General features: G+C 35.3%; 4 protein-coding genes across 5 annotated transcripts; 2 read left to right on the top strand and 2 right to left on the bottom strand.

The window, feature by feature from the left end:
* Positions 1-4,207: 4,207 nt before the first annotated feature.
* Positions 4,208-34,143, bottom strand: LOC100372654 (VPS9 domain-containing protein 1-like). Its single transcript, XM_006812343.3, has 14 exons — positions 33,955-34,143; positions 23,249-23,321; positions 22,378-22,470; positions 22,004-22,192; positions 20,978-21,311; positions 20,380-20,497; positions 18,799-18,861; positions 15,389-15,532; positions 13,027-14,143; positions 11,014-11,143; positions 9,953-10,170; positions 8,434-8,518; positions 7,240-7,344; positions 4,208-6,682 (listed from the first exon to the last, which is right to left on the bottom strand). The coding sequence occupies exons 1-14, from the start codon at positions 34,045-34,047 to the stop codon at positions 6,592-6,594; spliced, it is 2,853 nt and encodes a 950-aa protein (XP_006812406.1). The 5' UTR covers positions 34,048-34,143; the 3' UTR covers positions 4,208-6,591.
* A 266-nt stretch (positions 34,144-34,409) lies between these two features.
* LOC100372356 (uncharacterized) lies at positions 34,410-58,495 on the top strand. The gene is made up of 14 exons (XM_006812335.3): positions 34,410-34,583; positions 36,286-36,345; positions 39,087-39,180; positions 39,604-40,421; positions 45,508-45,656; positions 47,136-47,304; positions 51,795-51,873; positions 52,089-52,237; positions 53,353-53,725; positions 54,012-54,250; positions 54,535-54,642; positions 55,149-55,362; positions 56,978-57,084; positions 57,274-58,495. Exons 1-14 carry the CDS (start codon positions 34,440-34,442, stop codon positions 57,439-57,441), a joined length of 2,871 nt encoding a protein of 956 aa, XP_006812398.1. The 5' UTR covers positions 34,410-34,439; the 3' UTR covers positions 57,442-58,495.
* Positions 58,496-66,057: 7,562 nt separating this feature from the next.
* On the bottom strand, positions 66,058-76,206 carry LOC102806762 (uncharacterized). Of its 2 annotated transcripts, XM_006812342.3 has the most exons (5): positions 76,024-76,206; positions 70,529-71,404; positions 69,415-69,666; positions 68,534-68,634; positions 66,058-66,783 (listed from the first exon to the last, which is right to left on the bottom strand). In XM_006812342.3, exons 1-5 carry the CDS (start codon positions 76,145-76,147, stop codon positions 66,601-66,603), a joined length of 1,536 nt encoding a protein of 511 aa, XP_006812405.2. In that variant the 5' UTR covers positions 76,148-76,206; the 3' UTR covers positions 66,058-66,600. The 2 variants fall into 2 exon arrangements, with proteins under 2 accessions (XP_006812405.2, XP_077869760.2); XM_078013634.2 differs by lacking the exon at positions 66,058-66,783 and having other exon boundaries at positions 68,616-68,684.
* A 13,014-nt stretch (positions 76,207-89,220) lies between these two features.
* LOC100372203 (agmatinase, mitochondrial-like) lies at positions 89,221-114,443 on the top strand. Its single transcript, XM_085500793.1, has 7 exons — positions 89,221-89,558; positions 94,446-94,568; positions 95,554-95,741; positions 98,584-98,784; positions 99,230-99,374; positions 105,781-105,875; positions 114,238-114,443. The coding sequence occupies exons 1-7, from the start codon at positions 89,348-89,350 to the stop codon at positions 114,334-114,336; spliced, it is 1,062 nt and encodes a 353-aa protein (XP_085356919.1). The 5' UTR covers positions 89,221-89,347; the 3' UTR covers positions 114,337-114,443.
* Positions 114,444-119,820: the final 5,377 nt, after the last annotated feature.

Below are 119,820 nucleotides of genomic sequence, written 5' to 3'. Positions count from 1 at the left end.
CATGGACAAGACTTAAAATGTAATCAACCGTTTTATTCATCCATGATTTGTACAAAGATCGTATATTTTGTAAGTGTATAAAGCATTTTCCACATTAAGCTTTCAATATAGATTGTTAAACACAAAATATCAAATATATCTTTAAGTGTAAAAATCGATTTTTTTATTGTAAATGGTAACTTCCTGTAAAAACTTAAGATGCCTTTTTTATTTCCTGTACCAGTCACCCACCCCCTGTCCCCACTCTTACAGCATGCGGTAAATTTCTTATTGTACACGCAGTTTACGGTAAACCTGGTTTATACCTCTTGTCGAAAACACAGAGTTTGGTCAATCTCGTGCACAGTATAGCGTACGGAATATGTTACGTTTCGTCCACATATTTCAAAGTGTTGACGCCGCGACACATATTCAGCTGTGATTGACACTCTATTGTACAACTACAACGGAGAGGGGAACATACACTGTCCCTAATTCAGTTCAACCACGGTCACTATTTTTTAGTAACCGTGGTTCAACCCAAGCAAGGCACTTTTTTTTTTCAAATAAACATGACATACCAAATATGATGAACTTGTGTAATTCAGAAAAAAAAGGTTGTCATTTGTTCCGGCTTGGAGTCTGATGGTAAGGGAAAACATTTACATAACCAGGGCGAGTTGCGTCGAGAGACAAAGCATTTGTTGTTTCTGTTTGGAGCTATAACAGGTAACAAAAGGTCTTGAATAAATTAATGGCGTGATAAACGCCACCTTGTATTTCTATTTTATGGAATCTCTTGTAGTTTGTTTGTGCAGTGTATAGTTACAGTAGATTATTTACAAGCTGATCCCAGACCAATTTGTAACGGCCGGGCTCGTAACACGGACCACATGATCCCCGAGCAGGGTGTGAGTCCGGTATGTGAGCTACTATAAAATCGCGATGCGACGGCTATGACCTCTACGTTTGCGAATGAATGACCACTTGACGCGATGGAGAGATCCCAAGCCCAGTTGGCGAGCTACATACCGGTAGTTTTCTGTATACACGCCCCGTGATCGATCTTTTCCAAACCCGTATGCTATCGGCGTTTTTTTTTTTTTTTTTTTTTTTTTTTAAATCAGTGTATGACGTTGCTTTTAGTTTGAACAATTTAACTTGCCGACATGATAACACCTTCTTTTCAGAACTATTACAGAGTTATGCCATTGTCTTAGGTGTGAACGATTGAACTTGCCGACGTGTTAATGTATTTTTTTCAAAACTATTAGTGTTATGCCATTGTATTCAGTGTGGACCATTGAACATACCGACGTGATAATGCCGTTCTTTGGAACTAATGGGATGCATGCGCAATTGTACTTCCTCGTTAATATTTTAACTTGGAGTTCTGATACTGCATTATAGCGACAACGAAAAACACGTTTATCATAGCATTGTCAATTTCGAATAATTTTGAATAAAAATATTTTCCACAAGGGTGGGGTGTCTGTCTATTTACTATACATGTTTTAATTTTCGTTTTAGTTGACTTGTACTTATTTTTAATAAAAATATTTTCTAAAAGGGCGGTTTGTTTACTATACATGTTTTACAGTGGGCGCAAACAAAGCGAGACTTTCTTAGCGGCACTGTTTTGAAAACGATTTGCTACATTTTGCGACAATCTCACTTTTCCTTGCAACACTCGATTATCGACAAATTATGTTTGGTCTCGATATGTATTATGGCTGAGTGGTTGTCTGTTTTCACATTGTAACATTATAACACAACCACGAAGCTCTTGGATGCTAGCCCTGAATACAGTGCTGTGTGTACGGGGGCGCGTTTGGTTGATAGACGACCCCACCACAGCCCGGCGTACCTCCATAGACTGTACGCAGGACTACCTAGATCCATGATACGATACAATATAGCACAACAATGAGAAACATGCTTTTTTTCACATGAGGTAAATAATTTCCGCGTAACTACGGGAGTCTCGCCACACTTGCACAAACTTTTCCTGTCCTTGTCCTTCGACAATGTCGGCACATTCGTAGGACTGTCACCCCCATGGATCGAATGGTATTGTCCTATTGTTAAACGCTAACCAAAATTAGTAATCAACATGGCGGACTCGACTCGCCGGAATGCCCGGGCGTCGATCATAAAAAGTGTGGATAGCTGCTCGAATTCGCCACTCCGGTTCAAATTTTGAGCATAAACGAATATTATACAGTACAAGGATTGCTGCCGCTGCCCCGCGCGTTAGGTATTCCCCCCTGTTCGCCTCCGCGCGTGCCCGGACACTCCCTCGCGTGTCCGGGCGTTAAATAGTAGGACCCCCCCCCTATTGCGGACGCAATGTCAATTTTTCATTAGAATAGCGCATTGAATTGTGGGAAAACCAATGTTTATCAACACAAATGTCGCACATGCGCGGCTGGACCACCACCACCCTATAGGCAAATTAAGGAGGGTCGCTAGAAGGGGGAATCTTACAAAGGAATGTTTGGAGTATTTAAGAATAACAAAAATTTATGGTCACTAGCGTCAAAAGGTTGTCTAACACAAAGTAATTCAGGACATAGACTAACTTATAACAATTATCTTTTTTTTTTTTTTAAATATGATTTTAATACCTGATGGATCAAAGTTCTGCATAGGCAAATAACACTGAATCATGCTAAATTAACACCAATTTTCAATAGGATTACAATTTTCATAATTTCTTTAAATATAGCATTACAGCAATTTCCTAAAACTCTGCATATAGCTTATTTTGTTTGCCCTCTAATCAAATAAGCTTTAAAAAAATAAGGGGTCACCGATCTTGATTTCAAGATGGGTACACATTGGAAATCCCATGATTCCTGGTAATATTAGTAAGTTTTGTGCATATCGGGATAGACCCAATTGCATTCACACACAAGATTAGCACGGGCTAAGGAACACTGAAACATATTAAAACACACAAACATCTTCAGTCATTTTAACCACAATTACTCTAAATTTTCATTCTAAGAAACAATTAAATTCTCTAATACATACGTGCGTTGATTGTTTTTGTGCATACTACACATACGTATTAGTGGGTTTAATTTGTCATTTAACAATACTGTTGTCTCCTGCAAAACTAAGGTCAAAAACATGATCAAGTTTTTTTTTTAGCTCCGCTGTCGACGAAGTCGAGCGGAGCTTATAGTAGTACTGATTGTTCGTCGGCAACAACTTCACATTTTCGACGTCTTCTTAAAAACCACAAACTGTATAGCTGTGAAACTTTCTAGGAAGGTACCTTGGGTGGTTCTCTCTCAAGATTTGTTCATTTCGTGTGGATATGTTCAATTGTCTTATTTATAGCGAATATTTTTGTCATTTGTGGTCAATATTGCTATTTTCGACTTCTTGAAAACCGCTAGCCCAAATGCTTCGATACTTGGTATGTAGGTACCTTGGGTGGACCTCTCTCAGATTTGTTCATTTCGTGATGATATCTTCATTTCTCTAATTTTGATGAATATTTTTGGTAAAAAATTATATTCTCGACTTCTTGAAAACTGCTAGTCTGTTTGCTTTGATATTGTATATGTAGGTACATCAGGTGAACCTGTTTGTTGATTTTGTGACATGTTCAATTCTCTAAATTTGATGAATATTTTTGTCATTCTTGGTAAAAAAATATATTTTCGACCTCTCCTTGAAAACTGCTTGTCCAATTGCTTTGATATTGTATATGTAGATGTATCAGGTGGACCACTGACAGATTTGTTGATTTTGTGACAATGTCTTTAATTCTCTAATTTTGATGAATATTTTTGTAATTTTTGGTCAAAAACGTTATTTTCAACTTCTTCTTGAAAACTGCTAATCCGATTGCTTTGTAACTTTATTTGTGGGTACCTTGGGTGAATCTCTGTCAGATTTGGTAATTTCATGACGATATCTTCAAATCTCTATTTTTAGCAAATATTTTCGTCATTTTTCATCAAAAAAAATATTTTTGACTTGTCCTTCAAAACCAGTAGTCCAAATTCCTTGATACTTGTACACATGCAGCTTGAGTAGACCTCTATTAGATTTGTCCATTTCTTAAAGATATCTTCACTTCTCTACTTTTAGTGAAATATTCTCTGCAACAAAATCAAGAAAGTTGGTGTCTTGCGATATTAAAGCAGCTAGCATTAAGTTTAAATTGCTGCTTAGTCATTGCTTTCAGAGCATGCATCACAAACAGCGGAGCTATATTAGCCGACAGGCTGCTAGTTTATTTTTATTAAAAGTGTTACATATGTAATATTGAAAAAAATATTGCATTCAAAGTTTGCACAGGCGATTGATTTTGCCAACTGTTGTCATGGTAACAAAATACTGGATTGGAAGAAAACAGACCAACAAAAAGTAACATATGTTTTATTAACATACAATTATGGTCATATTGCATATGGCCACATATTGCACAGATTGTATCACATAATATCACTAATTTGTAGAGATTGTTGGAACAAAAGTGAAAATAACAAATCCAAGTGTGGATCAACAACCACAAGTCGCATAGAGAAATACAAATTCATGAACAAAGTTCATCTACATTTGTACAACCAAAATACACAAGACAATATTCATTACAAGACAAGTCAAATCAGTGAAAGAATGGTATATGAACCTCAAGGTATGCAACCAAGAGGTGTCAGCATCTTTGTTGGCTAAGGCTTTCACTATGAATGTCTTGTGTGGCCAGACATTGATAGTCGGTTTTAGCAAAACTGCGATTTGGACGATGCAGGCGTCTCAGAAATTATACCGCATTTGGTCATGTGACCCATTGTTCTGGCTTTTGGTTTATTTTTGTAAATCCACACGTGTCTCTTTGTCTTGATGTTAATTGTAATCTGGCCACAATTTTTACAGTTGTATTCAAATGCTGAGTGCATACTGATAACTGGAATATTTTGTAAACCAATGTTGTCTATCAGACCTTGCAAGGACTGAGTGGCTTTAGTCAAGGTGCAACATCAGGAGTTGACAAGGAAATAGACTTCTTCCTCAATTTTTGAAAAAAGGTGGTCAAGGAAGGGGTTCAAACCCACAACATCAACCACAGCATGTAGATCCTCTAATGAGTGATTGCTGGGGGAAAAACAGGTATTAGAAAGGTTGTATCAATGTCAAGTGTTATGCATTGAATTATTCATGAGAAAATACATATTTTTTATTTATGGAAATTACTTATGTAAGTTCAGCACTGTGCACTGATAATGCAAACAATGCTGAATTTTATCATTTTTTCATAGTACATGTATAAGTCCACCTGGTGCAATTTACTCAACTCTGACCAGAATAGTCTGTTTATATCTGTAAATACACACTTTCTCGTGATGTTTCTAATATGGCACCTGCCATATATTATTCCTAGTCATAATCAAATAAATTCTGTTAAAAACATGAGGTCTACCAAAGTGACATGATGGCAATCTGAAATCATCTGTGTGAGTTATTATATTTAGGACAAGACATTGCCTACTGACGTTTTCCGTGGAAGCCTGCAGCAGGCAATGTGGTAAACACAAGTTAATTACCTTTTGAATGTTACGACTCGTCATTCTATAGAAAACCTGTGGTTCAATAGTTTGGACAAAAGTACATTTCTTTATAAATTCTGCATATGTAATACAGGGCAGGACATAACAAATGAGTAAGAAAATGTATACCCAATAGGGGTAGGAAATTGCGGGATATTGCAGTGGAGATGTTGGTAAAATTTAAGTCATTCTTTTTGTTATACAGTCAGGTAGAAAGCTGGCCAATAGAGTCAAATTCAAGGCACATATCTATAAATAAAAGTATGAAGCAGATCCTGTACAAATGGATGTCGTGGGATGAATTATGAAAACAGTGTAAAACAACTTTACAAATAAATTTCACATAACCAAGAACTAAACAGATTTTCTATAAATTGATAAATCACATGCTAATTACACATGATTGAAAAATGTGGCAATGGTAGTACAGTTGCAATCATGATGTTTTTTTAATATTACACTATCATAACAATATATTTTTAAAATTAAAGTTTCAGTTAGCATTAAGGTGTATGCTGTGTGATTTTTCTTTTCAATTTTATAGCTTGATAAAAATGCTAATGTTGCAGCATTGCTTTTGCTGTACATACTGATACAGATGAAAAGATGATATTTTTCCATAGACCTTGGATATGGATACTTGAATATCATGATGATTACCATACCATATCACCTGTGATATTTCAGGGGCACAGTCATGTGAGAATAAACTTTGTACAATTATTGGTAGAAAATGAAAGAGAGAGATCATTTAGCTAAAGTCACCACAGCAAATTTTGTGCACAGTCAAATTAGTCATAGCAGCCTTAAAATGATTGCCTCAGAGCTGCTAGGCATGATGTTTCCTCTCAGCTCATATGCATAAAGTTGATCTCTCGCAAACAATCAAACATCACTGCTAAGATCCAGCAAAGCAACTGACACCTTGAGCAGTTGAAAGAATCCACTCTGCATATAAGCCAAATGTTGTTTACAATGTAGCTAAACTATATCCTGACTATTGGAGTTGATCAGTTATAGGGTGCCATGAAACAGTCATTAGGTATTACGTTTCATTCTGTTCTTCTAATTTGCATATATAACTGAGTGCTGTCAGCAATGTAGTTAGACAGTAACCCTCTTCTCCGAATAAATACCTGCAAACGAAATTGAAAAGTATGTTAATTCTACAGCTACATAAGATAAAATCGAAATCAAGACTCAAGTTAGATTTGAAACAAGTGACATGTTGATTAAACTAACTTGATCATTGCATTCAGACTGTAGTAAGCATTATCCAACAATTATTATAAGGAAATAAAAGAATCTAAATCAACTTCAAGGAATAATATAGGAATATTATTCAAAACTGTGTCAGGCAACAGTACCTGACATTGAATGTCATTGCTGTTTCTATCTGACATTTTATATGTGTACATTACAAAGTACAAGAGCTGTGTGACTATCATTATGGCAATATAGTCCACTATCCTATTGTCACCTATGTTAGGTTAGATACAAGAATCTTCGTACCCTGACCAAGGGACCTGCAAATCATATTGTGTTAGTAAATGGCATGAACAAATCAACAAATAAGGGGAATAACGTGACTGATTTACCGACTGACTTACTAACTGTGAATGGCATTTTTTAAAAGACTTCAGGGAAATCATATCATTAATGTGGATGGAAAATATGAATTATTGAATCATACCCTTCGTGTATGAATTCTTCCATTGCACTACACTCTGATACCAACTGTGGTGACTGAGACTTGATAATTACAAAACTGAAAATAGGTAAAAGATCATCACATCCTCTGAAAGAAAACACAACAAGTTTACTTACATTTTATTTATGATTTCCTACTGCAATTGTTAAGTCATCATTTACAATTTTTACCATAACATCTGCACATACTTCTTTTTTTTGAATTGATTTTTTATTAAAGTGCATAGTATACAAGATACAATCTTACAGTGTCTGGGAAACCTTCAACAAATATACATTGTATATAATATTGTCAACTGAATGCATTTATTTTTCTAATAGGTCAAGTAATTTACCCCATTTTTTTCTGATGAGTACCCAGTTTTGATCTTTTGTTTGCAATTTTTTACAAAAGATTACAAAAGTTGGAATTTGTTGTTTACACCTGGAGATGTATATAAATCTCTTTATTACCAAAATCAGAAAACTGTACATACTTACTGTACAAAACACAGGATAGTCCTATTTGCAGAATTATTTTTTTCTCACTCTCAATTTCTTATTTCTAAACCACCACTACTGTCATGATGAGCATTCTTGCTACTACACTGACAAACTGGTTGTCCATATGAAAGTGTAGTTGTCCAATAATTTTTATTTTTCAACTAAACAAATATTACAATTTACTGATCTACCAGTGTATCTATATTATCTTGAGGTAGGTAGCAATGTTTAAAACTAAACTTGTTTTCAAGAAAAATGCATATTGCAATGGACTACAAATATTGCATACAAATGTTTATTTCTAAAACAAAAATGTATTAACTAAATGGACAACCATATTCAAGATTCCAGAGCAACTGGACAACCACCAATTTTAAAACCAGGGTAATTAGGATAGCTACAGGATGTCATGGGGGGGGGGGGACTTTGATACGAGGAAAATTGATGAAGCAGCACTTTAACTTCAAAACATTCAACAGTAAAAATACTTGTTACTTATGAAAAGGCAGTGTCAGTCTTGGTCATCATTTTAAATTTGATAGCACAATGCATTGTGGGAAATTATGTTTTTTCGATGCGACCCACCACCAAAAATGAATAGCACAACAATCACGGCACTTCAATATATATATATATATATATAACTCATGTCTGTAAAAATATATTACACTATATGACACAGATCTATACTCACATAGCTGAGTCTGGTCCATGTCTTGGTTTACCCAGCATCTCAAAGTAATCTTCAACACAGTTACATATTGCACGTGAAGTATTAACTGTAAACAGTAAAGATGTATAATATAATGTGTTAAATGTTATGATTGTAAATGCATGTATTAAGTCATACTGTCAATTGCATAATTTTCGCTAGTAGAAATTTTCACAATTTGAGAATTGTATGGCATTTGTAAAGACAAAATGTCATAGAATCTCTGTAAAATTTTCACTGATACAAAATTTCATGATTTCCACTGCTTCGCAAAAATCGTTAAACTAAAGCAGTTAGAAATATTCGTGGCAAGTGTATAAAAATCTCATAAAAACAAATAAATAATAATAAATACATGCTGTATGTTTCAAATAAATCCAAATATGGCCTTTTTATGGAATACTGTTTTCGGATGTGTTATACTATATATTATAGAGTTTATTACGATAGTGTACATGAAAACAACCATTACAATCTCCATGCAAGTGCTATATATTCACCCATGTGTTACACACAATGTGCAAGACAGGCTGAACACAAATACCATATACTCTCCACTGTACTCGATACATACAAGCCAAGCTGAACACAAATACCATATACTCTCCACAGTCTAACTCAATACATACAAGCCAAGCTGAGCACATATACAATATACTCTCCACTGTCTAACTAAATACATACAAGCCAAGCTGAGCACAAATACCATATACTCTCCACTGTCTAACTCAATACATACAAGCCAAGCTGAGCACAAATACCATATACTCTCCACTGTCTAACTAAATACATACAAGCCAAGCTAATCACAAATACCATATCCTCTCTACAGTCTAACTCAATACATACAAGCCAAGCTGAGCACAAATACCATATACTCTCCACTGTCTAACTCAATATATACAAGCCAAGCCAAGCTGAGCACAAATACCATATACTCTCCACTGTCTAACTCAATACATACAAGCCAAGCTGAGCACAAATACCATATACTCTCCACTGTCTAACTCAATACATACAAGCCAAGCTGAGCACAAATACCATATACTCTCCATAGTCTAACTCAATACATACAAGCCAAGCTGAGCACAAATACCATATACTCTCCACTGTCTAACTCAATATATACAAGCCAAGCTAATCACAAATACCATATACTCTCCACTGTCTAACTCAATACATAAAAGCCAAGCTGAGCACAAATACCATATACTCTCCACTGTCTAACTCACTACATACAAGCCAAGCTGAGCACAAGTACCATATACTCTCCACTGTCTAACTCAATACATAAAAGCCAAGCTAATCACAAATACCATATACTCTCCACTGTCTAACTCAATACATAAAAGCCAAGCTGAGCACAAATACCATATACTCTCCACTGTCTAACTCACTACATACAAGCCAAGCTGAGCACAAATACCATATACTCTCCACTGTCTAACTAAATACATACAAGCCAAGCTGAGCACAAATACCATAAAACTAATGTATTTACCTATACATTCAAGTTTATCCAATGGCGACTGGTAACTTAAAATCTTTTTAATCTCTGATACAGCTGATTTGTAAGGATAGAAGCTATCATCTAAGAGTACAAGTTCAGTAGAATCTAATAGACACAGTTTTTTTCGTACACCGACATGCCTTGGAGAAGCGTTTATATACCTTGTCATAGTGGCAGCAGCAAGTTGTTCTTTATCAAAATTGACTAGCCTGTGTGAAAGACATTGGGACAGTTTAATATGTATACAGTACATATAAAACATACTTCGTTAAATATTTTTAATATTGAAAAACACTTATACAAACACGTAATCATTTATACCTTCCTCCCCAACTGTCATAAGTCTGCTGCAGGGTATTAAAAAAAAAATCTTATGTGCGTATCCCTCTACAGGCTGGCTCACTAATACAACTAGTAGGTTACTTAGAGGGCTACAAAATGTACATACACCTCAGTGGCAGACAATTTTCTCTAGATATTATTGCATCAATAGTAATTTTTCAAAAATGTGATTCCTCAGGGAGCTCACAGGAGAAAAAAAGTAAGTCCATGACAATTAGATGTTATATAACGCTAGAGGTTGTATAAGTGCTTTGAGCCGAACCTAATACTGTGGAATACTATATTTTCGCTGCAATATATTTTCGCTGAAAAGACTTTTTAGGCGTTTTGTATGGAATTTATTTTCACTGATTTTTGACGAGTTTAATGTGAAATATAGGGAAAATGTATATTCGCTGGATTTTATTTTCACGGAATCACCCTTTCAGCGAAAAATGGCGAAAATAAATTCCAAGCGAAAATGAAGTATTCTACAGTAGTTGATGCAATTATATAGCATTCATAATGGCTATTTGTAGAGGTTGCTGCTGCTGGACGAAAACACTAAGCATCGTCAGATTGCACAACTATATATAACGCAGTTTCTCTGTATTCCATCCTGTAAGTTAAATCTCCATAAATCACAGCACAGCACATGACAAATGTGATAATTTAAGCAGTAACCTGGAGGAAGGCAATTGAAAGCATCTAAACTCATAAACCAGCTTTACCTGAAAAGTGTGAGTAAATATGGCCAGACTGGCTGAAAGAAGGGTTTCTCAACAGATGCTATACACTGGTCTTTACCCACTGGAGTGTTAAGATCTTCGTAAATAATCATAAACATTGTCTGAAGTTTATCTGAAAGCAGAGATATATTTCAATTTATAGCTAATACTGTAATAAATGTAAGAACTGGAAACAAAATAAAGCAAAGTTATCAAGCGATTTGATTCCCCAATGTATATTCCATTCCATAAATGGACACATTAAAAATTGTTCACGAATTTAAATTTACACAACACTTAATATTCAATCAATAATCAAACATAGTTTAACTCTGGTGACCTCGCCCTTTGTTATATAATATTATTTCGTTTATCATAGTTTGAATATGAATATGCATTGTCATAATTAATTTTGAATATAAACAAGTTTTAGGATTGAAACAGCAGTGGAAAAGCAGTCTACCAAATGGTCTTGGTTGGTGTAAATATCTTACAAAAACATTGGTGCCAAATTTGTTTAATTATTTTAAGGACATAATGTCTAGTTGTCTGAACAGGACAACAATTTGTAGTTGTATACATGTGAGGGGTATAATTCATGGCACATATTAGGGCCAAAAAATTACTTTACAGAGGAAATATTATTCATAGTCTGTCAGCGACAACAGCAACAATGACAGATATTTTCCTTTAATATACCTTTCCCTTTCATCTTTGATGATACAGTCAAGGTAAAAAGTGAATGAGCAAATTATAATCATATGTTTGACAGTAATCTCCATTAATGCTAAGAAACAACACTAGAACCAAGTCTTGGCTGAGAGCAGAAGGGGTGTGAGCCACGGTCAAGCGTCGTCGCAGAAACCTGCTCTGTGATGTGAGTTGCAGATTTGATTTACATCACAGAGAGATTAGCATGGTACTTGATCAAGGCCAGTCAACGCAGGGGTCACCACCTTATGGTAAATGCAAGAGCGATTCTCGAATTCATCTTAAGGATTACACAAATAGTGGTTTTTTTCCACGAAACCAAAAACACACCCTGGGAAATGTGATCAGTGGATCAGTGCCTATTCTCGTGCCGATCACTTTGAAAGACACTTGATCACGCAAGACACATACAGTACTCGACCACATTAGCACCCAGTCAATCATAATTATTTAGGGGTGGTCGCATACCCGAGCATCCCCTCGGAAAAGAGTGCACATGACAATTTTAATTGACTTTTCTATGCCACAGATTGGGGGAGATATTACGTCTTTGAGGGAAATAAAATTACGAAATTAATCAAGTTGTCATTGAATGAAGAAACAGAAATGGGCACAAAAAATATGCACATTTTATTACAATATTAATTACGTACCACCATAATATATACAAATGACATATTCTTGCACGATTTTACCTAATGGGTCATGTATGTTATTAACCAATCAGAATGCTGTAATTATTGGAAATTCTCCAAGACTTTCTGGTAACGCAGTGCAGAAGTGAACTGTCAATGTCAAAACACGATCTGTTGGAATAGATTTCAGCGAATAAACGGCATGATTTTTTTCAAAAAGTGGTAACTAGCAATTTTTGATAGGTACCGGTAAACTGAATATGGCATGAAGTATTTGCTGCATTTTACTTTTATTAACAGGTCATTTTTGAAGTGTAGTTTACGCACGGTTACCATGGTCTAAGCATTCACAACATATTCACGGTGGTTGATATCCACGCTGTATCATACAAAAGCAATTACCGGTACCAGTATTCGTTTTATGATTAGACAGTCAAATTAAAATCATTTTGAAGGGAATGGGCGCTTAGCCGAGCATGCACTTTATCGGAGGCAATGTTCCGAATTCATCACATTAGACCCAATACCAGCCACTGTGTAGAATTCGATGTTGAAACACCAAATTTACATAAAAGGCTCTTGAGCCATGGCACTGTGTGTTTGTCGACATCGTCCATCATATAAACGTTAAAAGTACGATAAAACAAAGACAAGCACATTATAAACTTACCCAGATACTTATGGACATCTTTAGTAACATCTTTCAAATGCCTTTTCAAAGCAGCACTATGCATTTTATGAATTTTCCCCTCAACATCCAATTCATCTGAGAAGTCATCAGTGAGTTCATCGCTACTTGAAGCGGAATCACTTGACTTTTTCCGTTCCACACAAGTTATATTTGAAGTCTCAGGCTTTGATTCAAGACTGGCTTTTACATCTTGTGGTTTGTCAACAATTGAATTTTCCTTTATTCCAATTTCTGAACTTTGTTCATCTTTCAAAATTCCTGCTGTCCTTTTCTCATCTTTTTCACTGACTAAACCTCCTACACAATCACCGTCTGTAACTGCAGTCTTAGAATCAGCAATAGTCACTATTTCATTTTGCTTTGATCCAGGATTTTTTTCCTCACATTTGCTATCCTTATTCACATCATTTAATGACACAGCATCATCAACATCCTCTTTCACATCCACATCATCTTGCTCTGATAACTGCTTCATAATCTTGCTTCCACTGCTCACAGCCTCCTCTAAATCACCATGCAGTGATTTAATAACTCCCTCCATTGTCATGCAAGAATTATCCTCACCATTGCCGTGGTTATCATTGTGATCTTCATCCTGATCATGATTCTCATCGACACCAGGAAAAACACCATCCCCATCCTTAGTTGCAGTCTCATCAGGTGAAACAATACGACTCCCACCAGTGTTATCTCTATCTATCTCCGCCATTTTCAACTGCTCAATGATGCCCTCCATATCTACATGCATACTACTAATAGTCTCTCTACCTTCCGGTGATTTCATCTCATCCAGAGTCTCCTGAATCAATCTCTCTTTTATCTGAATCTCCTCAATATGATCAGGACTATCTTCAGTTTCTGTCACTGAGAAATCAATGGGTTCAATCCCCGGGTATGGGATTTTCACTGCTTCCAACTCGTGCATATTATGTTGAACAATTGTGTAAAGCTTCTTGTAAATATTGTACTGATATTTTTGAAGTAGTTGACTGATGGGGTGTTCTTTGCAGCTCACTATTTGGTTGACAAGTTCATTAATGAGATTCGGACTGCCTGGAGAACATTTCAATTTTATTCTCCATTCATTCAACCAGACCTGTAAAACAAATATAGATAAGAGAAAGCATAGAAAGAACTCCTGTGTGCTAAGGGTATTGGGGGCATGAAGTTAAAAAAAAAAGGAATACTGAATTTACATGTACTATATTAGAAGCACATCATAAAGCAAAAACTGCATTCATCGCATGTAAAACAAGTGAAAATCCTTAAAATTGCAATTTATATACAAATTGGGTAATTAAGATTTCAAGATTGCAACCAGAAACTAATCAGGTCTGTGCATTACCCCAGACTAACTTTGTATCTATCAAGTTATTGAAATCTACAGTAGTCGCTTTTAGAGATCATTTCAAAATTTTCTTGTTACGTTCAAAGATATATAATTTAATATAATGATGCCATTCATTAAAATCCTATCTAAGTAAATAATCATAAACATCATCTGACGTTTATCTGAAGGCAGAGATTTATTTTGATTTACTCGATATTGCCAATGCTGTAATAAATCTCAAACATTTGTATAAACTTGAAGATTTGTCAATTTGACAGGAAACAAAATGAACTAACTTATTGATGAAGACAAAATGTTGCTAAATTGCCCCCCCCCCCCCCTCCAAACACTACATGTACATGAGGTTCCTCCGATTGCAGTATTAACACTTGGTGGTTTGAGTAATATGCCAGTAAAATTTGGATGTACAAATTATAAACAAGACCTGGCCAAGAAAGTGTTATGGCTGCAATATACATCAACAGAGTAAACACAAACTGTACAATATAAGTCACTGTAAATAATTTAGTGATTTTGACATTTCAAATAATGTACAAGAAAGATTAACTTTAACATATAGCCTGCTGAATGGAAGAAAAAAACGTCAGCAGGCGTTGTGTTAGAAATACTGTAGAATACTTTATTTTCACTTGGAATTTATTTTCGCTGAAGGGATGATTCCGTGAAAATAAAATTTTTTTCCTATATTTCACATTCAACTCATCAAAAATCAGTGGAAATAAATTCCATAAAGAACGCCCAAAAAGTCTATCCAGCGAAAATTAATTCCAGCGAAAATAAAGTATTCCACAGTAATAAATAAAACCTAACACAAAGCGTTATACGGACATGTTCAAGAATTAAGAGTCAAATTTGATTCAAAAAATAGCCAGCAGAGTAATTTCAGAGTTGTAAGTACCACGTAGCATACAAGTACAATACTGACAGTTGTTGTTATGAGCACTGCCCCCATGAAAACTACAGAGACAGACTTTAATAGCTGATACTTACATTGGAATGCTCAAATTCCATAACATTTGCATATACTTGTCTTCTCTCTACTTCCTCAGGCGTGGGGGCTGTCAATGAAGATGTAAACTTGAGAGCGGCTTCCTCCTGAAGACGTGCTTGCCTTTCAGCAATTTTCTTTTGTAACTGAAACACACTGATGTAAGGTAGTTACTGATTTCCGATAAAGCTCAAACTTGTAAATACTGTGATTAATATTTTTTAATTTCTTTAATTCAATCTTGTGAAATGATCACAACTATCAATTTAAAGTGCCTGTGCAATGCCCACCGTCACGTTTCCCACTTTAGATCTGTATCCCACTGAAATGGGCAGTTATTGATTTTTTTGCTGAAAATGATTACTCGTATCCAAGTAATTTTGGGATATTTCTCGTGTTGTAGCCACGACCACCTATCTTAAAACGGTCGACTGTTTCCGGATTTCCGACTCTCGCCGAAAGTGCGCCACCAAATGACAAAATGTGAGAGGAAGTCATACCCCTGAGCCGTAATAACACTGGTCATTCAATATACTTTTAAACGATATATATTTTTCGGTCGACGTTTGTTTGTTTTTTTTGTCTATTTTTTTTTTTTGAGAGAGAGAGTTTTTAGATGTTGTGTTGTGGGCAGTTGCAGTGAAACGTATAGTCATAGTGTATGTATTCACACGTTTCTAATCGATCCGAAGGTGCGACATCACTTAACCTCAGATTCTTTTTGGGGGGGGAAAAACTGTTCTCGTCCATGAAAAAAAAAAATAGGTTTAAAGAGTAACTCCGACAACGCAAACCTGGCGCAACACTTTTGAATGAAATAGATTCCGGAAGCGGATTTCAGAAGAGAGAGAGAGAGACATCCGACAAGTGTTTCAAATGAGTTGACTTTTTGCGATCCTGATTATCGTTTTATAGAGACCATTTAGTCCCTGTTAAGTAAAAGGTAGCAATAATATTGACAGTGACACGAAAACGAAGCGCCGGACAAGCAGGAAATTACACAGCAATTACACACTGCTTTCAATTGTTTTCATTTTCAAAGGCTAAAAGTTTCTGATTTGTTTGGTGATTGGTGTTGAGTGTCAAATTCACACCTCTGTTCTTTTTTTACCTCCATGCTTGCAGCTTGATCTGTGTAATAATTTATGAAATACGAATCCGGGCTTGGTCAATGTGTTTCCACCAAATAAAGTTTTAATACGATGTTATAATTATGACAATCACGCCATGAAATACGCTAACTCGAATCCACTCTGAATTTAACGCACTTGCCCTCGCCGTGACCCGACACGTTCGCATATTTCAACAAAATGTCAATTTATTTCCACGCGACTGTCATTTATTTAGTAACTATGATTTGTCGTTTTTTTTTAATTATTTTATAGTGATCACTATAGTCTATGTCGCATACGACTTGTTTACCACTTCCGTGTGACTGAGAATGTTCTAGAACCGTACTGTGTCTGGGTGGAATTTTTAGAAGTTGGTTGAATAGATAATAGGACACTGTAGAAAGCAATAGAAGGTAATGGAACATTCTAGAAATTTGTAGTAAGTTCCAGACTCATTATGTATGCTGATGTAATGGTCTATTTATAGACAGTGTGGGTACAGTGTATATATAGGGGAGTTGTTCAGCACTGAGATCAGATCGAAGATCTCGTTGAGTTGTATTGGAGTTTAAGTATCTAGTTATTGGAGAAGTGGAGTTTTACCGCGTTATTGTACTTGATGTTTGCAGAGTATAATAATACCAGTAACAGTTGAAACCTCATCTGTTGGCTCCGTGTTCGTATTTTATCATCACCGCCAGGGAAGTCTTTTTGTTACTGTTGCCATTTTGATATTTGAACCATCACACCTGTACTATACCAATTACGGTAATATTACATTGCGTGTGACAGTCTAATGTTTAGAATGTCAAAATATGTTTTTTTTTTTAATTTGAACGTTTTACTCAGACGATCGATGAAATAAAACAGTGTAGTGACGTGCCTAGTAACCTGCTGAATAACGAGATAATTCCGACGTCAAATTCTATTTTGTCCAGAGACAGTGTACAAACGTGCGCCGGTGTCGGTGACGATTACGGTGACCAGCTACACCAGAACGAACATATTTCGCATCTAACTCAACCCCAAGCAACAACAATTGATACTATGTGTTCATTATGGTCCATTCTTCCTCAACAAACAAGTACATAAGTGACAATTTAGTCAAAGACGAGAAAACTGCACAAGAAATTTGCCTTATTTACACGCATCGGCAATGCTAGCTGCCATGCGACTTCCCTTTCTGACGTCACAAGGGGAATTTCTGTATGCAAATGAGAAGCTAATGAGGAGCCTCGTTTTAAAATACACAAAAATAAAGTTGCCGTAGACTGAGTTTAAAACACATTTTTTCACTTAAAAAAAATAATTCATGCTTAGAAACATAAAAATTAATATTTATGTATCAATGGATAATTTTAGGCGTGAAAATAGCAACCATTTCACAGGCACTTTAACTTTACATTTCTTTTTTAAGAAAAATACAATCATAATAATTTAGCATTTAAAATAAATAATTTTAATCTTTTCTAACTTATTGTTCATGGTCCAATACACCTCACTTTTAAAGTGTGTTGTTTCTTCTCTAGAATATAATAAAATCTCTCAAAAACATAATCTTTATCAATGGACGACTACAGATCAAAATGATATCAGCGGTTTGAACCACAGTCACCTGCCATTTGTATTGCTGTACATTTCCGGATTTCACAAAACAAACCTAAAATTTTTCACCAGTGAAGTATTAAATTCGAGGTACACTTCTGACAAAAAATTAAACAAAGTCATCAAAACCTGTTTCATAGTTGTTTTTTCAGGCATTTTTCCATAAACATCAATTAGCAATGAAGAGGGAACAGCTACACTAAATCTCATTGTATAATAAAGTCGCCTTCCTATTCAGCCAATGCGGTTGTATCATGAAAAGGTGAGCAGTGCTTTCAATTTTGTGAAATCCGAAAATGGTGAAAATCGGATTTTAGAACTTTCCCTTACATGTACATGGATACACATGGCAGCTAACTGGTTTGAACAGCATTCATGTCCCCCAATGACACCACGAAAGCACTTCATTGCCAAAGAGCTTGATTTTTTGGAAAGGTGTATAAACAGACGCATTATGAGAATAAGAAACATACATGTCAACATATAAACCAAATATTGTCAGGTGAATATTCCCACTTTAGTATATAGAGTTGACTCGGTGGACACCAGTACAAGGCTTGTATAGTGTTAATTCCTGTTAATGATTTGGCAAAATTTCTGAGAGCAATGAGAGGTTGAGACCAGAAAAAACAAAGATAACATGTTTAATTAAGAATGTTTTCAGGAAATGGCATGGGTAGACACTGAAAGGATACAGCTTCCTGTCTTGCTCTGGCAATAGCCATGTTTTCCATCAATCTTCTCTGTAGAGTTAAATTCTGAAGACATGAAGTATAGTATGCATCATGATAATAAGTGGTTAATTATTATACATCTTTTCCTTCCAAGGATACATCATGGGAATGCCGAAATACAAAAAGTTTAGAACAGAATCACCAAAACTTCTTTGTGTGGAGTCCAGTCAAACCCTGAGGGCTGCCATGATTGTTTTTTATTATTAGAGGACGCTCGTACACACACAATCGCTCCATATTTGGATTTCACATTTCCTAATATGTTAGAACGAAAATACCCAGTGCAATACCGCAAAATTATGGCACGCTGTAACTTATGGCTTTACAGTGACAGATGTATAAAAATAACAAATGATCACAGCTAAAATTGTAACATAGGTTACACACATTAAAGTACCACAGTTAATTTCATGTATATGTCACAAATATTGGATAGTTATATTGAACGCTATTGGTAAATGATCAAGCTCAGTGGTAAAAATGATCATTGTTAGTATTAGTAAATTGGTTTTGCCTGGTAATGGTAAAATAATTGTACCTCGTAATGAAAATAAAGATGTTCTGCTCAATAAATGGTAAATCTGTCAAACCTACCGGTACTAATGGTATAAAATGGTTCTGCATGGTAAAATGGTTCTGCCTAGTAATCGCAAAGTGTTTCTGCCAAGCAATGATAAAGTAGTTCTGCCTAGTAATGGTAAAGCATTCTGCCTAGTAATGGTAAAGTAGTTCTGCCTAGTAATGATAAAATGTTTTTGCCTTGCAATGATAGGTAGTTCTGCCTAGTAATGGTAAAGCATTTCTGCCCAGAATGGTAAAGTGGTTCTGCCTAGTAATGGTAAAGTAGTTCTGACGAGTAATGATAAAAAGTTTTTTCCTTGCAATGATAAAGTAGTTCTGCCCAGAATGGTAAAGTGGTTCTGCCTAGTAATAGTAAAGTGGTTCTGCCTAGTAATGGTAAAGCGTTTCTGCCTTGCAATGAATGCCTAGTGAAGTAGTGCTGCCAAGCTATGGTTAAGTAAATTGTGTACATTATATTTGGCCACGGCACCTATACATGTACAATATTGTTTGTACTTTAGTTGTAGTTCAGTCTCTCACAACTGTGACAGACAACTGATTTTTAATTTCTTTTTATTTATCTGAAATGTTCTTGATCTTATTTTGTTGTAAGAATGAACTGAACATGAGTATGTCTGGTTGTCTAATTCAAACGCAATTAAGTCTGGCTTTGCAACTTTGTTAATATTGGTGTATAGATTCTACGGGCAACTTCATTATGTGTAGGAGCATTTGAGTTTAATATATGTACCTACAAGTTTGATAAGAACTACCACAAGTGCATCAATATTTACCCAAAAAATATACGAACAATTGTGGCAGCAAACTTAGATACAAGTCTGGACACAGACCTGCATTTGCAGACATATTAACATGTGTATGATATGGGGAAGGGACTGAATTTGTTTGGACACAGACCTGCATTTACAGACATATTAACATGTGTATGATATGGGGAAGGGATTGAATTTGTTTACTGACCACTGTTGTTTTATCTTGTGATGACTTTATGTATAATCTATTCATCCTGGCTTTGTATGCTGCAATCAACTGATGATTTTCAAAGTAGGCCTTCTCAAGTGGACTCATAGTTTTCATCCTTGTTGAGAGAGAGAAAGAAAAAGAGAGATTGATTGAATGTCATTTTACATTCCATGAAACATAATTCTATGCAATAAAGAATATATGTATCATACATAACATAACACAAATGTCCAATACATTAGATACAAGTTTATTATAAGAATAACATGATATTGTGTACATTGGTTTATATCCATGATAATCATTTGCATAATGCAATCACTTTTCTATTTAGCCAATGAGGTTTTATCATGAAAATGTGAGTGGTGCTTTCGATTTTGTGCAATCAGAAATCATTATAGGGGCCCAACATTACTCTATAATTTGGGATAATCAATAATCATATACAATGAATTCAATTGAAGGTGAATGATATACTCAATTGTTAAGCAAATAAGTTGGAATGTTATTATCCTGGGGAGAGCCCTGCAGTGAACTACAAAATCACATCTTGACTGGTATTTCTAAATGTTAACTTAAATTAAATAATTATTACCTTTCTCTCAAAGGAACAACCACAGGGTCAGTTGATCTTCTATTTGCATTCTGCTGAGCTTGTAAAGAAGTGTGATATGACAACATAACATTTCCACTGATACCACCAATTGAGGAACTCAGTGATTGGCCCTGTGCTGCATTTATTGATGGTGCCTCACTATGTTGGTCAACATTCATTGGCATAAATGGCAAGCTTTGAGTGACTGTCTCTGAACCCGGAACATTGGGAAGCATTGAAATTAAATCAAGTGTATTTGTCTCTTGATAATCAGGCGGGGAGTCTTGGTCAACACCTTTGAGTTCTTGTGGCTGAGAAGGAGGTACTGATGACCCTAAGAAGTGTAAAACAAAATAGTGGAATTACAAATCACAACACAGAAAACAATTTAACAGCAAATACTTGGAGCAATACAACTTCTGACTACTATTCATATAATAAACATATTATTACATTTGTTCCATTAGTGGCATACTTATGTAAATGACAGGGGTGTGTCTACAGTCAAAATGTCATATTTTATTAATCCATTACACAGCCAGTGCAATTTTTTGATTTATGTGTGCCAGGGTTATCGCCAGGACATTGAAAGTACCTGTCTAAAAACTTTATTGAAATAAAAAATAGCAGTTGCTGGTCTGTATCCATACACTTAGACTGTTTTCGTGATTATTTATGGTTATTTTGTAATTTATAGGTAATTTTCAATGAAAATTGGACAGGTTTGTGAAGATTTTGTCTGTCTAATGAAATTTTTAATCTGTCTAAAATGTGGACTGCCTGTCTAAAATAACAGTCAGACAGGTGGTTGGCTAAATGCCTGATGTGTAATAGTATTCTAAATCAGCACAGCAACCAGCTGATTTAACAAATTATGTTCAATTTTGAAATTGTATTCATAAATGGAGACAGTATTCATATGTACCATACTCAATACTCAAAGCACATGGCAAGAATAGCTGTGTTCAAACCAAAGTTTGGAGTTACAGAGTTGGGGTTCTGCAAGAAGGACGGTTTCACACTTGCCTGATGGATGTAAAGGATAAGTTGACTGCTGATCTCTGGAAGACTGGGATGATGCTGCGGCTGCGGCTGCTGATGATGATAATGAAGGTAGTGGTGTATAAGGTGGAGGATTTGTTTCACCACAGTTTAATGGAGGTGATCTATCTTCCTCGTTTGGTGTCTGGTCTTGACCATTTGATGATCCATCCACTATACAAAAATAAATAGAATCACAAAATTTAAACAATACTAAGACTAATAAGAACATTTTGGATAATACCTAGCCATGAGCACAATGCAGTAAATACTGAGTTTTTTCATTTATATAAATCAAGACTTTTTAAAGCTAAATTTTGATTACTGCCAGGACTTGAATAAAAAATAAAGAACAATACCTATTTTATCTGCCACTGATTTCACTCTTTCGATACACTGTTCTGCCAACTTAAACATTCTCTGAGTGCTTGCACTGCTGAGATTCTCACAATCTGTAAAAAAAAAATCCCCAACTCAGTTATTTGCAACATACTGTAAATGCAAGGGTTTTTTAAGGCAGTTTGCTAACATCGAAATTGATCATTGTAAATCAGTCAAAAACTGTTGTGTAATGAATTTTTTAGGGAGAAAGAAGGAAGTGTTTTCAAGAAAACATGCAAAATAATCTAAAAAGTGGCCATTTTGGAAAATTTTCCATAGAATTCCATGCAAACACATTATTCCTTGGACAACTTACCGGTATACTAACATTAAAAATTTCCCATTTTTTTGTGACAGTCATATGTAGCCCTCATAGGTCACCAAACAACATTTTCAGATACGGTAATTTTTTAAGGTTGTTTTGTGGAAAAATTAAGTGACTATATATTTTTATTTCAAATTTCTTAACATTACAGTAACCCTACCCCTCTTGCTCGATTTCATGGATTTCTGAGTATTTTTTTTAAAGTTAGCAAACTACATGTATCTTTATTTTCCTATACTCCATAATTCCTTAAATGTCAAGTCAACTATTGAAGCCTGTCACATACAATAAAACACATGTTTCCCATTACTGCATTACATTTGTACTTCATTATTTCACACATAACAAAAATCAAACTGTTTGAGAAGATATGAAATGCAGTAGGATACGAAACTCAGGATTTTTATGATGGTGACATAATTATTATCAATTACTCAAGAGAACCAAAATATGCATGCAGAGGAAACTATTCAAGGCCAAGATCATAGATGTTTTGACTTAATAAACCTGACCTCTATACTTACCATTGTTTTGGGCATCCTCACTTAATGACTGAGAAATTGTTTTAATGCAAGCTAGATACTGACAATAGGCTTCCTAAAAAAAAAGAGAATTTTTTTCTAATTTAACTAATTACTATCACCGTTAATGATCATTTATAAATAGCCTAAATCAGTATACCATATTTTTGATTGATGTGCACCACCAACAACAAAACAAGTATACCAGCAACTCATGAGATTGAGACAGCAGTATTGCAAATCAACTTATACATGTAAAATTACTTTGGAAGACCTCAACTCATCTGTGAACAGCTCTAATTCATGAAAATCGCACTAACATATAAGATATCTCTGTGAGACGATAGACAACGATATGTTAATAATGTATTCAATCAATAGTGAAAAACTAAGAGAAACGAGCCCATGAATGACTGGTCATAAAATTTACAGGTACAAGTACCATTTAGTCATGAATCAATAAACTTGAAACGTGTATACCGGTATATGATGCCGATGCAGTGGAAGTAAAATGGTTGATTGGTTGATGCTAATTTACTAACTCAGAGGTAATTTCATTGAACTAGATCCCCTATTACTGTAAAATACTTTATTTTCGCTGAAGGAATGATTTGGTGAAAATAAAAACCAGCAAATATACTTTTTTTACCCATACATGTATATTACATTCAACTCATAAAAATCAGTAACAAAAAATCCCATAGAAATCGCCAAAAAATGTTTTTCAACCCAAATTAATTCCACCTAAAATAAATTATTTTACAGTAGGCAGATATAAGTGATAGATTGACCAGCAAAAGCGTAGGTGTCACAAAACGCTTCTACAATCAGGGTTTGCCCTAGTGTCTCGGCAAGACGAGTCCCACTTAAAAAAATAAAATATGGGGTTAACACATTCCCTGTACAATACATCTTATTTTAATCTGATTGCTGTTATACTAGGTTCAGTTACTTTCATATACTTGCAGCATATTCAACAACAGTGGATAATATGAGGTTATTACGAGGATACCTCAAAGTATGCACAAAGGCAGTACAGCAGTGCATACTTTGAGGTATCCTCTTAATAACCTTAATATTATACATCTTTTCCTTACAAGGATACATCATGGGAATGCCGAAATACAAAAACTTCAGAACAGAATCAACAAACTTCTTTGTGTGGAGTCTGATCAAACCCTGGTGGCAGCCATGTTTATTTTTATTATTAAGCGCATAATCATTCCATATTTGGAATTCGCATTTCCTAATATGGTAGAATTAAAATACCCTGTGAAATAATGCGAAATTATAGCACGCTGTAACTTATGGCATTACAGTGACAGATGTATAATAAGGTTTAACAGGATTTCTCTTCAGACACAACAATCTAATGTGACAATAATGTGTAATAATAGCAATATGCCAAGCTGAGAGTGCTGACTATTTCTGATATTTCACAAATACCGGTATATCTGCATGTTAAAAATAGTGAGTAATAGTGTCTTGCTTATCTGGGCAAGTAAACCCCATTATGACACTGCTTACAAAAATACAGAGCCAGAATCACAGTTTGCATGTTTTCAATTACCGGTAGTTCTTCTTTTACAACTAGTTTCTGTAAAAAAAATGCATTAAAACGACACAAAATGAAATCTTTGAATGAAATACAAACCTAATACTGGTACATCTGTTTTATTTATTTTACATGTTTATAAATTTTTATATGTACAGTACTGATTTTGTGGAAATGTTGAACATAACCCCCATATGTAAGCGCATGCCAATCTGGTTAAAAAATAGATTTTTACCTCTTTTACTTAGCAAGCCTTGAACATGGTTGGTTCTGGTGTGAATGCTCAAAATGTGGACTTTTTAGGAAGGTACAAGACAATGGATAATTATCCCTGAATTTAAAACTTGTTAATTATTAAAAAGAATTTTAAAGAAAATATGTTCAAACCAATTTTCTCATAAGGTGTAACCTTTCATACCACAATTATTAATCCTCAACCTGCCCCCTTTCAAATTGAAATGGTCCATCCCTTTCAATGATTGCTAAATAAAAATATATTGATTAATACCATATGATACACTTCAAGTTTCACTCAATATATAGAGAATAAACTACTTTGCGTAGAATAAAACAACCTGTAGTACTAAAACGACCACTCAGCTAGAACCCCCGCACACAAAGCTTAGACTGCCTGAGTCAGGACATGGTTATATACCCTATATATAAAATATGTTTTTGAAATTCAGTCCCTCACCCTCTTGGCTATTATTGCCGATTTTTCAATGCCGGAGTGATTTACATCATCAATGTTGGTTCCCTGAGTGTTTCTAGTAAATAACCTATCTAACCACTGGACTAAACTAATGATATTATCAAAAAATCATAGGAGATTTGGCAAAAATCAGTCATTTTTGGCATCTGCGTATTTTCGCTCTAAAACGCAAGGACGATAAGACTCGATTTTCAAGGACGCAGGTTGTTTGGATCAGACTGTTTCTTTTGTTTCGACTTCGTTGTTTGTCTAGAAACATAACAACATTGTTTTGCGGCTCTCTTGGTACGGCCAACTCATTTTTAGGTTACTTTTTTTTTACTATTCTGAAATTTACTTGGTCACATTTTGTATATACCAGTCAGACACTGACAGTAAGTAAATAAGTGGGCCGGGACATAGTCAACATGGTACTCTGAAGGGTCCCGAGATACAGTCATTGTACAAAATTAATGAATGAAATTTACATTACAATCTCATGCTTCTGAACAATCAGATATTTATGCTGGAGAACTAAGTATACAAGTACTGTGGAACTCATGGCAAATGTAAATACAAAATAAATGTCAGTGAATACAATATTTATAAATTTTTCGAAGCCTCCATGGACAAGCTGACAACCCCTAATATTGCAAAACTGTCAGTTGTGAACTGAAGGTTAAATCTCATTAGGATTTCCACATGAAAATACACAGATTGAAAAAAAAGCATTGTTAAGACAAGGAAAAATAACGCCTTTTTGTCAAGACTATATACTAAATTTTTTGGACATTTTTTTCGAGTGTACATATATGCAGTAAAATATGTATAGCCATCAAAATTATCAAAACTTCAAGTTCAAGTGTAATCATGGCACAGATCTAGAAGCAGTACCTACACACGAATTGGTGACATCATAAAATACATGACCTTCAATCGGGGTCGTTTCCTCGGTATATACGAATTGGTATATACAAATTACAATAAAGATACTTAAGACATTACACATAAAGTAAAACAAATCACGTGACAATATAATGATAATAACGGTAATAAATCCTAGCTTAACAGTTGAACAGAACGCTCATATAGTCAGTCGGGTGACGCCGAGGGTCACGAACTGTGTTGCAAAATGGCCGTGTGGTTGAAACTGGGTCATGGCGTGACGGGTGAGGAAGACATCATTAAACACTCAAAATCACAATAAAACGAGGAAGTGGTTGCATATTACGACGTAGCTAACATGGGAAATAAAAAAACGCCCAATACAAACAACATGGGTTCGAATCACACTAGATACACACTCACCAGAACCGAAGCAATCAGAAACCAGCAATCGTTTTGGCTTTTCCGTTCAACTCATCGAAACACTGGAGTAGTTAGAAAAATGAACACCACTTAACGACCAACGTCGTGGCGTGGTACACAAGCGTGCCATCAAAATAAAACAAAATTAGCTTGAAAAGACAGTGGGTTCGAGTCCCGCTCAGAGCTACCGTAAAAACGTAAATCAAATAAACTGAAATCTCTCAAACGGTAAACAAGTAAACAAAGAACGTCGCAAAAAAATAATAAACCTCACAAAACTCCACCATACAAAACTGAATGAATAAATAATAAAATAACTAACGTCTTAAACTGGACGACGCGCAATTTGTTCAACAGTTTCCAGATTGTGACAAGAGATAAACAAGTCATTGTCAATGACACGTCCCCGTTCCGTTCATATTTGAGTGACATATACATTCAAAGCAGATCATGACCGAAATGCACCTGCATATGTACAACACATTGTGCTAAATCTGAACAAAATCCATCCATGCATGACTGAGATCCGGTTCTGGAATTGTGAAAATACGTGATTTTGATGCATTTTCGGCCTTAAAATGGCCATCATTCCGCTATTGTTAAGCAGATCATGAAACAAATGCACATATCTATTTGTGACATGATGTACCATGTGTGTGTGAAGTTTGAACTTGATCAATCCAGACATGTCTTGGATACGGATCCAGAACTGAATTCTTTAACAAAATGGCCGCCAGCCGACCATTTCGAACTTGATCCGGAAAAAAAAAAGACGTGCATCAAGGTCCTATTATGTTTAATGTATGTACCAAATTTGAACAAAATCCATCCATGCATAACTGAGATACGGGTCCGGAATGGTGAAAATGTGCGATTTCAATGCATTTTCGGCCTTAAAGTGGCCCCCATTTGGCTATCGTTAATGAGATCATGAAACAAATGCACATACATATTTGTGACATGATATACCTTGTGTGTGTGAAGTTTGAACTTGATCAATCCAGACATGTCTCAGATACGGATCCAGAACTGAATTCTTTAAAACAAAATGGCCGCCAGTCGGCTATTTCGAACTTGATCCGTAAAAAAAAATGACGTGCATCAAGGTCCTATTATGTTTAATGTATGTACCAAATTTGAATGAAATCCGTCCATGCATAACTGAGATCCGGGTCCGGAATTGTGAAAATGTGCGATTTCAATGCATTTTCGGCCTTAAAGTGGCCGCCATTTGGCTATCGTTAATGAGATCATGAAACAAATGCACATACATATTTGTGACATGATGTACCTTGTGTGTGTGAAGTTTGAACTCGATCAATCCAAGCATGTCTCAGATACGGATCCAGAACTGAATTCTTTAAAACAAAATGGCCGCCAGTCGGCCATTTCGAACCCGATCCAAAAAAAAAATGACGTGCATCAAGGTCCTATTATAGTTAATGTATGTACCAAATTTGAACAAAATCCGTCCATGCATAACTGAGATCCGGGTCCGGAATGGTGAAAATGTGCGATTTTGATGCATTTTCGGCCTTAAAATGGCCGCTATTCGGCTATCGTTAATCGGATCATGAAAAAAATGCATGTGCATATGTCCCATATAATGTGTGATGTATGAGTGAAGTTTGAACTTAATCGGTCCATGCATGTTAGAGATACAGGTGATCACGGACGCACAGACGCACGGACGGACGCACACAGGGCAAAACATAAGTCCCCGTTTTCAGACTGCGTCCGAACAGGGACTAACAAGACCCAAGTCAATGTAAGTTTTGTTAAAGTGTCGATGGCGTTCCCTATATTACGAAAACAATTCAGGCAACAGACGAATATCTTCTGTGGTGTTGTTGAATTTATACCGTGTCTGCGGAATTGTTGATTGAGGGTTCGAAGCCAGCAGTTAACATTTTGTTAGAAAGTTTCACAATTTCACAGTTCTTACACCTAAATAAGTATCAAATATTTGTCGACACATTTATTCTCTCAACCTTGTAGAGGTGGAAATTAATTAAACAACAGGTATTTACTCACAAATATAATGGTCAATATTTGTCCATACATTCATTCTGTCAATTTAAGAACTTGTAATTGTTGGAATTAACCAAATGAGAGTTGTCTACACCAAAATAAGTCTAAAATATTTGTCCGCACATTTATTCTCTCAATTTAACAACTTGTAATGGTGTAAAATAATTAAACGAGAGCTGTCTACACCAAAATAAGTCTAAAATATTTGTCCATACATTTATTCTCTCAATTTAACAACTTGTAATGGTGTAAAATAATTAAACGAGAGCTGTCTACACCAAAATAAGTCTAAAATATTTGTCCATACATTTATTCTCTCAATTTAACAACTTGTAATGGTGTAAAATAATTAAACGAGAGCTGTCTACACCAAAATAAGTCTAAAATATTTGTCGGCACATTTATTCTCTCAATTTAACAACTTGTAATGGTGTAAAATAATTAAACGAGAGCTGTCTACACCAAAATAAGTCTAAAATATTTGTCCGCACATTTATTCTCTCAATTTAACAACTTGTAATGGTGTAAAATAATTAAACGAGAGCTGTCTACACCAAAATAAGTCTAAAATATTTGTCCATACATTTATTCTCTCAATTTAACAACTTGTAATGGTGTAAAATATTTAAACGAGAGCTGTCTACACCAAAATAAGTCTAAAATATTTGTCCATACATTTATTCTCTCAATTTAACAACTTGTAATGGTGTAAAATAATTAAACGAGAGCTGTCTACACCAAAATAAGTCTAAAATATTTGTCGGCACATTTATTCTCTCAATTTAACAACTTGTAATGGTGTAAAATAATTAAACGAGAGCTGTCTACACCAAAATAAGTCTAAAATATTTGTCCGCACATTTATTCTCTCAATTTAACAACTTGTAATTGTGGGAATTAATCAAACGAGAGCTGTCTACACCAAAATAAGTCTAAAATATTTGTCCATACATTTATTCTCTCAATTTAACAACTTGTAATGGTGTAAAATAATTAAACGAGAGTTGTCTACACCAAAATAAGTCTAAAATATTTGTCCGCACATTTATTCTCTCAATTTAACAACTTGTAATGGTGTAAAATAATTAAACGAGAGCTGTCTACACCAAACTAAGTCTAAAATATTTGTCCATCCATTTATTCTCTCAATTTAACAACTTGTAATGGTGTAAAATAATTAAACGAGAGCTGTCTACACCAAAATAAGTCTAAAATATTTGTCGGCACATTTATTCTCTCAATTTAACAACTTGTAATGGTGTAAAATAATTAAACGAGAGCTGTCTACACCAAAATAAGTCTAAAATATTTGTCCGCACATTTATTCTCTCAATTTAACAACTTGTAATTGTGGGAATTAATCAAACGAGAGCTGTCTACACCAAAATAAGTCTAAAATATTTGTCCATACATTTATTCTCTCAATTTAACAACTTGTAATGGTGTAAAATAATTAAACGAGAGCTGTCTACACCAAAATAAGTCTAAAATATTTGTCCATACATTTATTCTCTCAATTTAACAACTTGGAATGGTGTAAAATAATTAAACGAGAGATGTCTACACAAAAATAAGTCTAAAATATTTGTCCATACATTTATTCTCTCAATTTAACAACTTGTAATGGTGTAAAATAATTAAACGAGAGTTGTCTACACCAAAATAAGTCTAAAATATTTGTCCACACATTTATTCTCTCAATTTAACAACTTGTAATGGTGTAAAATAATTAAACGAGAGCTGTCTACACCAAAATAAGTCTAAAATATTTGTCCATACATTTATTCTCTCAATTTAACAACTTGTAATGGTGTAAAATAATTAAACGAGAGCTGTCTACACCAAAATAAGTCTAAAATATTTGTCCATACATTTATTCTCTCAATTTAACAACTTGTAATGGTGTAAAATAATTAAACGAGAGCTGTCTACACCAAAATAAGTCTAAAATATTTGTCCGCACATTTATTCTCTCAATTTAACAACTTGTAATGGTGTAAAATAATTAAACGAGAGCTGTCTACACCAAAATAAGTCTAAAATATTTGTCCGCACATTTATTCTCTCAATTTAACAACTTGTAATGGTGTAAAATAATTAAACGAGAGCTGTCTACACCAAAATAAGTCTAAAATATTTGTCCATACATTTATTCTCTCAATTTAACAACTTGTAATGGTGTAAAATAATTAAACGAGAGCTGTCTACACCAAAATAAGTCTAAAATATTTGTCCATACATTTATTCTCTCAATTTAACAACTTGTAATGGTGTAAAATAATTAAACGAGAGCTGTCTACACCAAAATAAGTCTAAAATATTTGTCGGCACATTTATTCTCTCAATTTAACAACTTGTAATGGTGTAAAATAATTAAACGAGAGCTGTCTACACCAAAATAAGTCTAAAATATTTGTCCGCACATTTATTCTCTCAATTTAACAACTTGTAATTGTGGGAATTAATCAAACGAGAGCTGTCTACACCAAAATAAGTCTAAAATATTTGTCCATACATTTATTCTCTCAATTTAACAACTTGTAATGGTGTAAAATAATTAAACGAGAGTTGTCTACACCAAAATAAGTCTAAAATATTTGTCCGCACATTTATTCTCTCAATTTAACAACTTGTAATGGTGTAAAATAATTAAACGAGAGCTGTCTACACCAAAATAAGTCTAAAATATTTGTCCATACATTTATTCTCTCAATTTAACAACTTGTAATGGTGTAAAATAATTAAACGAGAGCTGTCTACACCAAAATAAGTCTAAAATATTTGTCGGCACATTTATTCTCTCAATTTAACAACTTGTAATGGTGTAAAATAATTAAACGAGAGCTGTCTACACCAAAATAAGTCTAAAATATTTGTCCGCACATTTATTCTCTCAATTTAACAACTTGTAATTGTGGGAATTAATCAAACGAGAGCTGTCTACACCAAAATAAGTCTAAAATATTTGTCCATACATTTATTCTCTCAATTTAACAACTTGTAATGGTGTAAAATAATTAAACGAGAGTTGTCTACACCAAAATAAGTCTAAAATATTTGTCCGCACATTTATTCTCTCAATTTAACAACTTGTAATGGTGTAAAATAATTAAACGAGAGCTGTCTACACCAAAATAAGTCTAAAATATTTGTCCATACATTTATTCTCTCAATTTAACAACTTGTAATGGTGTAAAATAATTAAACGAGAGCTGTCTACACCAAAATAAGTCTAAAATATTTGTCCATACATTTATTCTCTCAATTTAACAACTTGTAATGGTGTAAAATAATTAAACGAGAGCTGTCTACACCAAAATAAGTCTAAAATATTTGTCCATACATTTATTCTCTCAATTTAACAACTTGTAATGGTGTAAAATAATTAAACGAGAGTTGTCTACACCAAAATAAGTCTAAAATATTTGTCCGCACATTTATTCTCTCAATTTAACAACTTGTAATTGTGGGAATTAATCAAACGTGAGTTGTTTACATCAAACTAAGTATTTAATATTTGTTGAGACATTTATTCTCTCAATTTAACAACTTGTAATGGTGTAAAATAATTAAACGAGAGTTGTCTACACCAAAATTAATCTCAAATATTTGTCCACACATTTATTGTCACAATTTAACCACTTGTTAATAGTGGAAATTACTTAAACGCGACTTGTTTAATCAGTTGACATCAATGCAACTTACCCGCAGACAGTGCACAACAGAGTATCATTATTGAGCAATTATAAACAGGAACGTGTCTTGGCATTAGGGTTAGGGTCGGGTCAGGTATGGGCAACGGAATTATTAACAGGAACGTGTCTTGACATTAGGGTTAGGGTCGGGTCAGGTATGGGCAACGCAAATGGCAAACACCCAATTGGCAAGATGTACACTAACGGGTTATGGCATGCATATAGTTTACACAAGTAAAAACACAAAATTGGCAATTTTTTGGACAATTGTAACTCAATAATAGAAATATGTTGTATTTCTATATATATACACACTATATAGTCTTATCAAATGCAAACATATGCTGTCAATCCATTGTGGTCTTGTGGGTCAGGTCTCTACATAGTGATCAGGAGGATCTGGGTTCAATTCCTTGCCTGCCCATCTTTTTCTCGCAAACACCATTTGGCAATAAAGCTAAATATGACAACAAATTATTTAATTTGCATGACTACCCACATAGCTCAGTTGATTTGTACTATGTCAGCAATGTGAGCGATCGCTGGTTCGAATTCAGTATGTTTAGTTAGATTTTTGAATGCTAGTGAAGACAGTGCTCCTAAGAATAGGACTTAAATCCTAACTCCCGTGTGAAGACACTCGTGGTACAGTGGACAAGACAGTGCGCTGGGAACTCAAAGATCGCAAGTTCGAATCACGGATTGGACACTCCTATAAAAGACACGAAAGACGTTAAAAACATAAACAGCGAATTCAAAAACTCAAGTCAGGAAAACAGAACACAAGATTACTACCCCACATGGAAGCCAGTCGAAGTCGTCGAAGAACGAACACAGTTGACAGCTGTAGGTCACGTGCAACAACAGACACGAGGAGCATGGCTGCTCTCCAAATGGGTCCCTTCTTTTGTATTGACCCCCTAAGGATTGCTAATCCCCCTTTCTAACTCTTCCCCCAAAAATAATATATCGCCCCTTTTAAAATGTATTGACCCACAAATTAATGAATATTCATGAGCACAGAAACTGCTACGTCATGAATAAATTAGCATAATTTTAAAAAATTTGCATAAAGTGCAGGTACTCCTTCTGGAGCTCTGCCGGTGATGGCAATTGCCAAGCCAGTGTATAAAATAGTGAACAACAATTTTCGTAAATATTTCTGACCGCGAAAGACGACCATCACGAAGTCTCTTGTAAAGTCAATCAAATAAAACTCGGGTACGAGTAACTTATTTTTTTTTAGTATTTTTTCTTATAGAATGCAGTGGAGTGTATAGTTTTTAACTCCTGTAGCAACAACGGTTGTTGTTGCCTGCCCAGAATCCAATGCTTTATTCGAATAGCTGATTCATTTACTTGCATTAGTATTTACCTCAGACACTAGTATTAGTATTTACGTAATCCGTAATGTCAATGGGTCACCAACCTTATTTTTGTTTTGCGAGTCTAACATCAAAGCCCGTCCAACTTCTTTCATCACATACTGTAAATGAGTGTCGGGCGGACGTCTAGAATCCATTTTTGTTATTAAATACTACTACAGGCAATAATTTTAACGTGGCAATAGATTCAATCCATAACGACTACCAGGGTATTACGGAGGCCGCCATTTTGCAAATGTGTTGATTGGATTAAACCATTTTGAAAATAGATTTGGAAGACTTTGCTCGCAGGGATATTATCACTTCAGGCTTTTTTTGAAAATTTAGAACAATTTATTATTTTACAATATCATACTTTAAATTTGCTTAGGATTTTACGGAAATACAGAGCAGGTTTATAAAACTGAACAGAACTATCAATAAGTGTTCATTGACAATCTACTTCAAATATCCCTGTATAGAATGAACTAATCTTCGCGGGCCCGACTCGAACTTTGCCGAGAAAAGCCGAAACCGGCTAGCTTTCATCATGGCGGACATTAAGGACGCAGACCTGACCATCAGCGGAAAAAGAATCGATGCGCTGAGAGTCATTGACCTCAAGGCAGAGCTGAAAAAGCGTGGGTTGTCCAACAGTGGTACCAAGAGTCAACTTATAAAACGTTTGAAAACTGTAAGTAGTGTTAAAATCAATCTGAATCCCTGCTATAACCACTTGTGTCCTACTGCATTTTCAAATCGAATTCCACTTTCCCGCAAAATAAAAACATTTAAATTCAATACTCGGGCAGAAATAACAGTTTATTTCATTTGTATATTCGTCGCCAGTTGCTCATCAGTTAAGCATTATTTTGCGTCAACATACTGAGATGTATCTTTGTGATGTACTGTTCGTTCTTCCCGCACCAAGCAAAATGTAAATACACAGTACACTATTTGTGTTACTTCGGTTAGGGTGCTTTTGAATAGCGCCATCTGTGGCGAATTTAAACATAGATATGCCCTCCCTTACATGTATACCGGTAGGCAGATGATCTACCAAGGAGCTCTTCCGATGTTGAGTATCACTTGTAAATACTAGATTGTTTCTGAAACCCGGCTGTGTGACCCAAGGTTGTGTGACAAGTGATGTACCTTATTTTTGTAATGTAAATAAATTCTCTAATGTTAGGCAGAGAAAAAAAAAATCTCTGTTTCTTGTTTCCACGCGCATCATTTTGAACTATGCGCCTCAAACATTTTTTTCCCTTTTAAGCACTTTTCTCAAATTTTCCCCATTTTAGCTCAGTCTTCAAAAAAAAAAAAAAAAAAAATCGCCTCAGAAACAGAATTTTTTTCCTGGCCTTATGTGCTACTTTATTTTTCTGAAATTTTGACCCATTTTTTGTTGTTGTAATGTATATAAATTTTTTCATCAATTCTGTTACCTCTTTTCTCTAGTCTTGTCTTAACAGAAAACACGAAGCCACTAAATTTCATGCATTTATGAAAAATAATGTTCTTTCATTTCTTTTGTACAGCATATTGTATCATTCTCTTGCTCTGTTTATGTGTGCAAACATGGGCTGCATATTTTGATATTCTCAAAGATGGAGCTACATCACGATCCCCCAAACGTTGCCACGATCAATCACAAACAAGAATAGACAATTAATTTTCCCCCACGCTAACCAACTTTCCCCCATACTAACGAAAAAATTATTTGTCTTCTACTGACTTCCTGTTCAGGTCCATCTTTGATAATACACCTAATTCTCGATCTTCTCAAGTTGAAATTAATTAAATTCCAAGAGGGACAACTAAATTGCTTATGAATGTCAAAAAATCAAAGGAAAATGTACAGAAATCTTGCTACTTTTATTTGAATACCAACCTCAAATGAATAAATTAAACCACTCTGTGTAAAAAACGTACTTTCAATCAACTTTGAATTATTTGACCAGAAATACATTCCAAACAATCAAGCACATGCAGTCTCGAGCGTAACATGGATTGTGTACAAATGCTTGCTTATCATGCTTTTCATTTCAAGATAAACAAGTTTCGTAATTCTAGTCACACATTCAAACTTCAAAAATTTCTATTAATTATTTTCAGTCAATTGATTTGTATATGTATTGACATATTATAATAATCAAGAAACTAGAAAGAATCAAATATTTTCATGTTTCAAAAATCATGGTTTTCAAGATGAGAACAAAGTAGAATCTGTTGGCTTTTAATTTTACAGTTATCTGCATTGCATGATGGGTACTGGAGACGAAGGTCACACTAAACACTGTATCGGCCATGCGTTGTTGATTATGATGAAACTTACTGTTCTTTAAACCATAACCCATAAATTTATGTATATATAAATTTTGTATTCTTTGCAGCAAGTGACACTGGAGAAAATGCAAGAGAATTCACAGTCAGATATTTTACCAAGTGAAAAAGTGAGTGGTTTGTAGTTATTCTTATCTTGATTTGATGACCTCAGTTATCACTCTGCCCACTGTGTGTCTAGTACAAAGTACAGAGCATATAACTGGCGTAAAAATATTGTCAGTTTATAAAAATTCAATCTAAATGACTAACGCTTTGATAACCGTTTGTGTTATGGTATGTCCAGACTCCATTTTCAGAACCAATATTGTGAAGTTTTCAATTATTTTATGAGTGTGTAAAAATAACTTGTTCATTTTGCACCATTGAATATACTCAGCTTTTTAGGCAAGAAGTCACAGCAAACAATAGGAGATTAAGTCCTCTCTAGTTATGAAACAAACAAATATTTATGGCAGTCAAAATTTTACACTGATCAACAAGATGCAACATTGCATGATACACAGGTCAACAAAAGTTAAATCATAATAGTTTGAATGACATTTTGTAGCTAACATTTTTTGGCTTGCATTTTGAAAATGGCCTGAATGCTAAAACTGGTTCTCCTATGCTACTAGTCACTTCAAAACAATATGAATTGGACATGTGATAATTAGCTCTTCTTGGTCTTTGAGTGGATTAATCACTCGCTTTGAGTAGAAACTAAGGTCTGATATTTGTCTTGCTATACGTTGAACCCAGGTTGGATTAAGATTAGTCATGTATTAGTCGTGATTAGCTTGTGTATATTTACAAGTAAAACATTGCACTATTGCTGTAAGGTCTTGTATTCTGTTGCCGTATTTTTGTTACAATTATTACACCTTATGAGGAACCATGTAAAAAAATAAGAACAAATGTGATTTTCAAAAAATTTGAATTTTATTTTGGAAATGTCATGTACTTTTGAATGGTCACATTTGATTCGTTTAAATTTTTCTTTTTCTTGTGCACGAATTAATAGAATAATTTGATTGTCAGTTCAATAAAATGGATATATAGACCTGGTCACCAGGGTTCTCCACGGTTTGAAAATTAAACAGGGTGCGCCAATGTAAAGTAGGTGTTGCACATTTGTAACGTGCATCATTGGCATGGATGTTAAAAAAACGAAACCAAGAAATCTATTAATTTACATATTATTACATATGCATTATATATATATATATATATATATATATTATTACAAAATGAATGAGAATTTTGAAGAGCTATTATTAAGTAAACGTCAGCACGTACAATCAGCTGATTTTAGCTGCACGATTCATCACGCGGCGACATCAGTTGTTCACCAGTAATGATTGCGTCCAGAAAAAGACGTAACAAGTGTGTTAATTTATTTTACTAAATATACATACATGCTTTATTTAATTTTTTAGCAAAAATTGTGATTTATATTTATTTGACGAAGCAAATTTATTAAATTCATGATATCGCATAAACGTTTGTAATTGGTTCATTAAAAAAATTGCAGGAATGTGCGTCATCGGCACCAAAAAGCAAGATGATCAAACAAAATAAAATCTACACAATAGAAGATTTTCGATCTGCAATTAACAGTTACTATCATAAATAATAGAGTTATGTATAAAAAAATGCATACTTAGAAGAATAATTTTCATTCGAATCGAAAGTTTGTTGATGTCTGCTTCGTTAAAAACAGCAGTGACCCGGAAACAGTTCATTTTACTATGTGCATCCTGATATTAGGTAACAATGCTTTTGATTGGACAAAGCCACGTATTGACTTGAAAAACAACCAATCAGAATATTTGTTCTAAGAAGAACACAAGTAAATTTATTTCCTCCACTTATGATGCAAGTTGAAAGCATGGCCGTTTTACCAGGGTTTTATAACGGTAACGAGGATGTAACGGCGTTAACTGGTTTTAACCTTAGATCTTATGTTTTAACGAATGGTTTTACCGATATCGATTTTATATATTTGACGTCACCCTGGCAGTAAAAATATGGGTACGGTAATATACTTTCCTAGGCCACATGTTCATTTTTAATCGTGTTGAAAAAACTTGTAACTTATTGTTCGGTGGTGTTATCACCTCAAGGTGACCTGCTACAATAATAAGCCGGAATTTTCACAGTTTTCACACCTTAAAACAATGAACCAGTTACCTTGAGCATGATGAATCATCTTCAGAAGACAATGAGTGATCGCCTGTTTTGTAAACAATTCTGGGTGCACAGGAAATATAACAGGGTGCTGACAATTTAAACAGGGCACAATTTCAGAAAACAGGGCGCGGCGTCCTGTTAAAACCCCTCGTCGAGAACCCTGTAGACAGATGTAACTTTTGCCTTAATATGGTCCAGCGTCGGCAGATTAGAAAGTAAGCTAATCTGCCAAAAAATAATAACGCTGTGATGTTTAAGTTACGCCAAAAATAGTCATTCAAATAACTGAGTTTTCTAGGTTTTCCCTCAAAAATATGTAGTGCTTGTTCGTCGTTAGATTAATTTAGACCAATCAGAAATTTGAAATCATGCAACTGAAAGCTTCATTGATTTGGCAAGCTTGTACTGACACACAGGGAAGTTGCTTTCCAATCAAAGACATATTATGTTGAAAGCATTGTTGGTATGATGTGTTACGATCTTCGGCTGGGATTGCTGAAGATTCAAATCTGTATGTTTGCTATTTCAGTGAGTTCTTCACACATCAATAGTTATGGGAGTTCTAAAGCATGTGTTATCCTTTAGACCCTTCGGTCTTGCATGCATGTTATATATTGACAGAGCTTACTTGGGTACATCCACCCTCATAGTAAAGTACACTGAATATTTGTTCTTCCAGATTGCTGCAGATGAAACTGTGGGCTCCAATGCTTTTATTCAACAGTATATGAAGCAACAACAAGCATTGCTAGCTCAACGAGAGTCTTTACAAGGTAAAATATCTCTGTTTTAAATAGTACACAGTCAATGCATTCAGTGATGTGTACCGAAAAATCTGTATTAGAAGCTGCATCCCAAATAGAAGTCGCACCCATTCTTTTTGAATAATTGAGAATCAAAAATTCATCATTTCTATATGTGCGGTTGCTATAATAGAAGCCGCAACCCTCCTGTTGCATTGTACATGTACCATTTTAATATAAGCTAATAATACAGATTTTAAAGTACTAGCATTGTGTTGTGTAAAATCTGGTATGGCAATTTGATAGATCTTTAAATCTGTACCGCTATTTGGTAATCTGATCAATCAAAACAAACTGTGTCTGTGTACTAATACGATATAAAGTTTGGCCACTTGACTACTCCTGACGAGCATGTGGTCACGTGATCTTGATTGAATTCAATCTGTTTTGTAGCTGCCGCTGCAGCACACCAGGCTGAGATCCAAGAAGAAAAAGAGGAAGAAGCCACGAAACAGCGAAGACAGTCAGAAAGTGAAAAGGAGTCATTGGGTGCTGGTATCCCTACTGCTCTCGCTGACCAGGTTGAAGAATTGAATCAGTCACTGAGCAAACAAAAATCTGATGAAAGTGATACAACAGAAGAAGAGAATGGGGCTGTCACAGAAGAGATTAAAGTGGAAGTTAGATCCAGAAAGAAAGATGTTGTAGAAAAACAAGATGATGGGAAATCTGAGGAGAGAGAGGCTCTTGAAAGTAGACAGCATGGTAAAGGTGACAGTAAGGGAGAAAATGCAGAGGTGTTGGAATCAGCAACTGCAGATGTACAGGAGGAGAGTTCAAAGGTCATTGAGAAGCCATGTGACACAAAGAACGAAGAGGAACAAGCAGAGGTAAAAATTCCCAAAACTAAAGATGACAAAAAAGGAAAAATTGACACTGAGACAACTGAGGAGGCAAAAGGAGGTAAGAAAATTGAGGTGAAAAGTGATCGTAACGAAAAACCTGATCTACCAGAAAAGGTTGAAGAACTAGAAAAAGAAGTAGAAGATGAAGCTAAGAAGAAAACCGACAAGAAATTCTCTGAAGTGGATGTACATAGTGGTGATGAGAAAATGGTGAAGGAAGGTGAAGATGGTAAGGAGGAGTCCAGGGAAGCAAAAAGAGAAATCAGATCTCCATCAGACAGCTCATCCGATTCATCTTCCTCCTCTTCTTCTTCCTCCTCTTCATCTGATGAAGATGAAGAAGATGGTCAGAGAATGTCGTCAAATGTGAGTATTTCTTGTTTTTAGTCTCCAATGGATATAGTCGAAAACAGAAACTTTGTTTTGTGGATCTGTTCGTTTGTATGTACATTTGTGTGCTGTTCAGAATTGTTTCTTGTACATGTGTGGACTGATTTAGTCATAGTGTAGACTACATATACACATTGTTTGTTTGGTTGATATTGACTGGCTGGTGACATGTTTTGTTTCCAAAGAATCAGTAGTTTTCAGGCACGTCTTGAATGATTTATTTAAACGTATGAACGTTACACATGATATGCAGCCCTGTGTTTTAACCATTTCCTAAACATGCTTTGACTGCTTACAAAGATAGGATATAATTATATACTGTAAATTGTGAAAGACAAATTTTCGTAAATTTCACGAGTCAATGTAAACCACAACATTTTTTAGCAGTGAAAAGTGGTGTTATACGAGACAGTGTCAGTGACTAGTGCAAAATTTTGTCTTTACAAATTACATAAAATTCTGAAATCGCGATTAACTCTAGCAGTGAAACTTAAATATGCATTTTGATTTGTATTTTATTTTGATGACCTTTGGTTTGGTACAAAGACAAGAGATAATAGTATTCATATGCACATGTTTTGTATCATGTCATCAACCATTTATCTTGGCCAGTTTCGTTTAAACCTGTTGTCTGTACTAGAGGTTACTGGTGCATGTCATTTATTTAAAATTTGTGAATCCTATCCATTTCATCATTTCAATGATGTGACAAAAACAAGTCTCACAACACAATGTGCAATGTGAAGATTTATTCCAATTTGCTACACAACAAATTTATTGGCAATTTTTACCACTCTATCACTGCTGACACAACTCCAAGATTAAGTAATTCTGAAACATCGCTAATCACATCAGTAAATTTATTTGCATGTAATGCAATTTTTGGCCTGTTTTGCTCGTCTGATTTGTGATGACATCATGGGAATGCCCCAACAGTGCAATGTGTGCATTTATAGCTGACATAGTAAATGCATGTATATATTTTTCAATACAGTAAAATTAAGAAATTACTTATTGGGGGGGGGGGGGGGGGGCAATGGTTGTCAATGAAGAACTAGGCAAATGTATGCTAAAAGCATTGGATATTGAAGAATTTGAAATGAATAAAAATTAGTGACATAATAACCCTTGCAAAGATCAACAAAGTTAAATTGTAATATGACCAAATCATGATTTTAGGGGGGGGGGGTTCTGCCAGGCACCATTGAAAATGAAAGCAATGAAAATAATTCATTTGAAGCATAAAATAAGCATTAAAAATGTGGTATTGATGGGTAAGTACTGTGTGTAGGAAGCCAGCTCCACTCCTTTCCCAATGATTTGTTCCAGATAAAAGCGTATTTTATTGATATTTTAATTAAAATAATTAACCGGTAAATCAAATCTCAGTTCAGGAGCAGAAAGCCCCTTAATTATTTGAGTGGTTTTCACTACAATACATGCTAAATATGTAATTTGGTGCAAAATAGAAAGAAAATAATAATGTAATATCGATCAAGCTACCTTTATATGTACGAGAAAGATGCATGTATTTGTATCATGACCATAGTAACGCTGCTCATTACCATAAATTCCTTGTTAGTATGCAGGCCTAATTTTTGTATATTCTATTATTTCTGTCTAGTGCATGCTTCTCTCCTATTATTTATTGGAGACTGACCCCTGCTCTATAATTTTGAATCAACAATATAGCATAATTATCACAACACTTAATAAATCATTATGCAAATTAGCTGTGTTTCTGATGAGACCACTGATTATTATACAGAAAGCGTATTAAAACTGTAGAATTGTTATAAAGAATAAACTACTGTGAAGTTATTGTTAGATTCTATGAACTATGTTGTGTTTTTTGAAGTGAAAACCAAAGCAACATGATTTTAACACTTTTTCTCTGAGGGATGGTGTATATTTCTGTAAAGCTATGTGGTCTTTTTTTCTGAGAATTGTGGGAAGTGGCTAATAACTCTCAAGTTAAGTGGTCTAGTTCAGAATTTTCTATGTGGCCATGTGCTGTAGTTCTGATGTCTACCAGTGTTTTTTGTGATTATGTGGCTACCCACTTGATTGTAACTAATTATTAATGGATTATATCATTTCTGTGATATCTGTGAAGTGTAAACGTAGTCAGAGGAAATTACTAGGCATTCTTTTATCCCTTCTTATCAGCTGACTTTGATTGCATCTGTAATAATATGGGGACGAAGGTAATATAATAATTATTCAACTGTTTTTTAATTCTCACATGTCTGGGATCTCTGTAAATGTGCTAAACGAACAACATATTCTCTTTGTATTCGGGGTTCTATGGTTGCTGTTTATTTATCAATTCATCACTATTGGACAATACAGTTGTGATATAGTTGGCATGTAATCTATGTCAAGGACATTGAAGCTCCTAACCCTAGCATGGGAATGGTGTTGTTGTGCTGGCATTACATTTGAATATGGATGTCTGTGTGGTGGTCAATTTGACCTTTAGATGAGGAAATGTGACATTGTGTCTAGCGTGTGGCAGACGTGTGTTGTGTTGTTAATTCATGTTTTCAAAAGATTGACCGCCTACATGTTACCTGTGTCATTTTGTTACGTAAAGCTTTTAAACAAAATATAAATTTGCTGGTGTCTGACATGTCTTTAAGAAATGTGTGTAGGTGTACAGTTATTTTTGTATAGTTTGTATTATCATATATACATATAATTTTCCCAGCATAAGACTGTGTTCAGTATAAAAAAAAAATAATAATAAAAAAATTATAGTTAGGGTTTCAGTACTTGTTAGCCTAATTACAAAATATAATAAATAAATGAATGTCTTGGGTGGATTAAAAATTTAAGTCTATTGAAAAATAAAATCGCCTCTTTTTCAAAAAGTTCTGGTTTACAAAAAATATAAAAGGTTATTTCATTCTTTGCTGAATCATGTACCAGTTTTCAAGGGGATCTAGTAATAATAGCAATTTTGTGTTGGGCCTGATATACTGTGAATTGTGAAATTTATGGAAATTGTGATTGTTGCAATTTAGGTTACTCTAACAAATAGCCTGCCTGTCATATGCAAACTTTAGTTTCTGGAAGGTGTATTTCTTTAACTTTAAAATTCGCAGGTATTGCTAGTTTTTCGACAAATTGGTGTAATATACACATATTACATTATAATACCGGCTATGTTGAAAACTGCATTTTCACAATGATGTGACTACTTCCTATCCATCGTCTCAGTGACCTGTGTGTGTAAAAATTGCACATCTGTTTTAACTCAAAAACTAAATGTTAACATGATATTTATTTCTTGGTAATTACTGCTGCACAAGTGTTTTTATATACACAATTTTTATTGTTGTATTTCTTGGCTGATCAAGTCAAATAGAATAAATTTAAAAAAAACATCTGTAAGATAAAAAGTTTGATTATTTGGTAGGTAGGTTATAAACAAGCATTAACTAAAGATGTGAAAAATGACACCTGGGTTAGTTTACAGAATAGATTTCCTTGATACAACTAAGGGCTAGTCATTCACTACATAAAAGGAAATACAAGAAATTAAATAATACATATTGATGAAATGACCATAGCTAATTGGCATAGTAATTCTTGAACTTGTTTACATAAAATTTACTTTTTGATTTGCCCCCAAAAATGAAGAACTTTGGTCACTGAAAATAAAACAGAATTAATAATGTTAAATGTTACATACTTTTGCTATTATTGTATATTTTTTTTTTTAATGTTTAATTTACCTTTCTTTAAATATTTCCTCTGTATTTTCATAGTTTCATGACAAGAAGGTTGTAACCAAATGAAAATGTGATTCACTATTGTTGACTAATTAACTAGATGCTCAGATTTCATGCTGCATGCATGTTCATCCAGGTTTTAAATTCAAAATAAGGAAATACTGCTTTGTATGACAGGTACCATATTAGTTAGAATTTGTGTTTATGTGAATGAAAGGTTTGTCTGTAATAAAATAATACATAAAATAATACATTAACATAATCAAAATAAGTGCTCTTTGAAGGCTTCATGAAATGCAATTGTTAGTTTACATTCACCTAACGTAGAAATGTGCTCCTAATTTAGACCAATCGTGTTATTATGTAACTTATTCAATTTAGAAAAATAAAACCCATTGTAAGCCTTGCATAAACTCAGACATGTGTACCCTTGGAGGTACTCGTCATTTCCTGGATTGAAGCTTTTAGCATTTTAATTCAAATGAAAAACACAAGATAAATCTAAAGGGCACATATCAAACAAGGGGGAGGGTTAACTCCTGCCCATGGGGAATTGCAAAGGATTTTAAATTCTCATTCTGATTAGAAAAAAGACAGCATTCAGGTTAATCCTCTGAAATGCATGTTGACTAGAATCCGACAAAGATTTGTAGCTTCCTGGATTACCACAGTTTTTGTTACTTATGGGCATTGAAACAATCTGGAATGTACATTATATATGTGTACATTACATGTACCATAATAACATATGCACTGTATTAACCCTTGTACTACCATAGGCTATATAGGTTAAATGTACTGTGCTACCAAGGACTTCTATCTACATGTATATATATATATATATATTTGTATATACATGTATATTCAGAATCAGGAAAAGATCTGCATTAATTTCAGGCAGAGCCATAAATGACATACTTATCAGTATGTAAACAAAAATGGTGAATTTCAAGAAGATGGTAAAAATTTGAATTGGAAAGCAATTTTAGTCAATTTTTCGCGTATAAACATGCACTGTAGAGTATAATATTGTGACACGAAATGTTGGAAAGCAGGTCATTTTTGCTTTCATTTTGGGTCAGTGCTAGATAATAGGTGGCCCACAGTCCTGTAATTATGCCCTTGTTGTAATTAGTGGCCCATGATAATTTCCCAAGTTGAATCATGAACCAAAAAACTTTCAAAATTTAGAAATAATAGATCTGTGTAGTGCCCACAGACAATATGGATTGTTTTGCTACAACAGTTTTTTTTTAATAAACACATGACTTTTGAATATTTCATACTTTCCAAAGCTTTTCATTTATTGATATTTTTATATTCAGGTGAAATCTGTAGATCCCCAAGAGAGCAGCAGTGAGAGTCCTAGCCAGTCACCAATTCATGTAAAAGAAGATCCAAGAGATGAGAGTTACCACACCGCACCTGAAGCTGAGATGTCCATGGAAGAAAGGCCACAAGCTGACCAACCAAGGTTAGTGTATGTATTGGGGTAACGTGGGTACACAACTACTCTTCTGCTGTGTTCTTCATTATTCTCCGAAAGTTCTGATAATATTTTCTCTCCACAGCTTGTGGATGACTGTCGTATTGATTGGCTGAAAAAATGTAGCATTCTTTTAATCTGAATATGCTAGTTTTTTAATCAATGGATGACAGTTGTTTGTTTTTCCCATATGCTATGTGCACCTTCATGACATTACATAGTGAATATAATGAATTTACATAGTTGTTGAGCTCAAAATGTTGGTCAAAGTTCGCGAGATTCGGGAGTGAGGAACCAGTGAAATAGTATTTGGATAGTATAGTATTTATGAAAAAAATGCTTGTATTGAATTTAAAAAAAGCATCTTTAGGATAAAGAAATACACTTACCTGTATTCTTTCTGTTATATCCTTTCAGCTTTAGGCATCCCTTTCCTATTTTTAGCTCCGCTGTCGACTTTGTCGAGCGGAGCTTATCATATGAGTGATTGTCAGTCGTCTGTGTCAATGTTTTACTTTTTCGACTTCTTCTTGAAAACTACAAGTCTGAATGCTTTGATACTTGGTGTATATGTACCTTGGGCAGACCTCTCTTAGATTTGTTCATTTCATGATCATATCTTCAATTCTCTAATTTTGGTGAATATTTTTGTCATTTTTAGTAAAAAGTGATATTTTCGACTTCTTGTTAAAAACCACAAGTCCAATTGCTTTGATATTACATATATAGGTACTACATGTGGACCTTTTTCTGATTTGTTCATTTTGTAATGATATGTTCAATTCTCTAATTTTGGTGAATATTTTTGTCATTTTTGGTAAAAAGTGATGTTCTCTTGTTAAAAACCACAATCATTTATGGTGAAAAATGATATTTTTGAATTCTTGTTGAAAACAGCAAGTCCTATTTCTTTGATACTATGCATATTGTTCATTTTCTAATGATATCTTCTGTTCTTTAATTGAAATGTGCATTGCTAACAGCGGAGCTATCTCAGTCGAGAGGCTGCTTGTTTTAAATAGCTGAACCACTAATATGTATTCAGTATGATATTAATTAATAATAATAACTGTCTATGTGATGAAAAATTAATTGGAGCTTGAAAGGATTATGTAGGTAGTAATTTGAGGGTGTAATAACAATTGGTCTATTGGCAGTTAAATGAAATGCTATTGCAACTGATTCGTTAGTGTATGTGTACATGTTTTGTATTCTAGCTGAAATATAGAGTTTCTACAAATGATTGCAAATCTATTTATTTCATTTTTTCATTCAATCAGTTAGGCAGAAGTTGCAATTAATGTCGTCTAGATAACCAGATGTTACGTTTGATATGGGACCCACAGCATCAAATTGAACATGTGTTGCGCGACAACTGTAGCGCTTGCATTGTGCATTTTGTTCACATAAAATTTATGTGTGTCGACTGTGACGATTCAAATTTGTTTTCGTTTTTTTTTTTTGCAGTGAACCAATTAAACAGAAGATAACAAAGGATAAAAAAAGCCGATGGGACAGCCGGCAAGGAGAAGACAGAGATGATGAGCCAGTCATTATGGATACAGAAGAAGGCAAATCGAATGACAATGATGCAGAGTCTGAGCTAGAGGAGAAAATTGTGAAAAGTGAAGAGCAGGTAGGTTATTTTGAACACTTGAAAACCCCATGGCATTACAAACATTGAGGGAAGGAGTATGTAATAACTCAAGCAAGTTAAGAATATATCACTAAATATGTTTATTATCATTATTGTGCTAGAATGAACCTATTCAGTTAACCTAAAAAGAAAATTACTCTCGTCATTCACGTATTTTGTAAGGGGTGTGTAGACTATCAAAACCTTCTGTGCGCCATGCTTTTTTTACCTTTCAGTGGGACTTTCTAAAACGTAAGGGGTGGATACATCTCCTCCATTGTTAGATTAAATTCTAATTAGAGATTGAACTAGGTCAGTGTGCCATAGTCGGGTAAAACCAGTGGCACATACTGTCTGGGGTTCAACTGTGGATGTGACTTTGGAGGATCCTTAGGGTAAGGTTTTTAGACCTGGTTGGTAGTGTGATAGAATATTGGTTTTGCCATAATGCCATTTAGTATTGAGAGATGGTCGCATAAGCCTGTCATGTAGCTTCAAGCAAGAAATGAGGTTCATGCGATACCAAACAATGGTCAGAAGAGACATTCACTGTCATGTAAATTACGCACTGGGATTGGTGGATGATTAATTTTATTTCTGAACAAGCACAGTTTCAAGAAATGGCTTGAAAGATGAACCCTGTTTTGCTATTTGGAAGAAATTGGTGAGGCCAGTGGAAATGGTGAAATGCAGAAGTCATCTTTTTTAAAAAGAGTGGTATAATCTCTAATGTGTGAAAGGCCCAAACAATTACTGAAAAGTGCATTTCAAATTGGTTAGAGGTTGCCTGAAAATTGAAAACAATGACAGAATTCAATAGTGCAAAAATGCTAAGGAATAGATCTTGTCATCTAGTTTAAAATGGGAAAGCTTTAAATGCACTAGAAATTCTTTTGAAATCCTTTTCTAAAAAAGGTTCCCTCAAATATGTTAAAGTTAGCATTTTCCAATAACCTTCTTTGGGGACTTTGTAGATTGAAAAATTAGCAAAATATGTGTATATTATATTGACGTTCATAACTTTAAAAAACTAGTTCGGGTTTCCCAAGTTTTTTCTTCAGTATTCAGCCAGTCACAAAGGAATAACTTAGCTTAGTTTTCCGAATATTCCTGTGTTAGCCATTTATATGGTACTATCAACTGTGTGGATATTGTAGGTCCACATTCAATCCATGTGATGTTGTTTTGGTTTGCGTCTGTTAACCCACATGGTACCGTGGTGCACAGTCTGCTTGATAGTCTACTCGCCTCTGACTTCAATTGTTTGACGATGAAAACTTGTATTGATGCTGAATGACAATGTGTTATGATTACGGAATGTTTTTCATAGTGTTGTGTTATAATCAAACCCTCTGTTTTAGTAATTGAAATTGAGAGCGAGTCAGTATGCTCACTCCTTCCCTCACTCTATTATCAATGCTCCTTACTATATCTACCCAGTCAAGGAGGGTTCTGATGGGTTACCCATGGATGCAATTACCTGATGCTGCCTAAATTAAAGACAGATGTCATTCTAAGCCAGCAAATGTGTTCCTATCTTGTCCTGTACTGCACAACAAGACTCTGTGTGTGAGAGAGATTACACTCCCTTGGCTGTCGCTGGACTGTAATATAGCATATTGCTACTATGCGTGGACTTGTACTTGTAATGAGCATGGTGTCTACTGCACGACAATATTGCGGTTTAGTGAACACCTGTATGATACAACTGCTGCAGTGGGATCTTACTTCTGTATATATTTGGACTATCTGCAACGACAAACAATATCAAGCAACAAAGGAGAGATATTGTTTAGGACAGATTGTGTGAATGATTTGTAATAGCCTGATGGACGTGTGTAGTAGCATTGATTGTTACTACTGCTGATACAACATATTTTATGCTGTGACTTACTGGAATAAATTATGATTGAAAGGACATGAACGAATTGCTTGACTCTACAAGCTGCACAACTGTAAATGTGTACAAAATGAGCCTTCGGTGATATTTACTGTGGGATACTGAACATTCTGCAACATGCTATCAGTTTTCATCATCAAGAACAATCTTTGTGGTGCATGGCAATACTATGAAATTGTCATACGAGTCTTCCGTCTCGCTAACAAACTGATTTAAAATGAACCTGGTAGACTGTAATTGAACACATACTCCTTAGCTTTGAACTTTGTACAGCTAACATCATGCAGAACATCGAAACTGTACACAAATTGTAGCTATGGTTACCTGCTGACAGGTGCATTCTTCAAATTGTACGCTTACAATCTGCATGTGATTATCAACTGATTTGTTAAAGGACACATCAAATCATCTTGGAGACTGCTCTATTCATCAAACTGGATTGAACTAAGATCATACAGCTTCAGTTTTTTCATAAACAGAACTTGAACTTTCATCGTTTATGACTAAAAAAGTGATGACAAAAAAGACTACAATCAAATAGCTTTGGTTACTTTGCACGCCTTCCAGATGTTCGGTCACAAGCTTATGTGTGGTACTCCATATCCTAGACACTAGAGTTTGTAGAACAGTTGGTCTGAGCACATCGCTACAAAGTGCCTGACCCTTATCCCAGCGATGTATGAAAGCAGCCAAAGCACAGTGCAGGATCGATCGTCAGCCAGTTTATTGATAATTTCGGTCAATTGAGTAAAGCAACCGGTTCCCATTCCCCAATCACCATCATGGAATGTCTGATGTCCTGAAGTTGACAGCTACAGCATAGGTTGGGTAGTGTACCTATTGGTGGTTTCATTCAAAATGGTCATTGGGGGAAACTAACTGTTAGACAGATTTTCAAGCTTATCGTTTTATGTAAGCCCAGAGTTGGGCAGTCAAAATTCTGCATATTTTTTTGGATATAACTTGATTTTCTATATTTACCAGCAGAAGGTGACTTTTACATTCAAATCCACACATGCACACACGCGTATACACGCACCAACTACATAGAATTCTGCAACATACTATTGGCTACATCTCTGATATTAAAAACATTCCATGCATGCATGCATACAAATGTAGTTCTTGCTTATTCACTGTAACCTTGGGTCATTGCTTGATGAATGGTAATTATTGGAATAGTGGGTCCTGATATGCATGGGTCATCTGTATTCATCCTGTAAATGTTAAAAATGTTAATCTGAGACTAATTCAATGTGCGATTTACTATTTGGAAAATGTGACAACTAGCGACTAGTCTACTGTTTAGGTATTCGGTCAGGTGCCACTAACAGTATCAGCTTCACACAAAAAAATTACATGTTTGGTTGCAATGAAACTTTGATTACAAGTTAATAATAACAAACACATCAACATATGAAAAAATACCTACTTCCCAAAAACATTTCTGTGAAAAAGTCAAATTTGGGCAAAAAGGTTAAATAAAATCAGTCTAAAACTTGCAGTCCATTATTTGCAATTTGTGATTGGCTGTATTATGCTGCATACCATGTGACATAAAAACGTGCTATTGATGTTTCTTCATACATAATCAAGTATTTCATCAGAAGGCATAGAAATTGGTGGAAAAAATGTCAAAATTTGAGTAAAACATCACTAGATTGGAATTAGTATAACTGTCACACAAATATGTTGCCATAAGGATATTAGATAAATAGAGAATTGCTGTTCTGAGTGATTCTAAAAATAAAACAGTTACTTGAATAATAGTGGAAAGTTTGACCTTTGAAAAGGTCATTATTTGCTATGATGTGCATAGTTTTCACCACCAGACTTACTTGCCCAAATTTTTCTTATATTCTTCAATATTTCTGGAAATGTGCCCTAATTTTGAAGCCAACATGCAAAATTTGAGTTTATTCTCAGGTCACACTCAAAAAATTTGGCTATTTTTTCTCAATCAAAAATACTATTTTGTGAATTTATGATGTAAAAAAGAACTGGTGGTGAAAAGGTTAAAGCATTGGTATAAAATCTTCTTCTTTTTTTTTAATGCAAGTAAGTAAGTAATTTTGGATGCTCTTTTCTCTTCCTGCTGATAACACGCAGCTATATTTTTTCTTGCAGTGCCTGAAGAGCTAACAATTACCTAAAATGCACAAACAAATCTTTGAACACACACAGATAAAATCAATAGATATTAGTTGTTGCTACTGGTTACAAATTGTCTGTTTATGGGCACTATTATACTGTATTAATACTTGGCAAGGATGCATGTTTTGATATTCTTTTTTTCATAGTATACCATATTTCGTTGGACTGGATTTCAAGATAAAATTGTGTGTGCATTCAATAGAGCATAATTTTTCTATAAACCTATATATTTAAAAAAAACAAACACTTGTAGGCATTTAAGGGGGAGGTTTAGTGGGGATGGGGGTTGTCAGTTTGTTATTCCCTGTCTTTATGCTTGCTTAATGGTAATTTTACAGGGAAAAGTCATCTTCTGCTGTTTTGAGGAACAAATTAGACAGACACTAAGTTATCACCATTACCAATTAGTAATATAATTTACTTAATATATTCACAGGAAGTGGAGACGACAGTGGAAAGAAAGAGAGCCATCTCTCCTAGTAAACTGGCAAAGTCCAGAAAAATTTCAATTTCATGTGAGTTGCATCATATCTGTATGACCCCTTCCCATTTCCGCTCCAATACATGTGTACATACCAGCACAACATGCATTGACTTGATGGTGGTAATGAAATGTTGTTTGCAGTATACTGCATTATAACCTTCCTTTCATAAAACATAAGCATATATTCCATTACTACAGCTTAACCTGCGTAAATAGTTATTGTTGCTACAAACTATATTATTACAGCTAAAAAAAAATCTGATAAGAATGACTCGCCGGTATCAACAGAGGGAAAGGCAGAACAACCTAGGAAAAGAAAATGGGGAAGTGGAAGGAGTAAAACGACTGTGAGCAGTAAGAAACCAGCTATGTCCATCAGTACTGATTCACTCAAAGTAAGATTTCCCAATGTATGCTAATACTGTTCTTGTCCGACTTAACACCAATGCTCGATTAAGTTTGCCCCCCCCCCCCCAACATTTGGGACATATCTATTTTCCGATCTCCTGCAAAATGCCCCAAATTTGTCTGTCTAACTATAAAACATCGTCTTTGATCGTTGGACTTTTCTGAATACTGGTAATCAAATTTATGGATGGATGGACCACTGTGAGAATATCATGAGAATGCTTAGACCATGGTAACTGTGCATTAACCATGCTTCGACAATGACCTGTTAACAACCATGACAGATGGTATATACTTCATTCCATATACCTACCTTACAAAAATTGCCATTACCATTTTATAAAAAAAAATGTTTCTACCAAAATCAATTCCAAAAGATCATACTTTGAAATCAATAATTCATTTCAGCATTGCATTAACCCCCCCCCCCCCCCCTAAAACTAGTGATTTGTGAGTAACCTAGACGTGTAAACAGGGTTTTTTTTGTGCAGGATTTTCTATGCATGGGTGTATTGACTTTAATTGCTTGGTTATGTAATTGTCTATGTGTAAAATATCCTTGTTTCAGGTTTCTTACATGTCATCTATGGAGAGTTGAATTGTAGTATAAAACCCACTGAATTATTGTATTGCCGAGGATATCAATATGTTTATCGTTTCAAAGACACCTCGCTAAGATTTTTCACTAAATTGAAAAATTCTATTTATACATCAAATGGGAAATCATCTAACAGTCGGTACATTGGAGAAATCAGTTTCTTGCCCTGCCAATGTTAAAGTTGGGAAATTAAGGACTGAAGCCTATATAAGGGAATTGAAAATGCATTCATGGATGTGTAAATCTATGAGTCAGGAATCACGCTATGATTTTTTTCAGCTTCGTTTTTGATGCAACAATTTGAAGTTTGTTGCCGACAGTGTCTCATCAAGGATAGTCTATATGGCTTCTTTTGAGATCCGCAATCTACATGTATGACTAAATATCATACAATATTTATGTGATAAAATGTCCTATCAACGATCCATTGTAGACTGAGCCAGGGGATAATACCTGGGAAACTGATATATTTGTTGATCATTTTAACGATTTGTTACAATTTAGGGTATCATACCAGACATCAAAGCAGCTCAGATGGAGGCAGTCATTGACTTAGCAGTAGAGGAAGAGGAAGAAGAAAGTCGTATCTCAGACTCTGAAGAAAACCACAAGGAGGAATCTCCTCCATCCCCAGAGGAGATCCCAATCAGGAGGACAGTCACTCAGATAGTGCCTGCACAGAAGCAAGAGAGTATGGAAGAAGAGAAAGAAAATAAGGATGAGGGAATGGAGGTGGAGGATGCTGATGCAGATGCGGTTGTGAAAGAGGAGGAGGTGGAGAAGGAAGATAAGATGGAGGTAGAAAATGAAAAAGAAGATATTGAGAATAAAGAACCAGTGAAAACCATTGAAGTTAGTGAAGAAAAAGAAGAGAAAGGTATTGTGCATAAAAGCCATCATTGAGGGTGGAACTGGCTAGCATTTCTTTGATGGCTTCCATCTAGCTCATGAAGCCTGAAAAACCATTTTTCTTTGTTAATATTTATTCCGGAAATCAAACATCACTGTTGAAATGTTGAGGGCATACTTGTCATGTGCAAGTTTGTTGCATTAAAACTTCAGTTTGTTGATAGAAAAGATTATTTTCATATCAATTTAATTCATTTATGATGGTTTGATAACTAATTAAAATGTAATTAAATAATTTTTTTTTTCCCCTGCAGTTGTTGTATCACCTCCAAAGATTATACGTAGACAGTTGTCCAATCTGCCGGTAGACGATCCCGTTATCACCAGACGTTCACAGAGTCCTGCACGAATGCCAGTCACTAAAATAGTCCATGTGATGAATCTCGTCCGTCCTTTCACCATCAATCAACTAAAGGAGCTTCTGAGTAGGTCTGGTACCATCGTGGAAGAAGGCTTCTGGATTGACAAAATTAAATCCCACTGTTTTGTAACTGTAAGTGAATCAAATTTGAAGTACTTGTATTTATATAGCTATAGATACTGATGTCACCCTAAGACAGTGAACCAGTTAGCCATCATTTTCCTGTGATACATGTGAAGTCGGCATGGTGGGTCGTCCTTAGGAACACAATGTGCGATGGTCTGTATTGTAAACAATTCTTTGTCTGGAACCAGGGCACTAACGAATTTAACAGAAAACAGGATATGGCGCACTGTTGAAATGCCTTGAGGAGAACGCTGCTGGGTTTGTTGATTTTTTGTCTTAATGTTTTACAGTATTCAACAGAGGAAGAGGCGATCAAAACAAGGGATGCACTTCATGGTACAAAATGGCCTTCAAGTAATCCGAAAAATTTAATTGTAGAATATGCCGTACAGGAGGAGGTAAGAAATGCAGAATCTGATTTTTGTACTTAAACTTTTTGTTTGCATCTGTCAGGCACGTTTTCGGAAAACTTCATCTAGTTATCAATTCCATCTATAATAGCACTAGCACGTTCAGTAATGTTGACCACTGAACTTGTATTTCATAAGAATTTCAAGACTGTAAAATATTTTGTTTTCGCTGGAATTAATTTTCGCTGAGAAGAATTTTTGAGTGTTTTGTATGGAAGTTTATTTTCCCTGATTTTTTTATGAGTTGATTGTAAAATATTGGAACAACTATTCGCTGGATTTTATTTTCACGAAATCATTCCTAAAGCGAAAATAAAGGATTCTACAATATCTGAAAAAAAATGGTATATTATCTGATTAGAAGCGTAGGAGAAAAAAAAGAAGAAAACATGTTGGAATAAATTTGAGGTTGTGTTACAACTGTGTGTTGGCGAGACAAACCTTACACATGTATGACTGTACAGTTTGATTCAGCAAATGCACGTCTTCCTCAGATTGACAGACATAAGGGAGTTGCAATAGCAAAGACAGAGGTTAAGGTAAAAATGGATATACCGCCAAGAGAGAGAAGAGATTCATACAGAGAACGGGAAAAGGAGCGAAGGGAAAAGGAAAAGGAGCGGGACCGCGAGAGAGAAAAGGAAAGAGACCGGCGGAGAGACAGTTCGAGAGAGAAGAGACGCAGAGAACGAGACAGAGAAGAGAGAAGTGAGTATTTTTGGTCATTCTGTTCGATTATGTCCGTGATTTGTTGCTTCAATTTTAAAACTTAAAGGGAAGTCCGGACAAACAACATCGTGCTTCCAGATAAGAGCTCCATGAGAGCATGGTAGCATACATATATCTGTGCCCAACCCTACATATAAAATTGTTGTCTTGGTAACACAACTGAAAATATTCCTTTCTGTATTTTTCTATAAAATGCTCTATTCTTTGTACATTTTATACAATTTATCGATGAGAGTAGCTATTGATTTTACTTTTTTTTTACAACATTCTAATTAATTATATTAGAAATATTTACTCAAGTAATATGCACACTGAAAATTTTAACTTTCTCATCAGTATTTCTCAAGTTATAAAATCATTTTCTCAACGGTGGCTATGATTTCATACTTTACCCACAATCCTTTGCTGGTGAATCAAGAAGGTGGACTATGATATAAAATATGTGAATTGCATGTTTCACTTATTGCTCACTTACTGCATGTTTCTCTGCTTGCTCACATACTGCATGTTTATCTGCTTGCTCACATACTGCATGTTTATCTGCTTGCTCACATACTGCATGTTTCTCTGCTTGCTCACATACTGCATGTTTCTCTGCTTGCTCACATACTGCATGTTTCTCTGCTTGCTCACATACTGCATGTTTCTCTGCTTGCTCACATACTGCATGTTTCTCTGCTTGCTCACATACTGCATGTTTCTCTGCTTGCTCACATACTACTGCATGTTTCTCTGCTTGCTCACTTACTGCACGTTTCTCTGCTTGCTCACTTACTGCACGTTTCTCTGCTTGCTCACTTACTGTACGTTTCTCTGCTTGCTCTCACACACTGCATGTTTCTCTGCTTGCTCACACACACTGCATGTTTCTCTGCTTGCTCACATACTGCATGTTTCTCTGCTTGCTCACATACTACTGCATGTTTCTCTGCTTGCTCACTTACTGCACGTTTCTCTGCTTGCTCACTTACTGCACGTTTCTCTGCTTGCTCACTTACTGTACGTTTCTCTGCTTGCTCTCACACACTGCATGTTTCTCTGCTTGCTCACACACACTGCATGTTTCTCTGCTTGCTCACTTACTGCACGTTTCTCTGCTTGCTCACTTACTGCACGTTTCTCTGCTTGCTCACTTACTGTACGTTTCTCTGCTTGCTCTCACACACTGCATGTTTCTCTGCTTGCTCTCACACACTGCATGTTTCTCTGCTTGCTCACACACACTGCATGTTTCTCTGCTTGCTCACATACTGCATGTTTCTCTGCTTGCTCACACACTGCATGTTTCTCTGCTTGCTCACATACTGCATGTTTCTCTGCTTGCTCACACACTGCATGTTTCTCTGCTTGCTCACACACTGTATGTTTCTCTGCTTGCTCACTTACTGCATGTTTCTCTGCTGCCTAATTTACTGCATGTTTCTCTGCTGCCTAATTTACATGTCACATTATAGTTTTCTGTTCTCAATTTTGTGTGATTTCCTTTTTCTCGCAACTTTTTGTAAAAAAGTTCCCAGGCATGAGTCTGTCCTCATAGATGGCTGATGTTATACATTGATTCATTTTAAATAAAATTTTATAATTTTTGCCCCAGAAGTGAAAGTTGAACCAGAAGAACCGCCTGCCAAACTTTTAGATGATCTGTTCAGAAAGACAAAAGCCACTCCTTGTATATATTGGCTACCTCTCACAGAAGAACAGGTCAGTTTTCAGTAGACATAATTAGTCCTCGTTTTGGACGACGTGTGAAATTAGGACTGTTAATTTAGGCTTTGTCTGTAGCTCTTTTTCAGACATGCTTTGAAAATCGGTGCATGTTGGAATACAGAGATAGAACCATGATACAGTGATTGTTGGCACACCATTAAACTATATTTTGATTGTAAACAGGCTGTAGTGAAAGAAAAAGAAAGACAGGAACGAAAAAAACAGAGAGAAGAGGCCGATGCAAAGCTAGAGAAGGAGCGACAGAAACGAGAAGAAGAAAGGTGGCGTAATGACAGACGAGGAAGATCACGGTCGAGGAATAGAGATCAAAATCGAAGTAGGCGTCGCTAACAATTTTTCAGGTCGGGGGGTTGTGTTTATCTTTGTACAGAAACGTTTGTGGGTGTCTTTAAGTGGTTGAGTGTTTGAAGGCACCCAACATGTACAGAACTAGTCTTTGTAGTGATTTTTACTTGATAGAATTTGTCTGGTTTCATCTCCATGTACAAACATGATTTACTTTGGTATATACTGTTTTTTAAGTCAAGTGTTTGTACCATATTTTGTATTAATTTGGGATTGCAGGGAGGGAAACAATTCAGTGGCATTGTGGTACCAAACTTTGTTATAGGGGAGGAAAAGGGGTGGGGGCTGAGTCGTGGGTAATGCAGTTATTTCTGTACCAGCGAATGAGTTGATGTCTTTCAGTATTTATTGCTTTATTCCATGAAATATCTAGTCTTTTCCATTTTAACTGGGTACATGGACAACGTCTGCATTTTCTGAGGAACTCTGTTTATGTGTTTTCTGGGTGGGGTCAGGTCAGCTCAATACACAACCATGTTACTTGTCTATTTCAACTCCTCAACCCAGTTATTGCCTTCACACACAAAAATGTTACACTAGTTTTACATACATTCCTGAAATAGATCATAGCTTCAATTGCACTGTCAGACTGAATGGTGTTTTTTTTTTTTTTTCTCTACAAATTGTCTGTATTAATTAAGAGTAATAAAAAATGTAAAAAAAAAAAATTTTTTTTAGTTTTATTAAAAAAAAAAATTTTAACAAATGTTAATGTCCCTCTATTTTCTCATACCGGTAAATTGTTTACTTTTTCCTGTTGTTTGCTTAAGTGCAGAGGATAAAATAGTGGCCTATGCACGACACATCCTGGTATTGGAAGATAGTAAGGAACAGGATGTGTGACCATTTTCGGGGTCATGCATAAGACCTATTCTGTAATGTCAAATCTGGCTTCAAGCCAATTTATTCAGACATTGATAAATTGTGTTTTTGTGCGTGGATGAATATAAAAATCTCCCTGGTTAAATTTGTTGAGAACATTGTATCTTTGTGCGCAAATAAAATACACATTTTTTTTGATGTTAAGTATTAAAACTAACTTGCATGTACTAATAATTACCGGTAAAGATAACTGAGGCACCCCTTCCCCCAATTCACTAACTTGTATGCCATACAAGTCTGAGGCAGTACATGTGAAAAAAGTCTACAAAGCAGAAGTCTATAAACAATAAGTGCATTGCATATTAAGCACATATTGCATGGCCATGAGGGCACTATTATACGTCTATTTCTCCGAGGGGTTGTGGGGTACCAAAAATACATGCTATTTCACGAGGCCAAGGGAAATAGCAGGTATTGTTGGTATCCCACAACCCAGACGGGAAAATAGATGTATACTAGTGCCCGAATTAGGCCATGCAATATGTGTTTTATAACACATTACACGTTCATACTGTACCATTAAATAGTAAACACACTGCATGCTTCTTCTCTACGCCTGCTAGCAGTGTCCCGATTTCTTCACAAGACGATGTAAAGACGCTTCTAGAAAACCTGATTGCGTCCTTCGTATTTGGTGCATCTTTACTTTCTACTAGTGTGTCAAGTTCTTCTTCTGAACTGAAGGTAAATCATCCAGTTTTTTGAAGCGGACCATCTATATCGGCGACCGAACTACCAGACGACATATTGGAAATCGTGTGACGAGTGACGTCATCCCCGGGCACTAGTTGAGGTACTAGTCTCCCTAGGGAACTAGTAATTTCCCTGGCGCTACTATGGTAATTTAGCCGATAACGCGTGATCCTGTTTTGACCAATTACAGTACAGTATTAACTAGTGATGTGTTATAATGGTTAAGAGTGGGTGTGTAATTTATGCAAATTTTAAGATACTATACAGTGTCTGCTGTTCAATCAATGGTCATCTTGTAAATGTCAAAAGGCATTATGTTACAGCTACTGGGTGTTATGACTTGTATCCAGACAATCTGATGTACCGGTACACTGTCTCTGTGGAACTGTACTATTTTCATAAACACAAATGAAAATATTCAGTGCATTATTGTGTATATCGTGACGACTGACGTATTCTTGATGCTCTATTTTTGTATACCCCCTGGTAGCTCTTATGATAAGGGGTTATAGGTACAGACTTTCAAATACAAAAGTTATGGTTTGAAACAAGTTTGAACTCGTTCAAAGCTGTGAAGTACCATGTTACCTGCTTGTGAAACTAGCCTGAGGTTTCAACACAAATCTGAGAGATCTGTGAAACAGGATTGCATTTGTTTTGCCAAGTATTCATGCACATGCTTTTTCTGTTGAATTGCATATCCATATATATATTTAGAAGTCCAAGCTTTGCGTCCTATTATCTTTTTTTTTTTTGGCAACTCAATTAACAAAACTGCTGAACAAAATGAACTAATCCAGTGTGCAAAATCTGTGCTAGACATATAGGTCAGTAAGCTAAAAAAAAAAAATTCACTGGCCAGGGAGGATCATACTACAAAGACTTTCTTTATGATTTCCTATCATTTGATAAGGAAATTCAAGTTGCTTAAACTGATTGCATGATATAGTGTGGGTGGGAATATAGTGGTTGCCAGCATCAGTCTGTATAGAGTCGTATCAGCGCTATGTATAACCGGTATATAAATGCTGATGGAAACGTTCATGACCTTATATGGTCATGTGACCTTAGTAAAAATGCATAACTATCATTTTTGGAGCACTATTGCAGATAGAAATATTCAACCAGAGCAGTCTTGCAATAATAGTCGTGATACAGATCTTGGCATGTTGCTGGGGAAAAAACTGAAAGAGTCAGAATCAAAACTCGTACCAGGATTTGCTTTCTGAGCGCTTAGCACAAACCCAAATCATGCACATATTGATTCATAATGTGACATGATGATGCAGGGAGGTGCAGTTAGATATGGTTGGATGATGAAATTAATGCAGAACGTTGTCGCAGACTCATTTTTATGTGCTGCATTAACATAAAAATAACTGTTCTTTGAATCCTTTGCTGTTCATGTGCATAATAAGCAGATAGGATTTCAACAGGAATTATCATCGTCATAACATGCGCATCGTCTGCCATGTTTGGGGCAAATAAAAGGTCAACGAATGAGGTGGGTTCTGACTAATATGAAAGCAACTGCTGTAACCAAATTCAGCAAATTGGATTACAAATAAGTGCATGCATATATGTAATTTACATAAACATAAGTAGCATTTATGTACAGCATCTTAACACAGGTGAAGTGCCCAAAACGCCATTGTACTCTGTTATTTGAACGATTCACTATTATATTCTTATCACTGATAAGGATAATTTAGTTTAATTTAGTATCTAAGTTATAAATTTACCTTTCGTGGATTCATCAACTTCAGGATATGTATGCAAGTATTTATGAAACGTTCAAATCTAATAGAGGTCCACCCAAGGTTAATATTTACAAATTATCAAATCAGCAGTTACCAAGAATTCCAAATATCTTTATTTACCGGTTATGTTCAAATCTAATAGTGGTCAACCCAAGTAGAAAGCAATCAAAAATCACATTTTTGACTGAAGCTTACAAAAATATTAATTAAAAATAGAGAATTGAAAATATCGTCACAAAATGATCAAATCTTGTAGCAGGTTCACCCAAGGAATCTATGTACCAAGTATAAAAGCATCAGAGTAAATCAATGTTTTTGCATGCCAAGTTGTGAACGATAATAAAAACCATACAAGGTGCATCAGTTTAAAAAAAAAAAATCACATGATATTTTTTGCATAATCAAGCTTCACAAGGTAAATGAATATTTTTTTCATATTTTAAAAATTATGCATGTCCAGATAATATAACACAAGGTATATCAAGTTTGATCACATGGAAATGTTTTGCACAGTCACAAGAAACTGACGTCCTGCAAACTACCAGTATACCTTGAATTTTACATAGACAAAAATTTATAATTGCAGAAATAAACATGGTCGAAAGTGATATAGATATTTTGGAAAGAGTTCCTTTTGTATAGCCCACCCTTAACCTCCAACACTCGCTAATTTAATTGCCCCTCCTAAGGACACCTGTAGTTACCAGAGGGGGCATATACAATTAGAATTGGGGGTACAAAAGCAACTCTTGCATGTGTCGCTGTGTGTGTGTTGTCACTTGGTTGGGGTTTTGGACGAACCACCAGACTAGCTATGCTTCAAACAAATACAGTTGAGGGCAGCATACACAAAGTGGAATGCGATATACCAATTGAGGGCAGCATACACAAAGTGGAATGCAAAATACCATTGAGGGCAGCATACACAAAGTGGAATGCGAAATACCAATTGAGGGCAGCACACACAAAGTGGAATGCAAAATACCATTGAGGGCAGCATACACAAAGTGGAATGCGAAATACCGTTGAGGGCAGCACACACAAATTGGAATGCGAAATACCAATTGAGGGCAGCACACACAAAGTTTGGCTGGTTCCCGCCTCAAGTGTCATGGCGAACCAAGCCACAAGAGGCCGGTAACTAGTAACGGTTTGGGCATTCTGATTGGTACATCACTTTCTCGTTGCTTGTTCCATTTCCCTTAGTTACCTGACGTCAGCGCTTATGCTCGTGGCCGTTCAGGGGTTTCCTTTTGCTTTCGAAAGTTGGGCGAATAAAAAGAATTGTTTCTTTTGTTATAAATTTGCACAGAACATATCAAATCTGTAAATCTAAGCAGGTAGTATGCATGAGCGTGGCTTTATTGTAGCATTATAGACACGTTTACGCCAAACGGAACTTGGAATGTTTTCAAATTACGTCACCCAGTCGCGTTCCTTCCGGCCTGAAAACCGGCCCAAATGGAACAATATGGTGATTACTAGTTACCTGCGTCCTACCTGCCATTCGCAAAGGACGCCGGGAACCAGCGAAACACAAAGTGGAATGCAAAATACCATTGAGGGCAGCATACACAAAGTGGAATGCGATATACCAATTGAGGGCAGCATACACATAGTGGAATGCGAAATACCAATTGAGGGCAGCATACACAAAGTGGAATGCAAAATACCATTGAGGGCAGCATACACAAAGTGGAATGCGAAATACAAATTGAGGGCAGCACACACAAAGTGGAATGCAAAATACCAATTGAGGGCAGCACACACAAAGTGGAATGCGAAATACCAATTGAGGGCAGCATACACATAGTGGAATGCAAAATACCAATTGAGGGCAGCATACACAAAGTGGAATGCAAAATACCATTGAGGGCAGCATACACAGTGGAATGCGAAATACCAATTGAGGGCAGCACACACAAAGTGGAATGCGAAATACAAATTGAGGGCAGCACACACAAAGTGGAATGCAAAATACCAATTGAGGGCAGCACACACAAAGTGGAATGCGAAATACCAATTGAGGGCAGCATACACATAGTGGAATGCAAAATACCAATTGAGGGCAGCATACACAAAGTGGAATGCAAAATACCATTAAGGGCAGCATACACAAAGTGGAATGCAAAATACCATTGAGGGCAGCACACACAAAGTGGAATGCAAAATACCATTGAGGGCAGCATACACAAAGTGGAATGCAAAATACCATTAAGGGCAGCATACACAAAGTGGAATGCAAAATACCATTAAGGGCAGCATACACAAAGTGGAATGCAAAATACCATTAAGGGCAGCATACACAAAGTGGAATGCAAAATACCATTGAGGGCAGCATACACAAAGTGGAATGCGATATACCAATTGAGGGCAGCACACACAAAGTGGAATGCGAAATACCAATTGAGGGCAGCATACACAAAGTAGAATGCAATATACCATTAAGGGCAGCATACACAAAGTGGAATGCAAAATACCATTGAGGGCAGCATACACAAAGTGGAATGCAATATACCAATTGAGGGCAGCACACACAAAGTGGAATGCGAAATACCAATTGAGGGCAGCATACACAAAGTGGAATGCAAAATACCATTGAGGGCAGCATACACAAAGTGGAATGCGATATACCAATTGAGGGCAGCACACACAAAGTGGAATGCGAAATACCAATTGAGGGCAGCATACACAAAGTGGAATGCGAAATACCAATTGAGGGCAGCATACACAAAGTGGAATGCAAAATACCATTGAGGGCAGCATACACAAAGTGGAATGCGAAATACCATTGAGGGCAGCATACACAAAGTAGAATGCAAAATACCATTGAGGGCAGCACACACAAAATGGAATGCGAAATACCATTGAGGGCAGCATACACAAAGTGAAATGCAAAATACCAATTGAGGGCAGCACACACAAAGTGGAATGCAAAATACCAATTGAGGGCAGCATACACATAGTGGAATGCGAAATACCAATTGAGGGCAGCATACACATAGTGGAATGCGAAATACCAATTGAGGGCAGCATACACAAAGTGGAATGCAAAATACCATTGAGGGCAGCATACACAAAGTGGAATGCAAAATACCAATTGAGGGCAGCACACACATAGTGGAATGCGAAATACCATTGAGGGCAGCATACACAAAGTGGAATGCGAAATACCAATTGAGGGCAGCACACACATAGTGGAATGCGAAATACCATTGAGGGCAGCATACACAAAGTGGAATGCAAAATACCATCATGGGCAGCATACACAAAGTGGAATGCAAAATACCAATTGAGGGCAGCATACACATAGTGGAATGCGAAATACCAATTGAGGGCAGCATACACATAGTGGAATGCGAAATACCAATTGAGGGCAGCATACACAAAGTGGAATGCAAAATACCATTGAGGGCAGCATACACAAAGTGGAATGCAAAATACCAATTGAGGGCAGCACACACATAGTGGAATGCGAAATACCATTGAGGGCAGCATACACAAAGTGGAATGCGAAATACCAATTGAGGGCAGCACACACATAGTGGAATGCAAAATACCATTGAGGGCAGCATACACAAAGTGGAATGCAAAATACCATCATGGGCAGCATACACAAAGTGGAATGCAAAATACCATTGAGGGCAGCATACACAAAGTGGAATGCAAAATACCATTAAGGGCAGCATACACAAAGTGGAATGCGAAATACCAATTGAGGGCAGCATACACAAAGTGGAATGCAAAATACCATTGAGGGCAGCATACACAAAGTGGAATGCGATATACCAATTGAGGGCAGCACACACAAAGTGGAATGCGAAATACCAATTGAGGGCAGCATACACAAAGTGGAATGCGATATACCAATTGAGGGCAGCACACACAAAGTGGAATGCAATATACCATTAAGGGCAGCATACACAAAGTAGAATGCAAAATACCATTAAGGGCAGCATACACAAAGTGGAATGCAAAATACCATTGAGGGCAGCATACACAAAGTGAAATGCGATATACCAATTGAGGGCAGCACACACAAAGTGGAATGCGAAATACCAATTGAGGGCAGCATACACAAAGTGGAATGCAATATACCATTAAGGGCAGCATACACAAAGTGGAATGCAAAATACCATTGAGGGCAGCATACACAAAGTGGAATGCGATATACCAATTGAGGGCAGCACACACAAAGTGCAATGCGAAATACCAATTGAGGGCAGCATACACAAAGTGGAATGCGAAATACCAATTGAGGGCAGCATACACAAAGTGGAATGCGAAATACCATTGAGGGCAGCATACACAAAGTGGAATGCGAAATACCATTGAGGGCAGCATACACAAAGTAGAATGCAAAATACCATTGAGGGCAGCATACACATAGTGGAATGCGAAATACCAATTGAGGGCAGCATACACATAGTGGAATGCGAAATACCATCGAGGGCAGCATACACAAAGTGGAATGCAAAATACCATTGAGGGCAGCATACACAACTAGAATGCCAGTAGAGGTACGAGGCAGGACAGAAGGGAAAAACATTTTGTAATTTATTCTTACTAATTAAGCGCCTATTAAAACCAGAAAATTTTAGGACTTATTTTTCAGGTTGACAGGAGCTGTGGCTAATAAAATAAAGAGCAGTAAAAAATGTAATTCCTTCATTTAACATTCACCCACTACCCACTAAATAAAAGTTTGAAGGGTTTGGGATACTTTAAATCCAACCAATGTAACACATTTACTTTAATGCAGCTCATTGTAGAGTAAATGAGATAATTGGTAAATCAAAACACCACAATTATTTGTTAAAAATTTTTCTTTGACAAAGTTTAATATATTAATACGAGGTTATGAGAATATCGTAAATTACGCACAAAGGCAGTATATTGATCGTATTGACTGACATGTAGTGGAGGTTGATGTACTTCTCCATGACCTTTGTGCATCTCATATATTTTTCTCCTGATTGAAGTAATTATTGATTAGTAATTATTTAACGAGAGATGGTTGTGTGAATGTTTGCATTAAATGACCGGCTTCTATTTTCACCACACGCTACAACTGTTCCATGTAAATAAAAGAAAGAATTCAAATGTGATGTAAATAACCTTAAGCAGATTTATCCTTTTACAGAACGGTAAATTCTACTGTTTTCTGTGGTAGATGTATAATATTATTTAGAAAAATATTATACAGTTGTAACATCCAAAATTTTTAGTTGAAAAATATAAGAAAACACAACTACTGTAAAATATGTTAGTTATTAAATACTTTTTTTTTTATAATAATTTCAATATAAATAACTATGTAAATCAAACATTTCAGGAGATTTCCGATAGACTGATGAAATGTGTTGCATGTTAGATATTAACAATGATTTATCGCTATGACAACTGGTCTGATATGTAATGAAAATCCCATTTCAAGTCGGACACATGATGATCATAAAATTTACATTTCTGGTAACTATTAAATGTAGATTTCATCCTTGGCTATTTTCTTTTTGATTAGTGTGTTAGATTTTGCTAATTTCCGTTTCTGCACACGTCCACAGTGTTCTGTTTTCAGTCAGAACAAAAGTATGAATCACGTGCACATGGAACTCACGCAGGAAGAAATCTTCATTGCAAATATCACCTCACATAGATATAAATTATTGCTTATTTTGACCACAGATATACATGTGCATGCTTTACTAATAGAACAAATACGGTAGTGTTAGCCTGGGAATGTCACTTCATAAAACATCTCTCAGAGACCAATCACTATTAGAAAACTTGACCTTAACAATTATAGCTTTCAGCTTTTCATACACATGTCACAATGACCAGATTTCCAGTGTTTTTTCTGACACTTTCTGCCACAGTAGTGCACAGACTGGCATCTGCCGCATTTCAATAACTTGAGACTCTCGCCTTCCATCTTCAGACAATTGGCACAAATCTTTGGATTCTTGTAATGTATCCTGAAAGTTTTCCGCACCTGTAAGACATCAAAAAATATGTTCGTAATTTATTACAGGTAAAAATTCTTTCTTTGTATACATTGCGACATGACTGAGCTTATACTATAACCAGTTGCAAGTCAGAAAAGACTGATTTATTTTTTATTTGGTTACAGCAATGGCTACGAGGAATTCAGAAAAAATGGAACAGCACCCATCTGGCTTTAACTATTTTTTTATTACCAATACCCATCTGGCCAGTAATACAGTAGGTTTTCTTTTGTAGAATCTTCACTACACACAACATTGTATGGTTTTGATTAGTCCAAATATTTCTATGTTGATCTTACGGCTCATGTCCGACAACGTCTCATCGGCTTATTTGGAAAAATTAATTGCACCATCTTTGGTCACGTTGTTACAGCCTTCAAAAGTGCATTGCCTCACCATATAGTGATTATCGACTTACTGACATCTAATTGTGTTCTACTACAATTTTAAAATTCAATAAACATCCTGTGTAGACAATCCTCTCTGCAATGTTTGTACAGCCAAAAAACATGGACTAAGGCGCAAAGGGGGCGTGTCATAATTGACGTCATTATGGGCAAGTTGGGCTTAAAAATAAAATAAATTACTGGGTAAAAAACAGAAAAGCATACTTGTATCAAATAAGTTTGTCGCTGTAGAACATTTTTATTTGCAACATGAATCTAAAAACTACTTTAAACCATTTAATTTTCGCTACTTGCAATTTTTGAGATTTTACTATACTGTAAAAGGGTTAATTATTCACCGGGTTTTAATTTTGCTTATTTCGCTGACAGGAAAATGCCCTAAATTAAAACCCAGTGAATATGTAAAATTGAACATAAAACACATTATCTAAATGATAAAACCATGAATTCAAAACCCACTGAATATGTCTGAAATGCTAAATCAGTGGAATTTAAATCCAGTGAAAATTAGTTATTTTACGGTATTGTAACTTTTCAGTTTGTTAAGTGGCTAAACAAGTTGTTGTAATCTATTGGCCACTGTTCCTACTTTAAACCAATTTCATTGACAGGAATTTTCACTATTTGAGGGTTAATGGCGTTTGTTTGTGAGAACAAAATCCCACAAAAAAACCAGTGAAATGTGCAAAATTTGTCTCTTTTCAAATCAAAGCTGTTTACAGTATATAACCAACCCAGTATCAATTTAAACAACTATTGAATATAATTACATGAAATGTGGTCAACATATCAAAATGGCATGGCATGGTATGGTGTGGATACAGGTACAACTCAAACTCGAGTGGTTTTACTGAGGATACACATATTTTAAACAGTACTGCTAAAGTGCTTTGTTCTACTGTCATGGAAGTCTGACTATCATAGTCATTATCATGACCACCACGGTGATGCATTCCTGTTACGTACCGAGATTTCAATATGGCGCTGCACAGAAAATTACCCCCAAACCCCTGCACTTCATGTTATTTTCCAATATTGCGTCCAATAGAGCACGTGTTTGAGGTTTTGTTCAACAACGATGTTTTCAAGAATGTTGACCCTTGCTTGAGCGCATATAGACATTTTACAAAGACGAACCATTTTCATTTTAAGTTGACCTTTTCAGTGAGGTACTGGCTCACCACATGACTAAGTATGTGAAGTCCATTGTTTATACGGATACTGTCTATCTTTAAACTGTGAGTGTTTTAATGAGTATGTTACACATTATGCAAATGATATGCAAATTTTATGACTGTACAATTTCTGGTGAAAACACTTCATTTCTTACCTTGGGTAAGCAGTGTAATTTAGATGCAACTTCTGTTCTAACTTCACTAGAATGCTCTTCTTTTCTTTTCTTCTCTGCCCTATAATTTCTGAGCCAAACATCTGAAGAATGGAGTTATGACCCAAATTTCTGTAAATTTATCCCTAAAAGACTATGAACGACAGTGTTTATGTATATGTTATGAATTCCTAATTTGGAAAGCGTGTCACATTTACACCATTTTTCAATTTGCATGCGTATCATGTGTAACATTATGTGTTATCTGCAGATGAAGTTTGAACGTGAACGATTCATGCATGGACAGACATACGTTAATCTTCATTCAAATGGTGATTATATACCAAACTATCATTATTAATGATATGGTTTCTATTTGCAATTGGCTGAATTAACTATTAACTTGAAAAAGGATCTTTGTTTATCTTTTTCATTCAATTTACAGTTTTTAGTTAATTATGCTGACCTTACAAAATACTGTAAAATACTTTATTTTCGCTTGAAATTAATTTTCGCTGAAGGAAAGATTCAGTAAAAATAAAACCAAGTGAATATAACTTTTTTGCCTATATTTTACATTCCACTCGTCAAAAATCACTGAAAATAAATTCCATACAAAACACCCAAATGCATTTCAGCGAAGATGAATTCCAGCTAAAATAAATTTTACAGTAAGACATCAGTATAATTATAACAAACAGTATGTGATCTTCAGAATAATTCGCATATGGTGGAATGTGAATTTGTATTAAACCATGCCTATATAACAAATCAAAACCGATCTTACTAGCAGGCAGTTTAGCTACCACGTATATGCACAGCCCTGAAATGGTAAGTCAAGTTGTTGTCAAATCTTAGACAGGAGTTAAAAATGTAGCACTTACCAACTTTTTCTTCCATTTTCAAAGCATCATCTAACTTTTCTTTGACAGACCTCCTGTAACGCGAGTCATTCTTCCAATGTTGTTGACACCTGTCTTCATGTGATTTTAATCTGCGGTCAAATTTTCTCTGTTCCTGCAAGTCCTCTTTGCTCAGTGTAAGATGGGAACCGCAATGAGGTCGGGTAGCCAGTACCCCCGGATTGTTAGTGCGAATGGGGAGATCCAAACAAGTTAGAAATCCAGTGAAATCTCCTGTGAAGGGAGAAAAAAAATTAAAGTCTCCTCACCTTGTTAGTTTCAAATAAAATGGTCTTTTTAAACACAAGTGAGATATAGGGTCAAGCCATTATTCTATCCCTGTCATTAGTAAATTTTTGAAATTTTGAATATGAACTAGTGGAATCACCAACTGTATGTACATAGAAATGTTTGTTATTTCTTCTTTTTTATAATTATGAATCTTATTATCACTTCAACTAAAACAATTGGGAGCCCCGAGTCTGTATGTGTTAATTGATAGGTTCTTCACTTCTCTAATTTGCTTTTGAGAAGTCTGTATGAGGCATATGAAATTGATAACAGATTTTTTGAGATGCAGTGTTTTCATGCACTACTCTGGTAATCCTTTGCGAGGATTTAGGCAACAAAATACATAGGAAATAAGGTTAATCACCAGAGTCCAAACATTGCATTGCTGAAGTACGGTAACTACATGTACAACAAATTGGCATTCAGCCCAATGCACAAAATGTATTCTTGGAATAAAACTCGCTATACAGATTTGGACCAAAATATTTAATTCTTGGAATTAAACACGCTAAACAGATTTGGACCAAAATATTTAATTCTTGGAATTAAACTCGCTAAACAGATTTGGACCAAAATATTTAATTCTTGGAATTAAACACGCTAAACAGATTTGGACCAACTTATGGGATTCTTATAATAAAACGTGCTCTACAGATTTGGAACAAGATTTTGAATTGTTGGGACTAAACCCACTGTAACAAAGTGACAAATCTGTTTGGTAAACATAATATTACAGATATCATAAAATACATTCAATATGCACTGTGTAAAGATTGCATTGTATGCTACAAAACTTGATAGATACCGTAAGTAACATCTACCAACTCATCTTTAAAAGCTTCTTCAACAATCAGCAAAGACTCATGTCCTTTAAACTTCAATTCACACAATAGATGAAAAACCAGGAGAGCATTAAACGCATCATTCTTGGAATTTCTTATTGCAGCACAGTGATAAAAAACAAATAGATTATAAATCTCTTCGTACTGAGGCAGCGGGTTTCCCAATGGTGACACAAACGGGATGACATCTTCACAGATCCTAGATATAAGTAAACCAGTTACGAAATCGGGGAAAGCCAGCATCAGTTCACCCAGCGCATGGATGAGCTTGAGGCCAAACTCAGCATCTACAACCCAGCAACAGAGTAGATTAAAGAACCGTTCTTCCAAGATCTTTTCTGATTCTTTTAGATGATCCACTTGACTGAACCTATCTGCAAGATGTTTTATGTCGTCATTTGAACTGTGATTGAACCACGGCACTAATGCATACATCCCCATATCGGCATACCAAGACTCATGCTTCAATGGGTTGCCATGGTAAATGATGAAATCAATGAGACATTTGTTAAAGAACTCCACCTCAGTGCAGGGCATATGGTTTCTACCAAATTTCCTATGTCTATAGACCTTGGAATAAAGTGAGTGACATTTTTGCATGAACATATCCTTGGTTTGCAAGGTAACAGTGTGTAGAATGAGTAGATTATACTGACTCAAATCTTGAATTGACATCAGCCCAAACCCAGGCATTTTTTGTTTTCTGAGAGTAGCAAAAACCTCTTGGTGGTGTGAAAAATGAGGATCAATCTTCATGTACTTAGTTCCCTTTTGATTCATTTCAGAAAAAACACTTTCAAAGTGTGTCCACCAGTCCATCTTTGTCAGACCATTAGGTCCTGTGAAAAAAAAAGAGGAGGACAATATTTACCATGCACTGGCTGGATATATAAACACACACAATATCTGACAGTTATGATTAGTACATATGCATTAATACATGTATGTAATTTTTAATATATCCATTCAAACAATACTCCTTAATCAGAGCAGATGAAATCTCGTGAAATTAGAGAAAACAAGCCATGCATGGCACAGTCCCCGTTAGTTATCAAATTTGAGATGTATAGTTTTGTTTATAGTAATATAGCTGGAATATAACCATGTCAGGAATATGATTTTTTAACATTAAAATGATTGACATTTGTATCTGGTCGTCAAACAAGTACTTGTCCATATTGAGAGATATTGCTCTGGAACAGCATTCAAAATCAGCCATTTTGAATACATTTATATATATATAACATGATGTATAACGAATATATAAAATTTGAATATAATCAGTCAAAGCATTTAAGAGATATGGCTCTAGAACCCCAATCATTAAAGCAAAATGGCCGTCAGTCAGCCATTTTGAATCCAATCTGAAAAATAAAATGACGTGCATCAGGAACCCGTAATGTCTAATGTATGTACCAAGTTTGAACGTAATCCATCCATAAATGCCAGAAATGCTTGATATATGATGATTTTTTAGCAAAAAAATGACCACCATTTGGCCATTTTGAATAGGATCGTCAAACCAATATATCTGTCTATGACATGATGTATAATGAATATTTAAAATTTGAACATAATCAGTGAAAGCAAGTCAGAGATATGGCACGAGAACCACATTCATTAAAACAAAATGGCTGCCAGTCGGCCATTTTGAATCTTATCTGAAAAACAAACTTATTTGCATCAAGGTCCCATAATGTCTAATGTATATACCAAGTTTGAACAAAATCCATTTGTAAACAGCCGAGAAATGCTTGATTTTTAGGATATTTTAGCACAAAAATGGCCGTCATTCGGCCATCTTGAATCAGACCGTGAAACAAAATGACGCGCATCAAGGTCTTATAATGTCTAATGTATATACCAAATTTGAACAAAATCCATCTGTAAACAGCTGAGAAATGCTTGATTTTGATGATTTTGTGAACAAAAATGGCCGCCATTCGGCCATCTTGAATCAGATCGTGAAACAAATTGACGTGCATATGTATAATATCATGTATGATGTATGTGTGAAGTTTGATTGTGATTGGTCCAGGCATTTCTAAGATACAGGTCCGGACGCACGCACAGACGCACGCACGGACACACGGAGGTCAAAACATAAGTCCCCGTTTTCTGACTGCGTCCGAACGGGGACTAACAAGATCAGTGAAAACAAGTCATGACACGACACACACAAACAGTTTCTATAAGTTTTCAAAGCAAGTTTGAGTATAAGAGTACATGAATGTCCCATGATCCACATGAACAAGATGTGAATCCAATCATTCAAAATAATTGGCAGCCATGTAAAATTTGTAACACATTCGAAATAAAATCCATCCACAAAAACCTGAAATTTTGATCCACAAAACTTGATCTTCTACTACAAGAAGACTAGAATTAGCCATTATATGTATGCCTATATGTGCGACTGCATGTATTGAAAACAAAATGGCTACCATATGATACAGCCATCTTGAAAATGAAATGGACAGCATAATGCATACATGTGATTTATATTAACTGTGCTCTCTGTAATTAGTAAATTGACATTTTTTTTTTTAAACTTATTGAATTTCACAAGATGAATTAGTAAAAAGTACCTCATGATGGGAAATGTTTGCTTTTTGTTGTTTTCTGTTCTAAACTATAACATTTACTAACATAAAAAAAAGGTTCAGAGAGAAACCAGGTTACCTAAGATTTATGATGTAAAGGTTGAACCATATTGGTTGCCATGGCAATTAAATCTGACCAATTGCAATAAAAAAATCTGACTAGCAGAAAATTAAAACAGATTATACTGCTTGTCAAAACTTCGTTACCCACAATTCAACACTTTGAGTATGTGTGCATTTTATTATCCGCCACACTTAATTGCTGGCAAGAAATGACATACAACAATCCCTGCATATTTTGCAAGTTTGGGTGACAAATCACATTGTTTGCAGCAGAATGATGTCACTGAAAGTTGGTGTCTTTCTGTAAGTGAATCCGTGTCGGCCAATAGAGATACAAGGGACATCGCATCTGAAATATTTTTTTTTTTTAATTATTTTATAATTGGTGTTTTTGTGCATTATGTATTTGTAAAAAAAAAAAGAAATCTTGTGACCAGCAATTTTGTTTGAAATTTTCCAGTTGGCCACCGACAATTTGAACTTGGTTACCAATAGGCACTAAAGAAAAAAATAAATTTTGAAGGCAGTGTCTCGAATAGATGAGAGTACGCCAGAGGCCATTAATTCTCTTGCCATCTAAATGCGATAAATATTTTACATCTCATCTTCGACATTCTGTTGGACTGGTAGCCAGAACGTAGTAAATTGTACAGCTCCATCTGCTAAACAAAGTGACATAGGTATCAAAGTTCCAATGTACTAAGTTTAAATAAAATTTGTCAATACACAACTATACTAGAATGACAGAAATGTTGATTTTCATGAATTTTCAGCACCAAAAATGAAATGGCTACCATATGCCCATCTTGAATAGGATTTCAAAATGAATACAGATACATATCTAAGAATGTACAAAGTGTGAAAACTTTAAACAAGTTTGAACATGATTGGCCCAGCAATGTCCGAGATAAGGCATCGGAACATCATTCAAAGGGGCCACCAAACGGCCATTCTGAATCCAATCTGCAATACAAAGTGTCGTTCACCTATAGTTACGAACAGACAACCAGGAAATGGAATTAATTCTCAACCATACACTCTTAATAGCATCACCCGTATGTGATCTTGAACACAGTGCACAGCTATTCTCCACACATTCAACATTGACTTGTACAGAACTCCTTTTAATACACATAAAAATGATCAATTCACTAGTGAAATCACTACAAAAATGTACTGTAACTCAATTCCTGGAATACTAACAGTAAAATAGTAAAGTGCCCCAGTGATGTGAAGAATACGGTGGTCCAAGGTCAGGGACCCGTCAATTTCTCAGTCAGACCTCCGGATTAAAAGCACTAATAGTCCGTCGGACCATTGATTTTATCGATAACAAATAATAGTGGTGTCTGTATATAACAATTTAATCTAAAAACAGTTCTGATATTTGTGTACAGCAGCCATGAGTAACAGTTTGATTTTGGGTTCAGTTTTGTTATTGAACTTCCTGATAAAATTGAGCAAACTATTATGAAGTTAAATGCTCTGAAAACTGTTTCTGGTACGAATATGAAAGATTTTATTGACTGCTATGAACCAAAAACTTTTGGGGATATTGCAATTAAAGGTATTTTATTACCAGCTGAATATAATGCACCGGTTATTTAAAAACTGATTGACAAAACCACTAAATATATAAACAACAGATTTAGTGAACTTAATGAACCACCATTTAAACAGTTGTTGTGCCTGAACTTTCATCAGTGGCCTATGGATAAACAAGAATTGGCTACATATGGCAATGAAGATATTCATGAACTCGTGAACAATACAGTAGTCAAGTCATATTTCAGTGAATCAGAAAGAGAGACAATAAATGATGATCGATTAAACTTGAAGTTTTATTGCAAAACACACAGGTCACAGACACTTTTAGATGTATACTCAATAATCCTACAGAGTGCAAATGATGTTATTAGTGTACCAGTTAAGAAATTATTGTAATATATGTTAACAGTATCACCTAGTACTAGTGCTTGTGAGAGAGGTTTTTCTAAAGTGAATGTTATAAAAACTGAACTCAGAACTAGACTAAATTATGCCAATTTTGGGAATCAATTATTTGTTATGTCTGAAGGACCAGATTTAGCTGATTATAATCCTGACCCAGCAATTGTTGAATGGTTGTTATCTTCGTCAACTTCAAGGCATATATCAGGACATAAGTTACCTCAACCTAAAACTGATGAACATGCTCCATTACCTGAGATTGTATCAGAAAAGTAACTTACTCATGTACATGTATTAAAAAGGAAATACGCTTTTAGAAAATAAAAAATAATGTTAAAACATCAATTCAGGACCAGTGAAACTATTACACGGACTATAGTGACAATTTTCTTATCACTAGTCCTGGACCAGTGGAAAAATCCCATATTCTTCAACCCCTGTCCCCACCAAGTTTCACCAGAACCAACCCCCACCACCGTTGTGCACATCATCATGTTATTTTAGAGGCCTATCATCACCTGCAACAAATAGAACATCTTTTTCTGTACAAACACTACCAGTACCATGACCACAGTTGACATGACATACATCCCTAAAATTGAAATTAGCTAAACATATGACGTCGATATCTTCAGAGTGTAATGACTCGTGCACTTCAATAACGAACTACATATATAGCGAACATTACAGAAAAACTTCTATAGAAAAAAAATGATCCAGATTGTTTTGCTGACCGATCGTAATAATTTACATGCATGATATCGTTTGTCTCGTAGATCACATTACCAATCCTTTCGGGGAATGTGTAAGTGTTAATAAAATTATTATTAATATGTTCTCACCAACTATATGCAATGATGGTCTATTCACGCCACTGTCTTTCTCATGTTCTAGGATGGCATCGCGCCCCTCACCGCCGGCGCCTTTGAGAGCAGCAGCAAAATTAAAATCCCAATTAGCCGCCATCTTCGAAAATCAACTTTAATTTCTTACTGCGATCACGTGACCGGGACAAGAAGGGAACAGGCGATGAGCGCGACGACGGCAATGCATGCTGGAACTAAATCTTGGTCCCCGAAAGTGTAAAAAGGAAGTACTCATGTAAAGTAGTACTTGTTTTTATTGATTACATGTTAATTTCAGAAACGTACATGCTCGTTTTGCATAACCAATAAAAACAAGCGCTACTTCACGCGTGTGTATCCGAGAATGGTATATATAAAGTGCCACCAAAAGGTTTACCCCCCCCCCCCACACCAAATTCCTAAACACGAGTGGTGTATGCGTCACTTGAATCCTGCATAAAATCGTCGCATTATAAAAATCTTTTGGTTGTTGCCATGGCAACGGTGAACCAGGATTATTTTCAGATTTTTCCACATATGATAACTAAAGTGAAGGTGTGACTTGCCTGCCGAGTTTGATCCAAATCGGTTCAGCCCAAAAAAACACAAAAAAGTTAAAAAGCCGTCCCTGGTTGAGGTAAAATTTCTCGGTAGTGAAAAAAAATATCAAAAATTCAAATAGTAACTTTGTTTCCTCACTCAAGCTGAGTAGAATGAGCTATGTCTAAGGCATTTAATCCTAAATTTGTAGGAGGAGAAACATTTGGCTCGGGGCTATTCAAAAATCAGTTTTTTGGTTGTTGCTATGGCAATGGTGGCCCAGAATTTGTTTTCACATTTTACCTACTAACTAAAGTGAAAGAGTGACCTGCCTGCCAAGTTTGGGCGAAATCGGGCAAACCAAAAAAAATTACAGAAGAATTAATACGTGAAGACACTGAAAATCATACACACGCAAACAAAAGTGCCAACAAAACTGATAGCGGTGCGGAACGAACGTCAACAAACGCAGTACCACAAAAACTCCTATTGTGCGCTTAGCACGGGGGGGGGGGGGCAAAGACATAGAAACAGCGTCCGGATTACTTTCGGAAATTCCGTCGCGTTTCGGAAAGTTTTAATTTACAAAACTTTTGAATATTTATTTGTGCTTTTAGGTTAGTGAGGAGGTTATAATAATTTTTCATTTCACTTTAACTCTGTTTTTTACACCCCTCAGACCCCTTTAAAAAGTCACTTCTGGCCATTATAATGGCCACTATTATCTTAATGGCCAGAATATTGACCAGAATTTTTTAAGTGGCCAAAATATTTACCAGTGTTTTTAAAATGGTGGTTTTAATGACCCATGTTTTTTATACTGGTCAGAATAATTACAATTGCTTTTTAAATGATGTGGAGTTGATGACATTTTTTTTGATAGGCAGTATAATGGTCATTTTATTTTTCATTACATACATAACATGACCAGTATTTTTGTTCATGTCACTAATATAATGGCCCAGAAAAAAACCTTCTACCCTATGTGAGTCAATATACGTGTGGGAATTTATTTTTCCAAGTTTTACTGGCGCTTGCAAGTACACTTAAATGAAATTTCGCGAATAATGCCTCGATCCCCAGTGAAATTTTATAGTAAAGCTGATGCCAGTGACTGCTGGTGGACTACATAACCTGCGGAGTATTTACCGGTAGATGCTGTTGAATCATAGGATGATTGCGGTACTGCAACTAGCACATCAAGATATGAATTTGTAATTATTTTACCATTTTACAATGACTTCAATACAATATTAGATACTTTTGTTCCTGTTTATGTAGCAGGATAGTCTTTTGGGGCTTTCGTTTTTTGTTTTTCAAAAATTATATAAATTAAAAAACACTGTGGCATTTGCTATCATACCTATTTTTTGGAAAAAAATAAATGCGCAATTTTTTGTTCAGTCATGGCTCACTGTGTAAAGTACTGTTTCATTATTATTCATAATTGTCAAACAACAAGCTCAAGTAGGTGTTAATGAGGATTAGCTCCTATGTTTGTTAATACAAGAAAAGTATAAACAAAGGTTATTTCCAACTCCTGAAATCTGCAAAAAACATCAACGTAAATTTGTTTCCATTCATGGCAATGTTATCAAATTATTAATATAATTTAACTGACTGCAAAATGTTTTGTTTTTTTTAAATTTTCAAAGATTATGCATATTGTTTGTTTTTTTTCTTCAGACAATACCAACAATAGTGTACTGTACATTGAGAAATCTAATTTAGTAACCATCAATGAACTATATATATTATGCCCATAACATCAAATACCATACAAAATCCTTTTTTCCTGTAAACTAGTATAAGATGATATATGCCCACAGTGTGCAACAGTTCATTTTCTTTGCGCAAAAAAAAACTCCCATACTCAAAATAACTTTTAATTTAGCATGGATTTAAACTAAATTTCAATTAAATCTAATATTCTTTGCCCATTTTTGAGTCCAATTTGATTTGAATGAGTTGTAGAGATCAATAATAATAATAACTAATAATAATAACTTTATTACACTACTAAAAACCTTCAGAGGGTTTTTGTATGGTAAGGAACATAAATACATACAATACATAAGAGATAAAAATAAAATGTTAGTAAAATAAAAGAAAAATATAAATTAATTACTTTCTGTGGTTTTAAAAATTGTGCTCTTTAAGTATTTTGCTAAAGCTATATTATTCTTCATAATCTTTTTAAATATGGAATTCACATCCATTGCGTAAATATTTATTGCACACTCATCAAACAGTTTTTTTTCTTTATTCTATATAGCCAGTACAAAATAGCAGGAATTGTTTTTCATCTCCTAATGCTTTAGTGTTACATTTATTACAGTGTCTATTTTCTAATTCTATTTTGGGCTTTGTTCTTCTACCTAATTCTATTTCTAAGTTGTGGTCACTCAGACGGAATTTTAAAAGCATTTTCCTGAGGCTGAAATTTGAAATGTTTTGCAAATAATTTTCCATATTATAGCTTACTTTGAATAGTTTGTATGTTCTCAGTTTTGTTCCCCTATTTTCATTGGTTTCACTGAAATTTAGTTCTTCTCTCCATCTTTGAATATAAATCTCAGATAGTCTGAGTTTTACTTTTTTTAGTATTTGATTCCAATTTTCCATATTGTGATCATTTTTTATTTTAATTAGATCATGTCCCAGTGTAGCATTAATAGTCCTTACCCAGTTTAAATTATTAATTTTTATCATTTCATCCAGAGCTAATTTTAAAATGTGATTATCTGGCAGACTATATAGTCTATGGCAGTATTTAATTTGAGCCAAATTAATTTTTAATTTTACTGGTAACCTACCAAGTTCTGCTTTCAAACCACTAATTGGCGTCATTTTACTCACTCCTAGGATAAACCTGTAAAAATGACTGCAAACTTGCTCTAAACTGTTACTGTCAGTTGTGATTTCATTGGCCCAGATTTCTGCACCATACATGAGTATATGTGAAATTAATTGGTCGAAAATTTTCAAACTAAGTGCTGGTGAGATTATTTTGTGGTTTAAGTCTGTTTGTCTGATGCTGAAAAGAGCCTTCATTGATTTATTTTTTAACATAGATAAGTTTGTTTTAAATTTCCCATTTGGAGTAAATATTGCCCCTAAATAGAAAAACTCGCTAACAGCTGTTATGTCTTGGTTGTTGATTTTAAAATTCATGTTTTTAATCAGTCTGTTGCTGCAATTAAATACCATGACTTTAGTTTTCTTTACGTTTACTTCTAAATTCCAATTTATACAATAGTCATTTAATTTGTTCAGACAGCTTTGTAGGCCGTCTTCCGTTTCTGAAATAAGTGCAAGGTCATCTGCATATTGGATGCAATTTATAGGTTGCTCGCCCATTAGAACTGGTTTATCAATTTGATCCCCAAATAATTCTGGCAGATCGTTCAGAAAAATGTTAAATAAAGTTGGTGATAAATTGCAGCCTTGCTTAACTCCACAGGTAGACTGAAATCCATCAGTTATACCCTCTGACAATTTAATTTTATATTTAATATCCTTATACATAGATTTTATTATTTCATAAAAGTTCCATGTAATACCAATGTTTTGTAACTTGAGAAAGAGTGCATCCCTCCAGATGCTGTCGAAAGCCTTTCTAAAGTCAACAAAACATGTGTATAACCGTTTTCCAGAACTGCTGCTTTTATTTTTATTATAAATTGTTTTTTTCAACTGCTGTTTGTAACAGGAAAAATGCGTCTGTCGTTCTCCTGTCTTTCCTAAAGCCAAACTGCATGTCGGTAAATAATTTATTTTCTTCCAAGTATGTGGTCAATCTTTGATTCATTATGCCAGTAAATAGTTTTGAGAGACAACTTGTTAATGCAATAGCTCTATAATTACCAAGATTTAATTTGTCGCCTGATTTGTGTAGAGGAACAAGAATCGTAGATTTCCAGGTTGCAGGAAATTTTCCACTATCTAGAATACAGTTGAAAAGTTTCTGTAAACATCTTATCATTAACATATTTTTGGTTTTCAACATTTCATTGGCAATGCTGTCATCAGCAACTGATTTATTGTTTTTTAGTTTGCTAACAGCGCTAAGAATTTCTTTGTATGTGATATTTGAGTTTAGATATTGGTTGGGAATTTGTCGCATTTCTTTTTCTATAAGATTATTTTGTAACTCATGATTTTTAATGTTTGTTTTATTATAGAGTTTTGAAAAATGATCAATCCAATTTTTTCCGGATATTGTTGTGTCTTGATTTTTGGTCTTTTGATTACGTAGGCTTTTCAGCACAGACCAGTACTCATTTTGGTTGGCACTGTCCATATGTTCAAGTTTGGACACCAACATGTTTTTATATTCTCTTTTCTTATATTTTATAAGTTTTGTATAATGCTTTTTAAGAGTATAATATTGGTGTTTGATATACGGGTTGGTTGGTTGTTTTGTTAGCAACTTAGAGGTACTAATTAATTCCCTTTTTACTGTAGAACACGACTTATCAAACCATTGTTGTTGTTTTGGATGTTTATAGTTTTTATTATTTATTGTTCTTTTATTGGTTACTTTTTTAAGGCAATTATCCGCTGCATTAATTAATATTTTGTTGAATTGATCTGTTGGTTCATTGACATCACTGTCTTTGAAATCATTGGCAAGGTAGTTTTTGAACATTGTTTCAAAATTTGAATTTTGTAACATGACTTTGTACTTTTGCTTTGCCTCAACGTCCCAAATGAATTTTTTACAGTGCGGTTTCAATTTATCCACAAGCTTTGTGTTCTTGGTGTGATTGTAATTTACAGTTAGTGAGAAACCAATAGGACAATGATCTGACAAGTAATTAATATCATGAATTTTAAGATAATCAATATGTCTGTGTAAATCCTTTGTGCTAATGCAGTAATCAATTGTACTTGAACCGACCGGATTATGACAGGTAAAGTTTCCATTTACAATCGTTTTCACTAAACATTGGACAATCAGATTGTGGTAAATGTTGATACATCTGAGCAAGTACCTAATGAAATTGCCAGTGATTTTATCACTACTATTCAAAACATCATAACTGTAGCCTAAACATGTTTGATACAATGTATAACTGTCTGTACTCAACTCATTTACATAAAATGTTACGTTTGTGTGTGTCCCAGTAGTGTGTCTAGACACCCAGAGCATATAACGCGGGAAAGTCGGGAGTACATGTAATTTGGTGAAAAAATGCAGTCTCATAATTCGACACACAGTTTAGTGTACGACAGAAAATTGTCAATTTGCACAACAAACTAGGGTGTCAAAAAGTACTGCGAATAATATATGCACTAAACTTATTACTAGCAGTGATGTTTCAGCTGGGAAGCACGGACGAAAACGTGGTAACAGAACATGCTTGACTGGCAATATTTTACAGCATATTGAATTTTATAAACGGCGACAGCCTAGTATTTATCGGCGTGAAATTCGGTCAAAGTTACGCCAAGATAATGTGTGCCACCACGGATCCCCCTAGCAGACGTGGTCCTTAGGCCCACGTCAACATACGCCTCGGACCTACGGCCCTCGATGGATGGCCAGACCAAATACTTGTATTTTTTGCTTCCTACGACCTTGTAATTGCTGCAAAGTCAACGACTGACATTAACGAACAACGAATGCTTGATTTTATCGATAACATTTCTGATTTTAGACCAGAACCGCTGCACTGGTTTGACGAGGCGTCTGTCATTCGTATATATTCTTAGTCTACTGGAAACCGGCGTTACGGGCATGCAGAAATTGGTACACCGGCGACAGAAATACAGCGGTTTGCGTCTAATATTAATTACACAATAAACCTGCTTACAAGTATATTTGGTGTCGAACAATCTGATATCATTGTTGGACCTTCCAATGGTATAGAAATGATGAACTTTTTCTTTGAAGCAGTCAATGTAGAAGACCATGTTGGAAATCGTTGTTTGGCACCGGGATATTGTGTAATCAAGGATAATTGTGGTTTTCATTCCGCCAGGATTGTCGAACCTAATTTGGTACATTTATTACAACAGCAAGGAGTGCACCTAATTTTTCAACCACCATACAGTCCCCAGTATAATCTGTGAACAATGTGTTCGGTCTATAAAATCGTATTTGGGGGGAAACCATGAATTTTCTTATAGATTTACTGAGTTTGCTATAGCAGACGCCATTGGTCACATCACGCCCAGGGCATGTCAAATTTTTGATAGAGAAAGTGTGATTTGCTTTCCGCCAAAAACTGGTCAATACGAACTGAAATGGAAGTCAACTTGTACCAGTATTAAAACAATATATATTCACTTGTATTTCCTTGATGATTTGCAGACGAATAGCCTGCATTCGCCTTAAAAAAGCAATCTGTTCGCATGGATATTCAACAAAATGTTGCTATGACATGCACATAAACTCGTCTTCTTTAACATAGGTAGGAACAATTCTGTCCTCCGTGTAATAAGTAAAATGTAGCTTGAAAAGATATTCCGCCATTGTCCAAAGATCATTGTAAATCAGCAATGCTGGTCAGAATTCACACTGTTCATGCTAAAAAAACGAAATGTCTTGCGCAAACAATAAAAGAGAGAATGGCGCCTTGGACTCAGACAGGTATACATTGTATCAAAAATGTTTAGGCTACAGTTATAATGTTTTGATTAGTAGTGATAAAATCAGTGGCAATTTCATTAGATACTTGCTCTGATGTATCAACATTTACCACAATCTGATTGTCCAATGTTTAGTGAAAACGATTGTAAATCACCTATCTTCCTACCATTGGCTATTAAAAGATTATTTATAGTACAAAGATCGACTAATTGTTTGCCAAACTTATTGTTAGTTTTATCTTGGGTGTGCCTTTTTTTCAAAATTTTCTAAAGTGTATATAATTATTTGGAGTGGGTACATGAATGTTATCTCCAAATGCAATGTAATCAATTAGATTTCCAGTGCGACTATTGAAATCACCTGTTATAATTACCTGGCCCTGATTGGAGAAAACTGTTATTTAATATAAAAGGGAAGTGAACCTAAATGTATGCGCCTAAGGAAGGAATAAACAGAAGACACTTATTAGTAGTATTCACGCAAAGCTCTTTAGCAAAGGCTAAGAGGTCCAATACCTTAGCCTGTGCTAGAAAAAAATTGCATGAACACAGGCTAAAAAATACTAAGTACAGAGTAAATCTGGTCAGTCCAGAGCCTTAGCACAGGCAAAACAAAACATGCATGAGCGCTTAGCTCGGCTAAAAAAACCATTGTATTCAATGTTCATTTAGGAGATTTACTATTATATTCATAACTTTTTATTTCGGTGTGCCATTTCCTGCATGACAATCAACGTTAACACATATAGAGTGATTTACTCCCAGAAAAAAATGAACTGATGATGAGACTCTGCTACTTCCTGTTATTCTGCAATTTGCACTTTCTGAATTTGCTTTGGTATTGTTTTATAGCTGTAGAACTAACCTTCCTAGTTACTCTAACTGAGCAATCATAATTAAAATTCCTGCAGATTTTGCCTATTCTTAATAAGTTTGGGCGTTCCTTACCCCGTGCTAACCATCGTTTCCTTCTGTGCATGAACTCAAACATACGAGATTATCTTAAATCTTAGCCCGTACATTGTGTAGTATGAACACTACTATTGAAGATCCAGGGGGCAAATGGATGAAAATTAAATAAATTATAATGAAGGTGTAATATGCCGTCAGTAAAAGTCCTGGGCGTTTCTGGGTCCCTCAAATTGATCATGGGTACTCTGGATCAACTTGGACAAAAAAATATTTAGTCTATATAACGGGAACAGGGGCTTGCTACCATGGTTATTCCTTTCAAGTAAGCTTAGTTATAATCCTCTACCAAATTAACACCTTATAGAAACTGATAATTAATCTATGTCAACACCACTGTTACATCCTCTCCTGTTTCATAAGCCAAACATGCCAGGGTGTAGCTACACAAAATGAGACAATTTTGTGGTTGGAATATAATCAGAAAAATTTAGAACAGATATAGCATAGTGCACTCATTATACACTGACAAATGGGAATACTAGTAAAAACTGTTTTAGATGTATAAATCTTCTAGGGAGGTTATAACCCACATTGCACATAGGATACTGGATTTTCTTTTGTCTCAGACAGAAGTTGCGTGTCCCTTTTTTCTTCGGCCTATGCTTAAATCATAACCATCTGAATACCATTATATCATTTTTCAAATTAAACTTTTTTTTTATATTTTTAATATCATTTTCTTGATTTTGAAAAAAAATATAGAAACAATATTACACTTACCATAATTACTCTATTAGCAGCACATGCGCTTAGGTAAATTACAGGGATCTTCAATGGTCGAAATAAGTAATATTTTCATGATTTAGTATCCACAAATGTAATTTTAGAGCAAATATGGTATTGTATTGGATCATAATTATAATACAATTATTTATTTTGTGAAAGTACCAGGGGATCCATGAAGTTGTACATTCATGGTGGCATTCCCATTGTGGAGGGACTCTATAATTTTGTATGTACACAGCTTTCTATTTTGAGAGACAAAATCATGCAGCTGCATTGTTACATAACATTCTTTTGTCTCTTGTCTTGTAGGAAGTTAAATCCCCCTATTGTTCTCAGAAATTAGGTTCCTAAGTACTGTCCTAGTCTCTCAAGAGACAAACTGTGTGTATATATGGCACAACCCCATAATATATTCGGTTAGGAAACAATTTGATTTGATTTTATTCTGTTGTCTAGATGCATTTTTCGATATTTATATTTTTTCAATCAGAATGTACCGGGTATCATTTTTTGGAAGTATATCTGAGTTGCATAGGGGAGAAATTAACAAATCACAAGATTTCATTTTATCGACATTGCTATTTGTGAGGACAGAAATATGCCAGCATACACAGACACCACAAATTTTTGTTTCCAAAATTGATTACAAAGTGTATTAATTAAAAACTGGTCATTGTAAGCTAATAGCAAACTGAATTATTTTTTGCAGATAATGACAATTTATAAAAAGGAAAAAACTATATATATGGGACATAAGAAGTTGAAGAACCAGGATTTATGGACGTTAAGGGAAGAAAAAAGTTTAACAGTATTGATGGTTGCAATGGTTTAGCATTTACATGTTTATCAGTTTTACGCTTGCACACAGATTTTGAAAGTTTCAAGTGTGTAGAGTCACTGCACATTGCTTTCCATAATATTGAAAAAATCCTGCAGAGATCAATAATCGGAAAAAATTTGACATTCCTACATCTTGGAGAAAAAATATTTTACACTAGAAAAAGAATAGCACAAAAACAAAGAGGAGAAAAAACATTTTGCACAGCCCCCTCCTTAAGCTAATCTCCTCTCAAGAAAACTTGATAAATATCTGGAGGAGTATGACATTGCAAACCTAAAATACTATTATCCACTAAAACAGTCTCTATGGCTGTGTACTACATCAAAAACAAAACTTTTAATATTGCTTACATATACTTGTTTTGTTTAATGTTTTCATTAATTATTCAATTTCTGTACTTCATGTGTTTGTACACTGAGCTGAATAATTAAGATGATGTTTTGAAGCAATGTTTTAACCCCCTCCCTCCCCCATATGACTTTTTTACTTTGCAAAGCTGTACCTCCCAGATCTTTAGTTGTTTATGCATAGACGGTCTTTGGTTATAAATTATTTACTTTCCAGTCATTTTTTGAAGCGTAGGCCTTTGCCATACTTTCGGCTGTGGTGACTTCCTGTCACTATGCTTTTGTTTCCCTTTGGTTAGCTAAACATAAACGCTTGTTAAAAACCACACTTGGAAGTAAGAGGTTCTAATGGAATAGCAAGCAATCTAATCTATTCCTGAAATTGTTAAATTATATATAGTGTTATCTGAAAATGTAAAAATAAACTTCTAGAAATGTGTTATTCAGTTCAAAAAATAAACTGGCTGCATGCAGAATCTCAGAGAAACAATTGCATGTACATGCAGGAATGGACGGATGTTGCAGCAGCAGAAGTTTGGGCCTGGACATTCCAGTCGCATTTTTAAAATGATTTTAAATAATGTACGTATTCTTAACAAACTGTTACATGAGAAGGGGCAGAGCATGAAATAATATTTTAGTTTTGGAAACTATACAAAGATGTGGGTTCCAGTTCAGTAATTCAATACCTTTGATGAGCCATTATTAATCGCACACTAAAGGTTAGATTTGAATAGATTCCTCGTGAGATTGGTGCATTCTTAATTAAAAAAAAACTTAAAAAGTTTTACTGCTACTAAATTATACATATGTTTGGTATAATTTATTGTAAAACATTAATGTTGTTACGAAAATAGTTTTATACAAAACAGTGAAAATTTGACAAAATCCTTGTATGAGTTGCCAGTGATATGCTAGTTTCCATTGTTATTTAAATGTACTCATCAGGGAGGTAATCCATTACAAAACATCGCTGATCCACAGTAGTCTGGTTTCAGGCTACACCAAGTCACAGTCCTTAGAGGGACTTTGACCAAGTGCAGGCTAAGATTTAAGCTAATCTCAAATGTTTGCATATCAGCTATACGCAATTGTGTTCACTCACAGGAGGGCCCAACAGTTATAGCACAGGCCACAGTTTTGAGGGTCTGTGCACTGGCTAAGAACACCCAAACTTGTTTCCCAAGGGAAGCAGCAATTATGAACAAACAATTAAACAGCAATTGAACAGTGCCATAACTAAGCTGTTAACCAAAATAAACCAAACACAAATTATCGAACCAACCACCATATATTTTTCTCCTTTAATATTTGTTTTTTCATTCCTTTTCCATGTTTTATTGATTTATAATGCTTATTTTTTTAATAATATCACCAGTTTTTTTCAATTATTTTTTTTTAAAACCATTGTGGTGCTTTCGATACGAGTTTGCTGATAGTTGATAGAATGGAATTTTTGTGACGTTGATTGGTACACTCAGAAGCAAAACATCACATGTGCAAATTTACATTACACCCCAAAACAGCATGCGCACGCATGCGAAACACCATATCTTCGACTTCTGGAGAAGTCGTCTACTAGTATCCCACCAGTCATCACTCCGTACACGCTTCCACACTGATTGGGTCGCTGTAGTAGAGCATACAACAACTCCAATTTGGTTCGCTGTCTACGACATGCACTAATAAAACTCTGCATTCTGTAACGCTGTTATATACTGTTTCTGTGCATCCAAATAAATCGGTCCGTCTTTGCTCGCTTTCTAGTGCACGTCACTTCATAAATTTAAACAAAACATGTCAGCAGCAGAAATTTTGCGTCCGTAAACAGCTGCTTAACAAAGTCACCGACTGATGGCGCCCCTTAGCCCGTGCACTGTGTTTGGGTGTATTAGTTTTTTGTCATTATTAAAATGGGAATTTTGTTTATGTTTGAGCTTAACCCCACTCATAAAGACAGGCTCTTTTTTCGGATTAATAACTCGCTGTTTATGTGACTTTTTGGAGTAACTCCCTGTGACTTTTTGGAGTAACCAGCTGTTTATGTGACTTTTTTTGGTGGAAAGCCAGTTGCTGAGTATTTTGGGGGTTGCACACTGTTCAGTAGTGAATGTCTTGCTTGTTTGTTCAAGGTATTATAATGATAGACATTGCCTTTATAAGAACAGGAAGTAGTACAGAGTCTTATTCAGTCAGTCCATTTTTATCTCAAGAATAATGTCACAGAATGTGCTTGTAATGATAGTCAAGTTTAGTATAGTTATGAATAAGAATAGTTATGAATATAATAGTCAAATTTTCAAGTGGACATCAAGTTACAATGGTATTTTGGGTGATTAGCCTGGGCTCATGTTTGCACAAACTTCGTCAGCGCCCGTGATAAGGGTCTAGACCGTATTTTGAAAACAGGTCATCTTCTATGTTTAATAACCTATTGCATTACACTATATATTATTAAGCCAACAGTATCAAGTGCATGATCTGTTGTGATTTCAAAAACAAATTAACCCAAAACTTCATATTATTTCAAGATATATAATTCCATATTTCAAATTTTTCAAAATCTTGTATTTTACGTTCACCTACAATTGTACTGGCTTAAAATTGAAGCAAACTGAAGCGAGGGAAGAAAGAGACGAAAGCTGTCAATCCCAATGTGCCATTACCGGGTATATCTGTGACATGAAAAAAAAAATGACCATTTTATTCATGTAATGAAAAATAAAATGATCATTATAATACCCATTAAAAAATAGATTGTCACCCACTCCATCATTAAATAAAAAAAAAAAAAACTATTATTCTGACCAGTGTAAAAATAGTGCTCATTATAACTACCAGTTGGAAATTACTGGTCAATATTTTGACCATTAAAAAAGTTCTGGTTGATATTCTGGCCATTAAAAAAATAGTGGCCATTACAATGGCCAGAAGTGACTTTTTAAAGGGGTCTGAGGGGTGAAAAAAACAGAGTTAAAGTGAAATGAAAAATTATTATAACCTCTTCACTAACCTAAAAGTATGAATTAATATTCAAAGGTTGTGAAAATTAAAACTTTCCGAAGAGCGACGGAATTTCCGAAAGTAATCCGGACGCTGTTATAGACCTTTTTCATTGTTTATTTATTGTAGTAGCTTAGCTCCAGGTGGCGCTATTTATTACAGATAGTTGGGTCAAGCTCGGGTATGTCGACAGTGCTTTCTTTGACCTTCATACCATTTGTCACTTAACATATAGCCGGGTCAGTTATACTCAGACCACCACTAATTTAACATCAGTGAAAGGGGGTTTCGAATCATGGCGTGTCTTCGACAAATACTACGCAGCGGTTTGCAGGTGGTTCCGTCTCGGCAGATTAAACCACGGACTGTAAAAGCGTTTGAACGCAGTTTCACAATGACCAATTCCGATTTCAAGAAATTCAATGAACCCCTGAGTGGCTTGCAAATGGCTCGAGCTGGGGGAATTGCGTCTATGTTCCGGTTACCAGTCCAACAGAATGGCGAAGGTAAGACGTGGAACTTTTATCGCATTTGGGCGACAACATAAATATTGGCCTCAGGCATAGTTGGCTGCATGCAAACGCATGCAGTGACCGTACACGTGTATATTTGGTCATAGTTATGCACTAGGAGATACGATCCAGGAATATTTTTACAGTCTGCTGACTGTTGGCTAATTTGACCAGTATGCATTGACATCGAGTGTCTCAGACGAAAATGTTCGTGCAAGTGAACTTATTAAACGGCGGTGGTCGTCGCACAGTGCGTATTCGAATTTCATGTAAACAAACACGGCGTTGTATATATCGCTATACGAGTCCGTGGATGTACTGCTATGTCGAACAGGACGCGGAGCGACGACCACCGCCCCTTAGTTTTTTTTTACATTGTTTGGGTGGCGGTATTGATTTTCCCCGACAAGACAAACATTCACATAGACCTGCACAAAAGCTACAGTGCCGAGCTAGGGGGTTGGGACCTTGATATTAGGGGAAAGACAAATCAGCAGCGAAGGTAAAAGTAACTTCAGAAAAAAAAGGAAGGTCTTTCCAAACACACATTTTTACGTTTTAAAGTGGATGCTAACTTAACATCTTAAAATTTCAATTCAGTATATATGTTATAATTTCAGTTGTATGTATTAAAACATTGCATTAAAACAATCTTGAGATGCCAAGACTTTCGTCAGCTCCATAGTGATTGACCAATCATACACCCAAGGAAAATCTAGTTCTAACTGCCAAAAGAAGTTAATTATTACAGTTAATTTGCAATTTTTTCCCCATTTGTTTTGGCTATACAGGCTTTCAGCAGGTACGGTAATGTACAGTGGTGAGTGAAATGGGTCTTATTTTGCAGTTATAATAACATAAAAGAGGATTAAATAAGAAGCATATTCATTTGCCCTGGGTTTCATTCTTGAATTTATATATGTAGTACTTTTTATTTGCAAGCAGGCAATAACATTTTGTCATTTCTCACAAGTCATACAATTTGTCTATATTAAAATAAAAAATGATCAAAAACTAAGAAGAATAATATTCAAAATGTAATACCTACATTATTGATGGGAACAAAATATGGTATTATAATCGGGTTGATAGTCTGCCAGATCGAGTAGGTCAAAAATAGACTGGGCTGCTGGTTTAGCCGACAGTGATCCTTCCACAGTAGCAGTAACAAATCTGATGGTAGGGTTTTGTAATACAAACTACGAAAATATAAAGGGGCATAAGGTTATTTGCAGGTATTATGGTAGATTGTGAGGTATTTAGATTTCCATGATTTTTAAACTATGGTTTTATTTTATGTTGTTGTTCACAAAACTGGCATAAAAACATATGGTTACAGAATTACTTTTTGCATAAAAAATGGCTAAAAACTATGAAAATAGTGATATTTAAGCCATTATTTGAGCCATTTAACATTGTTTTCTATGGGGAGAAGATCTTGTCATATTTGAAAATATTAATTAGTATGTTATAAAATGGGTAATTCTGATTGTAACAATTTAATTGGAGATTCTGGAGAATACTATTTGATTTACATTATATACTGTAAAATACTTTATTTTAGCTGGAAATGATTTTTGATAAAAAGACTTTTTGTGTATTTTGTATGGAATTTATTTTCACTGATTTTTGATGAGTTGAAAGTAAAATATAGGAAAAAAGGTATATTAGCTAGTCGCTAGATTTTATTTTCACTGAAACTTTGCTTCAGCGAAAATAGCAAAAATTAATTCCAAGTGAAAATAGTATTTTACAGTATTATGCCTTTACATGTGTGATGATTCTTATAAAAATTCTTCCAAAAACACCATTTTGGCATTTTGTAAATGATTTCCTCTAAAGACCATGATAACTAAGTTACACTTATCACAAAATATAGTGATGACATTTCAATTTTATATCAGGTTTTTTTCTAGAAAAAAACTGCAAGTGGGAGCACTGCAATTCAGTGGCGCTACCAAGTGGTTCAAGATAGGGTTCTCCCTACCAGAGTTTAAAGTTTTTGATAATTCTAAGTTAAAATGGAATATTCTATGGCTTCCTTGGGGCTAAAATTACTATCAGACAGGTCACAGTTGAAGACTGTGGCCACATGTGATCCCTGCATGGTCAATCAGAATTTTAAGGTTGCCAGAAGATCTGCTCCCAGGGGTAAGGATATATAATAAGCCAAAATCCCAGCACACTCCTTAAAACAGAACATATTTCTTGTTTTCTCTCACCAGTGTGGAGAAAATAAATGACTACGAATGGCGTATGAGATTTTGTTTGCTTCAGTGTTCCCTATTGATCTCAGCTCAACCAAATACCTCCAGATTATCAATATGAAAATCATTCACTATTGGAACATGCTAGGCTTGAAATGTATCTTTTGTTTTATGATTTTATTGGGTTATTTCAAAATACTTTATATTATTTTACATCTGTCACCGTAACACCATGAGTTACAGTGTGCCACAATTTCGCGTAATTTTACGAGGTATTTTCATCCTACCATATAAGAAAATACAAATTCCAAATATGGAATGATTACGCACGTATGCATCCTTTAATAATAAAAACAAACATGGCTGCCACCAGGGTTTGATTGGACTCCACACAAAGAAGTTTGTTGATTCTGTTCTTTCGCATCGACCTCCGCTGCGCCTCGATTGATACTCCAGCTGTACTGTCTTTGTGCATACTATGAGGTATCCTCATAATAACCTCATATTATTATATATTTAGCATCAAAAACAATACAATTTATCCTATTTGTAAAATGCTATACAGACATGTTCATGTTGAGACATGAAGCCTTTAATTTGTTTACTTCAGATGCATAACTATAAGCGCTTGTGATGGGAATAGAATCCAGTCACTGAACACCAAAATTAACTACAAACAGGGAAAAGATAATACCGGTATATAATATAAAGGTTATCACAAGTATGCCAAAAAGTATGCACTCAGGCAGTACAGGATGGCATCAACCTCTGGTATGTGTTGGTCAATACTATAACCCTACTGCATTCATGCATGTTTTATGGTATCCTTGTAATAACCTTGTATTATGAAAAATATATAAATATTAAGCAATACATTTATCTACTGGTAATCATGTTGCGAAAACTATACCAAATAGACAATGTGACATAAATGCATGTATCATATACCTTGAGCTAGCTAACTAGCCTTCAGCTGGCTTTCACCATGGAAGGTACTAATAAAAAGGAGCCACGATGCCTCTTATGTGGCTTATTTCCTTTTGTTTCAATCCAAGTTAATCCTGATAAGGACATTGTCTAGCTCATCTTTGATGTCCATGATAGTTTGCGATTGTTTACACAAGTACTGAGTTAGCAGAATATGATATAACCTCGTCGTTTTTTAACAAGACCAGGAAATATATGCGCATTATGAAACTACCGCCATCACATCGGTTTGTTTAGGTGTGAAAGTTCAGAATACGCATTTCACGACTGGAAATTCAAAAAATGAATGTTCGATTTAACAGATTTCACATGTTTTCATTATTAGCAATTGTAACAAGAACAAGATTTCATGCGTCTACAACATAATTCCTAAGAACTCCGAAAAAGTATTATCGCAGAGAAAGTGTCTAGGCATGTCCTTCTATCGATAGTATCTTTTCTGGTGGTGTTCACCGATGCCCGGTGGTTGAAAATGTCAAACAATTTTTGGGTGTCAAACCCACGCACTGACAATGGTACCATTGAATAATGCAATCGTTATTGTCACAGGCAATTATTAATTACGTCTCATCACCATTACAAATACAAAAAGATTCACGATAGTTCATCAGTTCTTCTTCAATCGATGATATATCTGTCAATTTTTCATTAAAATTTGCCAAGATCTCCAGAAACAACAATGTTCTAACTAGACGTCATTTTCAATCTTGTGCATGCGCAGTTCGTCTATTGCTACCGAACATGCTTGGAATATTACTGAATGCTCGAAATTAGCGTAATCCATTGTAAGAATTAAGGTGCCAAGAGCTAACAAGAACCAATGTTATGACGATCATAAGGTAAAGCTAAAACAATAGCGTTGTGGCTCCTTTCGTTAGTACCTTCCACTTTCACACTGGCCTTCAGCTGGCCTTCCCACTAGCCTTCACAGTAGCCAGCTGCTAACTTATGCATGAGCAGCCTTCAGTCAGCTTTCTCCTGAGCCTTCAGCGAGCCTTCTTACTAGCCTTCAGTCAGCTTTCTCATGACCCTTCAGCTAGCCTGCTCACTAGCTTTCAGTCAGCTTTCTCATGACCCTTCAGCGAGCCTTCTTACTAGCCTTCAGTCAACTTTCTCCTAAGCCTTCAGCTAGCCTGCTCACTAGCCTTCAGTCAGCTTTCTCAGAACCTTTCAGCTAGCCTACTTACTAGCCTTCAGTCAACTTTCTCCTGAGCCTTCAGCTAGCCTGCTCACTAGCCTTCAGTTAGCTTTCTCAGAACCCTTCAGCGAGCCTTCTTACTAGCCTTCAGTCAACTTTCTCCTGAGCCTTCAGCTAGCCTGCTCACTAGCCTTCAGTCAGCTTTCTCAGAACCCTTCAGCGAGCCTTCTTACTAGCCTTCAGTCAACTTTCTCCTGAGCCTTCAGCTAGCCTGCTCACTAGCCTTCAGTCAGCTTTCTCAGAACCCTTCATCTAGCCTTCTAACTAGTTTTTAGTTTATCTTCTCACTAAGCTTTTATATTACCTTAGCTTGTGGTGAATCCCTTTTATGAGAAGTTTACTCTGAAGGCTCTAATAAAGAATGCATGGGTTATTAACATATTCATACAAGGTGAAAAGTTTATAACACATTATAATCAATACATTATATCTTCTTAACCTTCTTTCAAAATCCCGCTTAATTAATATTTATTTGTTTTATTCTTATAGGATTGGATGTTTGCTTTCTTGGAATACCGCTTGATATCGGTGTGTCCAACCGTACAGGAACCAGATTTGGGCCAAGACAGATACGTACTGAGTCTTGTCTAATCCGTGCTTTCAATAACATAGGTAGGTGGAAATTAATTCTAGTTTATTAGAAACATTATTCTTTTAGGATATTTTTTTCTGATGGCATTGCAAGGCTACTGGGCTATACATTGCTTTGAGAATACCAAGAGGTCGTTGATGCATACACCTCTGGTCTAGATGTTTGCGTGTGTTTCGTGAGTGTTGGTCTATCAAATCACAGACTGGCAACTAAATTTCTTGACAGCCATTCATCTTCTGGCAGTCTTCTAGGGTTATCCGATTTTTCAGTCTTTGGCCCAATTAACATACACAACAAATGCATTCAAGAGTTCTCGGTGATACAACAGTTGTATGACATGAAGCTTGTATTTCGTGAACGTGTTAGCGTTCTCCCGAAAAAAATAATTATTGTAAACTTCTTTTTCAAAACTACAACATGAATAAATTTCTTGACTGTATTCAGGATTTGGCGGGTCAATGTTTTTTTTCTTGCTGGATACTCATTTCCTACCAGTATGCCAGTTCACATACACATGTACCAGTATGTGTCTGTTACAATACTCAACCTGACTGAAACACCCTTTCATATCATCGCCAGTTGTCTGAGAACTTTTCACACGTTTCAACTTACTAGACATTTACATTAAAGTAAATATTTAGACTAAAAATTTAGTTCAAGTACTTCACCAATCAAAATCACATTCTCAATCATATAATAAATTCAAACCGCAGTCTCACTAATAAATGTTTACTCGGTCTTTCCTATTTGAAGTGCACAAGCATATATTGATTGACACTGATAAATAATTTTAACAATTACATATTTTCATCTTATGAAAGCAGGGCTACTGTATCGCAAATATGCTATATAGTGTTTACAATATAAATATCTCAAAAGTTCTGAGGCACTTCAGTGCATGAAACCAGTCTGAAAAGAACAGTATGTTTGAGCTTTAAAAAATATATAATTAATTGGTCTTTTCAGTGAAAGAATTTTTCTAATGATAATATAATTTGCATTCAGGCGCTGCACCGTATGAAAGCTTACAAGTTGCAGATATCGGTGACGTCAATATCAATTTATATGATTTGAAGAAAGCGTGCGTGGATATCACAGAGTATTATCGTGCCAATGTACTGCCTTATAATTGTATACCACTAACATTAGGCGGAGATCATACTCTCTCTTACCCTGTCATGAAAGCTGTGGCTGTGAGTATATTTATTCAATAAACGAGAAAGATGGGTATAGTTTTCTAATTAATTATTTAGTTTGGTTTAATAATTTGTTAATCTGAGTTTTAACAAATTTGAGTGCCAAAGTAAATTTATAGTCATTATTTACAAAATAAAACTCACATAGTTTCTCCCCCTTATTTTTACCAAAATTGTTATTAACACCTGTATGCAATGAGAATTTATGTTCATTTGGGCCAAAATTAGAAAACAAAACTATACAAAAATCATAAAAACTGCAAAATGTTTTACCAAAATCTGAGTTTTGCATAAACAAAAATGAGTACCGGTATAATTGGTATGCATTATTTATGTTGCATGGAACCAATGCTTTGAACTAATTGGGAACACAAATTGTTGTTAATATCAAAAGAATTTTCTTCTAGATTTAACCTAAAGCAGCCCAAGCCCAGTTCTCTTCCTGATCAATATATTGGCTTACATGTAATTCTTCCTGCATTGGATTGTCGCACATGTGACAATGGCAAGCAAAAATGTTTTAATCATCGGCACCATGTTCCCTGTAACAAAACTGAGGGAATGAATGATATTGGAATTGTTGGTGCCAAGTTCGACTGTTTTACAACGACCTTTATAAATTTATTGAAGCGTACAAAATGCAATGTGATTTAATGGCATTGTTAGAAGTGAAGAATTCTTATTTAACATATTCCAGTTCATTTTCTAATACAATTCACAATTCAAGAGTAGGGTGTTTGTAGTCCATTCCAATATAATGGTATTATGATAATATTAAATTTATTGCAAATAAAATAATTCACATCATGGTTGACAGCAATAAAATTCTAGTAATAAAATACAATACAATTATAATACTAAATTAAAATGCCAATAATTGCTATTTTTAATTTTAATATTTTGTATAAACATTCACCAGCTTCAGTCAAATTCAGACTGCTCAATAAATGTTCATATACATTCCAAAATAATGTTGTTTTTTAGCTCCGCTGTCGACTTTGTCGAGCGGAGCTTATCATATGAGTGATTGTCCGTCGTCGTCGTCGTCCGTCGTCCGTGTCAATGTTTTACTTTTTCGACTTCTTCTTGAAAACTACAAGCCTGAATGCTTTGATACTTGGTGTATATGTACCTTGGGTAGACCTCTCTCAGATTTATTCATTTCATGATGATATCTTCAATTCTCTAATTTTGGTGAATATTTTTGTCATTTTTAGTAAAAAGTGATATTTTCAACTTCTTGTTGAAAACCGCAAGTCCAATTGCTTTGATATTACATATATAGGTACTACATGTGGACCTCTCTCAGATTTGTTCATTTTGTAATGATATCTTTAATTCTCTAATTTTGGTGAATATTTTTGTCATTTTTGGTAAAAAGTGATATTTTCGACTTCTTGTTGAAAACCGCAAGTCCAATTGCTTTGATATTACATATATAGGTACTACATGTGGACTTCTCTCAGATTTGTTTATTTTGTAATGATATCTTTAATTCTCTAATTTTGGTGAATATTTTTGTCATTTTTGGTAAAAAGTGATATTTTCGACTTCTTGTTGAAAACCGCAAGTCCAATTGCTTTGATATTACATATATAGGTACTACATGTGGACCTCTCTTAGATTTGTTCATTTTGTAATGATATCTTTAATTCTCTAATTTTGGTGAATATTTTTGTCATTTTTGGTAAAAAGTGATATTTTCGACTTCTTGTTGAAAACCGCAAGTCCAATTGCTTTGATATTACATATATAGGTACTACATGTGGACTTCTCTCAGATTTGTTTATTTTGTAATGATATCTTTAATTCTCTAATTTTGGTGAATATTTTTGTCATTTTTGGTAAAAAGTGATATTTTCGACTTCTTGTTGAAAACCGCAAGTCCAATTGCTTTGATATTACATATATAGGTACTACATGTGGACCTTTCTCAGATTTGTTTATTTTGTAATGATATCTTTAATTCTCTAATTTTGGTGAATATTTTTGTAATTTTTGGTAAAAAGTGATATTTTCGACTTCTTGTTGAAAACCGCAAGTCCAATTGCTTTGATATTACATATATAGGTACTACATGTGGACCTCTCTCAGATTTGTTTATTTTGTAATGATATCTTTAATTCTCTAATTTTGGTGAATATTTTTGTCATTTTTGGTAAAAAGTGATATTTTCGACTTCTTGTTGAAAACCGCAAGTCCAATTGCTTTGATATTACATATATAGGTACTACATGTGGACCTTTCTCAGATTTGTTTATTTTGTAATGATATCTTTAATTCTCTAATTTTGGTGAATATTTTTGTAATTTTTGGTAAAAAGTGATATTTTCGACTTCTTGTTGAAAACCGCAAGTCCAATTGCTTTGATATTACATATATAGGTACTACATGTGGACCTCTCTCAGATTTGTTTATTTTGTAATGATATCTTTAATTCTCTAATTTTGGTGAATATTTTTGTCATTTTTGGTAAAAAGTGATATTTTCGACTTCTTGTTGAAAACCGCAAGTCCAATTGCTTTGATATTACATATATAGGTACTACATGTGGACCTCTCTCAGATTTGTTTATTTTGTAATGATATCTTTAATTCTCTAATTTTGGTGAATATTTTTGTAATTTTTGGTGAAAAGTGATATTTTCGACTTCTTGTTGAAAACCGCAAGTCCAATTGCTTTGATATATTATACATATAGGTACTACATGTGGACCTCTCTCAGATTTGTTCATTTTCTAATGATATCTTCTGTTCTTTAATTGCCATGTGCATTGCTAACAGCGGAGCTATCTCAGCCGACAGGCTGCTTGTTTTAATTTTAACACCTTCTTCCTTAGGAAAAACATGGTCCTTTGGGTCTTGTACACATTGATGCTCATGCTGATACCACTGACCTAATGCTTGGAGAACCAATTGCTCATGGTACTCCTTTCAAAAGGTGCTTTGATGATAATATATTGGACTGTAAGCGAGTGGTACAGATTGGATTGCGTGGTAGTCAGTATGAAGGTGACCCAAACAAGTGGCAGAAAGATCAGGTTAATTAAATTAATTCTTCAAATTAGTGCAAGCTGTATGGTTATTACTTTCTCGCCCAAATTTTCTGCACTTTTTTCTTATATTCTTCAATATTTCTGGAAATGAATCCAAATTTTGCAGCCAACAGACAAAAATCTGTTTTTACTCCAAAAATGTGGCTATTTTTGTCTCAATCTTTTGAAGGAAAGTAAATAAATAAACAGTATTATTTTGTGAATTGGTGATGAAAAGAGGGAACTTCCAAAGAGATTACTAGAAATTATTGTTACAATTAGATTCCACAAAACATATTCTTAAACATCTATACCAATAACATGTTACTATCCATATAAAAATATACATAATTTTTTCAAGCTGAATGGTCGAATATCACATGTTTTGTGATTCAGATTGGGTTCGAAAATAATAATATCAGTATTTTAATTGTATGTTCATTTATTGCAGGGTTTTCGTGTGGTTTTAGCTGAAGATTGTTGGCATAAGTCCCTGGTGCCATTAATGGCAGAAGTACGTCAGCAAATGGGAAGTGGTCCTGTGTATATTAGTTTTGACATTGACGCCATAGATCCAGGATTTGCCCCGGGAACTGGTTAGTTAATTTATGTACAGTTATAGTAACATTAAGGTTGTTTTGTGAATTTCATATTTGTGGGTGCAGAATAATACTTAGACAAATTTATGTATGCTTCCAACAATCACTTAAGGTAGAGATGCAGTTTATTTGTGAATTTCAATCAAAAATAGTTTTTTTCGTTTTTTATATAGATTTTTATCTAAAGAACATTCTGTGAAAATTTGACCAATGAATTCTTATTGGAACACCGTTAAAATTGCTGTTTATTTTCTGGTTAAAAATAAAAAAACACTCACACGTGGCAATGTTTATGTCCAATTGCCTAATTTGCATGAGTAACCAAATAAACAGGACCTTTGATTGATAATATGCAAATCGAGATTGTACGGGTTCATTCAATTCACGCGCATGTGCAATTCATCTCAAATCAGTTCTCGCTCGCTAGCAAACCAAACATTATATTTCCTCAGCGTTTTTTCCTAATTTTTATCATTACATTATGCGTGGTGTGAAAAGAAAGAGAGGTAGAAAAAAGATTCAGATGATTTCTATGTCGGAAGAGGCAAAAGCTACACTGAAGGCATCAACCCACCGAATGAAAAACAAAATCGATGTGAGCGTCCAAACATGACTTTCCCTGAAGGCACGAATCCGAGTTTCTGATTGACTGAGAGATTTTATTTTTAAATAATTGTTCTCAAAAAATAAACTGAGCATGTGAAGAATAATTTAACATTGTTTACAGTGATAACTGCTCATTGTCGAAACGAAGCTTACCCATTCACGCTAGTCACAATAAACATCATACTCTTGAATAGGCGTCAATGACTACGGTAAAACTTAGAAAATGACGCCAAAATACACCTTAAAAGTCCCATTTTATTTTGTTTCTAAATCCCATCCCGAATTTACAGCAGAATCTGGTCCCTCAAATGAGGGGCACGTGAGCTTTGATTCTAACCGGATATATTGCACTTGGGTCGGGGAGATACAAACTTTTGTGTATCTTTTGTCCAATGGGTACCTGTACTTCGATCTATCGCAAGTTTTGCTAGGTGGTGCGAGATAGCTTTGTTTGCAACCGGATGAACTCCGTTTAATTCAATGAAGCAAACAACTGACAATGCTAAAATAAATTGCAGAGGTACGCTAAAATTAATTGAAAACAACCAAATAATTTCAATGAAAAATAAATCACAGAGAGAGGTAACTTGATACATTACGGTAACAACTCTTTTGACGCGCTGACCGCTTCTCCGCGTCTGATGTTTTGTTTTCCTTGTCATAATACTAGTTTGCTGCAGTTTATGCAGCTCTCTTGGTCGTGGTATACGTTGCGGGGCGACCAGAGAGCTGCAGTTCCCTTCCCTAAAGAAATGCACAGATTTTTAAATATGCCAGTTATGTATCATTAAAATTGTGATTGTAATAAAATTACCTCGACTTGCAGAAAAAAAATAGACAAATATGTTCTCACAAATAGATCTGTTACTGATTACAGCAAGCTTTAAGCAAATTTGCCCGTGTAAATGAGACTATTTCACGTTAAAACTGTGCCGAAGTGAAACCTCCGATTGAACGCCGCCATTTTGAAGCCGACCTCTATCACGTGACTTGGCTCTTTTAGTGACGAGTATAATCACGTGACTACAGCAGACGGCCATCGGCGCCTGTCTGGGACAGCGCTTCATGTGACGAAACATCGGCAGACGGCTTTTTATAATTTTAATTTCATTTCACCATTAAGTGACTCATCTTTTTTTGAAAAAATCAAATAAAGTACATGGATTATTAAAAATATTTTTTTCAAGCAGTTTTATTTATATATTGTGAAAAATCTAAAAATAATCTTGTAACTTGCCAAAGAGTGTTACAAGTGACAGGAGCAGACAGCAGACAGCATGGAATTCACAAAGGACAAAATTGTTGAGTCTTTTGACCAGAATCTGAAAGATATTTTTAAATTTGACCTAAAAGCTCAACAAGTAGAAGGTACTACTTGTATTTTAAATAATATACACACATTGGCCATATTACCAACAGGGTATGGCAAAAGTATGATGTATATTTTACCACCAATGCTCCTCAATATGCGGAAAGAGACAACAAGCCAACGGGGTAATGGGTTTCAGCTTTAGAACATTCACTAATGCATTGTCAACAGTTTCCGAGGTTTTAAGTCTAGATGCAATGGATTGCCTGCGATACCCTTTAACTTTCTTCTGGAACTCATCTCCACAATGAATGCAAGCACCTGCCATTCTCAATTTTCAGTTAAAATGTCAACTGCGCATGCTTCGTCATTGTCATGTGATCAGGTCACATGACAGAGGTCATCTTGAAATCCGTCGTTCAATCGATTAAATTACGCTCGGTCTAATTATACACAGAAATATATACTTTTCAAGAAGAAATAGTCCTTCATTTTCGGTCAGTAGATACCTAAGATGTTTGTGTTTGCAAGGATAACTTTTATTCGTTTTAAATTTCATTGAAATCGTTCGATAACATCAAAAATAGCGTGCGCCCCGGGATCCCGGGGCGGCGAACTGTGCGGTTCTCAATGGACGCGATCTGCAGCTCTATGGCCGCAACGTAATATCAAAATAGCTTAAGCGGCCAATAAGAGCTGCTAAACTGCAGCAAAATACTAGTACTTACTGATTGATGATTTTGTTTTGATTTTTGAGTTTTTTAGCCTGCAACTATGCCACGACCTTTGCTTTTTCCGTGAAAAATGGGGAAGTTTACGTCAATTTGACGGACATTCCATTTTTTTTAAACTAACGAAGCACACTGTTTAGCACTCCTATTTTTTTCATTTGCCGATTCCTATTCAGAAAAATTCGACCGCTCGAAAATGCACCTTAATTTTGCACTCTTAAAACATGTCAGATTTCCAACACAAATTATTTAAAACCGGTCAAAATTTTAAAACTTTTACGTTAGGAGCTGGAGCTCTCTTCTTGCAGGCGACCGTCGCCGGTAGTACAACAGCATGTTTTGTACCACAGTCACTTGGGGGCTGAAAATCAATAAATACTAAATTTCAATAAAAATCATCCGCTATACGTATAGCGGATGATTTTTTTTTTGAAAATTAGTATTTATTGATTTTCAGCCCCCAAGTGACTGTGTTTTGTACGTACATCCGTGCGCTGATTGTCTGCTACTGTCTTAGAAAATCCCTGAAAGGCGTTGCCAAAATCGGAAAAAATATAAAAATGCCTCCTTAAAAAACGAACAGAATTCAAATATTTCTTTTAACAAATATGTTGCAGTGGGAAAAATGGGATTGGAAACGATGAACAAAACTTCTGTGCCTTGCGTTTCGATTCTAGGATTACGCGATTATTCATTATTGTGCGTTCGCTTCCTGGAGTTGGTTCTCAATACTACATAAAAATCATCAAGGATAAATAATTTAATATCCCACTTTGTACTCTTCACTGTAAACCATAGGCTCTGAAATACTCGTAGATTTTTTATTGAAAATACATCGAAGAGAAGCCATGATGTATTGATCGTGATAAAAGGTCACCTTCCTAGGACCGCCCCCTGTTTAATATTTCATGAGATGACGTCATATTTACTGGGCATTGTCACGTGCTTTACCGACCCCATCAAAACACTGGTATGAATGACGTGTTTCTGATTTATATATTCAAGAGCAGTTGTTCTGGTCCAACGATTTTACGTAAAATGTCTATGTCTATACGTTAACTTTCAATTTCAATAGTCTAGAAAGTACTGTAAAATGACTAATTTTCACTGGGTTTAAATTTCACTGATTTACCATTTCAGGCATATTCAGTGGGTTTTAAATTCACGGTTTCGTCATTTAGATAATGTGTTCTATGCTAACTTTTACATATTCACTGTGTTTTAATTTAGCGCATTTTTCCAGTCAGCGAAATAAGCTAAATTAAAACCCAGTGAATAATTACCCCCTTTACAGTATGACAAAGTATGACAAAGCAGTAATTCCCGGTTTAACGCGCAAATATGCAAATTAACCTTTTTCTCGTCTTCTATTTTTGGTGAATTCTTGGGTTTTAAATTAAAATAGCTGATAGACGCTTTGGCCATTTGCCTCGAAATTTTCACACATTATTGACAAGGTGTTCCCCCTTCAAAATGCATCCGGACAGTTTATTACGGCGAATGTAACAAAAATAACAAGTCCGCAATTAACATAGATATCTAAATTATGCAAAAATAGAAAAGAGTGAACTTTGAGGTCATGCTGTGCGACTTTGAAAGCCGTTAGAGAGATGAGTGGACGCAATTGAATTAGTAGTATACCAAGGTATCCAGTGATGTAATTTTACCCACAAACGGACTTGAAGTTTTTAAGCTAATTTTTTTTAAACCACTTTTGTCCAAAAAAGCATATTTTTGACCCAAAATCAAAAACGCATTCTGGATATTTAAAATAAAGACAAGTTTTACAAAGTTTGTATAATAAGCTGTCAGAAAATATATAACATGTTGGATATATAATACCATCTTCATTGTCTAATTACTCAATTAAAAAGCAAGCCAAATAAACTGCATCTCTACCTTAAGGAGTATAATTGTGATTGTATAGATTTCGTTAGCATGTACATTTCTGTTGATTTGGTGTTAATTAACATGTCATCTGCTGATACTGATTTTTTCCCCATTTCTTAGCATGTACATGTCTGTTGATTTGGTGTTAATTAACATGTCACCTGCTGATACTGATTTTTTCCCCATTTCTTAGCATGTACATGTCTGTTGATTTGGTTTTAATTAACATGTCATCTGCTGATACTGATTTTTCCCCATTTCTTAGCATGTACATGTCTGTTGATTTGGTGTTAATTAACATGTCATCTGCTGATACTGATTTTTCCCCATTTCCTAGCATGTACATGTCTGTTGATTTGGTGTTAATTAACATGTCATCTGCTGATACTGATTTTTCTCCATTTCTTAGCATGTACATGTCTGTTGATTTGGTGTTAATTAACATGTCATCTGCTGATACTGATTTTTTCTCATGCACCTGCAGATACTGATTGTTCCCCATTTCTTAGCATGTACATGTCTGTTGATTTGGTGTTAATTAACATGACACCTGCTGATACTGATTTTTTCCCATTTCTTAACATGTACATGTCTGTTTATTTGGTGTTAATTAACATGTCACCTGCTGATACTGATTTTTTCCCCATTTCTTAACATGTACATGTCTGTTGATTTGGTGTTAATTAACATGTCATCTGCTGATACTGATTTTCCCCCCATTTCTTAACATGTACATGTCTGTTGATTTGGTGTTAATTAACATGTCATCTGCTGATACTGATTTCCCCCCATTTCTTAGCATGTACATGTCTGTTGATTTTGTGTTAATTAACATGTCACCTGCTGATACTGATTTTTCCCCATTTCTTAGCATGTACATGTCTGTTGATTTGGTTTTAATTAACATGTCATTTGCTGATACTGATTTTTTCTCATTTCTTAGCATGTACATGTCTGTTGATTTGGTGTTAATTAACATGTCACCTGCTGATACTGATTTTTCCCCATTTCCTAGCATGTACATGTCTGTTGATTTGGTGTTAATTAACATGTCATCTGCTGATACTGATTTTTCTCCATTTCTTAGCATGTACATGTCTGTTGATTTGGTGTTAATTAACATGTCATCTGCTGATACTGATTTTTTCCCATGCACCTGCAGATACTGATTGTTCCTCATTTCTTAGCATGTACATGTCTGTTGATTTGGTGTTAATTAACATGTCATGTGCTGATACTGATTTTTTTCCCATTTCTTACGGCCATTATTGGAGGCTGGCTTCCTTTTTTATGTTTTGGAATTACACTTAAAGGGTGGTGGTTGACGTACTGTGCATGTGCAACATTGATTTTCCAGCATTCCAATGCACTCTTCTTATTAAATCACAAGTACATTTAAGTTTTGACCTGAACGCGACTTGCATTAATTACCTGCGGAGACCCCTTCGATATCTTCCAATCACCATAGAAATTATCAAATTAAAACTTGGTAACGTCTCAGTTTGTACTCGTTGGTCTGCAAAACATTCAAAGTCGCCATCTTTGTTCATATGAGACCTATATTCCACGCATGTGCGAAGCGGCGACTACCACCCTTCAGAATGATGTTGGTATAATATATAATAGCAATAAACCACCTTCTAAATTGGGTATACCACTTAATATTGCACAATTCACTTCATATGTGCACAAGCAACAGGCAAGTGCTCAGAAAATCTGATCTGCGATTCTGAGATTTAATAGCACCCTAAGATGACATAATTAATGTTCTTGGGGCAAATGTAGATACATTTTTTGTATGAAACAAAAATTATTTTCATTGCTAGATGTCTAATAATAGCCATTGTTTATTTTCTTTAAATAATAGGTACACCAGAGATCGGTGGATTGACAACAATACAGGCTCTCGAAGCTATCAGGGGTTGTAGAGGCATGAATATTGTAGGAGGAGATTTAGTTGAAGTAAGATTTATTCATTTATTAATTCAAGGTAGAACACTAGTCACAAACTCTCTTGTGTGTGAAACAAACAGGTCCTTGTGGTTACCCTGTGTGTGCATGATATTGTACATGTATGTGTGTGTGTTATCAAGAACTAATCACCACATTTCAATAATACTTTGTACATAAATGATCTGGAATAGAACTGATTATTGACTCCCATGTGCGAAGCACAAAATGGGAGTCTTTGCAGTTAGTGTGTCTGTATGTGTGTGTGTGCGTGTGTGTGTATGTGTGTATGTGTGTCCGACTGTTCCACTGCTATCTCAAGAACCATACATCGGTTTTTGATGAAACTTGGTGCATAGATGCTCTGGGCCAATGCGCAGATTTGATTAGGTTTTGGTAAAAATCCATGCTCGTTAATTACCTAATTTGCATGATAATTAGCTCATTTTTAGCTGTTCTATGACTGTTCCACTGATATCTAAAGAACCACTCATTGGATTTTGATGAAACTTGGTACATAGATTCTCTGAACATATGCACAGATTTGATTAGTTTTTGGTAAAAATCCGTGCATATTAATTACCTAATTTGCATGATAATTAGCTATTTTTTAGTGGTTCCATGACTGTTCCACTGATATCTAAACAACCACTCATTGGATTTTGATGAAACTTGGTACATAGATGCTCTGAACTAATGCTAGGTTTTGATTAGGTTTTGGTAAAAATCCATGCTCGTAAATTACTTAACTTGCATGATAATTAGCTAATTTTTAGCTGTTCTATGACTGTTCCACTGATATCTAAAGAACCACTCATTGGATTTTGATGAAACTTGGTACATAGATGCTCTGAACATATGCGCAGATATGATTAGTTTTTGGTAAAAATCCGTGCATATTAATTACCTAATTTGCATGATAATTAGCTATTTTTTAGTGGTTCCATGATATCTAAACAACCACTCATCGGATTTTGATGAAACTTGGTACATAGATGCTCTGAACTAATGCTAGGTTTTGATTAGTATTTGGTAATAATCCGTGGATACTAATTACCTAATTTGCATAATGATTAGTCAATTTTCGGTTTTTCCACTGATATCGCAAGTACTAATCATCACATTTCAATGAAACTTAGTACATAGATGTCATATGACACTGCACAGACCTGATAGTTTTTATGATAATATCAGTACAAATAATTACCTAATTTGCATAATTAATTAATTTTCAGCTTTTGATATAAGTAGTGAGCATTACATTTCAATGAAACTTGGTACTTACATACTCAAGGACTATGCAGAGATTGATTGTTTCGGATAAATATTTGTGCATATTAATCACCTAATTTGCATAATTAGTTAATTTTCAGCTTTTCCATGGGTATCTCAAGTACTAATCATCGCATTTCAATGAAACTTGGTACATAGATCTTTTAGGACTATGCAGAGACCTGATTAGTTTCAGGGTAAATAATTGTGCATATTAATTACCTAATTAGTCCCCGTTCGGACGAAGTCCGAAAACGGGGACTTATAATTCGGTCTCCGTGTGTCCGTGCGTCCGTGTGTTCGTCCGAAGTCATATCTCAGAATCCCTTGGACCGATTCCGTTCATTCTTTGCATGTGCCTAGTACTTTATATGGGACAAATGCACATGCAGTGGTTTAGCGATTCGATTCAAAATGGCTGACTGGCAGCCATCTTGTTTTTTGAAAATGTTGTATTTTGGACATGCTTTGTCAGTTTTCATTCAAACTTGGTACATAGATTATACATGTTAGGATACATGTCCATGATGATTTATTTCACAATTGGATCAAAGATGGCTGACTGGCAGCCATCTTGTTTTTTGAAAATGTTGTATTTTGGACATGCTTTGTCAGTTGTCATTCAAACTTGGTACATGGATTATACATGTTAGGATACATGTCCATGACGATTTATTTCGCAATTGGATCAAAGATGGTCGACTAGCAGGCATCTTGTTTTTGTTTTTTTTATGCGGTATCTTGGACGTGCTCTGTCAGTTTTCATTCAAATTTGGCACATACATGTACATGTACTTTATACATGTTAGGATGCATGTCCATGACAATTTGTTTCAAAATCTGGTCAAGGATGGCCGATTGACAGCCATCTGACTTTTTGGCCTTACTACAATATTTCCACAATTTATGTACCATTTTCATTCGTATTTGGCACATACATCATACATATCAGTATGGCTGTTCTTATTTTGGCCATATTACTATGACACGAAACATGTGTTTTGATGTAAATAAACAATCTGTTGTATACGCCACTTGGAACTCAAGTTTCAAGGACATGCTCGCGACAACCCCTCCGCTTTAATATGACGAGCACAAAGAGAACTTAACGGGGACTGTGTCATTTTCAATGACTTGTTTGCATAATTAATTTTCAGCTTTTCTACTGATATCTAAAGTACTAATCATCACATTTCAATGAATCTAGAATTATGCAGAGACCCAATTAGTTTTTTGTAAATATTTGTGCATATTAATCACCTAATTTGCATAATTAACCAATTTAACCAACAACTTTCACACTGATATATCAGGTACTAATGATCACATATCAATGAATGTTTATACATGGATGCTGTAGGACAATAGACAGACCTGGATAATTGTGGGTTAAAATCTGTACATATTAATTACCCAATTTGCATAATTAACCAATTTTAAGCTTTCACACTGATATCTAAAGTACTAATTTCCATTTTAATGAAACTTAGTACAAAGATGCTCTAGGACAATGTACAAACCTAATTAGTTTGGGGTAAAACTCTGTTCATATTATTTCCCTAATTAGCATAATAATTCATATCTAATCACATTTCAATTAAACTTGGTACATAGAGTTTTTGTTACATTGCGCAGACCTCATTAGTTTTACAATCAAATCTGTTCATGTTAATTTTCTGATTTGCATAATTAGTTTTCAGCTAAGTAATTTCAAATTATATTTAATGTGTCTCCAATACTCTCAGCACATGGGAGTTCTTTCTAAGCTTTCTTTGATTTTTGGTTTGAAACCAGTATCGGATTCTGCCATAATTTCGCTCATTCGAAAAATCGCCCTGGGCGGTTTCACGGCTGGTGGGCCCTTATTTGGTGGGTTTGAATTTTCAAAAAATTATCATCAAATATTTTTAGGGGGTTATATTTTCATTGAAAAATCAATGTATGCCGATTTTCAACACCGGCAGTTGGGCCACCCAAAACGAAAGAAACTATAATTGCAGAAGCTAAAATTGTATACATTTTTTTCTAGCTGGATCAAAAAGTAGACCGCACATCTTTCACATTAGTGCCTTGTGCGCCAAATACAATTATTTTGTTTCATTTTATTAGTAACGAAAGTATATTCTAAAAGAAGTTACAAATAACAACGAACACAACTGCATTGATTACCTAGTTGAAAATGATCATGGTAGCGCAATTGGGTCATGCTGAGTTTTACAATTGTTGATTATGTAATGATTATAATAACATATAAAAAAAAAAAGATTTATTGAATTGTTAAGAAATGCAAATAAATTTCAACTTATTTCATCGTAAGCGAATGATTCCGATCGCATTTTGGTGTTCTTTGACCTGACAGGTCAAATTGATAATTAACCAATGAAAACGATGGATGATGCCAACGTGTTCAAATTACCATAGCTCATTTAAATATGTTAATGTTATTGAACGCAGAACCGAAGAGATTTGCCGATGTTGTTGTACAATTTTTTGGCTTGGATTTTGATGGGAAAGCGGCATGATTTGTTTTTAAAAGATAAACTGAACATTTGAAGAATAATTTAACATTGTTTACAGCGATAACAGCTCATTGACGAAATGAAGCTAACCCATTCACTCTAGTCACAATAAACATCAATACTCTTGAATAGGTGTCAATGACTACGGTGAAACTTTTAGGCATCAGAAAAGATTAAAATAACACCTTAAAAAACTGCCGAAAAATCGCCCTGGGCGGTTTCTTGGTCCCATTTTATTTTTTTAAAAACCCAAACTGCCGTTTAACGGCCCTGGGCAAATTATTAAACAGAAATTTAAACAGATTACAGTCCTTCCACACACTATACATACATCTGGATAAAGTGATTATGACTTGTGATGTTGTGCTTTGTTTGTGAAAATATGGCTGCAGGATACAATACATCACTTGTGAGATAAATTTAGTGTGAGGGATTCTGTTGTATTATTTGACAGTTTTGATAAAAAAAATGATAGCTTATAATTGTAAATTTATTGTAACTTTGGATAATGTCTTAGATGCAGGATGTAAATAGATATAGCATTATACCTAAAATAATAATATTCATGTGTTTTTTGAGTGACCCTTTATTTGCCTTCAGGAAGAAAACACAGGTGAAAAATTATACACTTACATGATAATACCATTTTTGCATATTTAGCTATTTTTAAAGTGTAGACACCCAGTACATTCACTAACACTGCAATTACCAAACATCATTTTCTATATATATATATTTTCATCGGTTTTGCACTATTTTTTCAGCTAAGCTGTCGACTTAGTCGAGCGAAGCTTATCATGTGAGTGAGAGGCCGTCGACGTCTGTCATTGTTTTCAACTTTTTACTTTTTCAACTTCTTCTTGAAAACTTATTGCTTTGACACTTGGTGTATATGTACCTTGGGCAGACCTCTCTTAACTTTGCTCTTGTTTCATGATGATATCTTTAATTCTCTAATTTTGATGAGTATTTTTGTTATTTTTGGTAAAAAATTATATTTTTTGAGTTCTTGTTGAAAACTGCTAGTCCAATTGCTTTGATATTATATGTATATACGGTAGGTACTACATTTGTACTTCACTCGGATTTGTTCATTTCATGATATCTTCAATTCTCTAATTTTGATGAATTTTTTTGTCATTTAGGTGCAAAGTGATATTTTCGACTTCTTATTAAAAACTACAAGTTAGATTGGTTTGATATATATAGGTACTACATGTGTACCTCTTTCAGATTTGTTCAATTTTGATGAATTTTTTTTGGTAAATATCATATTTTCGACTTCTTATTAAAAACCGCAAGTCCAATTGCTTTGATATTACGTATATAGGTACTACAGGTAGACCTGTCTCGGATTTGTTCTTTTTATAATGATATCTTCAGTTCTCTAATTTTGGTGAATATTTTTGTCATTTTTGGTAAAAAGTGATATTTTCAACTTCTTGTTAAAAACCGCAAGTCCAATTGCTTTGATATTACATATATAGGTACCACTTGTATAATATTTGTCATTTTTGATGAGAAATGATATTTTTGAATACTTGTTGAAAACAGCAAGTCCCATTGCATTGATACTATGCATATTGTTCATTTTCTAATGATATCTTCTGTTCTTTAATTGAAATGTGCATTGCTAACAGCGGAGCTATCTCAGCCGAGAAGCTGCTTGTTAATTCATGTTATTAATTAAAATATCTAGAAAATTATATAGAATATATGTATACATATCCCATTGTGAGTGCTGGAGATGAGAAAAATCATGTTTTTCAATGCCCTCTACAAATTTTTTTTTATTTTATTAAATTACAAATAATTTCTGGTTGTCTTCATATTTTTTACTACAGTGTGTGAAGCAGACAATGGGAGTCTATGCAGTTAGTGTGTTGGTTTATGTAGCTAATTTTTAGCTGTTCCATGACTTTTCCACTCATATCTAAAGAGCCACTCATTGAATTTTGATGAAACTTGGATAGATGTTCTGAACTAATGATTTGTTTTGCATAAAAGTCTATGCATGCTAATTACCTAATTTGCATAATGATTAGTAAATTTTACTAATTGTCATATTTCAATGAAACTTGGTACAAAGATGGCATAGAACAATGCATGGACCTGATAATTTTTAGGTTATTATCCGTGCAGACTAATTTGTATAATTAATATTCAGCTTTTGATGTTTCAAGTACTAAACTAACATTTCAATGAAACTTTGTACATAGATACACAGTGACTATGCATATTAATCACCTTGTTTGCATAATTAGTTAATTTTCAGCTTTCCGACTCATATTCCAAGTACAAATTATCACATTTGAATGAAACTTGGCATATAGATTCTCTAGCAGTATGCAAAGACTTGATAAGTTTTTGGTAAATATTTGTACTTATTAACTAACCAATTTTAAGCTTTCACACTAATATCTCAAATAATAATCATCACATTTAAATGAAACTTAGTACATAGATGATCTAGAAACAGACCTGAATAGTTTGGGGTTAAAATCTGAGCATATTAATTTCCTAATTTGCATAATTCTCAGCTTTCACACTGATATCTCATGTACTAATTATTCCATTTCAATGAAACTTGGTGCATATATGCTCTAGGACAATGTACAGACCTGATTACTTTTGGGTTAATTCTTTAATTAGCACAATAATTACTTTTTTTTGGTTCTATAATCACATTTGAATGAAACTTGGTACCTAGATGGTCTGTGACATTTTGCATACCTTATTAGTTTTACACTCAAATCTGTGCATATTAATTTGTCAGTTTTCAGCTTTTCCATCGATATCTTAAGTAAAATTAATTTTTAATGCATCTCCAATATCTTCTATGCTTTTTTAATCATTAAATGATGTATTTTTTGCCCCATTAGCTTTTGTGCAAAATTATTGTGATTTGTAATTTTTTGTTGGAAACTTATTAATTGAACAAACTTAAATAAATATAATTATAGTTAGTATGAGATATTTTTTGTGGTAACATATGTAGAACCATATAAATAGACACAATTATGCAAATGTGTGAACAAATATGCAAAAATCATTAAAATAGAATATATTTGTAATCATAATTTTGTTCTTATACCTGCATTTCATAATAATATTGTTTATTAAACATCTGTCACCGTAACACCATAAGTTACAGTGTGTTCTAATTTTGCGGTATTGCACATAGCATATTAGGAAACATAAATTTCAAATATGGAGCAATTATGCACGTAAGCATCCTCTAATAATAAAAAACAAACATGGCTGCCCCCAGAGTTTGACCGGACCCCACACAAAGAAGTTTGCAAAATCTGTTCTAAACGTTTTGGATTTTGGCATTCCCATGACATATTCCTGGGAGCAAAAGATGTATAATAATAAGGTTATTACGAGGATTCTTTAAAGTATGCACTCAGACAGTATACAGTCGCTTTGACCTATGTTGTGCGTTGGACGATACTCCAGCTGTACTGTCTTCATGCATACTTTGCAGTATCCTCCTTATATCCTCATAATATATCAAGATATCTCACACTGATATCACATTTTAGCACAAACATCAGTTCAACTATAAGTTAGAGTATATAGCAATGACAATATTCTGTGTCTAAATGTGCCTAGGCCATTGTTAATGTGCCTATGCCATTGTTAATCATTCAGTATTCATCAGCAGTATGTAGATGTTTTTTGTTCATCGTTAATCTGCTTCCTGGGAAAAGACTCAAAAATATTCTCAAAATGTTAGCATCTATACTACTGTGAAAAAAAATACATCTAAAATAATGTCAATTTAGTAATATACCAATATACAACAGCAAGAACAATAGATTTTTTCATGCCTTGTTACCAAGCTAAATTGTAAAATATTGAGATAACAGTATATCAAAGCCATAACAATGGCCTTAAAAGAAACAAAATATGTAATTTTCACTATACATACTGTACATCTATTTTTACTGTGTATGCTGACCCTTTATTTTAATTTTTTCTGTATTCTTGTATATCATCAAATGTCATATGTGTAAAAATAACTTAAAATCACATTTTTAATTTCAAGCAGAATCATACTACCAGTATTTATTTTTTGATTTTTGCAGCAAAGTGGTTAGTAAACAAGCACTAATTTCCTGGTCATGAACAATGCTGCGCTAGAAATGAGAATTTTCTTTACACATAAATAGTACTAAATATAAATTACTTCTTTTTTTGATAGTGGTGCAATTCACTGAATTTATGATATTTTTTGCAAAAATCCATTGTTCACTAATAAAATGCTGTTGATGTCAAAATCTGCCCGAACCTAAGTTACACTTGTATAATGTGGATGACTTAATTAGCCAGTATATATTGATTATTTAATTCTAGTACTCCATGAATATTCAAATCACCTGTATGGGTACACAGTTCTACTTCGTTCTTAGAATTTGGATAATTCTCAATTTTGCATGCAGTAAGAACACAAAGTGTCACTCACAAAACATTTAGTTATACTTGGGTAGGTGTAGTCAAATTTATTTTATTGTGTGTATAAAGACCTATGCACATGTTACTGGTTGGATTAATAATGTTCAAATTTTCTTCCTCAGGTGTCTCCTCCGTATGATACAACTGGTACCACAGCGTTACTTGGTGCCAATTTATTATTTGAGATGTTATGCGCGTTACCTGGCGTGAAATACTACTAGGACCTCAACGTGCCGTATTATCACTAGCCACGCCTGCATTCAAGATTGGATAAATATTCAGTGTCATCCAATGAACATCTGCAAATTAATGAATATATTTAACAATAGTTTGGGGTTCAGTTTGCTCAAATTATATATATATATATATATATATATATATATATATACTATATCTTATATTTGTATACAGATTTACACATTAATAAACAGGGTATCAATTAATATGTATGCTTGCAACAAATGGGAGAAGGGGGTTCCCAAACCAGTCATTCGTGAGCCTCAGCTTACCACAAAGTAAACACACACTTGTGTATTGTTCCCAGAGGCATTTTACAAAAGTTTATATAGATATCAAGATGATTTACATTTTTTAATTTTATGAAAGTAAACAAATATATGTATATGTTATGCAGATTTCAGGACGTGACTGCATTGTGTGACAGCCCCAATGGCAATTCCTGCATAGAATGACGCCATATTGGGATCAAAATTAGACTGCAGACAGTTGGCGAGATTCGCACGCCAAAGGCGTTTCATGGGAAATGCGAACTATTTCATGCGGGGGACTTTAGTCTCGAGAGACTGTCCCAATCTGCAGGTTTCTAGTTGATATGAATAATTCATAGTTGATGGTGACGTCACAAAATAAATTATATTAACTTAATGTATGCAAATTTATTCTAAATGACCCCCTGAATGCGTTGGTTGTTCACGTTATGAACACATGTGGACTGAGAGCGTCGACTCTGCATAAAATTAAAAACATGGACGAGTTCAGGAAGAAATTGCAACAAACCAAGCGAGAGTTATTGGAAAGGTCGCAGGCATTTTCCTCTAAGAGAATGGTAACTGAAAGTGTCTCACTGGTATTCTTTGCAAGAAATATGATAGTCTAAATGTTTCAGCACTTCTATAATGCAATTGTCAAGATTTGTTTGTGTCATGATATCAAAATCTGCTGTGGAAAGTGTCGCGATCGCGCACAGTGCAGTCAAAACCATGGAGGTAAAACACACTTCGCGTAAGTCGTGGGCGTTCCTAGTAGCCAGCAACCTCTGACCCTTTTCACGATTGGCCACGATAAAATGATAGACATCTGTGCAACTATTCATTTGCATATAAAAATTGCAGCACAGGACAGTCGGTCGTGCCCAACGGCACTCCATACTTCCTGTCCCGGCGTTCGCAATTTATTCACGCCTATTACGCTTATACACAATATTTATTAATAATAACTGATTAATATTAGGTACGACCGATTGTCGACAGTCTAGATCAAAAATACATTAATAACAAATTCTCACTTAACAGGTTGTTGGAAATATATGCTCTGCAAATATGCACATATCGGATAGTCACAAAAGTTTCTCAAAATCATAGTTTCAGAATAACCAGCATGCATCACAATGTATTTTAGCTACCATCAATGGGCCAGCTGATCACTGACAAACAACGTGCGACAATTTTGGTTGTCAGGGATAACAGTACGCTATACATTGAAATACAAACCACATACCGGTAAAAACATCCATCAACAAATGTAAATAATAACTGGAAAAATATGAGACATCTGATTGCTCTCTAAACTCTGGCAGTAACAGATTGATAAGGTACAGAAATGGATGGCAAAGTTGTACAGTAAATATATTCAGATTCGATACTGCCCTGCATAGAATGACGCCATATTTGGATGAAGCATGTACAGGGTTCACCACTCGAGGGCGCTTCCCCAATATGTGGTCATATCAGATGCATTGAGTCAGATACTTTGTATAGAGTCAACATTAATTAAATTTTGTCCGTCAGTCCGGAGTCATATTTCAGAATCCTCTTGACAGATTCCGTTTAAAAAAAAGCAAGATTGCTACATAAAAAATAAATAACGAATAAAGAAGAAATAACTATATACATAAATATTTTGTTAAGTTGCTCAGGTAACAAGGATGCCTAAAATATAGAACAAAGCTGGTGTCGGGAAATATCTTTGTAAAACAATATATTTCTGTGTACTAGAAGTGAATCAACATCAAATTAAAGCAGCGTAAACAGGATACATTTTTAGCTCCGCTGTCGACCAGAGCTTATATGAGTGATTGCCCATAGACGTTCGCCACAACTTTTGACTTCTTCTTTAAAACTGCAATTTTTATTGCCTAAATACTTGGTGTATATGTACCTTAGGCAGACCTCTCTTAGATTTGTTGATTTCATGATGATATATTTAATTCTCTAATTTTTCAGTAAAAGTGATATTTTCCACTTGTTTCTAAATTTTGAATAATGAATGTACATGTAACTTTGTCAACTCGGACCCCCTATCAAATTACCATCATTAATATTTTTTTAATGACTTGTTATTGACGGCCTATGGTTGTCACGTCACACATGTACAAGGTTTGGGTTCTATGTAAACAAAGCTTTCGATTTGTTACACACGTCAATGAGCAAAAAAAAATTCGATAAGCTTAGTGTAGCTAAAATGGCCGACTTGAAGAAAAGAAGCACTTCTAGAAGAGCTCCTCACCTCCTGTGTTGTCATGCCAAAGTCAACTCAGTCTTGCGGAATTTCCACCGGGTTGTAACCCCCCAAGATTGCATTCATGTTGCCGAGGCTGAACGCTGAGTTTGATGGATGGATGTGAGGAGCCGAGGTTTTTCGGTGGCCCCCCTGACCGGGGCATCCTTGCAGTCTGCTGTTGCAGGTGGACGTCTGCTCGATCATGTCAGCAGCGGCAAGGCTCTGCCCTGGAGCCTATTGCTTCTATGAGGCCTGTTGCAGGTCCCTCTGTGGATCCTTCCTCGTCAACTACCTGTCAGGAAAAATGTCGTTCTTTGCAGGCCGGGTAGACAAGCTGCAGATGGAGCGGGTTGCCTTCACTGCAGATGCCTCTTGGTCGGCGAATGGGAAAAAGCACACCAGGAAGTGACATTTGCATTCAAAGGATGCTTCTTCTCAAGATCGTCTCCCCACTGATTGAGTCTGGCAGTCAGGCCTCCGATAATGATGAGGACAGGGCAGGATGTTTGTTTTGTCTCTTCCCCGCTTCTTGCCAGCCATTGATCATCAGTCAGAGCCAGTACCTCTAAGGGTCTCTCCCTTTTTGAGGTCCCACTGGCATTCCCAGAGGGGACTGTCCCGGTTATCATAAGTTTGATCGGACACGTCCTTGCTCACTTTCTTAATGTGAAGGGACCCCAGGTGGGTTCGACGATGTCTGATTCCTTGGGTGCAACCTTGGTCAGCCCTTTGGAGCCTGTTCTCTAAAACGACTCTGTGAGCCACGCTGTGGGGGTGATGTGGGAATTCGTTGGTCCTAGTGACCCAATGTTCATACCCTCACCCTGGATCCTGAAGCAGTTGCTCTTGGTAGTGGCAAAGCAAAAACGCACAAGACCAGCAGAGTCTGGAGCCAAAAAATTCCACCCGATGGAATCCCACAGTTTCTTCCCCCAACCCAGGTACCACACATTTTTGTTCGACATGTAAACATGTAAAAAAGGATGTTCTCAGTCCATAGAGTTTCTCGACATCTTAGTCAGAAACAGTCCACAATGCCATGAGAGCAGATTTGCGACCTAATAACTTTATGTGGTCAGCACACTGGAACTAATACGGTGTGTCTTCGGGACTTTGAAATCTCTGAGGTGGAACGCACCAACCTCCTAGACCAGCAAGCACATTTGTTGGCTGGACATCAAATGGCTATGTGTGATATTCTGCAGTGTCATGTCATATCCTGCTGCTTCTGTTTTCTGTCACTGCCTCAGTTACACAGACTGGACCTTCTCCAGCCTCTTTGATGGGGAGATGGAGGGTGCAGTCTCGGAGCTTCGGGAGGCTACTGACCAGATGGTACAGGTGGAATCCGCAGGACAGTTGGCTACTGCCAAGCAGACGGGACCCCATGCCGAGAAAATGCAACTGCCGAAGTCGGCACCCATTGGCCAGAAGCAGCCAGTCACAACTTTTGGACTCTTACGAACCATGAGGGGACTTGCCTCGGCTGAGGAGAGTTTAACCCCAATATAGAACCACCGAACCTGTGGCCACACATCCCTATCACATAGATTGTTCTGGTGTATTCTGGCTTGGAAGCAGCTGGTAACTAAACCCTGGACACTCCAGGTGGTATGCATGGTTACAAAATTCCACTGCCCCATTGGGGTGCTGCTGGGGGATCCCCTTAAGTGGAGGCAATCCGACAGGAGGTAGACAGTTTGCTTACAAATGACGCCATACACAGGGTAGAAGACCCGGTGGCAAGTCCGGGCTTCTACTCACACGTGTTCCAAAAGGTACAGGTGGCCAGCGTCCAGCATTCTGGATCTAAGCAAGCTAAATCAGTATGTGCTCCTAGATCAGTCCCGTATTGAGACGCCAAGCACTGTTTTACTACCCGTGCACCGTTTTGATTGGTTAGCCTTCCTAGACTTGAGCGATGCTTACCGGCACATAATGTTGCGCCTTTCGAGTCATTGACTCCTTCGATTCACCCATTCGGTATTAAACGTATTTAAATTTGGGGTGCTCCCATTTGGGTTATGCACTGCTCCATACGTGTTCACCAGCATGTTGAAAAAGGTGGTGCTGCTGCTGCATCAACCCGTAACTAGACGACAGATTGCTACACAACCAAAACAATGGGTTGTTGACGAGCAGTGAGCTAATGCACTCTTTTAGGACAAGACTAGCCGATTCTCCTATTATTATGAGACTGTTTACTTCTTTTCACTAGACTCCAATCTAGGAAACCACCCAATTGGGGTTTGTAGGTTGTGAACCACTGGAATTATTATCGTTGAAATATTTGACATTGAAAACAGTCTAGCTCTAGCCTCTCGTATGTGTGGCTCTGACTTTGGGGCCTTGTCCTTCTCGGACGGTTGTGTCGCCCTTATGGACAATCAAGCTGTGCTGAACACACAAATCAGGTTTCTCGCCTAGAACCAAATCCCAGGGCATGATCCATTGCCGATCGTCATCCCCGTTTGGCCAATATTGTCATCCCAGAGGATCAGACACTGGCAAGGTAAGACATCGTTTTTCACTGGTGTTAGCTAAGTGGTAGTTATAAGTAATATTTGTCCCAGGATTGGACACCCTTCATTTCAAGTACTCCTTTATTTTCTGTTTTGCTCGGAAACCCGACACCTCTCGATGTCTGACTCTGCCTACAGTTCAAAATAGTCATTTTGACTGAGTCCACGGTGGGTAATTGAACGTAGTGAGTTTAGGCAGAGGATTTTCAACCCGCCTATTAACCTAGTTCATATCCACCATAGACCATAAGTTCCTCCCAACCACTCCACTTTCCGTAGCGATTGGCTTTAAGCCCTTGTATACGGAGAAAACAGGGGAGTGTACATAGGGCAAGATGATGCTGACCTCTTGCACTTAGTCAACATGGAAGAAAACCTAACCTAGATTTCTCTCTCCGTCATTGGCTGAATCGCAGATTAATGCCTACAGTTCAAAACAGTTAT

The sequence above is a fragment of the Saccoglossus kowalevskii genome, chromosome 6 (genome assembly GCF_978046115.1).
Source record: "Saccoglossus kowalevskii chromosome 6, keSacKowa6.1, whole genome shotgun sequence".
Lineage (NCBI taxonomy): Eukaryota > Metazoa > Hemichordata > Enteropneusta > Harrimaniidae > Saccoglossus > Saccoglossus kowalevskii.
This window is presented reverse-complemented; position numbering and strand designations above follow the sequence as displayed.

What these genes read in the sequence shown, in the direction of transcription:
- LOC100372654 (XM_006812343.3), bottom strand. Translation starts at nt 34,047, where the DNA reads ATGGATTCTAGACGTCCGCCCGACACTCATTTACAGTATGTGATGAAA. An exon ending in AGATGTCCATAAGTATCTGG is followed by an intron (nt 11,144 to 13,026) that starts GTAAGTTTATAA and finishes CTCTGCTTTCAG; the next exon opens with ATAAACTTCAGACAATGTTT. An exon ending in CATGGACCAGACTCAGCTAT is followed by an intron (nt 7,345 to 8,433) that starts GTGAGTATAGAT and finishes GTTTTCTTTCAG; the next exon opens with AGGATGTGATGATCTTTTAC.
- LOC100372356 (XM_006812335.3), top strand. Translation starts at nt 34,440, where the DNA reads ATGGCGGACATTAAGGACGCAGACCTGACCATCAGCGGAAAAAGAATC. An exon ending in CCACAAGCTGACCAACCAAG is followed by an intron (nt 45,657 to 47,135) that starts GTTAGTGTATGT and finishes TTTTTTTTGCAG; the next exon opens with TGAACCAATTAAACAGAAGA. An exon ending in ACGAGACAGAGAAGAGAGAA is followed by an intron (nt 55,363 to 56,977) that starts GTGAGTATTTTT and finishes TTTTTGCCCCAG; the next exon opens with AAGTGAAAGTTGAACCAGAA.
- LOC102806762 (XM_006812342.3), bottom strand. Translation starts at nt 76,147, where the DNA reads ATGGCGGCTAATTGGGATTTTAATTTTGCTGCTGCTCTCAAAGGCGCC. An exon ending in ACCATCATTGCATATAGTTG is followed by an intron (nt 71,405 to 76,023) that starts GTGAGAACATAT and finishes TTTTTTTCACAG; the next exon opens with GACCTAATGGTCTGACAAAG. An exon ending in GAAAATGGAAGAAAAAGTTG is followed by an intron (nt 68,635 to 69,414) that starts GTAAGTGCTACA and finishes TCCATTCTTCAG; the next exon opens with ATGTTTGGCTCAGAAATTAT.
- LOC100372203 (XM_085500793.1), top strand. Translation starts at nt 89,348, where the DNA reads ATGGCGTGTCTTCGACAAATACTACGCAGCGGTTTGCAGGTGGTTCCG. An exon ending in CTGTCATGAAAGCTGTGGCT is followed by an intron (nt 95,742 to 98,583) that starts GTGAGTATATTT and finishes CTTCTTCCTTAG; the next exon opens with GAAAAACATGGTCCTTTGGG. An exon ending in TAGGAGGAGATTTAGTTGAA is followed by an intron (nt 105,876 to 114,237) that starts GTAAGATTTATT and finishes TTTCTTCCTCAG; the next exon opens with GTGTCTCCTCCGTATGATAC.